Here is a 121896-nt window from a genome sequence, read left to right as displayed (position 1 = left end):
AGAACAAAGGGAGTTCTTATAGAACGGCAGCAAAAAAAGCCTCTATTTACATGTTGCTTATGAGTGCATTTCCCACTAATTTTGAATTATAATTTGATTTTAAGCCTCTGAAATGTTTGTGTCATCATCGCAAATCAACTGCATTACACTTAAAAACACTTAAACTTCAACCAGTAAGATGGCTCTTTGGCTAGCTTTTGCTACTGCCAATATCAATGATCGTTAGTATTCTAGCTAACAACTGCTCCATCAAAATAGTTATTTTGAATAGATCACAACCAAATATAATCTTAGGGACTGTTCAAGCAAGAATCAATACATCATTGTAAGAATATGAGAACTACAAAAAGTTATTTTGTTTAGAAATAATAAAAATGTAAACCTAGCCTTTGTTGAATGAGTGCAGATGGTGATGGCTTTCTTACTGCCGCCAAGAGTCGCGCGCATCTATGCGTAACGTCAGTGTGTCGTGTACTGGAAAAGGGTATTTTTATTTAGTTAGGTAATGAAAAATATATATAAATTAAAAATATATATATATATATTTTACGGTTCCCTTTTCCCATGTTGTATCACAAAGTGTAATGGCTCTATATACTATCGTTCAGTTGGGGGCAGTAATGCAACATATTGGATGCCAACCGCGGTTAAACCCCACTGAAGAAGAACATGCGCAGTTTGAGCTACTCCGGGAAGTGACGTTGCAGGCTAGCTCAGTGCTGCCACCTCTCCTTGTCTAACTCAAATTGAAGGTCGACTGGGGTACTGCATGCTGCCATTAGCAACTAAATTATCCTTACTTCTGTGTGTGATTTTTAAATAATCGGTTGAAGGATATACATCTGGTGTATTAGAAGCAACTATTGGTACCATGATTGTCTTCTAAACATGTTGTTCTTTACACGAAGTTTGCCATTTTCCATTCACTATATCGGGGATCCTGTTTGCCGCTAACAATGCCTACAGTACCGCGGTCGATCGTGAACTACCGTGGCTTCAATGACATGAGGGGTAGTCGTTCTCTCCTGCAAGACACTCGCCAGAAAGCCCCTAGCTTACGTAGGGAGCGCAGTTGTTCTCGCGAGATTCAAACCTACCCAGCTCGCTAGTGCAAGATGGAGAAGTGAAATTTACACGCATCTAAGGTAAGTAACTATATGCATATCTTCGTTAACATTGGGCTCTAGTATGATGCATTTTTTAAATTAGGAGTCTTTAAAAACGGTTCATATTGGTTTGATAGTGCTAAGCAGGGGTCTGAAATGCGCGTTGTTTTAGGCTAAAATACGGACATTCTGCTGTGTGAACCGCCATTATTAATTTAGCCATGGACCATGCATACATAGTTCCACCAGAGTTTTCTGTCTTTGGTCCCACTGAGTGAAAAACCATTGTGGCAAAGATAATTTAAATAAACTCTGTCTTTGTGGTGCGCTATACACGCGCTACAAACACACTGCAACTTGCGTGTTTTATGAAAAGCTAGCTAACCTAGCTGCAGTTTGTGTAGGGTAAAGGCATTTTGCAAGAGGCAGATGCCCTTTGCTTTGAGATTTACAATGAGTTAGTCGATTAACCATGTAAACACGAACCTCAGCGGCAGAGAATCAGATATCCCGTTACGACTAACTACTACTGCTAGTCGAGATTGCGGATGAAAGTTTAGCAGAAAACCGACACCAATGTAAAGAGGCTAGCGAGTTACTAGGCTAGTTAGGGCTGGACATCACATTATGCCGGTATTTTGATTGACAGGTCGTTTGTTTTACGAGGAGATCCTAGAAATGGTATTCAGAACGGAACAGAACAGCCAGCACACATTCAGTTATTACTAGTAAGTAGAGGTTGATTTAGGTCAGATCAGCCCATTGGATTTTAAATAAAATTATATATTGTTGACATTGTGTGAATAGTCAGTAACATTTGAGTAGTTCATATCTGATTATTAATAAGCCCAGTCTTTTTTAAATTTCTCATGAGCTTTAGATTAAGATTTCATCCAATATCACAAACTGCCGTACAATATTCCATTTGCTTTTACATTTTGTTTTTTTAACCTTCATTTAACTAGGCAAGTCACTTATTTACAGTGATGGCCTAAGAACAGTGGTTTAATTGCCTTGTTGAGGGGCAGAAATAAAGATTTTTACCTTGTCAGCTTGGGGATTCGATCTAGCAACCTTTCGGTTACAGCTTGGGGATTCGATCAAGCAACCTTTCGGCCCCATGCTCTAACCACTAGGCTACCTGCCGCCCAATCTATGACAGTTCCCTCATACCCTTCAGCTTCATTTGAATAGGTAGGCCAACCATTGTCTTAGTTGTTTTTTGTTCATCTATAAGTTTGGAATGTCCCCACAGGAGCCCAGCTGTCAAAAAAACAACAACATTTTGCTCAATAGATGTGCTTGTTTTTAGGCTTTCAGATTGTTTATGAGACCAGACAAAACTATGCTAAGGAGGAGGAAATGATGGTGGCACTAGTGAACCAAAGCAATTTCTGGTATGTACCAACTACTGGTAGTATTGTAAACTACTATAATTTACTATAAGTATTAATCTCTTCTAACAAAGTTGTCGTTCTTCTGCCATCATTTTATTATGCTATTTATCTAACTAAAATAACTAGGGGATGAACTTGAGAATATTGTATACTTACATGTTTCATCTGACTTTGAATTGTAGCTAAAAGCATTTTGACCATCAGAAAGCCATTTGAATAGCAATGCAGTCTAATTGATGTCAGACAAACAGCGGCAGATCGAGATTCTTCCAGTGATTTGCTTTTATGTATTCCACTGTCTTCAAGAGACCATTGTTTGCCTTTGACATCCTCCTGTCACAGTGTGGTTATCCTTCTTGCTGCAGGGCTCTAAGGAGGCTTTCACACAAAATTGGTTTGGAGTTAATTTACCCCTTTTAGCTTGGTTAGTGTTCACACCAGTCGAAACTATCTGCGCTCCGAAGCGCACTAAACAACGCACCATGGTTCTCTCAAAAAGGGTGGTCTCAGTCCAATTCCATTTGTACCGTGATGCGGTTCGCGCCAGGTGAGAAGGCAGTCTGTACCAAACACAGGAAAAGAACCAGAGGCGAGCTATATTATTGGTTGTTTGACTGCGATCATTTGATGAAATGCATACATCATCATAATTTCATATCCCGGGGAAATGGGCTACTGAATATAGCCATTTCACCTCAGTTAGAGCAGCTATTATGCTATTTCCTGTTATTATTGGAAGGCCAAATTAATATGAAGATTGGGATGCAAGTGATGCTTAATTTCATGATAATCATAAATGGATTTAACGTGAGCATTTTGTGTAAAGTAAACAAATTACTAGCATAAACACATGATTTTGTTTGTTTGACATTTGGCAATGTGAAGCCAACCCGACCAAATTGTGGGGGGAAAATACAATGTAACAAATAGTCTAACTCTGATTTAACCTATAGCTCAGAATTATGTGTGAAAACGCCCTATGGTTGAGGCCAGACTGTACATGGAGAATGGACAATATTAGAATGAATGTATTTTGGTCCGTGTGTGATATATAAAATGCCCTCTTTACTAATTGGCTGAAGGGGGGGGGGGCAATACATTCTTGGCCAATACTAATAATTGGCCAAGAATGCATATAGAGGAAACCACTGAAATTGTAAGGATATGGACCGATCATCTCAGCTGCGGCTCCCATTGTGAAAGCATTTGAAATCACAGATACAGATTAAATTAATGGGCCAGTCTGGCCTCACCTTAATGCTGCAATTGCTTTGGCAAATATAAGAGAACCCAACAGTTAATTGCGTTCAGCTAATACATTTCACTAGATTGGAGATGTATACATAGACTGACAGGATTTCCTGTCAAAATGCCAAAAGTATGTTTGCTCATCCGCTGATGTTTTACATTTATGAAGTGCTGCTTGCTAAACGATAGTGGAGACGGGTTCTGACTACGTTGGTACCTTCAGCTTATTCAGAGGATAATATTACCCTAGTTACAGTGGGGATGGATGGTGACTTGTGTTAATAGAAGATATATAGATAGAACTCTTATGATAAAGACAATATAGGCACAATTTGGTTGCTGAGATTTTGTGGTTGCTGGATAGGGGCTTAATGAAATGTGTGTCAGTGCTCTATAAAAGGCAATAGGGGGTGTTTTGATAGTTACTATTTTCAGACAGTAATACTTGATGTGGGAAGAAAAAAATCTCCACCCCAAAGTATTTTTTTATACTGAGTAACACACAGGAATTCAAATCCTAAACGTTTATGCAGTTACAATGGAAAATATTGAGATATTTGTATTTAACTTTTGTACAGAAACTTGCAGCAGACATTCATACACAAAATATGAACATGTTTTAGAGGGATGGAGAAATGAACGCCCATCTCCTATCACCGGTACTAACTAGCTACGCAAATTTGATTAACTAAAACTGAAATACACCACCAACTCGCTGTCACGTTAGGTCCGTATGAGGGAATGATTCAGCTGGTTATTATACGTTTCGGCTAGCTAACCAACCGGCTAGCCAGCGCGGTAAGTGAGTGCGTCTTTTTATCCACTTCAAGCATAATATTTTTCGAGGAGCTATGGTAAAACATAAACGACTGATTCGTTCACGCCTGGTCGGGTGTGACTGTTGCCAGCTAGTGAGTTGTGTGTACGGTTTGTGTATTTGTGTATTGGTAAGGATGCAGGACAGGAGAGTACGGGCTTCTTGTGAGGCCTACTGCAGCCGGGCGCTAGATTTAACGGCGTGTTAAACCGTTTGAGGAATGGGGAAAATACTCGCGGTAGCGGCGGTTGAATCTCTCAACTTGTCATTAATAGGCTAGGCTTAGCATAGCATGTTAATTTGCTAGCTAGTTTACCACACATTTCGTTAGATACGTCTTATTTGATATTGCCTCGAGTATTAGATGTGTGTTGACATCCTCAAAAGCAATATTGATTGAAGTAGCTCGTTAGCCAGTTCACCCACTGTCACCCAGCTATCTAACTAGCTGCTAACTAACCTCCTACCCGGACATTTTGGCTTAACGCGAATTTACTCATGTTCTTTCGATGAGGTAAACAATACATATTTATGATTACAGTTTAGCTAACTAACCGCCTTTTTTCTCCATTAGCCAGTTAGCCGCGTTAGCTAGTGAACTCTCCCGTTTTTTTTTAGCTAACTAGCTAATAATTTCCTTACCGCAGTAGCTGCCTAGCTACAGTAATGTTAGCTAGCTAACAGTTGCCTAACTACCATTTGGTTGATGCTGTTTTCGTGTATGCTTTATTTGATAACGTCAGCTTTGTTTTGGATAGCAACATGCTTGTCTGGTGTTAGACTAGGTTGCTAGCTAGCACATTTGTTACGTTGAGTATGACCGCGGTATGTAGAGAACGTTAATGTTAGCTAGATAGCTAACGTTAGTTGGCCATACTCACCTTGTTAAAAAATGTAGTAACTTAGCTAGTTAGCCAATTGCGACGTTCTCAGATTCTACGGTCTATTGGTCAACATTCATTGTAGTTTAAATGCAAACGTTTGAATGCTTTTAAAGCACTTGCCTTGACAGGTTAGAGACATTAAACTGGTAACGTGTGATATTTTTTACTAGTTCTGTGCGGGAATCATTCAGCTATTCAGTTATGTTGTAATGTAGATTAATATAGCTACTATACTAGTTAGCTTCTTCATCAAGAGAATGTATCAGCAAGGTTTTCAAATGCTTGGAACCAGCTGAGCAAAGCCCCCGAATCCAGTTAATTGCAAACAGGTTGAGGGTAGCTGGCAACAATAGTCTTTCTGATTTGTCTGGGGTTTGTAGTGAACCAAGCCTTAGAGAGATAATGTGAAAATGACCCATGTTTGATAGTATGTTGTTCAGAGATATACTGGTGGAAATGTGCCATGTTTCTCAACATTGTATTGATTGGAACTGTGTGGATGCGCAACTGTCCTTAGGCCTATACTTTTGAACCCACACTTGGCTGTCTTGCTCAGAAGCTGTGTCCAGACTACTGACTGTTACCTAATTGTATAGGGTAATGATTGGAGTCTGCACCACTGAGCAAATAGATTTTCCTAGCTAGGCCCTCCTTGGTTGTTCTGTCTGTCTGTGTTGGCAGGGTTCGCGTTAGAGTTCAGAAAAATACATTTTCAAACGCGTACCATCCAAAAAAATCACCATTTTAAACCATTTCACCTGTGTTTTTATTTATATATATATATATATATATATATATATATATATATATATATATATATATATATATATATATATATATATATATATATTTTTTTTTTACTTCAATGGAGTGATCAGGGGCGTGCAACTATAATTTTCCTTAACAGAAAATACATTATTGCAACACATTCGGCATAAAATAGCTTAATTTTCATCAGATGACAACAGAAGTGCAACGCTATTTGGCTAGCAGCCACACAAGTAAATGAGCTTACAATGAAAAATTGCCATGTTTCTGTTTATCATAAAAATAATGCAGCCAGCTACATTTCCTAATGTTTTGCTTAAAATTAATCTTGCATTTCACTTGAGAAAAGTAGGCAACACCAAGAAAAGCACCACAGAAAAGTAGCCAGACATCAGCTGTCTGCTGATAGATCTCATCCGATTGAAGTGCAACTGAAGTGTCAAATTAGTCTGATGCAGAGCAGAAATTACAATAAGAAGCCTTATAGATATGCGTTTACAAAATGCAGCAAGATATTTCTTATGCATGATCTTTTTTCGTCATGGACAAACGCAGAATTCTGCATTAACATGACCCCTGGTTGGACAAGAGACAGCCATTTTTAATGGGAGGAATGTTTTTTTGATTAGGGCCTAATGTCTAAATGTGTAAGTTATGGTTAGACAAGTGTATTTTAAACTTCCAGCAATTCTCTCCCTCTTACAAGTGTTGACAGGCTTGTAGGGAAGTTAGTGCCTTGACACAGGAGAAAATAATTTTTAGTCTTTCATATTGCCTTTGTCTTTATAATGTGAATGACTGTCTTTCTCTTGTTTTAGGCATTGTGAATGAAACATGCTGTTAAGTTGGTATTGCCAAATTACTTAACTGTAAGTGACACTTGTATATTGTTTATCTTCTCAAAAATACCCATTGCATAAGCTCCATTTCAGTCTGAAATCAATTAAACTTACCGTCTACTATTTAGCTTCTCATTTGTTGTTGCTAGACTAGATGTAAGGCCTAAATATGCAACTGTACACAACAGCACAATTTCCATGGAAACACACATGCATTGCTTTTCTACAGACTGCATGTTAATCTATTATGTTCTACATTCCAACAGGAGCATCAGATAGAAGATATTGACAATGAAGGTTGACAGAAGCAAGTTAAAGAAAACCCCCACTGAAGCTGTGAGTATGCATCTCAATGTTGTCTCTGTCTGTAGTTCGTGTTGGACCCGGGCCTGCACTCTCCGTCCTTTACAGTCTCCCCCTCCTCTCTCCCTCCTCTCTTGCTCTCTCTTCCTCACAGCCTGCGGACTGCAGAACGCTCATAGAGAAGCTTAAGGGATGCCGCGACGAGCAACTGCTGTTGGAGCTGCAGCACATCAAGACCTGGAATATTGGCAAGGTGAGCAGGAGGGAGAGGCACTTTGCAAATGTATTTGTTAATGTCAAACTTCTGGGTGACGTTCATTCTTTGTATTAGATCACAATTTCATTCATAGGCAGTACTTTACCTGATCAGGTAAATGTATAGAAATGTTTCAGGTTTCTCTGAACCGTTTTAATCTTCCTCCTCGATGTAATATTATGCGTTTTAGTCCAGGACCAGGCTTAATCTGGGTCTGGGAAACAAGCACTGTATTGTACTGACATGACCCTGAATTGGCGTCACCAGGGACATATTCTCGTTCACCTGGGCTGTAGAACAAACCATCCTCTGACATGTAACAGCTATATTCATGACCTTTCTATCTATAAAGTTCCACAACGTTTGTCTGCTGAACGTGGCCCAGGTGTTGATGCTCAATCAGCAGAATGTTAGCTCTATCTAAAGTTATTTCTTGAGTCCTCACCTGCCCCTCTCCTTTTCAGTGTGAGCTGTACCACTGGGTGGACCTGCTGGACCGTTTCGATGGGATCCTGTGTGACGCGGGTCAGACGGTGGAGAACATGTCCTGGCTGCTGGTGTGTGACCGGCCGGACAACGGGCAGCTCAAAGCCCTGCTGCTGGCCGTGCTCAACTTCACTGCCCTGCTCATCGAGTACAGCTTCTCCAGGCACCTCTACAGCTCTATAGAGGTAGGAGTAGGACCACTCTCCAGTTGACACAATAACCAGGGTCATGTTTACATTTACATTACATTACATTTAAGTCATTTAGCAGACGCTCTTATCCAGAGCGACTTACAAATTGGTGCATTCACCTTATGATATCCAGTGGAACAACCACTTTACAATAGTGCATCTAAATCTTTTAAGGGGGGGGGGGGGGTTAGAAGGATTACTTTATCCTATCCTAGGTATTCCTTAAAGAGGTGGGGTTTCAGGTGTCTCCGGAAGGTGGTGATTGACTCCGCTGTCCTGGCGTTGTGAGGGAGCTTGTTCCACCATTGGGGTGCCAGAGCAGCGAACAGTTTTGACTGGGCTGAGCGGGAACTGTGCTTCCTCAGAGGTAGGGGGGCCAGCAGGCCAGAGGTGGATGAACGCAGTGCCCTTGTTTGGGTGTTGGGCCTGATCAGAGCCTGAAGGTACGGAGGTGCCGTTCCCCTCACAGCTCCGTAGGCAATCACCATGGTCTTGTAGCGGATGCGAGCTTCAACTGGAAGCCAGTGGAGAGAGCGGAGGAGCGGGGTGACGTGAGAGAACTTGGGAAGGTTGAACACCAGACGGGCTGCGGCGTTCTGGATGAGTTGTAGGGGTTTAATGGCACAGGCAGGGAGCCCAGCCAACAGCGAGTTGCAGTAATCCAGACGGGAAATGACAAGTGCTTGGATTAGGACCTGCGCCGCTTCCTGTGTGAGGCAGGGTCGTACTCTGCGAATGTTGTAGAGCATGAACCTACAGGATTGGGTCACCGCCTTGATGTTAGCGGAGAACGACAGGGTGTTGTCCAGGATCACGCCAAGGTTCTTAGCACTCTGGGAGGAGGACACGAGTTGTCAACCGTGATGGCGAGATCATGGAACGGGCAGTCCTTCCCCGGGAGGAAGAGCAGCTCCGTCTTGCCGAGGTTCAGCTTGAGGTGGTGATCCGTCATCCACACTGATATGTCTGACAGACATGCAGAGATGCGATTCGCCGCCTGGTTATCAGAAGGGGGAAAGGAGAAGATTAATTGTGTGTCGTCTGCATAGCAATGATAGGAGAGACCATGTGAGGATATGACAGAGCCAAGTGACTTGGTGTATAGCGAGAATAGGAGAGGGCCTAGAACAGAGCCCTGGGGGACACCAGTGGTGAGAGCGCATGGTGCGGAGACAGATTCTCGCCACGCCACCTGGTAGGAGCGACCTGTCAGGTAGGACGCAATCCAAGCGTGGGCCGCGCCGGAGATGCCCAACTCGGAGAGGGTGGAGAGGAGGATCTGATGGTTTAGTAGGGCATACTGAATATTAAACTGTGGACCACTTATTGGACAAGTTCATGTTCAGGCTGCCTCCCCTTTTCACTTCCTTTAAACATTTTCTCCCTTCTGACACAACCCATTTGTTCACAATGATGTGGTTTCCTCTTCTGTTGTGTGGGTGAAGTGGGCCTCCCTGCTTAGCTCTGTTGGGACCCACCTACCTAAAATAGTTTGATCTCTTGGTTTAAATGGACAGTTCTGGTGCCTTTGTAAGATAATCCAGGAAACGCATTGCCATAATGTGTCCTGAGTAAAGGTTAAATTAATAAACAGTTTCTTTCTCTCTGGGTGATGCACCTGTCACAAACATAGGTGGAATGAGCCAATCAGTCTTTCACTTTCTCTCCTCACAGCACTTGACCACCCTGTTAGCGTCATGTGACATGCAGGTGGTGCTGTCTGTGCTGAACCTCCTGTACGTGTTCAGTAAACGCTCCAACTACATCACTAGACTGGGCTCTGACAAGAGGACCCCTCTGCTGGCACGCCTCCAACATCTGGCTGAGGTACCGTACAGGTGGCAGAATGAGAACATGTTATCAGATATCCTGATGAAGACATGCTTGTTGATGCTTTTTTTCTGCATGTCCATGTTAAACCGACTTAACTTTGATAATGAGTGACATAGCCGTTTGTTTTTGGCTTTCAGTCTTACTGGTTTTCAACATGCAAGCAACAGCTTATTTTGATGTTAGCACTTGGTGTTGTATTTCAAAACCAACTGGCCAACTGTATAGAGCAGTAGAGTAAAAATGATTGTCTGTTAATGTATTTGCCTTGATGTTTAGCCTAGGTAATGAAGTGATTTGGATAGGTGGTCTGATGTGTGACGTTATCCCTGTAGAGTTGGGGAGGAAAGGAGAATGGCTTTGGTCTGGCCGAGTGCTGCAGGGACCTGCCTATGACGGTGAGTCTGAACCTTTATCATTGTCACAATCTATAAAGGCTTGCTGTCTCCAGACAATCAGCTCATTTTCTTTGTAATGATTACATTTCCCATTATTACTGTCAAATGATACTGATGATGTTCGTTTCTATCAACCCCCCGCCCCCACGACTCACCTATCCTCTGTTTGCATCCCTCACCCGTCTCTTTCCCCCTCTTTCCACATCTCTTCTCTTGGCCTCTCTCCCCTCTCTTTCCACATCTCTTCTCTTGGCCTCTCTCCCCTCTCTTTCCACATCTCTTCTCTTGGCCTCTCTCCCCTCTCCTTCCACATCTCTTCTCTTGGCCTCTCTCCCCTCTCTTTCCACATCTCTTCTCTTGGCCTCTCTCCCCTCTCTTTCCACATCTCTTCTCTTGGCATCCCCATCCCTGTTGTGGTGACCTGAGCAGAAGTACCCTCCCAGTGCCACCACACTGCACTTTGAGTTCTATGCTGAACCTGGCCCTGAGGTCAAAGTGGAGAGGAAGGTAAAGACTGACACATTTCCTTGTACTGTGCCAGAAAACAAATATTAGTGTGCGACTAATGCATGTCCCTGGTCTTTAGTAAGTCATGTCTTGTTATGAGTGGATTTATTGACCATTTGTGAACTTTCTCTCTGCCCGACAGACCAGCAGTAACACATTACACTACATTCACATCGAACAGCTCGACAAGGTAAGGGACAAATGTTGTCTATTTTCTCAGAGCATTTAATGAATTTTACCGAATACTGAACAAAAGTCAATTTACCTTTTTAAGTTGTTTAGGACTTCGCTGCTTTTCTTCCATTGATCCTACATTCATATTAAAGAAACCAACCTATCCCCCAGGCCAAATTCACATATTCCTGATATTCTATGTTGTTCTTCCAGATCTCTGAGAGTCCCAGTGAGATCATGGAGTCACTGACGGTGATGTATAACATCCCTAAAGACAAGCAGACCCTGCTGTTCACACACATCAGACTGGCCCATGGCTTCTCCAACCACAAGAAGAGACTACAGGCCGTGCAGGCCAGGCTCCACGCCATCTCTATACTGGGTAAGAGGGAGGGAAGGAGTGTGTGCTGCCTCAATATAGTTCAAAAGAGGTTATAATTGTTGGATTTATGTAGAGCTTTTCCAGACTCAGACTGTCATTCACCGCCAATGACATGGTGGTTTTCTACAACCACCTCCAAGTTCTATGTTCAGGTGGTCATCAGTGCTTATGTCTCTGTGATGTTTACCTGTGTGTCCGTATTGTCTGTCTGATGCATCAAATCCAATTTCCCCTCTGGGGATCAATACAGTCAATTCATTACATGTCGATCACTCTTTGAAATGAGTTTGCGTGGTAACTATTTGAATTGTGGGGTTCTTTCCCTCCGCAGTGTACTCCAATGCACTCCAGGAGTCGGCCAACAGTATTCTCTACAACGGCTTGATAGAGGAGCTGGTAGATGTGCTACAGATTACAGACAGACAGCTTGTGGTAAGAAATGACTTTTTCTCCTTTCCCCCTCTCCTTTCCCCTCTGTCTATCCTGCTGTCCTCTGCCCCTAATGGGTTGGTGAGTCTGTGTCACATACCAATAGTAGGTGTGAAATTGCAATCATGTCATATTATTGACCAGTATCAGATGTCACTGGATTGTAGTTAATGTAGCTAATGATTGCAATGTGGTCAGATTTTGTCCAATGTTTTTGGAATTGCATGACAATACAATCATGATTGTCTTAGCATTGTATATGTCCCTAAAGAGTTTCCACAGTCATGGACAGTCCTGGAAATAATGATATCTTGAAAGTCCAGGAAAACATACCTTTTGACCTATATGTAATCCTCTATGCAGTTCTTTAGTTTCATGAATACCCTGTCTCTTTCCTCAGGACATAAAGGCAGCGTCTTTACGCACCTTAACATCCATAGTGCACCTGGAGAGGACACCCAAGCTGTCCAACATCATCGACTGCACCGGCACAGCCTCCTACCACGGCTTCCTGCCTGTGCTGGTGCGCAACTGCATACAGGCCATGATCGGTGAGTGGTCTATCGATTTGAACTTGGACTGGTTTTGATGCCAGTCCAATGAGAACACAAGCCTTTACATTTTAGCCATTTATCAGACGCTCTTATCCAGAGCCACTTAGTTAGATAGGTGCAAACAATGGAGTAACACATCTTCAGAGTTGGTGTTATGGTCGGATATGACTGTTGTACTAAAGCTCTGAAAAGACACTCTTAAAAACTATTCTTCAAGACAAGATGGGTATTTTGGTCTCCCGTCACTATGCCTGTCTGTGCGACTGAGTAGAATCCAGTAGAGGTTGATGGACCCAGCTCTAGGAAGCAAGGCTGCCTAAACAAATGGGTAACTGCACCGAAAGGCCTGCAACAAAAATAATTGATTGAAGTGACCGTTGAACTGACTGTGCCTCTAACCTGCGGTGGGCGTTTCTCCTCAGACCCTCTGATGGAGCCGTACCCGCACCAGTTTGCCACTGCTTTGTTCTCCTTCCTCTACCACCTGGCCAGCTACGACGCTGGGGGGGAGGCCCTGGTCTCCTGTGGGATGATGGAAGCCCTGCTCAAGGTAAAGAAACACACTGTCACCTCTGACCTGGCTTCTACTCACCCTTTTTTTATTCTGCTGAGCTGGCCTGGTTTCACTATGTACGTATGCTGCGCAGGTGTGTGACAATTTGAAGATCTGTTGATCGCCCACAGAGTCTGTTTATGTCCAGCATACTCACTTGCTCTGCATAAATGCTGAACAGACCTAAATATATCCTTCCTGCTTATGGTCCCCATAGGTACGCCAATTAAGCCCCCTTCTGCACTAAAAGGCTCCATGTAGAGGAGCTTAATTGTTTTCTAAGACAAGAATAGGCTTGATCTGGGAGTCTGGTCCATAGTGTTTGTATGCGCACAGTCTCAGCTCCCTCTCCCCTCCCTTACTCCCTTCCTCTGTAGGTGATCAAGTTCCTGGGGGACGAGCAGGACCAGATCACGTTTGTCACGCGTGCAGTTCGAGTGGTGGACCTTATCACCAACCTGGACATGGCAGCCTTCCAGTCACATACCGGCCTTACCATCTTCATCAGCAGGCTGGAGGTAGGGTCCTGTACACATGTATACCCCTAACACACCTAGCATTCTAGATTCAGGGCAGGCTCCTGTGCCTATATGTTTCCCCGAGCCAAAACGCTTTTATTAGTTTAAATTGACATGTTGCTGCCAGAGGGCTTGGAAGTTGCTTTTGGGGGCCTTTGTGACCCACCTGGTAAATAATAAATGTGTTGCATAAATAACCTGAGTGGGTGACGACGCACCTAACTGCCTGGGATCTGACGCAGCTCTCTAGGGGCTCTGTACTCTGCTCAGAGTCTCTGCTGGAACAACCGTGTGCCAAAGTCCTGTACTCTTTCCCTCTCTCTCTCTCCCTCATCTTTCTTTCCCTCTTTCCCTCTCTCCCTCTCTCCCTCTCTCCCTCCCACTCTTTCACTCTCTCTGTCTCTCTGTGCAGCATGAGGTGGACCTGTCGAGAAAAGAGTGTCCTTTTGTCATCAAGCCAAAGATCCAGAGACCCAACTCTACCGTGGAATCTGAGGACATGGACACGGACGTGGATGGCCAGTCAGAAAGCTGTAGGCTCCTTTTTATTTTCTATTGTTGTCAATCAGCTCTTCCATACATTGGGCTATAGGCCTACATTTAGTTGAAGAGACCATATGAATTGATCAACATGGTTATAAGGTGTTAGTCTAAAAATGTTACCATGTTTTGGTCAGTCAATATAGATCCATTTTATTGACATTTGTTGAGGGTTAAACTGTATGTGGAGGTACTGTCCAGTGATTGTTCTATAATAGTTAGCTAGCTACGTGTTGTGTTATGGTCATTACTAACAAACTAATCAATTCCCAAAACTAGAATGTAAGAAGTTAAATGGCCTCCATGTTTTCCTTGCCTTTGTTATGGGTGATAATATAGATCCAGTGTTGGCTGTTGTGTTGTAGTGGTATGGCTGTGGTCTTATGGCATTGTGGCTGGGTGTGGTGGTGTTATACTTGAGAGATAAAATGAACTGCAGACCAAGATGTCCGACTGTTGTTTTCAAGGTAATCTACTCAGGTTCGCGGAATGCTGATTCATGGACTCTATCGTGTTTAAATCTGGTTTATATGGACCAACATGACATGCGCACAGGGAGCAGTGATGACGTCATCCAAAAACATGGCAGACACTGGATGAATATAAACTCAACAACAAAAGAAACGTCCCTTTTTCAGGACCCTGTCTTTCAAAGATAATTTGTAAAAATCCAAATAACTTCACAGATCTTCATTGTAAAGGGTTTAAACACTGTTTCCCATGCTTGTTCAATGAACCATAAACAATTAATGAACATGCACCTGTGGAACGGTCGTGAAGACACTAACAGCTTACAGACGGTAGGCAATTAAGGTCACAGTTATGAAAACTTAGGACACTAAAGAGGCCTTTCTACTGACTCTGAAAAACACCAAAAGAAAGATGCCCAGTGTCCCTGCTTATCTGTGTGAACGTGCATTGGGCATGCGGCATGAGGACTGCAGATGTGGCCAGGGCAATAAATTGCAATGTCCGTACTGTGAGACGCCTAAGACAGCGCTAGAGGGTGACAGGACGGACAGCTGATCATCCTCGCAGTGGCAGACCACGTGTAACAACACCTGTACAGGATCGGTACATCCAAACATCACACCTGCGGGACAGGTACAGGATGGCAACAACAACTGCCTGAGTTAGACCAGGAACGCACAATCCCTCCATCAGTGCTCAGACTGTCTGCAATAGGCTGAAAGAGACTGCACTGAGGGCTTGTAGGCCTGTTGTAAGACAGGTCCTCACCAGACATCACCGGAAACAACGTCGCCTATGGGCACAAACCCACCATCGCTGGAGCAGACTGTGAGCATTACACCGAGGCCTGTACTCTGGAGTGGGAATGATTTGGAGGTGGAGGGTCCGTCATGGTCTTGGGCGGTGTCACAGCATCATCGGACTAAGCTTGTTGTCATTGCAGGCAATCTCAACGCTGTGCGTTACAGGGAAGACCTCCTCCCTCATGTGGTACCCTTACTGCAGGCTCATCCTGACATGACCCTCCAGCATGACAATGCCACCAGCCACACTGCTCGTTCTGTTCGTTATTTCCTGCAAGACAGGAATATCAGTGTTCTTCCATGGCCAGCGAAGAGCCCAGATCTCAATCCCATTGAGCACGTCTGGGACCTGTTGGATCGGAGTGTGAGGGCTCGGGCCATTCCCCCAGAAATGTCTGGGAACTTGCAGGTGCCTTGGTGGAAGAGTGGGGTAACATCTCACAGCAAGAACGGGCAAATCTGGTGCAGTCCATGAAGAGGAGATGCACTGCAGTACTTAATGCAGCTGGTGGCCACACCGGATACTGACTGTTACTTGTGATTTTGACCCCCCCCCCCCCCCTTTGTTCAGGGACATGTTATTCCATTTCTGTTAGTCACATGTCTGTGGAACTTATTCAGTTTATGTCTCAGTTGTTGAATCTTATGTTCATACAAATATTTACACATGTTAAGTTTGCTGAAAATCTCACAGTTGACAGTGAGAGGATGTTTCTTTTTTTGCTGAGTTTATGTTAATATCTTCGGCTGTCAGTGTTGAATAAGAAGAAAAAAAATCGGCCTCAGCGACAATTATTGGAGTCATTTAATGGATATTTTGTGCACAAAGGTGATGACTAATGTGTCTTTTTAGAAAAATGACTATCTGACTTTTCTGTGGCCGTCTATGGAAATGGTCTTTCTGGGCCGGGCGTCAGTTAAATATAAGGATGTAGATTTGACCAGTCATGCTTATCGGTCTCTAGGTTCATTTGCATAATTTTGTGGAATTATGGTCATGCATCTTATCACGCCCACAGCATACATGAATATCCTATCACCTATCAGACAGAGCCAGAGTAACTCCTCACTGGAGTGAAACGTGCATTTGTAAGCCCTGTCATTGCTCAACCAATAACAATTCTAAATATTTCGCAATCTCAACTGGTAATTAAAGTGCGCCTCCCGTTTGCCATTCGACTACATAGGCTATAGTCAACGGTAGGCAGGCTATCAGTGCATCACCCACCACTTTGCAATGTGAGCTTGAGGCAGGAATTATCTGAAAGCTTTACTTCAAATAATGACACAGGTCAACCAGCATTTCTCTCCTGTTCTGTTGGTTATCATATCAACTTTCTTTCGCTGTCCTGAAGCCCAGGGCACAATCCTAGTCATATTAGCAACCAATCCTGGTCATATTAGCAGCCAATCCTGGTCATATTAGCAACCAATCCTGGTCCACCTCTGTCACATCTGCTCGCATTAGGTTTAGAAAAAATAAAATAAAAATTCCCAGGGAATTGCGTTGTTTGATTGACTTAGCTGCTTCATTACAGAAGTGACATGTTCACTAATAGGCTTTAGCTTTTTGACTGTAAGACAATTGGCTTGCTCTTGTTACATGTTTTCATTAAGCTCTTGAAGAAAGACTGGACATTTTTCTATGCATGCTTAGTATCATAGAGGGAGAGGTGAACTGAGAGCTTTCATTCTGACCAAAATCTGTCCAAAACAAGCCCGATGTGTTTCTATGTTGCCTGCCTTACAGCCTTGGGAAGACTACCATTGCTAGGGCGGAGAAATAAGAATCTCATATACAGTTCTCTGATAGTATTTTCTGTTGGTCACGTCATTTTACTGTTTATACATTTTTTTAGAGTTTGGTAACCGGTTAATGAGGGTCAGTTGGTTGACAGCAAAATTGACCGCAATGTACATCCCTATGCAGTACCGAGGCAAAACTGTAGAAGCAGTTGAAACCATGCTTCCAGACTGGAACCCTGGCCCCTCGGGTGTTATGGCTGTGTGGTTTGGCTGTTTTGTGTTGTGGTTGCTAAAACTGTCCTCTTAACAGTGTCAGAAGAGAGGATGGAGAGCAGCCCTGGTCCCTCAACGTCCTCTGGCTCCAGACCTGAGACAGAACACCGAGCGCAGAGCAGCACTGCCAGCACGCCCCGCACAGGTACACACTCACATAGCAACGCACATAAACAAACATTCTCAGCTTAGACTATCATACGCTCAGTCAAGCGAGCACACACACACGGGCGCTCACACTCCTATGTGTTCCATCTCCCATATGTTTTCTCCCTCCAGGCCTGCAGTGTATTCCCCAGAGAGCAGCTCTGCTGAAGTCGATGCTGAACTTCTTGAAGAAAGCCATCCAGGACCCTGCCTTCTCTGATGGCATCCGTCACGGTGAGTGAGCTATGATAACCACACTCTAAAAAGCATGATCAATGGAGAGACGCTAGACTTAAGCTATCTGAGGGAAACTGGTCCTATTTTCTTTTTTTTATTATTTTATTTTACCTTTATTTAACTAGGCAAGTCAGTTAAGAACAAATTCTTATTTTCAATGATGGCCTAGGAACAGTGGGTTAACTGCCTTGTTCAGGGGCAGAACGACAGATTTTTACCTCGTCAGCTCTGGGATTCGATCTTGCAACCTTTCGGATACTAGTACAACGCTCTAACCACTTGGCTACCTGCCGCCCCATGCACTGACTGGAAGTCGCCCTGGATAATAGGAAATGTATTGTATGAATGCCCCCTGGACGTTGCCTGACTAACCTCCTGGTCTCTGTACGGCCTCTCTTCTCCAGTCATGGACGGGTCTTTGCCTACCTCACTCAAGCACATCATCAGTAATGCAGAGTACTATGGACCTTCTCTTTTCCTACTGGGTGAGTACTCAAGTCACACAACATGCTTCAGAGGAATCTAATATGACATGTATTATAATGTGTAGTATGTTTACTAATATCACTTGATCATTGAGACAGTTCTGCGAAGTCCATCAAAGCATACATTATGCCATGTTGATAAGAGGCAGTTTTTGTCCTCTGATTTTAAACACACTCCCTCTCTCTCTCCTCCCTCCCTCCCTCCCTCCCTTTTCCACAGCGACGGAGGTGGTGACAGTGTTTGTGTTCCAGGAGCCATCTCTGCTCTCCTCCCTGCAGGATAACGGCTTGACTGATGTCATGCTGCATGCCCTGCTAATCAAAGACGTGAGTCCCACAGCACTCCATCCCCTCTCAGCTCACCCTGCATTCAGACCACTCCATAGTCGTCAATGCAGGTTGGCTTTGATAAGCGCGAGGGAAAGTTTGTCGCTGGTGTCAATGCGGGGTCACTCTTTCTTTCTTCTCAATCTTTTCTCTCCCTCTTCAGTCGCTCAGTGGACCCCCCCCCCCCCCCTCATTTCTCTCACTGCTCACCCTCTCATCTCCCTCTTGTCCTCTCCTGCGCATTTGACATGTTTAAATGTCCCGTTTTCTTTTTCAGCAGGGTCATACATTAACACCGGCGTAGCCAGTGGATGTAGAGCCTACACTGCCTAGTCTTCATCTTGCCCTCCATCTCCTCTCTGTCACACAGCATTGCATTAAACAGTCATTCTCCCTCCTTGGTTTCACCGCTTCCTTTCCTCCCTCACTCTTTCCTTCTGTTTTCCCCCTGCTCCTGATTGCCTTTACGTTTTGGTTCCCTGTGCCCTACCCTCACCCTCTCTTCCCCTCACCCTCTCTTCCCCCTACCCTTCGTACCCTCACCCTCTCTTCCCCGTACCCTCCCTTCCCCCTACCCTTCGTACCCTCCTTTCCTCCCTCCCCAGTCCCCTTCCTCCCAGTTGTTCCCTACCCTCGCCACTCTGTCTCTCACTCGCTCTCTCTCTTCCTCCCCTTTTTCTCTCTTTCTCCCTTTTCTCTCTCTCACAGTCTCTCTCTCTGCAGGTCCCGGCCACCCGGGAGGTGCTTGGTTCTCTCCCTAACGTGTTCAGTGCCTTGTGCCTGAATGCGCGAGGCCTGCACTCCTTCGTCCAATGCCAGCCCTTTGAACGCCTCTTCAAAGTGCTGTTGTCACCTGACTACCTGCCTGCCATGAGACGACGCCGCAGCTCTGACCCTCTGGGTGAGTTGGATGTGTGTGTGTGTGTGTGTGTGTGTGTGTGTGTGTGTGTGTGTGTGTGTTAGTTAGTTATTGCAATCTAGTATGGCAAGAGAGACCTTTAAGAGAGGTGTGTTAACTTAAAGGAAGCTAGTATATTGGGGGACAATTCACTCTGTTGAAAAATAGGTGTTTGTTATAGGAATGTATAATGTTGGGTTGTAATTTCTGCTACACTAGAAGTTAATGGTTACATGTATGAGGAATGTATATTGTAATGGAGGTCGGATAAGAGCCAGGGGCTTGTAGAGTTACTAATTAAGGGAAAAAGACAATCACATAGTTGTGGTCACAGGTAAGTGTGGATGAGGAATGGGGGCTGTGGTCAGGTCACGTGAAGGGAGAAGGAACCGTTTATTACCCACATTACTTATCTTCCTGCCTAGCAACAAAGATGTAGTGTTTAGAGAAAGGAGGAGACTCAGCCTAAAGGGTGTATAAATACTGGTGCTGGTGGGAACATGTCTTTGTCTTTTCAGCTGTTTGACTCAGTGGGTGAATTAACTTGGTTTGAGCTTTAACTAGTTGTCTGTTAGTTTGTACTCTGTTTATTTAGAACTGAACAAAAATATAAATTCAACAATTTCAAAGATTTTACCGAGCAGCAGTTCATATAAGGAAATCAGTAAATTGAAAGAAATGCATTAGGCCCTTATCTATGGATTTCACATGACTGGGAATACAGATATGCATTTGTTGGTCAAAGATACTTTAAACAAAAATGGGCCTCACAATGGGCCTCGGGATCTTGTCACGGTATCTCTGTGCATTCAAATTGCCATTGGTAAATTTCAATTGTGTTTGTTATCCATATCTTATGCCTGCCCATACCATAACCTCACGGCCACCACGCGGCACTTGTTGACATCAAAATAACGCTCGCACACACAACGCCATATACGTGGTCTGCGGTTGTGAGGCCGGTTGTATGTACTGCCAAATTCTCAAAAACGGTGGATGTGGCTTATGGTAGAGAAATTAACATTCAATTCTCTGTCAACAGCTCTGGGGGACATTCCTGCAGTCATCATGCCAATTGCACGCTTCCTCCAAAATTGGGACATCTGTGACATTGTGTTGTGTGACAAAACTGCACATTTTAGTGGCATTTTATTGTCCCCAGCACAAGGTGCACGTGTGTAATGATCATGCTGTCTAATCAGCTTCTTGATATTCCACACCGTTCAGGTGGATGGATTATCTTGGCAAAGGAGAAATGCTCACTAACAGGGATGTAAACAAATTTGTGCACAACATTTGAGAGAAACAAGCTTTTTGTGCCTATGGGACATTTCTGGGATCTTTTATTTCAGTTCATGAAACATGGGACCGACACTTTTATATTTTTGTTCAGTGTAGTATGGCGACACTGTTGATGCAGATGTCTTTATGTAACCATGCTGGTTTGTGTGTGTACAGGAGATACAGCGTCCAACCTGGGCAGTGCTGTGGATGAACTGATGAGACACCAACCCACTCTGAAGACTGACGCCACTACTGCCATCATCAAGGTGGGTTTACAATGACATGTACAGGAGGCCTGGAAAAACTGAAATGATCAGCACCATTGAGCAGGGATAGGAGTGAGTTCTCCAGTACAGGTTGGCATTTGATTACTAATAATCAAATACAAGTACTCAATTTACAAATAACTATTTTAGCAGGTTAAATGTATAAGCACAGGCACAATTTACAACTGTAAGATGTTTATTGTTTGGAGTATGTCAAGTGCAGTGACAATGTTAAAGTTGTGTATCAGAACCACCAGTCATTGGAACAACCTTTAGCATACTGCAAACTTTTTTGGCCTTCAAACCCGTTTCACGGTAACATGTGAGTACTCAATTACTCAAAATGATTTTAGTGATGTTCTCAGACACTCATTCAAATGCCCATCCATCCCATTGTTCATGTCTGGACTTCTAGTTTTGACTCCGCATGTGACTTGACCAGGAAAAACTGAGGTCTTGTTGTAGCTTTTAACTAGGGCACAGAGTTCAACTGGTTCAGGTCATGTGTTAGGACCCTAATCATATAGATTAACCTTGTAAACTGCATAGTGAATTAGCACAACATGATTGTTTCTGTAACCTGGGCCATGTGATCTGAACAGGAACAACTTATTGTTTATCCCTGGAGGGGTTTTTACGCTATGGTAAATTAACACACACTTGTCTTCTCTTCAAAACAAATACCCTTGCTTTGTTTTCACCAGCACTCGAACTTGTCTTATCTTGCCAGCACCGACTTTGCTGAGCTACTTTATTGAGGAAAAATGTACTTGCTGTGATATCCTATCTATCTTAAGATGAATGAGTCGCTCTGTATAAGAGCGTCTGCTAAATGACTAAAAGGTCAACTGTCCTCTCCCAGTTACTGGAGGAGATATGTAACCTGGGCCGAGCCCCGGAGTACATCTGTCAGAAGCCCTCTATCCAGAAGACTGATGGCACTGTCACCGCGCCCCCCGCCCGCTCCTCCCACGCTGCCGAAGAGGCTTCCAGCGAAGATGAGGAGGAAGAGGAGGCGCTCCATACCTTCACCCAGCAGCAGGGGGAACCAGAGAGCAACAGACAGTCAGTGCCAGTTGAACTGTATGACATTCCAAATCAGCGATGTGATTCTTCCTGATCAATTCAGGATTTATTGCTCCTGATATAAAAAAATAATCTATTTATAAATCATTTTATGTATTTACATTTTGTTACATTTTTGATCGGGAGTTGGGATAATAGTGTTTTTGTCATTTTTCCTATAGGGTTGTTGGCACTGAAGAGAGGATACCGATTCCTCTGATGGATTACATTCTGAATGTGGTACGTGTGTTGATGCACGTTCTCTGGTTATTTTATGTGATGATACCTGCAATAAGGCACACTTAAATCAAGTCCCTTTACTCACCTAAAATTGTCAATGAAGTGATGACAGGCAAGATCACATTATGACATTTCTCTATTACAAATTAATCGGAACATTTGTACAAAATAATGACTTCTGGGAGCGTATAACGGTATGCAGACTCTACTACTACTACTACTACTACTACTATCGTTTTATCACTTTTTGGGACGTGCTTACTCAGTCACTAGACGGCTACCACCTGGTTAGTGAACTCTGCACCTTAGAAGCTGCTGCCCTATGTACATAGACATGGAATCACTGGTCACTTTAACCTTTTCACACGTGAGTTCCAAATATCTAATGGTCGCCCCAGCGTGAGTCGTTTTATGCACGTGATGTTAGAATGCACTCACTGTTGCAAAATGTGATTATAACACAATGGGACAGTTAACACGCGCTGCCTGCCAGATATCTTTTGGCTATGTTTCAACTTGTCAATTTCAAATTATTTTCTAACAACTGTTTGAATTGAGGTGTGTTCCGCCGCCTCATTAATTCACATAGAAGTAGCCGATTTCAGCGTTGCAAACAATTTGTTTGAGACTTTACTGAGTAGGCTAAACTTCTGTCTTTGAGGAGAGCCTAACACACTTCACTCATGTTTGCGCAGATCAAGTATGCATATATTTGTGCAGTCTTCCAAGAATTGGAACATTTTCTTGCTGGCGCTCGCTTTGCCTTCCTTGTTGTTTTCCTTACAAATGATAACTTTGGATATGTGTGTGTGTTACTTTGATAGGAAGTTCCTTATTTTCTGTATATTATGTTTCTACTGTAGGCGCGTATGTATATATGGAGCATAATGTATTTACAGTTTTATTCATGTTTTCAAGTACTTGTGACAATAATGCATTCCGATAGTTGCATCTATTGTAATGGGCACCGATGTGTGTAAAATAATTTAAGGTTGTACTGATGATAATGAGCTAAACTATTTGCCAGCTATGTGTGGCGCCATGTTTGTTGACATTATACAATGCATTCTGGGTGTCACGTAATCTGTCAGACCGAAGATGTTATAATGAGGTGAAGGAAGGGTTCACTCTTCTTTTGGGTGAACTTCCGGAAGTGGATGATCGTAGATGACACACCCCCTTCAACATGCATACTATAAACAGACAAATCTCATCTTGTCTCTTATCTTTGGTTGATGCGAAAAAAAATAAACATTCCGGCGCGCAAAAACTACCCATTGTTGGATTACTTTCCATTTCTAGAACGTGTTTCACTCAATTATTTCGATCAATGGTGAGCTCACCCGTGATGTGATTAATTATAAATAGTAATGGCTATTAGCTAATTCATATTGTAGTTTCTGTCAGCCGAGAGTCATATTTGAGTTATACAAAATACTCAATCTTTCCTCGGTTAGCGTGAGGACAAATGTAGACTACATTTTCCGGTTTGGAAGATTGTGTTACGCTGTAGCCATTTCTGTGAATGTCTGAACATTGCATCCAAAAATAAACCGATCACATTCTGGACATAACTTTGTAAGGACTGTGTTTGTGCAAAATGTTTCTGTGGAAAGAAGTGTTGCGTCAATCGAAAATGGATGTTGTAAGTAAGCGTTCTCATCAGGCGTTTTAATAACACCGGTTTGATCGTATGCTACAGGGACCACTATAGAACTATACAACGATCACACCCGTTTGTTGGTACGTGTGAAAAGGTTCATGTTTACAAACTGTTTTACTCATTTCATATGTCTATATACTGTATTCTAGTCAATGCCACTGCGACATTGCTCGTCCTAATATTTCAATATTTCTTAATTCCGTTATTATACTTTTAGATGTGTCTTGTTAGATATTACTGCTTGTTTCATATTACTGCAATAAAATTATATTTGATTCCTTACCCCTTTAAAACCTCTTGAGGATACAATCCTGGTAACGGGATTGGTTGGACAACAACCAGTGAGAGAGCACGGCGCGATATTCAAAACAAAATAATCTCAAAATTAAAATTCAAGTATTATACGGCATTTTAAAGATACTCTACTCGTTAATCCTATCACATTGTCCGATTTCAAAAAGGCTTTACGGTGAAAGAAAAACATTAGATTATTTTAGCATAGCACCTCAGCAAAAAAAAAAAAATTCCAAGCACGATAGCCATCACAAAACCAGATATACAGCTAAAATTAAGCACTAACCTTTGACAATGTCCATCAGATAACACTCCTAGGACATCATGTTAGACAATACATACATTTTTTGTTCGATCAAGTTTATATTTATATCCAATTTTTGCATTGGCGCGTGACGTTCAGAAAATGTTTTCTCCCCATAACTCCCGGTGAATAGGCACATTTAATTTACGGAAGAACTCATATAAACGTTGAAAGAATGTATAACAATTATTTAAAGAATTAGAGATAATCTTCTCCTTTATGCAACCACTTTGTCAGATTTCAAAATAACGTTACGGAAAAAGCACATTGTTCAATATTCTGAGTACAGAACTTAGCCTTCAATGCTAAGCTATACAGTTAGCCTTCAATGCTAAGCTATACAGTTAGCCTACAACCACGGCGTCGACAAATCTCTAACAATATGTTCGAAATATTTACTTATCTTTGCTGATCTTCGGCGGAATGCACTCGGATGGGCACCCACTTCCACAAGAAATGTTCATTTGTTCTGCAAAGTCCATCATTTATGTCCAAATACGTCCGTTTTGTTGACCCATCCAGAACACTTTACAATGCCATGTGGCGTGGACGCAAATCCATAGACGAAATGTTCAAAGTTCCATTACCGTTTGTAGAAACGCGTCAAACGATGTTTACAATCAATGCTTTAGGGTATTTTTTTTACGTAAAATTGCGATAATTTTACAACCGGGCAATAGCTATTCATCCCAGAAGAAAAATATAAAAATGATGACGTCACGTGCACGCGCATCATAAGACACCTCTCCTCAGACTGGCCAATGATTGACTGAGGCAAAATGATCTGCCCGGTAACAGCTGACGGTTGAAACCAGTTCATAAAGATTGTTGACAGCCAATGGAAGAGTTAGGTGTAACATAAATCCTATGTCACTGTAGTTTTTCAAGGGATTCAAAACAAAAACGACATTTCTAAATTCTCCCACTTCCTGATTACATTTTTTCTCAGGTTTTTTGCCTGCCATATGAGTTCTGTTATACACAGACACCATTCAAACAGTTTGAGAAACGTCAGTGTTTTCTATTCAAATCTACTAATAATATGCATATTCTGTTTTCTGGGACAGAGTAGTAACCTGTTTAAATTGGGTACGTTTTTCATCCGGCCGTGAAAATACTGCCCCCTAGCCCCTAATACTGCCCCATTCCCCTTTTGTGTTTCTTCCCAGATGAAGTTTGTGGAGTCGATCCTTAGTAACAACACGACAGACGACCACTGTCAGGAGTTTGTCAACCAGAAGGGTCTCCTGCCCCTGGTCTCCATCCTGGGTCTGCCTAACCTGCCCATTGACTTCCCCACATCAGCTGCCTGCCAGGCTGTAGCCGGGGTCTGCAAGTCCATACTGGTGAGACCTGACACTGGGGATATGGAGTTGGGATGGTTATGATGGGAGGCTGTAGCTGGGCTCTGCAACTCCATAATGGTGAGACTAAGAGATGTGGGGATATGATTTCAGTGAATTTGTTAGTGATTGATCTCAAGCAGAGCTGGAAAATGGACTATAGACTCTTTAGAATATATAACCTGTGGTATTTTGATGGTAGGCTTATATTTCTGAGGTTCTCTGACTGTTGTGACTAAACTCCAGGGAGACCTGTTAAATGTAAGCATTCAGTCTCTCCCTGTGACTGTGCTGTATTGACACTGAAGCATGGTGTGTCGTCCCGTGGTCCCCAGACGCTGTCCCATGAGCCCAAGGTGCTCCAGGAGGGGCTGTGTCAGCTGGACAGCATCCTGTCGGCCCTCGAGCCGCTCCACCGCCCCATCGAGGTCCCCGGGGGTTCCGTGCTGCTCCGAGAGCTCGCCACCGCCGGTCACGTGGCCGACGCCACATTGTCGGCCCGCGCCACGCCACTGCTGCACGCGCTCACCGCCGCACACGCTTATATCCTGATGTTCGTGCACACCTGCAGGGTAGGGCAGGTAAGATGCCTGTAAACCAATCAGCAAGGACCTCAAGTTATGTCACTCCACACCTGTAGCCCACAAAGTAGAGGCTGTAGATTAGGTTGATGTTTGTATTTAATTCATTGAATGATGTCAGCAGCATATAATCAACCAACCAATCCGCCTCTGTGGATTTAGAGCGCACCACCTCTGTGGATTTAGAGCGCACCACCTCTGTGGATTTAGAGCGCACCACCTCTGTGGATTGTCATTGTTGGGAAGGAGTTGCTTGACTGTGAGTGGTTTGGTATTGTTGTGCCCAGGTGTGTTCATTAACCTTCCCCTGTGTGTTGTGCAGAGTGAGATCAGAGCCATCAGTGTGAACCAGTGGGGCTCCCAGCTGGGTCTGAGTGTTCTCAACAAGCTGAGTCAGCTCTACTGCTCTCTGGTCTGGGAGAGCACCGTGCTGCTGTCTCTCTGCACACCCAACAGGTACGCTTAGCTCTAAGCCTGTCTGATACGCTCTCTGTCTCTCTCCTCCTGGTCTAGCTCTCTTTAGCCCTCTATCTTTTGGCCTTGAGGTTCTCACTGGTTCTCTCTCTCCCCCTCTGTCTCCCCCTCCGTCTCTCTGTGTGTGTGTGGCTGTATCTTTCTCAGCATGCAGTCAGTCGACAGAACACACTAACTCTCTCCTGTGTCTCTCTCCTCTCCTCCCCCAGTCTCCCCCCAGGCTGTGAGTTCGGCCAGGCTGACATGCTGAAGCTCGTTCCCAAGGAGGAGAAGCCATCTGGCAGCGCCACAGCCACCGCTTCTGCCTCTGGATCCAGGAGAACTGGTAACAGAGATGCCCTTCTACTGAAAAACAACCAAAAGAAAATGTTAAGAATGGGACAATGTTTGGCAGTTCGTTTTTCTTTTTACATTCTAAAAACAACTTTTGAATGTTGGAGTTTGTTAGGCATCGTTTGAGCAATGTGCAAGAAGGGAATGTATAAGCATATTTTAGCCAAACTTTATCTTCCAGCAGAGCCACCCCTAGCTCTAACCACTAGCCCTTTCCCCTCTCTCACTAGCTGAGTCTGAGGCTGTTGCTGTGGACCCCTCTGCCACGTGTCTTCTAGAGGGGATGGGGTTGGACGGGGACACGCTAGCCCCCATGGAGACTGACGAGCCCACTGCCGGCACCTCTGACCCCAAGACCAAGTCCAAACTGACCCCCGCCATGGCCACTCGCATCAAGCAGATCAAACCCCTGCTCTCTGGTGAGGACATCAGGAGCTTTGTCTTTTCTTTTTCACACCAAATACAGCACTGTGCTGTCAGAATCTCTGCATTAGTGAAGAAAGACATAGGAAACATACAGCCTCATACATTTACATTTTAGTCATTTAGCAGACGCTCTTATCCAGAGCGACTTACAGTAGAGTACATACATTGTATTACATTTTTTAAATACTGGCCCCCCGTGGGAATCGAACCCACAAACCTGGCATTGCAAGCGCCATGCTCTACCAACTGAGCTACAGTGGGACTATACAACATACAACTCTCTGGTGAAGGTTGAAACACTGTCCGTTGTGACTGCTGATTCTATATTTGTGAGTGCTGGCTGTCTCTTTCATCCTGGTGTGGTAACTCTCTACTCCAGCGTCGTCTCGTCTGGGCCGGGCTCTGGCCGAGCTCTTTGGTCTGCTGGTGAAGCTGTGTGTGGGTTCTCCAGTCCGACAGCGCCGCTCTCACCACGCCACCAGCACCGGTACAGCCCCCACCCCCGCCGCCCGGGCCACTGCCTCATCCCTCACCAAGCTGCTCACCAAGGGCCTCAGCTGGCAGCCCCCGCCGTACACCCCCACCCCTCGTTTCAGGTACTCTACTGTTAACCCTACACCCCTACCCCTCGTTTCAGGTACTCTACTGTTAACCCTACACCCCTACCCCTCGTTTCAGGTACTCTACTGTTACCCCTACACCCCTACCCCTCGTTTCAGGTACTCTACTGTTACCCCTACACCCCCACCCCTCGTTTCAGGTACTCTACTGTTACCCCTACACCCCCACCCCTCGTTTCAGGTACTCTACTGTTACCCCTACACCCCCACCCCTCGTTTCAGGTACTCTACTGTTACCCCTACCTCCCTACCCCTCGTTTCAGGTACTCTACTGTTACCCTTACACCCCTACCCCTCGTTTCAGGTACTCTACTGTTACCCTTACACCCCTACCCCTCGTTCCAGGTACTCTACTGTTACCCCTACACCCCTACCCCTCGTTTCAGGTACTCTACTGTTACCCTTACACCCCTACCCCTCGTTTCAGGTACTCTACTGTTACCCCTACACCCCTACCCCTCGTTTCAGGTACTCTACTGTTACCCCTACACCCCTACCCCTCGTTTCAGGTACTCTACTGTTACCCCTACACCCCTACCCCTCGTTTCAGGTACTCTACTGTTACCCTTACACCCCTACCCCTCGTTTCAGGTACTCTACTGTTACCCCTACACCCCTACCCCTCGTTTCAGGTACTCTACTGTTACCCCTACACCCCTACCCCTCGTTTCAGGTACTCTACTGTTACCCCTACACCCCTACCCCTCGTTTCAGGTACTCTACTGTTACCCCTACACCCCTACCCCTCGTTTCAGGTACTCTACTGTTACTCACAACGGCTACTTGGGTTGCTTCCGGAGTTTCTACCTGTCTCAGGAAATGTGCACCTACACACCCAGTGGTGGAAACTTCCTTTAACTAATGCTTACACTAATTCAATACATACTTCTGGAGAAGGGCAGAGACATCCCCCAAGGCTGTTGTGTAGATCTGAGAGGATTGGAGTTATCAGATGTGTGTTCTCATGGCGTGATGTCTCTGCTCTCTCTCTCCTCCCCTCCAGGCTGACTTTCTTCATCTGCTCGGTGGGCTTCACGTCCCCCATGCTGTTCGACGAGAGGAAGTACCCCTACCACCTCATGCTGCAGAAGTTCTTCTGCTCCGGAGGACACAATGCACTCTTTGAGTGAGTAGAGCACCCTCCGATAATAGACCTGTAGCTACAACCAGGCTCATTACTGTTGCTGCTCAGCTCACACCATTAATACCTGACTTAATATTTATTTGGCACTACCTTATTGTCAGGATTATTAATAGAATGATTATAAGTAGGGCCTTGAGTTTTCCCTGACCAGGGAACATATGGGGCGGTAATTGTGAGTGTACCCAACAATATTATGTTTCTCTGCCCATCGGCTCTGACACATCTCTCGTTTCCCCTCCTCTCCCCAGGACATTTAACTGGGCCCTGTCTATGGGTGGTAAGGTGCCTGTCTCAGAGGGCCTGGAGCATGCAGAGCTGCCAGACGGGACAGGGGAGTTCTTGGATGCCTGGCTGATGCTGGTGGAGAAGATGGTGAACCCCAGTACTGTGCTGGACTCACCCCACAGCCTGCCTGTCAAGGTTCCCGGGGTCACCCCCACCACCCCCCAGTTCAGCGCCCTGCGATTCCTCATAGTCACTCAGAAGGTAGGGGGATTGGTTAGTGGTGTGTGTGTGATTTTAATTTTTTAAATTTTTTTGATTTATTTTTTAATATATATATATTTTTTTTAGCCCTTGATGTTTAACTATTCTTGTGGGGAACAGAAGTCCCCACGAGTAGTAAGCAAACAAAAATTTGACCTACGTTACATTTTGTTAGTCCTCACAAGGTCAAATGCTATTTCTAGGGGATTTAGGGTTAAGGTTCAAATTTGTGTTAGGGTTAAAATTAGGTTTAGGGTTAAGTTGAGGTTTTTGGGTTAACTTCTTATGGGTACCTGGGACGGTAGCGTCCCACCTGGCCAACATCCGGTGAAATTGCAGAGTGCCAAATTCAAAATTACTGTAAATATTGAACTTTCATGAAATCACAAGTGTAATACATCAAAATAAAGCTTAACTTCTTGTTAATCCAGCCGCCGTGTCACATTTCAAAAAGGCTTTACGGCGAAAGCAAACCATGCGATTATCTGAGGACAGCGCTTAGCACAGAAAACATTACATAGTTACCAGCCAAGTAGATTAGTCACGAAAGTCACAAATAGCAATAAAATTAATCACTTACCTTTGATCTTCGTATGGTTGCACTCGCAAGACTCCCAGTTACACAATAAATGTTCATTTTGTTCGATAAAGTCCCTCTTTATATCCAACAACCTCCATTATGTTGGCGCGTTTTGTTCAGTAATCCAATGGCTCAAATGCGGTCACAACAGGCAGACGAAAATTCCAAATAGTACCGGTAAAGTTCGTAGAAACATGTCAAGCGATGTTTATAATCAATCCTCAGGTTGTTTTTAGCTTAAATAATCGACAATATTTCAACCGGACAATAGCGTCGTCAATATAAAAGAAAAACAAGAAAGGCGCACTCTGTCGGGCGCATAGAACAGCTCTGAGGACATCCCACTATTCACTCAAAGTTGTCATTCTCTCTCATTTTTCAGAATAAAAGGCTGAAACAATGTCTAAAGACTGTTCACAACTAGTGGAAGCCATTGGGAATGGAATCTGGGTCCTATCCCTTTAAATGGTGGATAGGCTTTCATTGGAAAAACAGCCATTTTCAAAATAATGGCACTTCCTGGATGGATTTTCTTCATGTTTTCGCCTGCCATTTCAGTTCTGTTATACTCACAGATATTATTTTAACAGTTTTAGAAAGTGTTTTCTATCCAAATCTACTAATTATATGCATATCCTAGCTTCTGGGCCTGAGTAGCAGGCAGTTTACTTTGGGCACGCTTTTCATCCGGAGGTGAAAATAGTGCCCCCTACCCTAGTGAGGTTAATTAAGGTAAGAGTACTGGTTAGGGAAAATAGCATTTTGAATGGGACTGAATTGTGTGTCCCCACAAGGTTAGTTATACAAGACTGTGTGTTACATGAAAAATTATTATATCTTTTTTTTAGATGCATGTTTCCAAGAAGACAAACACACGTTGCTCCCTCTAATGCTGAGCCACTCTCTGCCTCCCATTTAGGCAGCGTTCAGCTGCATCTGCAGCCTGTGGAATAGGAAGCCCCTTAAAGTGTACGGGGGCCGCATGGCTGAGTCCATGTTAGCTATACTGTGCCACATCCTGAGAGGAGAACCTGTCATCCAGGTGTGTTCTTTTATATAAGGTGCAGTGGCACACCAGAAGAGAGAAACTATTGGGGGGGATTATTTGTAATGTACACAAATTTTCTTTGTCAAATAATCCTTTGAGGGATGGTTGCTAGTGGCATGTAAATTAAATTTCGTTCATTTCTCCCAGGAGCGCCTGGCCAAGGAGAGGGAGGGCACAGCCCGTCCAGAGGAGGAGGGAGGTCTTGGGGCCTCTACGCTGCCTGTAGGCCCCAGCTCTGGAGGTGAGAGGAAATGGTGTATTTTCAACAACATTACATGGTATTAATGACAGCGAAGGCTGTCATTTGATACAATGTATTTTTATACACATGAAGGATAAATGCACAATAACTATCCAAGAGCACATAATGATTTATAACACTTGAATGTAAAATCCAGGTGCAGGTGGATCAGCAGGGGTCCCTGGAACAGCAGTGAATGCAGGAGAGGGCCCTGCCGGGTCAGTTCCAGGACCAGCCATTGGAAACAGTACAGCACCACCTGCACCAGGGGGTGCAGCAGAGGACTCCACTAACACTACTGCCAGGAGAGAGCCACAGGTTAACCAGGCTCAGCTACAGCAGGTGAGGAGGGTGTGGCTGTCGGTCCGGTCCGTGTGTGTTTTTGGATTCCTTTACCTTTTGTGACCTTTTCTTCATAGAAATGGCAGTTTTTGTCAGACCGTTTCCTCATAGACAATTTTTGGCATTAAACATGCATCATTCGACAGCTTTGATAGATATAACTGCTAGCATTACTAGATACCGTTGAGATCATTGGTTGCACTGTTAGCATAGGTTGAAATTGTACTGTTTTGTTGTCAACCTCTTGTCCCCTTGAACCCTCACCCTGGTGTGGCCTGCTCCACTTTGTGTTGTTGTGACAGGCTCAGGGAGGAGGCAGGGAGAGGCAGCCAAACGTCAACCAGCAGCAGCTACAGCAGGTATACAGCTAGATGGCTCCGCACTCAGCGTCAATCTAAAAAAAATAGGAATGGAGTCTATTTATATACAGTCTATATGCTGCACCGAACTTGCACTTTCTAGACGGGGCGAATAGGCGCGAGCGCACATTTGACTAGAATTGAATCTGATCTTTCGTTTGTAATGGGGTCAAGGCTGAAGGTGGCCAGGAGGAACCAGAGGGAGGGAGGGAGCAAGAGAGAGTGGGAGGCTGGATGTCCCTTGGTTGGTGGAGCATTTTTGATACACACAGGAAACTGTTGTGCGTAAAAAAAAAAACAGCAGCGGTGCAGTTCTTGACTCAAACAGGTGCGCCTGCCAGCTACCTACATACCCCGTTCGAAGGCACTTAACCTCTCTAGGGGAGGTGGGACGAAATCGTCCCACACTATTCAACAGCCAGTGACAAATCAGAGCTCCAAATTTAAAACCACAAAATGTCATAATTCAAAGTTCTCAAACATAGGACTATTTTACAACATTTTATAGATGCACTTCTCCCGAATCGAACCACGTTGTCTGATTTCCAAAAGGCTTTACAGCGAAAGCAAAACATTAGATTATGTTAGGAGAGTACATAGACACAAAAAACCACACAGCCATTTCCAAGCAACTAGCATGCATCACAAATACCCAAAACACAGCTAAATTCAGCACTAACCTTTGATGATCTTCATCAGATGACACTCCTAGGACATTATGTTATACAATACATGCATGTTTTGTTCAATCAAGTTCATACTTATATCAAAAAACAGCTTTTTACATTAGCATGTGTTGTTCAGAACTAGCATACCCACCGCAAACTTCCGGTGAATTTACTTAATTACTCACGATAAACGTTCACAAAATACATAATTATTTTAAGAATTATAGATACTGAACTCCTTTATGCAATCGCTATGTCTGATTTTAAAATAGCTTTTCGGTGAAAGCACATTTTGCAATATTCTGAGTACATTGCTCGGCCATCACGGCTAGCTAATTTGACGCCCACCAAGTTTGGGACAACCTAAACTCAGAATTACTATTTAAAAAATGGTATTACCTTTGCTGTTCTTCGTCAGAATGCACTCCCAGGACTTCTACTTCAACAACAAATGTTGTTTTGGTTCCAAATAATCCATAGTTATATCCAAATACCGCCGTTTTGTTCATGCGTTCAGGTAACTATCCAAACGGTGATGCGCGAGCGCATTTCGTGACAAAAAATTACAAAATATTCCATTACCGTACTTAGAAGCATGTCAAACGCTGTTTAAAATCAATTTTTATGCTACTTTTCTCGTAAAATAACGATAATATTCCAACGTTGTATTCATTCAAAGGCTGAAAGAAAAAAATGGAGTAGTCTCGTGGACGCGCATCTCAGTGTCACTGTCCCCAGGCTGACCACTCACAAATTCTGCTGCTGTTCCTGGCCCAGAAACAGCAGACACCCCATTCCACTTTCTGGTGCCTTCTGAGAGCCAATGGAAGAGTTAGAAAGTGTCATGTTACAGCACAGATGCTGTAATGTCGATAGAGATGCAACAGAAGGACAACAAATTGTCAGACAGGGCACTTCCTGTATGGAATCTTCTCAGGTTTTGGCCTACCATATGAGTTCTGTTATACTCACAGACACCGTTCAAACAGTTTTAGAAACTTTAGCGTGTTTTCTATCCAAATCTACTAATTATATGCATATTCTAGTTTCTGGGCAAGAGTAGTAACCCGTTTTAAATCGGGTACGTTTTTTATCCGGCCGTGAAAATACTGCCCCCTATCCCAAAGAAGTTAAATATTTTGTCTTGCCCATTCACCATCTCAATGGAACACATACACATTCCATGTCTCAAGGCTTAAAAATCCTTCTTTAACCTGTCTCCTCCCCTTCATCTACACTGAAGTGGATTTAATAAGTGACATCAATAAGGGATCATAGATTTCACCTGGTCAGTCTATCTTGGAAAGTGCAGGTGTTCCTAATGTTTTGTACAGTCACTGTATATAATGCGTGACGTTGACTCACTGATCACACTGTGCCTTAGCCATAGTCTGCTCCTTTTCTCACTCACTCACTCACTCACTCACTCACTCACTCACTCACTCACTCACTCACTCACTCACTCACTCACTCACTCACTCACTCACTCACTCACTCACACCAGCAGTTATGACAGTGCTTTACAGATACCCAGCCTAAAACACCAAAGAGTAGGCAATACAGGGGCTTGGGAAAGACTCGCTAGAAGGAAGTCTCCTCTAACCCTGTCCTGTGCTCGGTCTCTCTGTCTGTCGTTTTTAACCGTTGTCTCCTCTATCTAGTTGATGGACATGGGTTTCTCCAGAGAGCACGCCATGGAGGCCCTGGTGAACACCAGCACCATGGAGCAGGCCACAGAGTACCTGCTCACACACCCTCCTCCTCTACTCAGCGGAGCCGTTAGGGTACGACCACACACATACTTACGTGGGAACGCGCAGTAAGGGAGAGATTGACTGAGTCAAATACAGAACATGCACACTCAGCCATGTTCCATTGACACACTATTTGCTCATATTACACACATTCACAGGAACACACGCAGGTACACACACACACACGTCTCCTCCTGTAATGTGTGTTAAGTGTACTCTGTTGGTCTGTAGGACATGACCATGTCAGAAGAGGACCAGATGATGAGAGCCATCGCCATGTCTCTGGGACAAGAGGTCAGCATGGAACAGCGCTCTGATTCGCCCGAGGTGCGCTGCCACACACACGCACACACACACTAAGACACGCCCCCACTCACAGGCGTACGGATGGAACATATTGCTGAATGAATGGACAACAGCTCATGAATGAATAACCAGGGCCCCCTCCAGAAAGGAGCTGTGGAGTCTACAATGCACCCTAGGCACTTGTGTGATCTGAAAGTATTGGATAGGTGTGTAGCCTAGCGGTTAAGAGCATTGGGCCAGTAACTGAAAGGTTGCTGGTACTAATCCCTGAGCAGAGTAGGTGAAAAATCTGTTAATGTGCCCTTAAGCAAGGCACTTAACCTTAGTACGCTCTGTATAAGAGAGTCTGCTAAATGTCTAAAATGTAAAAGGATATAGTGTTTTCCACAAGCACATGGAGTAGCCAGCCTCCTCCCGGTTAAGACATTACTACCAACAGGCTGTATTTTGGTGGCCTCCGGCACATTCTAATCCTAGATTAGATTTTCAACCAGGAAATAACCCATCTTTTTTTTAATTTTTTTTTTACACTTTTATATGGTTAGTTTCATCAGCTGTTGTACAACATGATATACATCACAGGGGGGAAATATTTAGACTATACTGGGCCTAAAGAATCCTGTATGAGTCTGCTGACTTCCACGGGCTTCAAGCTTCCTTTTCAAGACATTTTCTCAACTGTCTGCAATACAGGTATGATAGATGAATGTAGCAGGTGTTTAACATGGGCTTTGCTACACAGAAAACGGCAGTTGACTAGTCCATTGTCAACATTCTGAAGTCAGTAGACCTATGTCAATAAGTATTAATAGGTTTAAAACCACTAGCCTACCTATCGTTCCTGCAGTGAGGAGGATTCACAATATTTTATAAACTAGTCAAGCTTGCTGTCCCTCAATCAAAGCACATTAAAAGGTCATGTTCGCCACCACTCCTTGGCTGCATATGAAACACGCCAGGGTCCAAAGTTGAATTTATTTTCTCACTGGGCAAAAATCTACTGGCCTATCAGAATTTCTCCATGGTGTAGTTGTTAAATGTGTTGGGGTCATGGAGGGCCTATAGGTTGTCATGCTTTCTCTATATAAGCCTATTCAGCTATTAATAGGCTACATTTGGTTATTATGTGTGTTTAAAAAGCTGTGTAATGTAAGTCATGACTCCATTCTTTAGAACCGCAGTGTATTAATTGCATTCATTTTTGTTTGTAAATTATGTATTTTTGAGAAGATTTGAATATAGGATGCTGCCCCCTTTAAGACAAATGTTCCAAAAGAGAGAGATCAACATGACCACAGTAGGCTAGCCAAGACCAATGCCACTTGTCTTTTTTGCAGACCATCAACAGTAGCCGGCCTATTGCTAGTATGTGCACAATCACTTAAAGTAAATAAGATCAGTGAGTAGATCGATGGGCACGTCTTTTTACTCTGGACAGCTCGTGTGCTGTGTGACAACATCAACCTATGTTCTGCTCGAAGTTATGATTGGCAGGAGAGTGGTAGTGCTTGAATGATCGACCTATCCTATTGCTCAAATACAAATAGCGTGATGTTTACGTGTGTTGTCTTCAATGGTAGACTGTGACAGAGCAGGCAAATGTTGAACTGGAATGAAAAAAAAAGTGCTGAAAAGTCACTGGCCCCTACATGTTTTTACTGCCAGCGGGCCAACATTAAAGTCAGACCCTGCATGCAAAAGGAAAATCAATGTGCCAGAAAACAATTTGGCGAAGTGGATTTCGACATGCAAATTCATGCTCTCTCTGTGTAAAGAAATTTGACTGCAACCGCAGCGCACCCAACACACACACACACCCATGTACAGAGAGGCGGGACAGACAGTCACACCAGCAGTGTGTCCCTGTCATCAGGCTCCTGTCCTATCAGTAGATGACTAGAAGATGCATGTTGTTCATTCTAGCAGGAGAGGGCTTGGCGCTCTTTTTTTTCTCTCTCTCCTGACTAGCGAATTGAAAAGTAGTTCATTTTAAGTGGAGAAAGTACCCGGCTGAAAATGACCCTTATCTGTATAGCCGACAGCCAGCGCTAGTGGAAAACACTGGGTGTACAATTCTATTTATTGTTGCAGCTCCAGCTTTTCATTTCATAGACTTGGTGAAATATCAGCTGTATTGCTTTTATCTATACAGTGGTCTCAGATGTAAACACAGATTGTTTAGGTGTTGTTTCTGAAACTGGGCCCAAACCACTTCACCCCCACAGGTGCTCACATTCCCTCCCTATATCTTTCTCTTAGGAGGCGGCACGTCATCGCGAGGAGGACGACAGGAGAGCCAGGGAGCGTACGGAGGAAGAGGAGGCTCGCTGCCTGGAGAGGTTCCTGGAGGCCGAGCCCCTGGACAGTACGGAGCTCCACGCCTTCACTGACTCCATGCTGCCCGGCTGCTTCCACCTGCTGGACGAGCTGCCAGACACCGTCTATCGCCTCTGTGACTTGCTCATGACTGCCATCAAGAGGAGTGGTCCAGAGTACAGGGATCTCATCCTACGACAGGTGGTCAACCAGGTACGTGTAATACCAATTGGTCAACACCTTGGAGAAGTGATGAAGATTGCTAGTGTTGTCACTCTGTTAATGACCTCTGGACGATAAGCTGTAGGTGTGTCCTTGTGACCATCTGCACCAATTATTTGAGTTCTCCGTGTCCTGTATGTCAGGGTTTTCTAATCTCTGTCCTGGGGCTCCCCCTGGGTGCACATCTTGGTTTTTGCCCTAGCACTACACAGCTGATTCAAATCTTGATGAGTTGGTTATCATCTGTGTAGTGCTAGGGCAAAACCCATAACGTGCACACGGGGGGAGCCCCTGGACAGAGATTGGGAAACTCTGCTGTGTGAAATGTTAAGGTGTGATCTATTAAAGTATATGATCTTTGACATGTGTAGGTGTGGGAGGCAGCAGACGTGCTCATCAAGGCAGCAATACCCCTGACCACCAGTGACACCAAGACTGTGTCAGAGTGGACCAGACAGATGGCTACCCTGCCCCAGGCCTCCAACCTGGCAACACGCATCCTGCTGCTCACACTGCTCTTTGAGGTATGGACACACACACACAAACAGGAAAAACCTCCTGCTCAAACTACTTTAGTGACAGAGACATAGATGCACAGTAATTCCTTCCTCACACACCCCTACCGGCCCTGAATGTTGATCCATGCTGTCTTCTGTTCCCTGTAGGAGTTGAAGCTGTCATGTGCTAGGGTGGTGGAGAACAGTGGGATCCTCAATGTGCTCATCAAGCTGCTAGAAGTAGTGCAGCCCTGTCTGCAGGCTGCCAAGGAGCAGAAGGACATCCAGACGCCCAAGTGAGTAGCACCCCCCAGAGCTGTGTATTTAGAGTTGGGCCAACTTTTATAATTGTGGATGTTGTTGTAATTCAGTTTCAAAGTATTCATTTAATATTTCCCATGTAATTATAATGGGAGCTAACATGGCTGCCATAAAATGTTGAAGTGTCATTCATGTAATTGAATCATAATGAAGAAACCTCAATTGTCCAAGTCTCTAAATACCGTAATTTCCGGACTATTAAGCGCACCTGAATATAAGCCGCACCCACTGAATTAAAAAAAATATTATTTTGAACATAAATAAGCAGCACATGTCTATAAGCCGCAGGTGCCTACCGGTACATTGAAACAAATTAACTTTACACAGGCTTTAACGAAACACGGCTTGTAAACAAATTGCAGTAAGCTTTAGTTGTCTTTTTGCACTGAGTCAATTCCTCACGCTGCTGTTTCCAACGTCTTATCATCGACTCATTAAGACCAAGCTCCCGTGCAGCAGCTCTATTTCCTTTTCCAACAGCCAGATCAATCGCCTTCAACTTGAAAGCTGCATCATATGCATTTCTCCGTGTCTTTGCCATGATGAGGGTGACAAAATGACTACCGTAATCAGAATGATGGGAAGTTTGAGAGCGCTCGATTTAATCTAAACAGTAAACCAAAAAGTTGTTTGACCTTAACCCGTTCGGCAATTTCATTGGTCTAATGAAAGCTTCATGCCGCCAAAAAACTGAGCACGTCACAGAATGTGTTTTGTTTTGGAGGAAAAAAAATTGAAAGCGGGAAAAATCCATATATTAGTCGTGTCATTGTTTAAGCCGTGAGGTTCAAAGCCTGGGAAAAAAGTTGCGGCTTATAGTCCGGAATTTCCGGTACATGGCTCTGCCATCCCCCAGGCTCTTTGACAGCAAACGGACTAAAGGACCGCTATTGAAATTAGCTAGCTAGCACACGTGTGGAAATTAATACCATTCAGAAATATACTGTCCTGCTACAAATGGCAGCATGAACGATCTTCATTCTTTAACAAAGCCTTTTCTTATTTCAGCGATACTTTTTTTTCGTACTTGGGTGAGGTACATGTATAAGCATTGCATCTGTCAGGCAAAAGGCAATGTACAACACGACTGAACGTTGTCTGTCCGACTGTGTACAGGTGGATCACTCCAGTGCTGCTGATCATTGACTTCTATGAAAAAATGGCTGTTTCGTCCAAACGCAGAGCGCAGATGAACAAGGTAAGAGGAATGTCCCCGTGCAACATAAAGATTAACCCACCTTATAGGATATGCATGTGATTACCATTGTATCGCCATGTCTGGTCTTTTAGTCAACCTTCTCTCACTACCAAAAAAAAATAAATGATCCTTTCGTCCCCACACCCCCTCCACTCTCTCCAGTACCTGCAGCCCAACGGTAATAACTGGCGTTGGTTTGACGACCGGTCAGGGCGCTGGTGCAGCTACTCTGCCTCTAACAACGGCACTATAGACTCAGCCTGGAGGGCCGGGGAGAGCAGCGTCCGATTCACCGCCGGACGCAGGAGATACACCGTACAGTTCAACACCATGGTCCAGGTATAGAGAGAGATGTGTATATAGTGCCTTAGGAAAGTATTCAGACCTGTGACTTTTTCCACATTTTGTTAGGTAACAGCCTTATTTTTTTCCCTCAATCTGCACACAATACCCCATAATGACAAAGCAAAAACAGGTTTAGACATTTTTGCTAATTTATTAAAGATTAAAACAGATCACATTTACATAAGTATTCAAACCCTTTACTCAGTACTTTATTGAAGCACCTTTGGCAGCGATTACAGCCTCGAGTCTTCTTGGGTATGATGCTACAAGCTTGGCAAACCTGTATTTGGGGAGTTTCTCCCATTCTTCTCTGCAGATCTCTCAAGCTCTGTCAGGTTGGATGAGGAGGGTTGCTGCACAGATATTTTCAGGTCTCTCCAGAGATGTTCAAGTCCGGGCTCTTGCTGGGCCACACAAGGACATTCAGAGACTTGTCCCGAAGCCACTCCTGCGTTGTCTTAGCTGTGTGCTTAGGGTTGTTGTCCTGTTGGAAGGTGAACCTTCGCCCCAGTCTGAGGTCCTGAGCAGTTGGAGCAGGTTTTCATCAAGGATCTCTCTGTGCCTTGCTCCGTTCATCTTTGCCTCGATCCTGACTATTCTCCCAGTCCCTGCTGCTGAAAAACATCCCAACAACATGATGCTGCCACCACCATGCTTCACCGTAGGGATGGTGGCAGGTTCCCTCCAGACATGACGCTTGGGATTCAGGCCAAAGCATTCAATATTGGTTTCATAAGACCAGAGAATCTTGTTTCTTATGGTCTGAGAGTCTTTAGGTGTCTTTTGGCAAACTCCAAGCGGGCTGTTATGTGCCTTTTACTGAGGAGTGGCTTCCGTCTGGCCACTCTACCATAATGGCCTGATTGGATTGTTGTCTTTCTAGAAGGTTCTCCCATCTCATCATAGGAACTCTAGATCTCTGTCAGAGTGACCATCGGGTTCTTGGTCACCTCCCTGTCTAAGGCCCTTATCACCCCCCTGCTCAGTTTGGCCAGGCGGCCGGCTCTTGGAAGAGTCTTGGTGGTTCCAAATTTCTTCCATTTAAGAATGATGGCGGGTGCTGTGTTCTTGGGGACCGTCAATGCTGCAGACATTTTTTGGTACCCCTCCCTAGATCTGTGCCTCGACACAATCCTCTCTCGGAGCTCTACGGACAACTCCAACCTCATGGCTTCTGCTCTGACATGCACTGTCAACTGGGACCTTATATAGACAGGTGTGTGCTTTTTCAAATCATGTCCAATCTATTTAATTTACCACAGGTGGACTCCAATCAAGTTGCAGAAACATCTCAAGGAGGATCAATAGAAACAGGATGCACCTGAGCTCAATTTCGAGACTCATAGCAAAGGGTCTGAATACCTATGTAGATAAGGTATTAATAAAAAAAATATATATATTATATACATTTGAAAAAATGTCAACTGGTTTTCGCTTTGTCATAATGGGGTATTGTGTGCAAATTGCTGAGGATTTATTTTGTATTTAATCAATTTTAGAATAAGTCTGTAACGTAACAAAATGCACTGTACACACTCACTAACTCAATGGCCAGTTTATTAGGTACACCCATCTAGTACTGGGTCGGACCACCCTTTGCCTCCCAGAACAGCCTGACTTGTTCGGGGCATGGATTCTACAAGGATTCCACTGGGATATTGGTCCATGCTGACGCGATGGCGTCACGCAGTTGCTGTCGATTGGACGGCGGTACATCACCTCCACCAGCCTGTGCCGTTGACACCAGGCAGGATTGTGCCATGGACTCATGCTGCTTACACCAAATCCTGACTCTGCCATCAGCATGACTCAAAAGGAACTAGGGTTCGTCAGACCAGGCAATGTTTTTCTAGTCCTCAATTGTCCATTGTTAGTGATCGTGTGCCCACTGGAGCTGCTTCTTAGCTGATCTGAGTGGAACCCGTTGTGGTTGTCTGCACACCACCGTTGTACTGTGCCATTATTTGTCTGTTTGTGGCCCGCCTGTTAGCTTGCTCGATTCTTGCCATTCTTCTTCAACCTCTCAACAATAAGTTGTTTTCGTCCACAGGACTGCCTCTGACTGGATGTTTTTTGTTTGTGGCACCATTCTTGGGAAACCCTAGATACTGTTGTGCGTGAAAATCCCACAGCCCGGTGGTTTCTGAGATACTGGATCCATAGCACGCGCCTAGTCTTTTAGGTCACTTGTTTTGCCCATTGTGATGTTCAATCGAACAGTAACTGAATGCCTCTGTCTGCCTGCTTTATGTAGCAAGCCACGGCCACGTAGGAGCGATCCATTCTGGTGAAAGTAGTGGTGTACCTAATAAACTCGCCGGTGAGTGTGGGTGGGGAGCCTCTTCTATACAGAGACCACTCAAACAAAGGAGCAGAGTCGACAGTGGATTTTTTATTTTTATTAGACTTAGGAATACTTTAAATCCTGGTGTTAATAGCATGCTCAATGGAGAGTATTCATTGAAAGTGCTTATCAGTCCAGTTATGGGCATAATTTGGATCTGGGAAACCATTGACTTGTATATCTTTGTTCTATTCCAGGTGAATGAGGAGACTGGTAACCGTCGTCCAGTGATGCTGACGGTCCAGAGAGTGCCTCGCATTCTTAAACCTGCCAAAACTGGCAGCATGATGGACTCTGAGAGGGAGGAGGGGGACAGGGGCAAGGCAGAGGAGACTCAGACAGACCCAGGTAATAACTGGATAGGAGCTACTGTTCTAGTATAGCCTCGAACAGATACTTGAGACTGATGAGGGGGACATGGGCAAGCCATAGGGTAGAGAGACCCAGATAATGGACCTACTGCCTTCCACAGTGCCTTCAGAAATTATTCACACCCCTTGACTTTTTCCACATTTTGATGTTACAGCCTGAATTTAAATTAAGATGTTTGTCACTGGCCTACATACAATACCTCATATCAGTGGAATTATGTTTTTACAAGTTAATGAAAAGCTGAAGTGTCACGGCACTAAGTATTCAATCCCTTTATGGCCTAAATTAGTTCAGGAGGAAAAATGTGCTTAAGTCACATGATGGGTTGCATGGACTCACTCAGAATTTTTTTAACATTATTTTTGAATGATTACCATATCTCTGTACCCCACACATACAATTATCTGTAAGGTCCTTCAGTCGAGCAGTGAATTTCAAACCCACATTCAACACGAAGACCAGGGAGGTTTTCCAATGCCTCACAAAGAAGGGCACCTATTGGTAGATAGGTATCAATAAAAAAAGCAGACATTGAATATCCCTTTGAGCATGGTGAAGTTATTAATTACATTTTAGATGCGGTCAATATACCCAGTCACTATAAAGATGCAGGTGTCCTTCCTAACTCAGTTGCCGGAGAGGAAGGAAACTGCTCAGGGATTTCACCATGAGGCCAATGGTGATTTTAAAACAGTTACAGAGATTAATGGCTGTGAGAAAACTGAGGATGGATCAACAACATTGTTGTTACTCCACAATACCAACCTAAATTAGAGTGAAAAAGGAAGCCTGTACAGAATAAAAAATATTGCAAAACATGTTTTTTATTTGCAATTAGGCACTAAACTGCCAGAAAATGTGGCAAAGAAATGTACTGTATGTTTTGAATACGAATATGTTTGGGGCAAACAGATCACTGAGTACCACTTTTTAAAAATAATTTCAAGCACGGTGGTAGCTGCATCATGTTATGGATGTGCTCGTCATCGGCAAGGACTAGGGAGTTTTTATATTTATAAAAATAAATGTAATAGTGCTGAGCACTGGAAAAATACAAATGTCTGCTTTCCAACAGACACTGAAAGACAAATGTACCTTTTTCAGCAGAACAATAACCTAAAACACAAGGCCAAATATAACCTGGAGTTGCTTACTGAGATGACATTGAATGTTCCTCAGTGGCCTAGTTACAGTTTTGACTTAAATCGGCATGAAAATCTATGGCAAGACTTGAAAATTGCTCTCTAGCAATGATCAACAACCAACTTGACAGAGCTTGAAGAGTTGAAAAAGAATGAGCAAATATTGTACAATCCAGGTGTGCAAAGCTTAGACTTACCCAAAAAGAGGCATAGCTGTAATTGCTGTCAAAGGTTATTCTAACATGTGTTGAATACTTTTGTAACAAGATATATTAGTGTTTTATTTTTTTGTTCAAATTTTTCTTCCTCTTTGACAGAGTATTTTGTGTAGATCGAAAAAAGATTTGAATCCATTTTAATCCCAATTTGTAACAACAAAATGTAGAAAGGGTGTGAATACTTCCTGAAGGTGCTGTAGATTTATAACTTTGGAAGAAATATGCGCAACTCCAGTGTTTATAAGTAAAGTGTGAAGTGTTTACCTTTTATTAGACATTGCTATTGTCACAAAGCACACTTTGTTTAGATGAGAAATTTATGTATATTGTTACTTTAGTTGTATACCATAGTCAAATCCTCCCCTCTCTCTTTCAGACTCTGCCCCAGTAGCCGTGGAGATGAGTGCTCCTAAAGATGACAACACTACCCCTCAACTAAAGGAGTCCTTCTCTGGTCCCTCTGCTCCTCCTGCCCCCCCTCCCGCAGCCCCCCTGGACCCCACATCTGAACGCACCGGGCTAGGAGGAGCCATCGTGGTGCAGGGCCTGACAGAGGACATGACCACGGTGCTCATCAGAGCCTGTGTATCCATGATCAGTGTCCCCGTGGACCCAGACACCCTCCACGCCACACTAAGGTTCCTACTTTTATTTTGTTCCCTTAAGTCTTGAATCTTATTTAAATGCAGTGTTTTCCATTAGTGTCGCCTAATCAGCTTGTTAGACACATTTTCAGCCGACTACTTTGTCCACTTCATAATCATATTAACTAGGCTACTTTTCATTTAAGTTTCTGTCGAGCCCTCTCTCGCTGGAAGGAACACTATGCATCTTCTAGCAATCTATTGATAGGATAGGTGCTGACCTGAGGTGCTGACCTGTTGCGCCCTCGACAACCACTGTGATTATTATTATTTGACCCTGCTGGTCATTTATGAACATTTGAAATTCTTGGCCATGTTCTGTTATAATCTCCACCCGGCACAGCCAGAAGAGGACTGGCCACCCCTCAGAGCCTGGTTCCTCTCTAGGTTTCTTCCTAGGTTCTGGGCTTTCTAGGGAGTTTTTCCTAGCCACTGTGCTTTTACACCTGCATTGCTTGCTGTTTGGGGTTTTAGGCTGGGTTTCTGTACAGCACTTTGCGATATCAGCTGATGTAAGAAGGGCTTTATAAATGAATTTGATTTGATAGGTGCCTGTCAGTCACAAAGCGAGCGATGACAGAGAAACGCAGTCTGGTGTCTGTCCTGCCTGCCAGTGCAATTTGTGTGCACTGGTATTTGTTTGCAGTCAAATTTCTTTACATGGAGGGAGTGGGGATTTGCATGTCCGATGTAATATAAGTGGTTGACAATGAGTCCGTAATCCACAACTTGGCCAAATTGTTTTTTTGAACATTCCATTTATTTTCTTTCTGGTGTTTCACATAGCCAGCCACGTGGAGTTGTTATGCATAATAGGCTGTTTACTGGGCTTTGATTGACAGCTGAACAGCAAGTGTTGACCAACTTGTAAAAGGTGTAGAACTGATTGAATTAACTCCATCTTCTATATCCCTTTGCCATTCATAAATCATACAATGTGGTTATATGAACATGGAATCACATCTGGACAAGGAAAGCAAAGGATTTCCTAGGTTTCCTTTCCTAGTATGTTGGAACTTGCCAGACAGTGACGCTGAAGTGAGTGAGTCTCGTCAGTCAGTGTAGGCTACCAAATTGTATCGGTGAGAGAGCCATTCATTTGGTTCCCTAATTTGCTACTAGTATGCCTATGGCATTTTGCCGATTATCTACAGATACATTAGATGAAGATGGTGAATCATCACTGCAGGAAGAATAGGTAGTGGACAGCCTCATTCTGGTCCAAATATGATAATTAGGCCCCTAATGGTATCCAGGCATTAAAGCGGAATTCAACTCTGTAAAAAGATGTATAGACCTTAGTATGGAATCAACTAAATGTATACATTTGCCCAAGTTTATCATAAGATATGAACTGAATGCATCAGTTATTCGTATTTCCTGCAACTTTCTGAAGAGGCAACACAAATGCCCCTTGTCCGTGTACGCGGTGTGTGCGTCTACCTCTTTGTATAGCCGTTAGCCATGATGCTCATGAAAAGCCTTCTTATAGTTGGAAAGGCTTTCCCAAAAACCTTCTCAATTAAACTTTAACTACAAAGTAGCCTATGCTTACCTGTCAGAATGATATCATAATAATTTTCATCAATCCAGTGGGTATTTGTTTTGCCAACTCTCCCATCACGTGTGCTACAAAAACACAGCTAAACAACAGCCTAGGTGCACACTGGGATTAAAGTGGAACTACACCCAAAAATCAACATTTATCCAGATTTTTCCCAGACCTCAAAAGTGGTTTCCTGATTTGGTTTAAGCATTGTTGTGGATTTGGAACTAGGCTTGGGCAGTATACCATATACAGGAGTATTTGGAAATTGCCAAAGGATGGTTTTTCAATACTGTCATTGTTGTTTATACTTTGTTTGATCTATTTTTATACATTTTGGATATTTGTAGCTACTTTTTAAGGAAATACCTGCAGTAAACTTGTGCATTAAGTTAGGAGATGAGGAATATTGAGTTAATTACAAATTTTAATTACTAACCTTACTGGTAGTCCCCAGTCACGTGGCCTTTACAAGCACACAACAATGAGAGATCGGAGCCTTGTTGTGGAGTAGTATGGAATCCACAACTAAATGTTTGCCAGCTAGATATCTTATAACTTAACTGTCTAAAATGTGCTAAATGCTCTGCAGTTGTGCATTTGATTTGCTAATTTATTAGCTTGTTACCTAAGTGGTTACCCTCTAACATAATCAAGTTTCGTGTGGTAAGAGGAGAATCCCCTCCTAGATCAAGAGCCTTGCTGTCTAATATTTATTTTGTGCGTGCAGCTAACTGTGAGTAGCGTTTTTGACCTACTTCTATAACTCTGAGCTGGGATATCAGTCCTGCAAATAATTTAGGTCAGAGACTGTATAATAACATGCTCGCAATGCGCTCGTTAGCGTTCTCTATAGGATTTTACATATATTTGTTAGCATTGCTAACCTACAGATTACAAATGCTCAGTGGGGGTTGAAAATAGCAGTCCTTCTGTTCAGTGCCGGTATTAGCAAATATCCCGGTATGACAGTATGGATACTTCTCAAGCCAACTTAGAACATCCAATGTTGTGGGAATTCATTTCTTGCAGTAAAACTGTAAATAAGACTTCAATCTTGAAGATTACTTTTAAAAATACATTTTTTTTTTTACAATTAATGTTATTTTACTTAGAAAATAGTCCTGATCATATACTGTAGGTCAAGACCATATCCCAAATAACTAACACCTTGTTCTTACATTATCAGTGATTTCAATTATAAAGTCATCTCTTTCTACATAATACCACAACTACATTTTCCAGGTATTCAATAATTTTGCTGTGAATTTCGGATGGAATCGAGGCATTAGAATGTGCTCGATGCCACAAATGGAGCTCCTTAGGCAAAATATTTTGAACCCAGGGGGCCAGACCCACCCGGCCCAGGTCATGCTGGCTGTCTACTTTTTCTATTTTACTACTCTAAGTACTTGTTGCACACTGAAAAGGGTCATGAAAAGTGCTGTACAAATCAAATGTAGTAGTTTTATTTTACTGATCCGTAATGGGAAATTGGTTTGCGTCAGTCATAAAATGGCACCCTTTGAATCACAACTGCGAAACGTAACATAAAATACGTCTATATATAAATTGCACCGGAAGAACTGGCATCAATTGGACTGTGTGTAATTTATAATTATTCTTCAGGCTGTGCCTGCGCCTGACGAGAACCCACCACTACGCCATGATGTTTGCTGAGCTGAAGAGTACCAGGATGATCTTGGGGCTGACGCAGGGGTCGGGCTTCAACGGCTTCACGCCGCTCGTCACCCTGCTGTTCAGACACATCATCGAGGACCCCGCCACGCTACGCCACACCATGGAGAAGGTACTGGAACACTTTGACCTATTTGAACTATTTGGTATTATTTTCAGTTTTCTGATCAGTGCAGCTGAAGGCAAGGAGAAACTGAGAGGAACGAACTTCAGACTGTTGAGAAACCCCCAGTCAGTGTTAAAATGTAGTGCACTATAGCCATTTGTAATTTGCACTTAGTGTCTGTCTGACCTCTAGGTGGTGCGGTCAGCAGTGACCAGTGGGGCGGGCAGCACCACGTCAGGTGTGGTATCAGGCTCTCTGGGCTCCAGAGAGATTAACTACATCCTGCGCGTTCTGGGCCCGGCCGCCTGCCGGAACCCAGACTGCTTCGCAGACACGGCCAACAGCTGCGTCCGCATCGCCCTACCTGCACCCCGCGGAGCTGGTACGGGTATGTTAAAATACTCTGGTAGGAGTCTGGATAGTTGAATGTCCACAGGTCTATCTGGTTCGAAGGACCATGCAAAACAGTGTGGTGTGGTGACCAAATCTTTTTAAAACAACTTCTGAATACATCTTGGACATCTCAGACAGACCTGTGGCCAGTCAACTAGCCGCTTGCACTTATAGCTCTCAGCTAGTGCCCCTATTTTACAGTGTGACTTAATGTGACAGTGTGTGTGGTTGCTGTAAGTGTTGACATCTTTTCTCACTCTGCTCAGCGTCAGATGATGAGTTTGAGAACCTGCGTATCAAGGGGCCCAACGCGGTGCAGCTGGTGAAGACCACCCCCCTCAAGCTGTCTCCGCTGCCCCCCATTCCTGACACCATCAAAGAGGTCATCTATGACATGCTCAACGCCCTGGCTGCTTACCACGCACCTGAAGAGGGTAAGCCCCTCACAGGCACCCTATCCCAATTTGTGTTTCCTCGATAGCTTGCGTCCTATGTCCTCACCTCCTTCACTATATTGAACAAGGTCCAAGGTCCTTCCCCTCGGTTCTTAATCTCCAGTGCATTAGGAGAAGGAGGGGAGAGTGGATGTGAGGAATGAAAATACATCAATGAATTCAGACAGCTAGCCGTACACTGAGTGTATAAAACATTAAGAACACCTTCCTAATATTGAGTTGCGCGCCCCCCCCCCCCCCCCCCGCCCTCAGAACAGCTTGTCAAGTTGGCTTATTGTCCTTTGGTTGGTGAACCGTTCTTGATACACATGGGAATCTGCTGGGCGTGAAAAACACAGCAGCGTTGCAGTTCTTGCCACAAACCAGTGCTTCTGCAACCTACCTCCATACCCTGTTCAAATGCACTTAAAGCTTCTGCCTTGTCCATTCACCCTCTGAATGACACACACGCACTATCCATGTCTCAATTGTCTCAAGGCTTAAAAATCCTTCTTTAACCTGTCTCCTCCCCTTCATCTACACTGATTGAAGTGGATTTAACAAGTGACATCAATAAGAGATCATAGCTTTCACCTGGTCAGTCTAGGTGATGGAAGCAGCGGGTGTTCCTGCTACACGTGTGTAAAGTGAAAGGTTCTGTGGGCTAACTTCCTGTGTGTCTTTTGTGTAGCTGAGCGTCCAGAGGAACCTCCTGTGGCGGTGCCCGGGGGGCAGGACCTGTGTCAGATCCTCCAGGATGATGATGTCTACCAGCAGTACAGACTCACCAGACAGGGCAGTGACTTCGACTCACAGTCCGCTTTCCACATCAACGTAAGTGTCACATCTGGCTGGCTGTTTGAGAGTCCTTCTGGCCATGGTCCTGTTTCAGTAGTGGATACACGTTTTGCAACAGAAAACAGAAGATGTGTTCTTATTGGAAGTTTAGGTTATACCTCTGTTTCAAAATGTTTTCTCACTGACTGAACAGGGCCCAAGAGTGAGTTATCAATGGATACATGTATGTATGTTTTGAAAACTGCTGTATTAGTCTAGATATTGTAAGTAATATTTTCTCCATCTCCCCTCGCTCTCTCAGGCCCAGGTGTTTACTGCAGATGGTGCTGTGGCTGACTCCTCTCAGTCTGGCACGCCCCAGGGAGAAGGTGAGGCACTCCCTCCCTGCTCTTCACCTCCAGCCTCTACTGGTATTGACTGCATTTACATCCTTACACTTCTTCCTTTAGTTTGATTACATTTTAGGATGAAAATATACAATATAGTATGTTTACACAAACTGAATGAAAAATGATTTTGGCACGAGTGCATCCTTAAAAATGTGTTCTAACAACCTCTCTACCCCCACTTGATCCCAACTCCTCTCTTCTCTTTCCCCTCTGTCCATTTCCCTCATCTCCTCTCCCCAGCCTCTACTCCAGAGGAGATGCGTGAGGAGAAGAAGGAGGTGGAGGGTGAGAACGGAGCCAGCTCAGAGGAGGGTAAGGGGGCCAAGGCTAAGGCCTCCAAACCCCTGATGCCCACCTCCACCATCCTGCGTCTCCTGGCAGAGCTGGTCAGGTCCTATGTGGGCATCGCCACCCTCATAGCATCCTACTGCTACACGGCCGGACAGTCTGAGCTCATCAAGGAGGTGGGTTAGTTCGCCTGGACAAAACTTCAATTTTTCAAAGTCTATTTGTATTGAGATTTTTACTACTGTAATACATTTAACATTAAGAACCCAAAGGGATCAAAGCTTGAAGTTTCCCCAACTCAGTCCTCGGGACCCCCAGAGGTGCACGTTTTGTTTTTTTACCTAACACTACACAGCTGATTCAAATGATTGAAGCTGGATGATTAGGTCATTATTTGAATCAGCTGTGTAGTGCAAGGGCAAAAAACAAAATGTGCACCCGGTGGGATCCCGACGCTCGAGTTGGGGAAACCCTGCTTTCAGTACTTGAAAATGCGTTGACAAACTCCTGTTCAACTCTTCCCATTCCAGTAGCTATGTTGGTCCATTGTACTTCAAACAACTTGTGTAGGCAGGTTGATTGTGGATTCAAACCTTCTCAAATAGCCTAATTCAAACTCTTAGCAGAGGTGCTCCCACAATAATGTGAGTTTGTACTGCATACAATGTAAAGTGTTGGATTTTTCACACACCAAAAGCTTTGCTTTTATACTTACAAGATTGAGTAAGCTGTTTTGTCTTGTGGTGATGTGGTTTCTGCCTGTATTTCCTTAAACCTTTATTTTGGCAATACATGTCAATATTTCATAACATGTTTTTTTTGGTCCGTAGGTGCCCAACATAACAGCAGGTGGTGGTGTTGTACACAGTCACTCATATAGATATAGAGGTCTTTACAGCCTGTCTGCATTCCTGTTTTCTCTCATCATTAGCTTACCTGTGTAATGCTGACATAAGCTCAGAACCACTTGTTTTATCGATTGCTGTGCTCTGCCAAATGTATATTTAGTCTGTTTGTATTTCTATTTGTAATAGATTGACGCTATAATACATTTACTCTAGGCCTGTATCTAAAAATACATACAGCCTAATGAGACATGCATGCATACATATACCGTAATTTCCGGACTATTAAGCGCACCTGAATATAAGCCGCACCCATTGAATAAAAAAAAAAATATTATTTTGAACATAAATAAGCCACACATGTCTATAAGCCGCAGGTGCCTACCGGTACATTACACAGGCTTTAACGAACTTTACACAGGCTTTAACGAAACACGGCTTGTAACAAAAAATAAAAAATGAGCAGTAAGCTTTAGTTGTCTTTTTGCACTGAGTCAATTCCTCACGGTGCTGTTTCCAACGTCTTATCATCGACTCATTAAGACCCAAGCTCCCGTGCAGCAGCTCTATTTCCTTTTCCAACAGCCAGATCAATCGCCTTCAACTTGAAAGCTGCATCATATGCATTTCTCCGTGTCTTTGCCATGATGAGGGTGACAAAATGACTACCGTAATCAGAATGATGGGAAGTTTGAGAGCGCTCGATTTAATCTAAACAGTAAACCAAAAAGTTGTTTGACCTTAACCCGTTCGGCAATTTCATTGGTCTAATGAAAGCTTCATGCCGCCAAAAAACTGAGCACGTCACAGAATGTGTTTTGTTTTGGAGGGAAAAAAATGGAAAACTGGGAAAAATCCATATATTAGTCGTGTCATTGTTTAATAGTCCGGAATTTACGGTACTGTTAATTCGGAAAGTGTTCAGACCCCTACACTTTCTCCACATTTTGTTACGTTACAGCCTTATTCTAACATTGATTAGGTAAACAAACAATTGAATCTCCACACAATACCCCATAATGACAAAGGAAAAACAGGTTTCTAGATCTTTGTTAAAATGTGAAAAATAAAATTAAAAAACGGATCACATTTACATAAGTATTCAGACCCTTTACTTAGTACTTTGTTGAAGCAGTGATTACAGCCTCGAGTCTTCTTGGGTATGACGCTACAAGCTTGGCACCTGTATTTGGGAAGTTTCTCCTATTCTTCTCTGCAGATCCTCTCAAGCTCTGTCAGGTTGAATGGGGAGCATCGCTGCACAGTTATTTTCAGGTCTCTCCAGAGATGTTAGATCAGGTTCAAGTCTGGGCTTTGGCTGGGCCGCTCAAGGACATTCAGAGACTTGTCCCGAAACTACTCCTACGTTGTCTTGGCTGTGTGCTTAGGGTCGTTGTCCTGTTGGAAGATGAACCGTCGCCCCAGTCTGAGGTCCTGAGCGCTCTGGGGCAGGTTTTCATCACACATCTCTCTGTACTTTGCTCCGTTCATCTTTCCCTCGGTCCTGACTAGTCTCCCAGTCCCTGCAGCTGAAAAACATCCCCACAGCATGATGCTGCCACCACCATGCTTCACCATAGGGATGGTGCCAGGTTTCCTCCAGACGTGACTTGTGATATTCAGGCTGAGGAGTTTTATCTTGGTTTCATCAGACCAGTGAATCTTATTTCTCATGGAGTCTTTAGGTGCCTTTTGGCTATCTGACCAAAATGGAGAGTGATGGAGTGCTGCATCAGATGACCTGGCCTCCACAATCACCTGACCTAAACCCAATTTGAGATGGTTTGGGATGAGTTGGACCACAGAGTGAAGGAAAAGCAGCCAAGAAGTGCTCAGCATATGTGGGAACTCCTTCAAGACTGTTGGAATAGCATTCCAGGTGCAACTATTTGAGAGAATGCCAAGAGTGTGCAAAGCTGTCATCAAGGCAAAGGGGGGATACTTTGAAGAATCTCAAATATAAAATATATTTTTTAATTTAACACTTTTTTGGTTACTACATGATTCCATATGTTATTTCATAGTTTTGATGTCTTCACTATTATTCTACAATGTAGAAAATGGTAAAGATAAAGAAAAACCCTTGAATGAGTAGGTGTTCTAAAACGTTTGACTGCAACTGTATTTTTATTTATGTAGTAGCAGGACACTGTGAAGTCCATTATTCCACTGAAGAGTATGAATAAATCTAATCAGTCTCGTGCGCCGAATACAACAGGTGTAGACCTTACAGTGAAATGCTTACTTACGAGCCCCTAACCGACAGTGCAGTTTAAAAAAATACAGATAAAAGTAACAAGTAATTAAAGAGCAGCAGTAAAAAATAACAATATATACAGTTAGTTGAGGTAGTATGTACATGTAGGTAGAGTTATTAAAGTGACTATGCATAGATGACAACAGAGCGTGGCAGTGGTGTGGGGAGGGGAGGGGGGGCAATGCAAATAGTCTGGGTAGCCATTTGACGAGATGTTCAGGAGTCTTGTGGCTTGGGGGTAGAAGCTGTTTAGAAACCTCTTGGACCTAGACTTGGCGCTCCGGTACTGCTTGCCGTGCGGTAGCAGAGAGAACAGTCTATGACTAGGGGGTGGCTGGAGTCTTAGGCAATTTTCAGGGCCTTCCTCTGACGCCGTCTGGTGTAGAGGTCCTGGATCACAGGAAGCTTGGCCCCAGTGATGTACTGGGCCGTTCGAACTACCCACTGTAATGCCTTGCTGTCGGGGGCTGAGCAGTTGCCATACCAGGCACTGATGCAACCAGTCAGGATGCTCTCGATGGTGCAGCTGTAGAACCTTTTGAGGATCTGAGGACCCATGCCAAATCTTGCCAAGGACCCATGACAAATCTCCTGAGGGGGAATAGGTTTTGTCGTGCCCTCTTCACAACTGTCTTGGTGTGCTTGGACCATGTTAGTTTGTTGGTTATGTGGACACCAAGGCACTTGAAGCTCTCAACCTGCTCCACTCAACCCCGTCCATGATTATGGGGGCGTTCTCCTTTGTCTTGATCACGTTGAGGGAGAGGTTGTTGTCCTGGTACCACACGGCCAGGTCTCTGACCTCGTCCCTATGAGGCTGTTTGAGAATGTTTGTATCCTAAGCAACCTGCCTAGTAGTGCTGACTGATTAGTGCTCCTGGAGGTCGCTAAGATGTTAGCGTTGTCAGAAATGCTACAGAAGGTAGAACGTTGTTAGTTCTTAATGGACAGAAATAAGCATGTGAGAGTGATAAATTGTACTTTCATTAACTTTTGCCGCTACAAACCTATTCAATCTGAAAGGTGGCAAGTCTAATTGTCACTTTATGGACCCTGTATTCTCGTTCTTATCTGACACCCAGATAGTGAGCTAGGTCGGGGCAAGACATTGTCTTTTTTCTTCATGCTACTGACCCTGTTAAAAGTCCAGTATGTGGTTCTCGGTAACAGCCCGATGGCCAGGGAGTGTCTACGACATTGGTGTCATGTTGTCTTAGATATAATGGTAGGGAGATGTGAATTTAACATTGAGCTTCAATCAAAGGCTGTTGTTGCGCTGACTGGCTTTATGTATTAGTTTGTCCAATAAGTTCCTCAGTATTGTCCTGACTCTCGTCCTCTCCTGGCCCAGGGGTCCAACTCTACTTTTCTCTCTCCCTATGCTGCACCGTTCTATATTTGTTGGGTATAATACTTGTTCTCCTGACTCCCTTTGCTTTCTCTCTCTCTCCCCCTGCAGGACTGTAGTGTCTTAGCCTTCGTGCTGGATCACCTGCTGCCCCACACCCAGAGCTCTGAGGATAAGGACACCCCTGCCCTGGCACGTCTGTTCCTGGCCAGCTTGGCAGCTGCCGGCACAGGCACCGACGCACAGGTGGCTCTGGTCAACGAGGTGAAGGCCGCACTCAGCCGGGCGCTGGCCATGGCAGAGGGCACGGAGAAACACGCCAGGTGTGTGTGAGAGAATTGGGTGTGTGTGTCAACCTTGCGGCGGTGCGTGCTATGCCACTGCTTATAACGATCAATTAAGTATAACTGTAAGAAATCTAAGACGTGTAAAATAAGTGATATCCAGGTCAGGGCTCTAGCTATGCATTTGGTTTGCTAAGTAGCTACAGTAGACAATCAATCCCCTCTTGGATCAAGGTCCCTGTAGCCTAAAATTGTTTTGTGCGTACATTTTTTTATATATCGATATAGTAAATAGTGCCTCTTGTGTACACTTCCGGTAATACCGTATACCCGGGTATGGTACGACGGTATGAACATCTGTATACAGCCCAACCCTAATAGATATCACTTTTATGTACTGAGTAATATAGCCATCAGAGCCAGTTCATGCTTCAACTTTATTATGCAGTTTATAATAAGATTTCCCCCCCCCCCCCAGGCTCCAGGCAGTGATGTGTATCATCAGCACCATCATGGAGTCGTGTCCGTCCACCTCTAGCTTCTACAGCACGGCAGCAGCCAAGACGCAGCACAACGGCATGAACAACATCATACGTCTCTTCCTCAAGAAGGGACTGGTTAACGACCTGGCTAGAGTACCACACAGCCTCGACCTGTCCAGGTACACACACCTCTGATGCTCTCAAACCCCCTGCCCACCCTCTCTCGGAGGATTCACATTCACCCTCTCACTGAGGATTCACATATAAGAAAAGGTTATTGTTCTCAAACAATTGCAGTGCGCACATGGAGCAGGCTATTCTGTGTTGCGTGTAAAAGTGATCATTTGAAATTAAGACTTCATTCGTGACTTTAGTTGTGATAGGCCTACAAACCTTAATATCGTTGAAATCAAAACATATAGGCTGCATGCGACTATATTAATTATTTGAAAGAAGTTACAAAAAAGGCATGTGCTCTGTTCCTTGCTCCTCCCACTGATAGAGAGAGAACATTGCATGGCTGCTTGTGTGGCAAGCAAGTAGGAGTTATCTAATCAATGGAAAATGGAATTAAAATGACAGTATTAAATGTGAAATGAGAAGATTACAACAACCAAAAGCCAACCGGTGGGCTGCTATTTATAATCCGAACGGAGTTGTTGCTTTTAGCTGTATGTTGGGTAGAAGTGAAGTAACGTTATGAGGCTAGCATCAATTAGCCTAGCTAGCTAGCTTGACTAGCTACTCAAGGTTTGGTGCAGTCAAGAAGGGTACTATGTAACTGGATGGGATGATAAATAACTAGGAAAAAGTAAGTCTACTAACGTGACTTAACAGTGCTTGCCGTCTCTGTTTCTATTCCTGCTCCCGTGTCACTCGCAGTGGGGAGACACCCTGCACGGCCCCTCCCCTGATCACTAGCACTGTACAGGCGCTGTTGTTCGCTCTCTCCCTTTCTCCGTTCTGGTTAATAAAGTACAAATTCAACCGGGTGTTGGACATGACCAGGTCTCTGTTTTAAAAATGTATTTGTTCATATTGTATCCATATTGTATCCATTTCGAAACACAACGTCTAACCCCATCACCAGTTATCCTCATTCAGATTATTCAAATGCAATCATGAAGTGTTTGTGATTTTCAATTGCATTTGCATTTATGTCAGAGTGATTTAGATGGACAATGCTGAGCAGGGGTTGGAACCAGCTTAGGGAACAGAACTGAAAACCTGGAAAGAAAACATTATTTGAAGAATAGAATCAGGACCGGGAACGGAAGTGAATCTACTATTCCGGAATAGAACCGTTATTTTAAAAGCTTGGGAACCGGAACATTTTTTTCAAAGTTCCGGGCATTTTCATCCAGTCCCACACAAAAAAAGCACCTATGCAAAGCTCTGTCACTCAGTTATTCTAGTGTCTGCTTGCCAATTGAGTCTTTGCCAGTGTGTCGGCTACCAGCCCCTCTCCCCCTCCAGAGCATAGATTACTGTAGCCTACTGACGACGTTACATGCGTGACTCGGAAATGGATTCTCTTTTTCGATGCTAGATAACTATAGTATCCTTATCACGTTTCCCATTGGATTTATTAACTATAAAAAGGTAAGATGTGATTTTAATTCTTGTGCTGCTCTGCACACATGCTTGATAGCTCTTGTCCAACGTTAAGTCACCTCTCGGAAGTTTAAAGACATAAAACCATTTTTATTTAACCAGTTAAGTCAATTAAGAAATCTTATTTACAATGATGGCGAGTTGGGTACTAGCAACGTGTCAGTGCCATTCATGTAGGCCTACAGAGCGCAGAATGGGAGGAGATTACCTTGAATCAATGGTCACTTGGAATTTTACTGTCAGTGTGGCGGTCACCACAACAGCCCTAATTATTACATTTATAGTAAGGCATCAGTGAATTCTCCCCCGTGGGTCTTTCTTCCAAAAAAAGTTAATAAAAAGCCTGTCTAGCCACAGCTGGCTAGTGAGAGCTTCTCTCCCCCCTATTGGTCATTGCAGTCTGAAATGTGCATAATTTTCTCAACTTGTCGCTGAATGATTTCTGCATATTTTCTCACCATTGATTTCTTCTCTTATCTCAGTCCTAACATGGCCAACACGGTGAATGCAGCTCTGAAACCCCTGGAGACTCTGTCCCGTATCGTCAACCAGCCCAGCAGCCTGTTTGGAGGGAAGGGGGGATCCAGCAAGAGCAAGGCTGAGCACGACACTGTGGGAGCCGCCAGGGACTCAAACAGCAACACACAAGGTACCACAGGTGGTGTGTGTGTGTGTGTGTGTGTGTGTGTGTGTGTGTGTGTGTGTGTGTGTGTGTGTGTGTGTATAAACTCAGCAAAAAAAGAAACGTCCCTTTTTCAGGACCCTGTCTTTCAAAGATAATTTGTAAAAATCCAAATAACTTCACAGATCTTCATTGTAAAGGGTTTAAACACTGTTTCCCATGCTTGTTCAATGAACCATAAACAATTAATGAACATGCGGAACAGTAGTTAAGACACTAACAGCTTACAGACGGTAGGCAATTAAGGTCACAGTTATGAAAACTTAGGACACTAAAGAGGCCTTTCTACTGACTCTGAAAAACACCAAAAGAAAGATGCCCAGGGTCCCTGCTTATCTGTGTGAACGTGCCTTAGGCATGCTGCAAGGAGGCATGCAGATGTGGCCAGGGCAATAAATTGCAATGTCCATACTGTGAGACGCCTAAGACTGCGCTAGAGGGAGACAGGACGGACAGCTGATTGTCCTCGCAGTGGCAGACCACGTGTAACAACACCTGTACAGGATCGGTACATCCGAACATCACACCTGCTGGACAGGTACAGGATGGCAACAACAACTGCATGAGTTACACCAAGAACGCACAATCCACAATCAGTGCTCAGACTGTCCACAATAGACTGAAAGAGGCTGGACTGAGGGCTTGTAGGCCTGTTGTAAGGCAGGTCCTCACCAGACATCACCGGCAACAACGGAGTGTGAGGGCTCGGGCCATTCCCCCAGAAATGTCCGGGAACTTGCAGGTGCCTTGGTGGAAGAGTGGGGTAACATCTCACAGCAAAAACTGACAAATCTGGTGCAGTCCATGAGGAGGAGATGCACTGCAGTACTTAATGCAGCTGGTGGCCACACTAGATACTGACTGTTACTTTTGATTTTGACCCCCTTTTGTTCAGGGACACATTATTCCATTTCTGTTTAGTCACGTCTGTGGAAACTGTTCAATTTGTCTAAGTTGTTGAATTTTGTGTAAATATTTGTATGAACATATGTTCGGTTTGCTGAAAATAAACGCAGTTAACAGTGAGAGGAAGTTAATTTTTTTGCGGAGTTTGTGTGTATTAATATGTATACTGGATAAGTGTGCCTTGAATTCTAAATGGATCACAGACATTGTCACCAGCAAAGCACCATCACACCACCACCTCCATGCTTCACTGTGGGAACCACACATGCGGAGATCATCCGTTCACCTCCTCTGTGTCTCACAAAGACATGGCGGATGGAACCAAAAATCTCAAATTTGGATTCATCAGAACAAAGGACAGATGTCCTCCGGTCTAATGTCCGTTGCTCGTGTTTCTTGACCCAAGCAAGTCTCTTCTTCTTTTTGTTGTCCTTTAGTAGTTGTTTCTTTGCAGCAATTTGACCATGAAGGCATGATTCAGGCAGTCTTCTTTGAACAGTTGATATTGATATGTCTGTTACTTGAACTCTGAAGAATTTATTTGGGCTGCAATTTCTGAGGCTGGTAGCTCCAATGAACTTATCCTCTGCAGCAGAGGTAACTCTGGGTCTTCCGTTCCTATGACGGTCCTCATGAGAGCCAGTTTCATCATAGTGCTCGATGGTTTTTGGGACTGCACTTGAAGGAACTTTCAAAGTCAATGAAATGTTCTGCATTAACTGACCTTCATGTCTTAAAGTGATTATGGACTGTCATTTCTCTTTTGCTTATTTCAGCTGTTCATGCCATAATATGGACTTAGCCCTACTTGGTAAAATACCAGTTGTCACAACACAACTGATTGGCTCAAACGCATTAAGAAGGAAAGAAATACTACAAAAAATTTTTTTTAACAAGGCACACCTGTTAATTGAAATGCATTCCAGGTGACTACCTCGTGAAGCTGATTGAGAGAATGCCAAGTGTGTGCAAAGCTGTCATCAAGGCAAAGGATGGCTACTTTGAAGAATCTGAAATATAAATAATATTTTGATTTGTTTAACACTTTTTTTGATTACTACGTGCTTCCATTTGTATTATTTCATAGTTCTGATGTCTTCACTATTATTCTACAATGTTGAAACTAGTAAAAAATAAAGAAAATGAATGAGTAGTTGTATCCATCTTCTGACTGGTACACACTCTACATGGTCAAAAGTATGTGGACACTCCTTCAAATTTGTGGATTTTGCTATATCAGCCATAACTGACAGGTGTATAAAATTGTGCACACCGCCATGCAATCTCCATAGACAAACATTGGTAGTAGAATGGCCTTATTGAAGAGCTCAGTGACTTTCAATGTGGCACTGTCATAGGATGCCAGCTTTCCAACAAGTCAGTTCGTCAAATTTCATCCCTGCTAGAGCTGCCCAGGTCAACTAAGTGCTTTTATTGTGAAGTAGGAACATCTAGGAGCACCATAGGCTCAGCCTCAAAGTCGTAGGCCACACAAGCTCACAGAACGGGACCGCTGAGTGCTGTAGCACATAAAAATTATCGGTCCTCGGTTTCAACATTCACTACCGATTTCCAATCTGCCTTTTTAAGCAATGTCAGCACAAGAACTGTTTGTCTGGAGCTTCATCAAATGGGTCAAAAAAAGGATCCAAACATTTCAAAGGTCCCTGTATGCATGGCACGTAAGGGTACAGAAAGCACCCCCTTCTCCCAAACAGCAAGGCTGCCCACGACAGCTGAAACAGAGCAGTACCTAGCCAATTTCTTTGCCCTCGTTTTTGTCAGTCCCTCAATCTGGAGGCCACTCCCTGCAAGCCTGTGTACATGGCTGAGACTGCCAAATATCAGCACCACCAGCTGGCACTTCCACCCGAGGCTGTCCCAGCATGCCACGAGGGGCTGGTACTGAAGCGGCTTCTCAGCCAAGGCCGGCTCCATGTAGCCGTCCAATGAGCAGCCCACTTCCAAAATGAGCACCTCCCCCTGGCCTCTCCCCACAACAATATCTGGCACACAGGAAAACACAATCATAAACCTCAAGCCAGCTTCCCCTTACACAAGAATGTTTATGCATGTGTGCTCTTGGTGACATTACTTTTCTTACCTTGCTGGCTATCAGGTCAACAAAGTGGTCATGTTTAGCAATGTACTAATCCTTGCATTAACACACACACACACACACACACACTCATAAATACACATGTACTAACATATGTTCTCACTACACACAAACACGTACTCCACAGAAGCAAAGGGAAATGGAAAAGCCTAATTTGGACTGTTCTAGGCTTATCGTTCCGTTCATTTTACTGGATCCATGTTCGTTGCAGGTGACTCGGGTGAGGTTGAGGGGACTCTGGTCGAGGGCAGTCACAGGGTCCAAGGGACAGACAGTGACCTGATGGATGGAGAGACGGAGGGAGACACAGTGGTCATCGCTGGACAGCCGGAGGTGCTCAGCACCACAGCCATGCAGGTAGAGAACGAGCTGGTGGATCTGATAGACGAGCTGTTGGAGAGAGATGCCGGCACCGTCAACAGCTCCATTATTGGTAAGCAGAGAAGCCTGCTGTCCAGGACTCTGTTCAGAAGGGTGAAACGTTACAAAACCTCCAGGTAGAATTTTTTGTTGTAGAATAGGTCTGTCGTGCAGAAATGGGCAAATGTTCTACTATTTTGCTTACATCTCTATTGGAAATATTGTTAACGTTTCACCCCTCTGAATACACCACTGGACTCATCAGACTGATATGGGATGGTGTCAATGGAAAGGGGCGGGCACATACAATAGTCTTGATGGGTTATTTTTTATATTTTGTTATATCGGTTGTTCTGTCACTCAGTGGGACGTGGTAGCGGTGAGGACGAATCACAAGAGGACGTGTTGATGGATGAGGCGCCATCCAATATCAGTCAGGCTTCTACTCTACAGACCAACAGAGAAGGTCAGTGCTGGCGCTGATGGTTTCTTTTCACGTTGTCCTCTCCATGATTCCGACAGTTATGGTGGATGCGTAACCAGGCCAACACAGTATAGCTTGGCTCGGATCTGTCATAAAGATGCATTAAATTACTATTTCATTTGTTGTATTCAGTACTATGGGGTTATTCGTGTGGAAAGGGTCAAAGTGTGTTGGGTGGTTGGGTCTCAATCCATCTGTCCTTCACTGTTCTCTCCATCTCACCCTCCAACTCCTTCACTGTCCTCCATCTCTCCATCTCACCCTCCAACTGTCCATCTTTTCCTACCGTAGACTCTATGAACATCCTGGAGCCTGAGGATGAGGAGCACACGCAGGAGGAAGACTCCAGCGGCAGCAATGATGATGAAGACAGCCAAGATGAAGAGGAGGAGGAAGAAGAGGAAGAGGAGGAGGAGGACCAGGTGAGGAAAAGGGAGTGTTTTTGGTGTTTGTGTAACAAATAGCCATACTTGACAAGTAGCCTTTTTTGAGACCTGAGGAGTTGCATTGGCTCCGGCTTAATGGGCTAATATAGGGAAGATCTGGTTGTGAACCCTCTCGGTCCCTTCTGAACGGTCTCCATTCACTTTAGAGTTAGTTTTACACTGTAATGTAAGAAAAATATTCCATGTTTTCTTTCTCTCAGGATGATGAAGGTGATGAGGATGATGATGATGAAGGGTCGGAGATGGAGCTGGATGAAGATTTCCCAGACATCAACGCAGCGCCACACATCCGCTTCGAGAGGTTTGACCGCGACGATGATCTCATCATCGAGTTTGACAACATGTTCTCCACCACCGGTGAGTCATGTTGGTGTTTTATTCCTCTTTGTTTTTAATATATGGATAGATTTAGAAGGCAATTTATGTTATTGGCCTGGGCCCATATTTATAAAGCTTCTTGGTGTAGGAGTGCTAATTTAGGATTAGTAACCCCTGTCAGTCATATTCCTTTTAGTCTGAAAGGCAGAGCTGATCCTAGATCAGCACTCCTACTCAGATGCTTTGAGTACTCGCCCTGATATCTCCAAGTAGATTTCTAGTCTCTCTTCGAAATCCTCTTTAACAACTAGGACTACAGACACACAGCCTTACCAATAGCTGGATTAGCTATGTAGCTGTAGTAATATATAGCCTAGATTATGATAACCATGTAACGGTATGTAGAGTGACGGGGTTGTGTCACTACGTGTCCCCCTAATGTCTGCAACTGTTCTCTCTGTTTATCATGTTCCCATCAGCTGACATCCCTCCCTCCCCAGGCAACATCCCCAGCTCCCACCCCCTGATGGTGCGTCACGCCGACCACGGCTCCTTAACGCTGGGCGGAGCGGGCACCAACAACCGTCTAGCGCAAGGCATGGGTCGCAGCCAGAGAACGCTACGCCAGCTCACTGCCAACACAGGCCACACGATACACGTCCACTACCCTGGGAACAGACAGCCCAACCCCCCACTCATCCTGCAGAGGTAAGACAGATGCTACAGTGAATGAATAGATTAATTAATGGGACTTTTCCTTGATTCGGTCAAATACTTCAGCTGCCTTTTAATTTAGTTTGCCAGGTACAAAGGGATCTTTGGAATAGTCCCCAAGTTCATAGTCCAAGCAAAATCAATCACACCTCATAAACAAAGTATTGACACTAGTTGCTTTACTGATGTTTGACTCAGGTCCATTTCCAAGAAGGTCATGCATGTGGGTGGGTTTAAAGAGAATACTAAGATCATATCTATGCCTGTGCCTTCCCTCCTCTAGACTGCTGGGTCCCAGTGCTGCAGCAGACATCCTGCAGCTGTCCAGCTCTCTGCCACTGCAGTCCCGCGGCCGTGCCCGACTCCTGGTGGGCAACGAGGACGTGCACATCATCGCCCGATCTGACGACGAGCTACTGGACGACTTCTTCCACGAGCAGAGCAGCACCGGAGGACAAGCAGGTAGGACACTCACTCACTGTCCACCAGTCCACGCTGCTCTATGGGGCCGCTTTACTAGACCCACGTTAAGCCTAGTCCTGGATGTGGAAATACTTTCATTAGAGAATAAGTCCAGGACAAGGAGGAATCTCTGTGGGAAATGGTGTCCTAAGGGCTTAGTCTATGCTAGTAGCCCCAGTCAAATCTTGGATTTGCATTTCTTTGAATTGCTCGTAATTCTGTTTCTGTCCGGTCTTTCCAGGCACTCTGTCCAGTATCCCCACTGCCTTAACCCGATGGACTGATGAGTGTAAAGTGCTGGATGCTGAGAGCATGCACGACTGTGTCGCAGGTATTTCAAATCTTCTACTAGTCTGCTATTGGACTGACAAATTATTATTTTTGTATTCCCTGATTCTCATATTGTTGCTGAATCACACACAGTACACTTCACTCCTCTAACCCCACCCCTCTATTTCTCTCTCCTTCCCAGTGGTGAAGGTTCCTATCCTGCAGCACCTGGAGACTCTGAGAGACGAGGAGCTGGAGGAGAGGAGGGAAAAAAGACGGAGACAGCTGGCTGAGGAAGAGGAGGCTAAGCAGAACGACAGAAGGACAGGAGGAGGAGAGGAGGCCAGGGAACAGAGTCTACAGGGCTCAGGACTGGGGACGGTCAACAGTGCTGCTGGAGAGACCACTGCTGGTACTACCACTTCTTGTTTTGAAATGCCTCTATTTGTAATATTGCTTTTACCGGATTCATCGAAGTTTGAAGCTCTAACTTGTAAACAATTTTGCTCAAGTGAATTCTTTTCAGATAATGTTCTGGTCATTTCCAGTGTGTTATTCTTCTGTGCATGTCTTTAGTAGCCTAACCCAAACCCTCTGGACCCTTCTGAAGCCAGTGGGCAGACGGGCGGACGGACAGATTAGCGGGCTGTGGGCTGAGGTAGTAGTTTGTATAGTTTTAGGATCACACCAGATCTGGGAGATGACTATACAGTCTACTGTCTTTCCCACGGCAACGCCATGGCGACCCAACTATTACCATGGAAACAACAGGACTGCCGTCTTATTGATCAATAAAATTTGATTGATTGTGGACGGTTACTCTGCAACTGATGGTTGAAAAACATGTTACTGTGACAGTATTACGTAATATTATATTTCTATGCAGTGATGTTGTAATGCGCTTGTGTCCGCTTGTTGTATGGCTGGAACCCTTCTATGGCTGTGCTGTGGTGAGGTAGTAAGTTGTGTTGTTGTTGGGGATCAGGATAGTGCGCCCCGTACGGGAGATAACTATACAACTTACTGCCTTCCTCAGTGCTGCCCAACAACATCTCACAGCGATCTCACTCAGGAAAGAAACTAAAGGTTTGGACCGCTGATGTCATTGTTACCTCTCTGGCTCGGTGCTCCTTAAACCTCTGCTTGAATACCACAGCCAGTTCCACTGATTAAATCTACAGTACTAGCACACCTATAGGATCTGCCGTAACTGAAGTAGTGAACCTATTGCTCCCTATTGAGTTAGTTTGACTCATCTCCTGTTCTGTTTGTTGTCCCATCAGTGACATCAAGTGAACCTATTGCTCAAAATCAGAACTGTTTGTCAGTTGTCCCCTCTGTTCTGTGTGTCTTCCCTGGTTCAGAAGGTGAGCCCCAGGGCAGTGAGGTGTCCTGTCTGGATCACCCCAGGGTCTCAGAAGGCTTCCTTACCGCGCCCCCTTCAGGAGAGGTCACCCCCACCACCCCAGCCCCCCACGAACAGGCCCTGGTCTCCCTGGAGACCACCATCAGCCAGCAGGTCCACCAGCCAATCACAGATCTGCTCCTGGCCGAGTCGCACGCCAATTCGCTGGCCACACTGGCGGGGGCGGGTCTTCCTGACCTGACCGCTTCATCCGATAGGCTGAACTGTGAAGCTGAGGCATCCCAGATGGAAATGTCCCCGGCGCCCCCTATTGGTGAGAGGAGGAGAGATGATGGATGGACTAGCTTTGGAACTGTAAAAAGTATCAGCATGTTCGTTTTAGCTCGCCCCCAGCACCGGTTGGCCGAGTTTGCACATTTGAGACCATTCCACTCTTTCACAGAGTGATTTGATGAGCAGTGAGGACACACATCTTGTATTTGCAGTGATGCTGTGGAGCTATCTGTCTGACAACAATCTGTCTTTTAAATATACCCGTCATGGCTAACAACACATTGCTTCACAGTGTTGTGCTAGTGTAGATATCGGAACAAAGCAGGTGTAAATGCAACCACATTGTTTTTCCCAGGATGTTGTCATCAGCCTATAAAGAGGTGCTTATTGTATCAACATTTTGCTTCTCTTCCTTGTCCTCTCCTCCCCTGTCTTGCCCGCACCAGCCTCCCTGAGTCCAGACATCGTGGAGACCTCTGAGCCTGCAGCAGTGGGCGTGTCACAATTGGAAGGGTCTCCCATGGATACCAGTAGCCCCGCCTCTGCCACGCAGGAAGAGCACGTCCCCAACCCTGCCCAGGCTGTCCATCTGTCTCAGGAGCTGTCTGGGAGTGGAGACAGCAGGCTGACGGACGCGCACACAGACGCAGAGACCTGGTGAGGGTCTTAGAAGACAATACAAATGATACATTCCAAATTTGAACCCTAGCCCTTCTTTAGCTCCAGAAGATTTGGATAGGTTTATATCGAACATGATACATTCTACCTCACCTGTCAGAGGGTAACATGGAGCTACCACTGTTGTATATTGCTTATATCAATGTGATCTAAACTAACATCAGATCAAAATAAATGTGATCTAGGCAGAGGCTCTGAGGGAAAGATGAGCTAAACAAAACTATTTTTCTCATGCCAAGCCATTCACCCCCTTCCTCCCTCTCTCTCCCTCCCTCCCTCTGTAGCTCCACCACTGTCTCCCCCCCTGGAGAGACCATGCCCCTGAGTGACCGTGCCAACAGCCAATCCCAGGCCATCCAGGAAGAGCCACTCCCATCCACCAGCAATGAGGATGAGGACCCACTGGCAGGTAAGAAGAGTCTCATTGGTTGTTTTTTATCTGTCCCTCTCCCTCAGTGGTAGGCATCCAACACTATTCTAACGCGCCTGATTGTACTGCTCACCTGTTGCACATCAGGCGCCCTAATTGTACTTCATGGACAGTAGAGCTCTACATTTCTACAGTCGCCCCTCTCTCTGTCCAGGCATCAGTCTACCAGAGGGTGTTGACCCGTCCTTCTTGGCAGCTCTTCCAGAGGACATCCGTCGTGAGGTGCTCCAGAACCAGCTGGGTATCCGACCCCCGGCGCGCCCCCCTGCCTCATCCACCCTCCCCTCCACCACCACCCCAGTACTAGGAGGAGGACCCGGGGTCACGGAGGTCAGCCCTGAGTTTCTGGCTGCCCTGCCACCCGCCATACAGGAGGAGGTGAGGAACAAAACTTAGGACTTAAAAAATCGTATTATTTAACCAGCCATGTAGTTGTAGGACTGAACTGTGTAAGAATTATTTTGAAGACGTTATGAATTCTCAATAAAGCCTTTATATGTTGTTTAACTTATTTTGGTTTAAAGTGGTATAGTTCTAGATGGTGTCTAGAAGTCTCTGTCGAACCTGCCTCTTCCCTTATCCCTGTCTTTCTCTCTCCCCTTCTCCCTCCCCCAGGTGCTAGCGCAGCAGAGGGCAGAGCAGCAGCGTAGAGAGCTGTCCCAGCAGCCCACGCAGGGCGACACTCCCCTGGACCCTGTCACCTTCATCCAGACCCTCCCCTCGGAGCTGCGTCGCTCCGTCCTGGAAGATATGGAGGACAGCGTGCTGGCAGTGATGCCCCCGGACATCGCCGCCGAGGCAGCCGCGCTGCGCCGCGAGCAGGAGGTGAGTGTAAGATTGTTTTTTTCTACACACTATCACCAAGTAATACAACTGTGCCAAACCACGTAGAATATCTTCGATAAAAAACAGAATTTATCAAATACTGTTTCGGCTACATCATGTGCTTAGATGTAAAACATGAGAAACCCCTTATTATTCAGTTATTTCATCATTGCATTGATTGTAAATTTGACATCAACAGGCTCGTCAGAGACAGCTGATGCACGAGAGGCTATTTGGCCATAGTTCCAGCTCGGCCCTGTCGGCCATCTTGAGGTCGCCTGCGTTTACCAGCCGCCTGGGGGGAAACCGAGGAGTACAGTACACCCGCCTTGCCGTGCAGAGAGGAGGGACCTTCCAGATGGGAGGAGGTGCCAACCACAGCAGGTGAGAGGGACAGGATTGTTGAAGGGAGAATGTCTCTGTGTGATGTTTTAAGGAGAACGCGTGGTCTTAAGGTTCCGTCTAACGTGTCCTCTGTCCTCTCCCCAGGCCGTCTAGTTCCAGTGTGGACTCTTTGCTGCGTCTGCGTGGTCGTCTGCTCCTGGACCACGAGGCCTTGTCCTGTCTCCTGGTCCTCCTCTTCGTAGACGAACCCAAACTCAACACCAGCCGTCTGCACCGTGTGCTCCGCAACCTGTGCTACCACTCCCAGACGCGTGGCTGGGTCATCCGCAGTCTCCTCTCCATCCTGCAGCGCAGCAGCGAGAGTGAGGTGTGTGTCGAGACCACCCGCCTGGAAGACGCCAGAGGCAAGCGGACCGCCGGCGGTCAGGGAGGTTACGGAGGGAGTAAAGGATCTACGACCACAGCTACCGCTGCCTCCTCCCTCTCCTCCTCTTCCTCCTCCTCTCTGGAGTTGATCAACAGGGTGGAGTCTCGTAGCTCCTCCCAGCTCTCTTGGCTGTCCGTTTCCATGGACGCGGCTCTAGGCTGCCGCACAAACATTTTCCAGATCCAACGGGCGTCGGGGCGGAAGCACGCCGACCGGCACTCTGCTGGGGGGACGTCAGGAGGGCCCGGGGGGACCCTGGGAGGAGGGGTACAGGGGGTTACAGCTGGGGTGACGTGTGCAGGGGGAGGAGGGTCGACTGTACACATCCACCCCCAAGCCGCCCCTGTGGTCTGTCGACACGTACTGGATACTCTTATCCAACTGGCCAAGGTAGGAGACAGTTTAGTACTGGATGAGTGGGTGAACATGGTACTTCTCAGGGAAAGTGGGTCTGGAATCTGTATCAGTCATTCATTTTAGTGCTCAGACCAGAGCCTTTGTATGTCTTGGTCTTTAACTCAATTTTTTTACTTTGAAAGTGGGTTTCAAAATGTTATGGAAATAGTGAATTGTCAATGTAATGTCTCAATTAGTCCAGGTCATTAACCTCGTGTGTTACTCTCTTATCGCCAGGTGTTCCCCAGTCACTTCACCCAGCAGCGCTGTAAGGACCTGCTCTCCTCCTCCACCTCTGATCTGGACTCCCGTCTGTGTGCTGCTGCCTCCATCCTTACTGGAACAGCAGGAGGAGGCTCTAGATCTACCCAGACTAACGCCTGCTCCACTCCCTCCTCAGCCCAGAACTCCCTGGGCGGGGGTGCCTGTGGAACGGCCATCACCCCCCAGTCCCTGGGCATCTCCACCGACTTCTGGGACCTGCTGGTGAAACTGGACAACATGAATGTGTCGAGGAAAGGCAAGGCCTCCATGAAGACTGTTCCCCTAGGGGCAGGAGGGGATGCCGAAGGGGCTCAGTACAGCCTGGAGGCCTCTCCGCTGGGCCAGCTGATGAATATGCTGTCCCACCCAGTGATACGACGCTCCTCCCTGCTCACCGAGAAACTGCTGCGTCTCCTGTCCCTCATCTCCATCGCCTTGCCTGATAATAAGGCTTCTGAAGTCCCAGCTGGACACCCGACACCGCAGTCTACCACCGCCGGAGCTGGCAATCCCACCACTGCCACCAGTGTAGCAGCAACAGCAGGTGCTCCGGGCTCTGTCTCAGCCTCTGCTCAGGGGACCACTGTAGGGGTGGTAGTTCCAGCTCAGGGTTCATCTTCCACAGCTATAGTGTCCATACCCACCTCTACTGGAGCCAGCGCAACCGGTGAGAACGCACCGCAGCTACACTGACATCAGTTTATCGGAGTGGGTTAAGATGAGATTGACTTTGTCACCAAGGGGAGTTTGGGCTTGTCTACCCGTCACGCAATACTAATAGTGTCAATGTTTATCTTTGTGAACGCAACAAGGTAACGCACCATAATAGAAGACTATAATGATGTATGATTGTGATATGTGTGTGTGATGTGATTGTGTTTTGTCTCAACAGGGAAGCATCGAGCGACCGTGCTCTGTATTGAAAGTGACACCAAGCTTGCCTCCACTGGACTCACTGAGAAACAACTGCAGCTCTCTGTCGAGGTACAGAACAGAATGCGCTCTAAAACAACACTGGGTCCCTAACTGGGAAGGCTCATAGCTCTCTACATAGCTAGGTGTATCTGTTGGTGTAGTAGAAACTGTTCAAACGTAGTGTAACATCCAGCCACTTTCAGCTGCGGGCTACAAAGCAACGTCTAGTGATGTCCCTACAGTAGTACTTCCTTCCTGTTGGTCTGTTTTCTTCCGTTTGGTTCATAATGAACACCACCCAGGCTTTAGTAACACTAGTGGGACTCTCCTGTGAGGCTAATGTAAGTGCCTCCCACCTTTTCTTACGCAAGGCTCTGATGAAGGCGTCCTACGCTGAAATGTACGCCTGTTTCTAGGTCCTGAAAGTAACTTCAGATCAACACAGTGCTGCTATTTCTTGGTCTTTAGTTTCTTGGGGTTTCACCTGTTGAAGTGTCCTGAGGTAAGGAATGTTTTTGGCTAGAGTAACACTCTTCCCCGCCCCTCCCCAGGTGCTGACCAGTCACTCGTGTTCAGAGGAGGGTCTGGAGGATGCAGCTAACATCCTGCTCCAGCTGTCCAGAGGAGACGGAACCACCAGAGACACTGTACTGCGTCTGCTGCTGAGTGGAGCTCGACACCTGGGATACACACTCTGCAAACAGATTGGTTTGTAGGCTACATCATACACACAACCATATACAGTCAAGCTGTTTGTATTCAACTTCCCATGTTTACATTTGTTTCATTTTCACTAAGATTTCACTTATGAATCAATTTAATGGTCAAGGTTTATAAATTACTTGACCGATAGAACTGTGTTTCTACTGATGGTGTTAAATGAGGTTTTCTGGACATAACGAAAGGTGTCCCGCAGTGGTCAATTCTGGGTTCTGAAATGTTTACATGAAATAATATGGACTTGTCTGCTGCTGATACTGTTGTATGCTATTAGACCCATGGTTAACCAGGTTCCTTCTAAACTACAGTCTGCCTTCATTGTATTACAGAAACACTTTATTGACCTGAAATGAGTATTGAATGCAGGTCAAACTAAGTACATGTTGTTGTTCTCTGATTTAATAGGTCATGCCTGTTGCTAAATAGTAGAAAGCATATTATTCAGTCGACGGTCCTAGATTATGGCAACATCTATATGAACGCAGCTGCTACTTCATTAAAGCTGTTAAATGCAGTTCATTCTAGTATTCTACTGTGCTTTATTACGGGTGACGGTTTTAGTACGTATCACTGCATATTTCTACCAAAATGTTGGTTGGCTGCCTTTTGATATCATGTAGGTTGATACATTGCTATGTTTTAATTTATAAAGCCCTTTTACTGAACTCCCACAGTACCTAACATATTTATTAGACTTTAGACATGAGTTACCACCCCCGCTCTCAGGGATGGTTAACTCTGGAAGTTCCTTCGGTCTCTACTCAATTAGGTTAACCATCTTCCTAATGTTCTGGTGCCTCGAGGGCAATTCAAAAAGCTGATTGAGAACCTTATTATTGATCAATGTCTTTGTTATTTATGACTGTCTTCCTGCTTACATTTTGATGTGTATTTTCAGTCATTTCTGTAATTCAGAGCTCATCTGTGAGAGACATTGGTAGTCTCAGTATGACTCCCTGATAAAATAAAGGTTACATAAATAATGTGCAAATGTAACCAACTTACTATCCTGTCTACTCCCCCTCTCCCTCCAGGCACTTTATTGGCCGAGCTGCGGGAGTACAACCTGGAGCAGCAGAGGAGAGCCCGGGCTGACGCCCAGTCACCTGACGCCCCTGCCGAGGACACCTCCATCTCCGCCAGGCTGAAGGCCGGCAAGCTCTCCAGCAGGTGAAGAGAGCGAGAGTCTTGCAACTTACGGGGGTTAGGGGTCAGGTTTAGGGTTAAGCTCTCCAGCAGGTGAAGAGAGCGAGAGTCTTGCAACTTACGGGGGTTAGGGGTCAGGTTTAGGGTTAAGCTCTCCAGCAGGTGAAGAGAGCGAGAGTCTTGCAACTTACGGGGGTTAGGGGTCAGGTTTAGGGTTAAGCTCTCCAGCAGGTGAAGAGAGCGAGAGTCTTGCAACTTACGGGGGTTAGGGGTCAGGTTTAGGGTTAAGCTCTCCAGCAGGTGAAGAGAGCGAGAGTCTTGCAACTTACGGGGGTTAGGGGTCAGGTTTAGGGTTAAGCTCTCTAGCAGGTGAAGAGAGCGAGAGTCTTGCAACTTACGGGGGTTAGGGGTCAGGTTTAGGGTTAAGCTCTCTAGCAGGTGAAGTGATGGGTTCTGGGGATAGATGGGGGTTAGGGTTCAAGCTCTAGGAGGTGAAGAGGCCATAGTACCAGATGCTGTTTTTCTGGATCCAGATTAAGACCACACCTGAACTAAAAATCACTTTCGGTTTTAGTCCAGGGGTAAGCTTCTCTATTGCTTTTTAGTCAGCTTAATCTGTGTCTGGGAAACTGGGCCTCAGTGTCTAACTCAAGTGGTCTACATACTAGTGTTAAGTTCATGTTTTAAGTATCCCTATATTTCTGTTATTACGGGGTTATCACTCAGTCAAGAGTGCGCCTGTACGGGAAGTCTAGTTGTTGATGGACCGAGCCTAGAGGGGAATGGCATTTTAATACTTTGCCAGTGTTACGAGAGATATTTTGATTGCAATGACGGACTACATAATTGATTTGGAACAGAGGTACAATAGGATGCGCAAGTACGACATGGTTCTCCCGGATGCAGTGTTAGCTTTTAAGTTGCAAGATGCTGCCTGTCTGGATGGTAGGGAGAAACAGTTGGCTTTGACTGCTTGTACTGTGCTGACTTTTGTCGGCACTATAATTTTTGGGGGGTGAAATTACGTCTGTCGGGCCAATAACAGATGAGTGACGCAGCATATTACACTGAGCAGCAGGGAAAAGGCGCCAACAAGTCACGTCCTCAAGACAACCAGACGAGGGCGCCATTTCCCGGCACAAATCCACTGGACCGGTATGGAAGGAGATCAAAATGTGCTATTTGTCAAAGCACTTACCATTGGGTTAAAGAATGTCCTCATAAAAATGAACAAGTTAAACTAAGAGGAAAATATAAAACACAGAGAGAGAGCAGTGTAACATTACACTGTTTTCAAACAAAACTGCTTCTGATACTGAGATCATTATTGTTGAATCCTTAGGATCTGCTGTGATTGATACTGCATGTTTACGGACAGTGTGTGGTGCAAAATGGTTTGATAGCTATGTCAGAGAACTAAATATGAAAGAAGTACAAAATATGAGTGACACATCAAGCAACAGAGCTTTCACATTTGGAGATGGGAGACTCATCCATTCTACCAAGAGTTAAGATACCAGCAAAAATGTGTCAGACTAAGAGTCACATTGAAACAGAGATGGTCCCTGCAGATATCTCCTTACTATTAAGCAAAGCTTCCCTAGAAGGCAGGGGCTGTACTAGACATAAACAATGACAAGGCAGTGATGTTTAAACAACCAGTGACTCTTGAACTTACTACCTCAGGCCACTATGGTTTAAACATTTTAGACAAAGACATCAGAGTCCGTGTGAAAATTTGATTCTGACAGACACAGAGCACATGGAGATTCTGACAGTCACAGAGAACATGGAGATTCTGACGGACACAGAGCACATGGAGATTCTGACGGACACAGAGCACATGGAGATTCTGACGGACACAGAGCACATGGAGATTCTGACGGACACAGAGCACATGGAGATTCTGACGGACACAGAGCACATGGAGATTCTGACGGACACAGAGCACATGGAGATTCTGATGGACACGGAGAACATGGAGATTCTGACGGACACGGAGAACATGGAGATTCTGACAGACACGGAGAACATGGAGATTCTGACGGACACGGAGCACATGGAGATTCTGACGGTCACAGAGCACATGGAGATTCTGACGGACACAGAGCACATGGAGATTCTGACGGACACAGAGCACATGGAGATTCTGACGGACACAGAGCACATGGAGATTCTGACGGACACAGAGCACATGGAGATTCTGACGGACACAGAGCACATGGAGATTCTGACGGACACAGAGCACATGGAGATTCTGACGGACACAGAGCACATGGAGATTCTGACGGACACAGAGCACATGGAGATTCTGACGGACACAGAGCACATGGAGATTCTGACGGACACAGAGAACATGGAGATTCTGACGGACACAGAGCACATGGAGATTCTGACGGACACAGAGCACATGCAGATTCTGACGGACACAGAGAACATGGAGATTCTGACAGTCACAGAGAACATGAACACAAAAGAAAAACACAAAGTATTGTTAAAGCTTCACAAACAGTTTGGACATGCTACAGTTGACAGACTTCAGAAGTTACTCAGAAGTTTAGGGAATAATGATGATGAGAGTATTTCCGTTCTACAGCAGATAGTTAACAGTTGTGAGACGTCAAAAATACAGTAAACCTAAGCCCAACCCAGCTGTTGGTTTGCCACTGGCTTCCAAGTACAATGAAACAGTGGCTGTAGATCTACATGAGTTAGGACCAAGTGTGGGGTACCTTCACATAATCGACCACTTCACACGCTTCAGAGCTGGAAGCATTGTGAATACAAAGAAACCCAGTGACATCATCAAGCACTTCATTCATTCCTGGATATGTGTGCATGGCCCACCCCAGAAATTGTACAGTGACAATGGAGGAGAATTCAATAATAATGAAATAAGAGAAATGGCAGAGAACTTCAACATGGAAGTAAAGACAACTGCTGCATACAGTCCATGGAGCAATGGACTTCTGGAGAGACACAAACAAACACTCACAGAGATCATGCTGAAAGTGAAGCAAGACAATGGGATGTGACTGGAACACAGCCCTAGATTGGGCCTTGATGGCAAAAAACTCAATGCACAATGTTCATGGTTACAGCCCATATCAACTAGTGTTCTGGCAGAACCCTAATCTTCCCTCTGTAGTGGTTGACAAGCCACCAGCACTAGAAGGGACCAATGTGAGTGCATGGGTGGGACAGCACCTTTCAGCACTACATGCAGCGAGAAAAGCGTTCACTGAAGCAGAGTGCTCAGAAAGAATTCGCAGGGCTCTGCGTAAACAGCTACGACCCACTGATGAGAAGTACGAAACTGGAGACAAAGTGTACTACAAACGAGTTGACTGTCAAGAGTGGAAAGGACCGGGAGTAGTCATTGGCCAAGATGGTGTGGTGATATTTGAGGCACGGAGGCATCGTTGTCAGGGTGCATCACTCAAGATTGCGGAAAGTAAATGATCAACAAGATAGAGGGGCTGTTGCTGAGAATCAGTCTACTAATGAAAATTACAAAAAGGACACTAACAGACACAAACCTACCAGACGCATCCAATGATATGGACACTGAAACTGACACAGGAAATGAAGCAGAGACCTTCAACCATGCCACAGATAATACTGTTGAGTGTTCAAATGAGGAAAACATTCAACAACAGCCACATGTGTTAAGAGAACATAGTTGTTCCAATCTGAAAACTGGACAAACTGTTAAATACATGGATAGAGAAAGTGGTATTCCACATACAGCAACCGTCATTGGACGAGCAGGAAAAGCCAAAGGAAAACACCAGAACTGGTACAACTTGCAGTACTCTGAACCAGTTACACTTTCTGGTAAAACAGGGTCAGCTGACCTGTCACTTGTAGATAATCTCAGAATTGAACCAATGGAAAATCGAGAAAAACTATGACATTCAAAATGATGTACTTTAAACAAAGGATGTGTCATTTGACTCAGCTAAGCTAGATGAGCTCAGTAATTGGAGGAAAAATTGAGTGTTTGAGGAAGTCAAAGACATTGGCCAAAAATGTGTCTCAACAAGGTGGGTGTGTACCCTTAAAGAATCCTTACCTGGAATAGTGCCTAAAGCATGTCTAGTGGCTAGGGGTTTTGAGCAGCTGGCTGCTAAAGAACTCCCAAAAGACTCACCGACATGCGCCTCAGAGTCACTCAGATTGCTGATGTCAGTGATCTGCCAGAAAAAATGGAAACTTAATTCCATAGACATCAAATCTGCATTTTTGCAGGGAACAGAGCTGTCAAGGGACATTCACATCTGACCTCCACCTGAAGCTAAACGCGAAGGAACACTGTGGAAACTAAAGAAGTGTGTGTATGGACTGGCAGATGCATCACGCTACTGGTGCAATAAAGTCAAGGCAACAATGCTGAATACAGGTGGAAAAATGTCACAAGTGGATCCTGCAGTCTTCTATTGGCTTGATCAAGACTACAATGTGACTGGAGTACTTGCCAGTCATGTTGATGACTTTATCTGGTGGGGCTCACAGACCTTTGCTTCAACTGTGATTCCACACCTCAAAGCTGTTTTCCAGGTTGGCCGTGAGGAGCATGATCATTTTTGTTATGTTGGCATAGAGTTTATTACAGTTGATGGAACAATACTGATGCAACAGGAGAGCTATACCAAGAATCTTCAACCCATTCACATGGATTCTTCAAGAGCCGTACAAAGGAATTCCCTTCTGTTGAATTGAAGCTGATCAATTGAGGTCAAAGATAGGACAAATGTTATGGGTTGCTAGACAGAGTAGACCTGATGTAATGTTTGATGGTTGCAACTTGCCATCTAACACACCACTGTATAAACCATTCATGAGGCAAACAAAGTTGTTCGTAAACTGAAATCACAACAAGTCACTAAAGTTTCAGCATGTTGGAAAAGATGACTCTTTGAAACTAGTTGTCTTCAGTGATGCTTCGCTAGGGAACCTTACAGATGGAGGCACACAAGGTGGACATCTAATTCTCACCCATCTGTTGGCAGTCAAAAAGGATCAGAAGGGTTGTCCGAAGCACACTTGCTGGAGAAACACTTGCTCTTGCGGATGGAATTGACAATGCTATCTTTCTTGCAACTCTGTTCTCAGAGCTTACCACTGGTGAGACAAAACGGCACATTCTACCTGTAGTTTGTGTCACTGACAACTACTCATTAGTTGATGCTGTGAAGTCAACTAAGTCTGTCACAGAGAAGACTTTGTCTTGAGATTAGCAGCATCAAGGAACTTATTCAAGCACAGAGAATCCAGTGGATTCTGTGGTCGACCACAAAGGAACAGCTTGCTGACTGTCTGACTGAAAAAGGAGCATCCGGTCTTGTGCTCCTACAGGCTTTCCTCCTACAGGCTCTCCTCCTACAGGCTCTCCTCCTACAGGCTCTCCTCCTACAGGCTCTCCTCCTACAGGCTCTCCTCCTACAGGCTCTCCTCCTACAGGCTCTCCTCCTACAGGCTCTCCTCCTACAGGCTCTCCTCCTACAGGCTCTCAGTAAGGTGAGGAAAGTGGCAGCTTGAGTAATACAAATAAAAACTGTCACACAACCCATTTGTAATGGGGAACTTAAATAATACTTGGACATTTAATTATGTTGTTGTTATTTGTCTTTAAAGAAAAGGGGGAGATTGTAAAGTTCATGTTTTAAGTATCCCTATATTTCTGTTATTACGGGGTTATCACTCAGTCAAGAGTGCGCCTGCACGGGAAGTCTAGTTGTTGATGGACCGAGCCTTGTAGTGGCTACCTTGTAGTGTGTTCATACGGTATAGTAAACTTTGTTAAACTGGAACCTTGTCGTTGTGTCATTTCGAGTTAACAACTAGGACAGGGAAGACTGTGTGGAAGAACTGCTTCTAGTAGATTTATTATCTTGAGACTAAATGCCCAGTATTAAGGACAGTGTCCTGTTGAGTCAGCTATGTGATTAGGTTGACATTTAGCTCTCTTAAGTAAACTCCCCTGTGATGATAGTGTCATAGTAATGAATAGTCATCGGTGGTTCTCTCCTAGTGCCAACTTGACCTATTCAGATTTGGCTAAATACGACACTTTTTATTTAGTCTGGGAGATTAGAGAGACCCACAGTTTAAGGCTTGAAATAGAATAAATCTATTTAATTTTAACATGGTCGTGATTTTCAAAGTTTATAGAGGTTTAGGCTCATAAAATAAGTTAGTCCACCATCAGTCAGTGTCTGATCATTTAGGCCCCAGCTTTTTCCTTGCTGTGTCTGTCTGCGTTTGTCTATCCTGCTCTACCGCCACTCCGTTTCTGTATAATGATAGTACTTTGCCTTGTCGCCCGTCCTCGCGTGCTGACGGGGGCGCAGGTTCGACGGCTCTGAGAGCGTGGTGATTGTGGCTGCCCAGAAGCGTACGCTGGGCGGACGGGAGCTGCAGCTGCCCTGCATGTCTTCCCTGACCTCAAAGACGTCCACCCAGAAGTTCTTCCTGCGGGTCCTGCAGGTCATCATCCAGCTCCGGGAGGACACGCGCCGCGCCAACAAGAAGGCCAAACAGACCGGACGACTTGGTGAGACGTGTGCACTACTAACACACTCACTACCCCATTACACAGAGAGGGCAAAATCAGTCATAGTAATGGCTTCAGCCTGTTCATGTAAAGAGATGAACCGGAACAAAACTGTTTTTATGATCTGGTTAATATGACCAGGAAGACGAGAGCGGTTGAGAGCTTTCTCTGACAGGGATGAGATTTCCCTAATTATCAGGAATGACAGCGTTTCTAGTTTAGACTTTCTATGTTGTCTGGATCACATCTCTGCTCTGGGTGTTCTGTAACTGGTCTCCTGTGTGTCCAGGCTCCACCAGTCTGGGCTCCGCCAGCAGCATCCAGGCGGCGGTCCGTCAGCTAGAAGCCGAGGCTGATGCCATCATTCAGATGGTGAGAGAGGGGCAGCGGGCACGCCGTCTGCAGCAGGCCCCCCCGCCCTCCGCCTCTGTCGCTGCTGTCACCACCTCTGGATCCTCTGTGGCCGCCCCTCATCCCCCCGCTGCTGCCCCCGGCACGGCGAGCGCTGCCACGGTTAGCATGATGGGCCGCATCGCACTGACAGAATACTGCTACTACTGAGCAAACATGACTAAACGCAAACGTGCATATTGATCCATACGGTCACACATTATTGCTGTTGACTACATGACTCATACTGACCACATGCTCATTCTGTAGACCTGGCTTCAAATAGTACCAGGTGGGCATTTTTCTATTGCACTTTTGGGACTTATTGGTGCCATTGTATCAGGCAAGCTCAATCAAGTGTAGCTGAAGTATTTGAAAGAAATCAGACTATTTTAACCAAGGTCTGATGACATGCATATTGACCATACACTCTCACACTGCTTTCGTTGACATTTCCATGCATATTGAACTTACTCTACAGGCATGTAAACTGACACAGTGCTATTGACCTCGTCGTTGCATTTACAATCAGCCTACAGTACAGCCCAACATCCATGATGCATGACAGTAGCTGAAAACAGACAGACGATCCACTGCATTCTGACGGCCTGTCCGGTCTGTCTGAAGAGGGAATGCATCCATCAGACCTGGGTTTAAATACTATTAGAAATCATTTTATATACTTTATCTGAGCTTTCCTGGCTTATTGGACCAGTAGAATAGTCCTAAAATCTTGACCCCCCCCCCCCCTCAAATAGTATTTGGACCCAGGTCTAGAATAAATGTGCTGGCTGCTCTCTACTGTATGATGTGAATTGATGATGTGTATTGGCTGGCTGTCATGGCTTCATGCTTTTGCCCCCTCCCTTCCAGTCCCCCTCTCTGTGTCTGTCTGTAGCCTTATGAGAATGTCAATGTCATGGTGCATCAGCATGCCCCACTGGTTTTCTGGTTTACTGGAAAACTGTCAGCCTTGTGTTGAATTAATCACATTTTTCTTTCTTTTGTTCTTTCTCTCACCCACCCTCTCTATTTCCCTCTTTCTTTCTCCCTCTGTCTCGTTCACTCTGATTCTCACTCTTTTTCCTCTCTTTTTGCCCTCCCTACATTCCTCTCTCCAGTCAGAGGTGGGGTCAGTGTCTGAGCCCCAGGCAGTCCAGAGGGATGATTCTCCCATGGATGTAGACCAGCCCTCTCCCCTGGAGCAGGACCCTGCACCCCTGGGTTAGACAGTCCTCAGCTACCACAACACAGGTTCCAGCTCATCTTTATTGCAGTCACGCTGTGCAGATCAGATTTCACAACGCCTAAAAAGGTGTTTCAGGAACCACATTTGTATATTCTAGCAAAGTTCTGAGAGCAGCGTGACTGCAAAGAAAGACAACCTTGAACATGACCAGAGCCACTCAAACCACAACAGAAATACCGCGCTTTAGGAGCACTTGTCTTGGCACAGTGATTCTAACATTATTGTGTTTGGTATTTCCTGCTCTTGTGCAGATGACGAAGGCAACAGCCAATCAGAGACAGAGGAGCGTCTCCCGGACCTTCCCCTGCTGAGCGAGCAGCTGCTATTGGACGAGTTGTGGGACATGCTCGGGGAGTGCCTGAAGGAACTGGAGGAGTCACATGATCAACACGCTGTTCTGGGTACGTTAGGATTACAATATTGAACCTCACATGGGCAAAACTAGGGCCCTGAGTTTTTCCTGAGCGTGACATCTGTGTACTATGTGATAACACTGTATCTGTCGTGGAACCTCCATTGGAAAACCAATGTCCTGAATGTGTCAAAAGTAGTGGTCATTGATTTTGCAGTCATGCAGTGAAACATGGTCAACCCTCAGCCCATATGAAACAGGAAACGTTTGGAAATGTAATGTTTTGTTCTTACTGAACACAACCTTGGATAAAAGCCTTTTTCGCAGGAGTGATGACGTAGTCTACTCACACCTCGCCCCCCTCTCTCCCTCAGTCCTTCAGCCGGCGGTAGAGGCCTTCTTCCTGGTCCATGCCACAGAGAGGGAGAGCAAGCCCCCTGTCAGAGACACCAGGGAGAGCCAGCTGTCCCACATCAAAGACGAGCCTCCCCCCCTGTCCCCCGCACCCCTCACCCCCGCCACCCCCTCATCTCTGGACCCCTTCTTCTCCAGAGAACCCTCCTCCATGCACATCTCCTCCAACCTGCCTCCCGACACACAGAAGTTCCTCCGCTTCGCTGGTGAGTTTTGGGACTAGGAAGAAGGGTATAGCAGGTTATGGACTCCAGTATCTTCCTTGCACCCTCTCTCTTTGCCAGTCACTTAAAACATCAGAGGAAGTGAGGAGTCGAGAAATAATTTAGAGATTCAGCCTGTATCATTTTGGAAAGCCCACGTGTGTTAGTTGCACTGTAGGTCTTTGTCTCTTTCATTATCTCCTTTTCTCTCCCTCCCTCCCCCTCAGAGACTCACCGTACAGTGCTTAACCAGATTCTGCGCCAGTCCACCACCCACCTGGCCGACGGACCCTTCGCTGTGCTGGTTGACTACATCCGCATCCTCGATTTTGACGTCAAGAGAAAGTAAGGAAGGATTTTCTTATGGGGCATCATCTGGGTCGTGTTCATTAACCTGTTAGGGCTAGGGGGCAGTATTGACACAGCCGGATAAAAAACGTACCCGATTTAATCTGGTTACTACTCCTGCCCAGTAACTAGAATATGCATATAATTATTGGCTTTGGATAGAAAACACCCTAAAGTTTCTAAAACTGTTTGAATGGTGTCTGTGAGTATAACAGAACTCATATGGCAGGCCAAAACCTGAGAAGATTTCATGCAGGAAGTGGCCTGTCTGAGAAGTAGTGTTTCATCTTGGCTATTTTTATTGAAGACTGAGGATCTTTGCAATAACGTGACACTTCCTACGGCTCCCATAGGCTCTCAGAGCCCGGGGAAAAGCTGAACGATATCGAGGCAGGCTCTGGCTGAAACACTTTATCGCTTTTGGCAAGTGGCCGCTCAGAGTACTATGGGCTTAGGCGCGTGCCCGAGTCGACCGAATGCTTTCTTTTCTTTTGTCTGTTTACCTAAACGCAGATTCCCGGTCGGAATATTATCGCTTTTTTATGAGAAAAATGGCATAAAAATTGATTTTAAACAGCGGTTGACATGCTTCGAAGTACGGTAATGGAATATTTCGATTTTTTTTTTGTCACGAATTGCGCCATGCTCGCCACCCTTATTTACTCTTTCGGATAGTGTCTTGAACGCACGAACAAAACGCCGCTGTTTGGATATAACGATGGATTATTTTGGACCAAACCAACATTTGTTATTGAAGTAGAAGTCCTGGGAGTGCATTCTGATGAAGACAGCAAAGGTAATAACATTTTTCTTATAGTAAATCTGACTTTGATGAGTGCTAAACTTGCTGGGTGTCTAAATAGCTAGCCCTGTGATGCCGGGCTATCTACTGAGAATATTGCAAAATGTGCTTTCACCGAAAAGCTATTTTAAAATCGGACATATCGAGTGCATAGAGGAGTTCTGTGTCTATAATTCTTAAAATAATTGTTATGCTTTTTGTGAACGTTTATCGTGAGTAATTTAGTAAATTCACCGGCAGTGTTCGATGGGAATGCTAGTCACATGCTAGTCACATGCTAATGTAAAAAGCTGGTTTTTGATATAAATATGAACTTGATTGAACAAAACATGCATGTATTGTATAACATAATGTCCTAGGGTTGTCATCTGATGATCATCAAAGGTTAGTGCTACATTTAGCTGTGGTTTGGGTTTATGTGACATTATATGCTAGCTTGAAAAATGTGTGTCTGATTATTTCTGGCTGGGTACTCTGCTGACATAATCTAATGTTTTGCTTTCGTTGTAAAGCCTTTTTGAAATCGGACAGTGTGGTTAGATTAACGAGAGTCTTATCTTTAAAATGGTGTAAAATAGTCATATGTTTGAAAAACTGAAGGTTTTGCATTTCTAAGGTATTTGAATAACGCGCCACGGGATTACACTGGCTGTTGAGTAGCCCATAGAGGTTAATCACCTAATGGAGGAAAACTGATGAAAACAGCCACACCCTGGACTTGTCCAAAAATAAACTCATTTCGTTTTCAGTTTAAAACATGTTTTCGGTTGCTTACCCTAATGAACAACCCTGATCTCTCTCTAGGTCAAACACTGGTCCTTTGAATGGAAGCGTGCCTCTTTCATGATAACATTTGAGCTTTTTTTAAATATTATTGACCCTCTCCCCAGGTACTTCCGTCAGGAGCTGGAGCGTCTGGACGAGGGTCTGAGGAAGGAGGATATGGCTGTCCACGTCAGGAGAGATCACGTGTTTGAAGACTCCTACAGAGAGCTGCACCGCAAGAGTCCCGAGGACATGAAGAACAGGCTGTAAGACTCTGGTTTCTGTCTCTTAGGGTCTGTCTCTTAGGGTCTCTCTCTCTGTCTCTTAGGGGGTCGGTCTCTTAGGGGGTCGGTCTCTTAGGGGGTCGGTCTCTTAGGGGGGGTCGGTCTCTTAGGGGGTGTCGGTCTCTTAGGGGGTGTCGGTCTCTTAGGGGGTGTCGGTCTCTTAGGGGGTGTCGGTCTCTTAGGGGGTGTCGGTCTCTTAGGGGGTGTCGGTCTCTTAGGGGGTGTCGGTCTCTTAGGGGGTGTCGGTCTCTTAGGGGGTGTCGGTCTCTTAGGGTCTCTGTCTCTTAGGGGGTCGGTCTCTGTGTCTCTTAGGGGGTAGGTCTCTTAGGGGGTCGGTCTCTTAGGGTCTCTGTCTCTTAGGGGGTCGGTCTCTGTGTCTCTTAGGGGGTCGGTCTCTGTGTCTCTTAGGGGGTCGGTCTCTTAGGGGGTCTCTTTGTGTCTCTTAGGAGGTCGGTCTCTTAGGGGGTCTCTGTCTCTTAGGGGGTCGGTCTCTTAGGGGGTCTCTCTTTGTGTCTCTTAGGGGGTCTCTTTGTCTCTTAGGGGGTTTCTCTCTCTGTCTCTTAGGGGGTCAGTCTCTTAGGGGGTCGGTCTCTAAGGGGGTTTCTCTCTGTCTCTTGGGGGGGCGGGTCTCGTGTCTTTGTCTCTCTCTCTCAGGGTTTCTTTGTCTCGCTCTGTCTCTATTTATCTGGCTTGCTTCTGTCTTTTTGTATCTATTTATCTCACTGTGTTCTGAGTATTACGACCGAATGACAGTCAAGTGCACTGACCTCGTACATCTCCTTTCCCCCCCACCAGGTACATAGTGTTTGAAGGGGAGGAGGGTCAGGATGCCGGAGGTCTGCTGAGAGAGTGGTACATGATCATCTCCAGGGAGATGTTTAACGCCATGTACGCCCTGTTCCGCACCTCGCCCGGCGACAGGGTGACCTACACCATTAACCCCTCGTCCCACTGCAACCCAAACCACCTCAGCTACTTCAAGTTCGTAGGTCGCGTGGTGGCCAAGGCTGTCTACGACAACCGACTGCTGGAGTGCTACTTCACACGCAGCTTCTACAAGCACATCCTGGGCAAGAGCGTCAGGTAACACACTACTACTTGGCCTATGAGGGCAAACGGTGTTGAGATCATGGAGATGTACGTATGTAGAGATGTGTGTTATGTTTAACTGTGGAGTATCACCTTGCAGTGGTCGATTGAGCATGTGTGTTGTGTCGTCAGGTACACAGACATGGAGAGTGAGGACTACCCATTCTTCCAGGGCCTTGTCTACTTGCTGGAGAATAATGTCTCCACTCTGGGCTATGAGCTGACATTCAGCACTGAGGTACTTCCTTTCTGTGTCTTTTTATATGAACCAAACTTAGAAAACAGGCGAGTGCCTCAGGATGGGTATAAAGAATGTGACCTAAATGATCACTAACAGATGCCAGCCCTTGACCCAACATTGGATTAATCATGTTAGTTACATTTCTCTATAGCCTGTGACCCCACACATACTGTTACATTCAGTGGAAGCACTGCTGAACTGTCTCCCTCCCTCCAATCCCTCCACCCCCCTCGCGCTTGCCTCTCATGTCCCTCCATCCTCCTCTCTCATGTCCCTCCATCCTCCTCTCTCATGTCCCTCCATCCTCCTCTCTCATGTCCCTCCATCCTCCTCTCTCATGTCCCTCCATCCTCCTCTCTCATGTCCCTCCATCCTCCTCTCTCATGTCCCTCCATCCTCCTCTCTCATGTCCCTCCATCCTCCTCTCTCATGTCCCTCCATCCTCCTCTCTCATGTCCCTCCATCCTCCTCTCTCATGTCCCTCCATCCTCCTCTCTCGCTCGTCCCTCCTCTCTCGCTCGTCCCTCCATCTTCCTCTCTCGCTCGTCCCTCCATCTTCCTCTCTCGCTCTCTTTCTCTCTCTCTCAGGTCCAGGAGTTTGGTGTGTGTGAGGTACGTGATCTGAAGCCTAACGGAGGAAACATCATTGTCACCGAGGAGAACAAGAAGGAGTACGTCCACCTGGTGTGTCAGATGAAGATGACTGGTGAGACCAGACACATCAATCACATGTATTATAGAAATACCTTTTTCACAAGGTCATTTACAGATACCCGGCCTTTAAAAGTACATCTTTAATTGGCATAGTACATTTGTGAACATTCAGTCAAATAGCCAGAGAGATGTTATACATGTCATACACTTGTTGGTGGTCATGTATAATAGGAGCATACTTAGTCAAATGTACATCAAGACTTTGTTGGGAACACTGACAAAATATGAAGTATGCGCTTTTGACCTGTGTGCTGCAATACATATATTTGTTTTTCATTTTGTTTTATGTGAACCAGCCTTCTTTCTCATAGGTTGCTTGGCAGAACACATCTTGTCATAGTGAAGTACTACTTGTGTAGCCTTGTAAGTGTTTAACTCTGTTCTTCCCCCCCCCCGTAGGTGCGATCCGTAAGCAGCTGTCCGCCTACCTGGAGGGGTTCTACGAGATCATCCCCAAGAGGCTGATCTCCATCTTCACAGAGCAGGAGCTGGAGCTGCTGATATCTGGCCTGCCCACTATAGATATAGACGACCTCAAGGCCAACACCGAGTACCACAAGTACCAGTCCAGCTCCATACAGGTGCATACATAGACGCACACGCCAGGGTCATATTCATTAGGGCAAAATGTAGCACCACATTTTGCAACGGAAAACAAATGAGTTTCTTATTGGACAAGTTCCGGTAGAACCTCCCTATTGCAGTCACTTGTCTTTAGTTTGGTGCCTGATGAATACGTCCCAGGACCAGCAATGTCCCACAATGCCAAATGATAGTCTGTTGGTTGTATTATATACTATGCATTCATATAGATGTGCTACTGGTCAGTGTAGTGAGGCTGTGACCCTGACTGTTCCTCCCCGTCACCTCAGATCCAGTGGTTCTGGCGGGCCCTGCGTTCCTTCGACCAGGCGGACAGAGCCAAGTTCCTGCAGTTTGTGACGGGCACGTCCAAGGTTCCTCTGCAGGGCTTCGCAGCGCTGGAGGGCATGAACGGAATACAGAAGTTCCAGATCCACCGCGACGACCGCTCCACCGACCGCCTACCGTCAGCTCACACCTGGTAAATAACACACTGCTCACGCCTGGTAAATAACACACTGCTCACGCCTGGTAAATAACACACTGCTCACGCCTGGTAAATAACACACTGCTCACGCCTGGTAAATAACACACTGCTCACGCCCGGTAAATAACACACTGCTCACGCCTGGTAAATAACACACTGCTCACGCCTGGTAAATAACACACTGCTCACGCCTGGTAAATAACACACTGCTCACGCCTGGTAAATAACACACTGCTCACGCCTGGTAAATAACACACTGCTCACGCCTGGTAAATAACACACTGCTCACGCCTGGTAAATAACACACTGCTCACGCCTGGTAAATAACACACTGCTCACGCCTGGTAAATAACACACTGCTCACGCCTGGTAAATAACACACTGCTCACGCCTGGTAAATAACACACTGCTCACGCCTGGTAAATAACACACTGCTCACGCCTGGTAAATAACACACTGCTCACGCCTGGTAAATAACACACTGCTCACGCCTGGTAAATAACACACTGCTCACGCCTGGTAAATAACACACTGCTCACGCCTGGTAAATAACACACTGCTCACGCCTGGTAAATAACACACTGCTCACGCCTGGTAAATAACACACTGCTCACGCCTGGTAAATAACACACTGCTCACGCCTGGTAAATAACACACTGCTCACGCCTGGTAAATAACACACTGCTCACGCCTGGTAAATAACACACTGCTCACGCCTGGTAAATAACACACTGCTCACGCCTGGTAAATAACACACTGCTCACGCCTGGTAAATAACACACTGCTCACGCCCGGTAAATAACACACTGCTCACGCCCGGTAAATAACACACTGCTCACGCCCGGTAAATAACACACTGCTCACGCCCGGTAAATAACACACTGCTCACGCCCGGTAAATAACACACTGCTCACGCCCGGTAAATAACACACTGCTCACGCCCGGTAAATAACACACTGCTCACGCCCGGTAAATAACACACTGCTCACGCCCGGTAAATAACACACTGCTCACGCCTGGTAAATAACACACTGCTCACGCCTGGTAAATAACACACTGCTCACGCCTGGTAAATAACACACTGCTCACGCCTGGTAAATAACACACTGCTCACGCCTGGTAAATAACACACTGCTCACGCCTGGTAAATAACACACTGCTCACGCCCGGGAAATAACACACTGCTCACGCCCGGGAAATAACACACTGCTCACGCCCGGGAAATAACACACTGCTCACGCCTGGTACCATTAATGAATACTGATGGATTGATGTCAAAAGAATGTATTTAGTTATGCATGTAGATCTGAAGTTTCCATTCAGCCAGGTCGATTTGATAGAACTTCAGTTACTCAGGTAAAGAGTTTCCATTCTCAATTCCCTTATAAACCATTTGTCTCCTCTCCTGTAGCTTCAACCAGCTGGACCTTCCAGCCTACGAGAGCTATGAGAAGCTGAGGCACATGCTGCTGCTGGCCATTCAGGAATGCTCCGAGGGATTCGGACTGGCTTAGACCTACCCACACGGAGACTCAACACACACACACACAATTTAGACTTGCGTACTTTGACAGATTCAAGCTGATGACACACACACACACAGACACATTGTCACACACACACTCGCACTATCATAGACATTACTGGATGACTGGAAATGGCCTCTAGACATACAACTGGTTCCTAATCCATATAAAGAAACAGACGGACCAGCAGAGCGGTATGATTAACTGACTGATATTACCTACTACACACAGAGCCTCATGTCAATAGACACAGACCTGTGCCTGGTATGTCTCCCTCCCCTTCCACATTACAATGGCAGAAAGGATAAAAACCTGGACTAATATAAGACATTTTCTCCATTTAGTTTGATTTCTCTGTACAAAAGGTTTGGGAGTTTATTTTTCTTTGTTGTTCTTCTCTGGCTGTGTAAAAAAAAAAGGAGAAGTTTGTTTGTGTGTGAGAACAGGATGGTTATAAAACCTTTGGGGAAAAAATGTTGGCTGTTTCTTTTTGCGAATTTGTGACCTCCACAAGCCTTGAGGGGGAGGGGGGTGGCATTTTTATGGGGAAGAAGGAAGAAGTTTTGAAGAAATTCAAAGAAATGCACTTTTCAAAGTTTTGTGGCATTTTTAAGGAAGGAAAACAAATGATGAGAGTAAGAAAGGAAAGGAGATGATGAAATTAACCACAAATTCTAGAGTATTTTTAGCTATTAAATCGCTGACCCCGCCTTGAGCCTTTGAATCAGAGTGAAATAACTACATGAATAAATGCATAAAATGGAGTCCCATTTGTCTCTTAACATTATTATATATTGAAACCTATATCACCCTTCATCTGAAACAAGCTATAGCCAATCACCCTTCATCTGAAACAAGCTATAGCCAATCACCCTTCATCTGAAACAAGCTATAGCCAATCACCCTTCATCTGAAACAAACTATAGCCAATCACCCTTCATCTGAAACAAACTATAGCCAATCACCCTTCATCTGAAACAAAATATAGCCAATCACTTCATTTGAAACAAACTATAGCCAATCATACTAGACCTTAATTATAAAAATATGTACTGTTGTAATAGTGTGCCATTGCACTAATGCAAATTATTTGAAACAATTGTTTAATCTTGTGGAGGACCTCTTCCCTGAAGATTGTGTGCTCGTCCTTATGGTCATTTTGAATTGTCCTTGAGCGTTCCCTGACAGATCAAATTAAAACCAGTCATAGTGAACACCTCTCCGAAGAGCCTGGATGGGTCACAGCGTGGGACCAATCAGAATCTACCATCACAAGGTCACTCAAGTCCGCACTGCCCACCAGCAGAGAGAATCTTAATGAACACGTAACAGAATTCCATGCAACATTTCAGCCAGGTTTATTGGCATGACACTTAGCTATGAGGAAAATGTGTTTCTGTTGTCTTTATCATGCTCCTCTCCGCTGTCCCCCCTGTCCTTTTCTTTGCTGTGTGAGTGGATACTGATGGACTGTACGACACCTTACCAGACTGGCCTGTGAGGAGGCTGCAGAGAAAAGCAGGCAGCTGGAGCTAGAAATGCAAGCATTTCGCGCCACCCGCAATAAAATCTAATTTGTTTGTGACCGATAAAATTTGATTAGATTTGAGCTGCGGTTCAGGATCTGTTTCAGTTGTCTGGCTGACTCCTGTGGCCATTTGTGATGTCGTGACAGCACAAATGGGTTTGGAACCAGGCTAGCTTTGTTCTGTTCAGACAGGCTGGTGCAACTAGCATGCTGAGATGACAGTAAATCAGTCCTCCAGACACAGCTGTCTTGTAACACAGATGGTGCTAGCTAGTCTATGTGCCTGCAGCACTACTGGTCTGCAGTCTGGGTCTCCTCAGCCTCACAATCTCACTGCTGATGGAAGTGACCGGTCCAAGAGTGGGCCATTCAGTTGGACAGGGTTGCATTTTGATTGGGGTGTTTTTGTCACATGGTTCATGTTGTGATTCATTCACCCCAGAAGGTATTGATTTGCAGCATCACTCTAGGATTCATCATGTGGTCATCTGGAGTGAGACCGGAATGACCACTGACTTGCCTAGTTAAATAAATGTTTTTTTGTTTTTTTTTTTGTACCACTACCTCTGTTGTCCGTTGCAATGTCCTGTCCGGTATCACATTTGAGCTGGTTCCTAATGATTTCCCCATGACTGACTGGTGATGAAATAGTTTTCTTCCTCATCAGCCCCTGGTCAGAAGGACACAGAGAGGGAGAGACTGGTCATGTGGTCTGAGGTGTCTGCTGCTCTGACAGTGTAACCCCATCCTCAAGCTAATAGCACACAGCAGTGTCTGATGTGTGAGACAGAATGAGACGCTAGCCGTCTGGACCAGGGCCCGGTTTCCTGATAGGGATGGAATGTAGGCTTAATAGTGTTTTAAAGATGCATCTGTCATTCCAACGCCCGAAAATGCAGTATGTGTTTCCCAAAACCACACAGAAAGAACTGTTGTTTGAGGCATGGGTTGATACTGATAGGATTTAAAAGGGAGCACTGCTCTCAGATCAGCTTTCTCCATTCAAATCTTACCTTAACATTATAATTATTTCTCAATACTGACGACAGATCAGCTTCTAGAGAGATCTTGCCACCTACCATTGCAAATGTTGAGGCAGCTTATTCTAATACACACAATGCACTAAATCAAGGCTTGGCACATAAACATGTTAAGTTTACTGAAAATAAGCGCAGTTGACAGTGAGAGGACGTTTCTTTATTTGCTGAGTTTGTTAGGCAACATATCATGAAATAAACTCAGCAAAAAAGAAACATCCTCTCACTGTCAACTGCGCGTATTTTCAGCAAACTTAACGTGTAAATATTTGTATGAACATAAGATTCAACAACAGACAAAGTGAACAAGTTCCACAGACGGAAACAATGTGTCCCTGAACAAAGAGGGGGGGGTCAAAATCACAAGTAACAGAATCTGGTGTGGCCACCTGCTGCATTAAGTACTGCAGTGCATCTCCTCTTCATGGACTGCACCAGATTTGCCTGTTCTTGCTGTGAGATGTTACCCCACTCTTCCACCAAGGCACCTGCAAGTTCCCGGACATTTCTGGGGGGGAATGGCCCTAGCCCTCACCCTCCGATCCAACAGGTCCCAGACGTGCTCAATGGGATTGAGATCTGGGCTCTTCGCTGGCCATGGCAGAACACTGACATTCCTGTCTTGCAGGAAATCACGCACAGAACAAGCAGTGTGGCTGGTGGCATTGTCATGCTGGAGGGTCATGTCAGGATGAGCCTGCGGGAAGGGTACCACATGAGGGAGGATGTCTTCCCTGTAACGCACAGCGTTGAGATTGCCTGCAATGACAACAAGCTTAGTCCGATGATGCTGTGACACACCACCCCAGACGGTGGGTTTGTGCCCATAGGCGATGTTGTTGCCAGTGATGTCTGGTGAGGACCTGCCTTACAACAGGCCTACAAGCCCTCAGTCCAGCCTCTCTCAGCCTATTGCGGACAGTCTGAGCACCGATGGAGGGATTGTGCGTTCCTGGTGTAACCCGGGCAGTTGTTGTTGCCATCCTGTACCTGTCCCGCAGGTGTGATGTTCAGATGTACCGAGACCTCTGCAGGTGTTGTTACACGTGGTCTGCCACTGCGAGGACGATCAGCTGTCCGTCCTGTCTCCCTGTAGCACTGTCTTAGGTGTCTAGCAGTACGGACATTGCAATTTATTGCCCTGGCCACATCTGCATGCCTCCTTGCAGCATGCCTAAGGCACGTTCACACAGATGAGCAGGGACACTGGGCATCTTTCTTTTGGTGTTTTTTAGAGTCAGTAGAAAGGCCTCTTTAGTGTCCTAAGTTTTCATAACTGTGACCTTAATTGCCTACCGTCTGTAAGCTGTTTGTCTTAACGATCGTTCCACAGTTGCATGTTCATTAATTGTTTATGGTTCATTGAAAAAGCATGGGAAACAGTGTTTAAACCCTTTACAATGAAGATCTATGAAGTTATTTGGATTTTTACGAATTATCTTTGAAACACAGGGTCCTGAAAAAGGGACGTTTCTTTTTTTTGCTGATTTTATAGTGAGAGGAATTACAGACAGTAGTATACAAGTAGCAGAATATAACTAAATTGATTGAGAATGAAATGCAGGCTATTTCAATATGATTGAAATAGGCATAAGGCCTACTGTTTATATTCTAATGCAGTCATCTCAGTTTTCATTTTTTATGTTTATCAATTGCAAAGATATTGGAATTTTATTTGTCGTCAACTTTGTTCTGAAGTTATCGGCGGTCACAGAAAGACGGATAAAAGGTGTGATAATGTTTAGTGGGTATCTTCTGTGTATAAAAAGATGCAGGAGGGCACAAATGCCCACTTTCCCTCTTACCCCACATCTCTCTCCCCCCATCCTCCATCCCCCGTCTTCCCTCTCTATCTCTAGCCTTGTCTCATAGCAATCTCCCGTTACCAGCTTTAGTGTGGAACATTTGTCCCAGTTGAGAACTTGCTGCTACAACAGAGGGAACTCTTCCATTAGTATATTGCTTCTAGAGAATCCCTCTCATACAGCCAGCAATCATTCTCTGATGGCTTGTTGGACCGTGTGTGTTTGTTTGGCTTTGTTTAGGCAGGCAGCCCAATTCTGATATTTCTACCACTAGTTGGTCTTTTGACCAATCTCGTTAGATCTTTTTCAGAGCTGATCTGATTGGTCAAAATACCAATTAGTGAAAAGAAATATCATAATTTGACTCCCTGTCTAAATCCGGTGTGTGTGGCTCTGGCTGGCTAGTACCCCTTCAGCCCCTAGGAGGATACCAGAACATGGTTGGTGGGTGACAAGAACAAATCTTTAAAACCTTTATGTTTGATCCGAAAATTTGGTTGGATGCACCATATGAAGGGGGTGACACAATCGCGGTGCCTCCAGAGACATGCATAGGCCAAATTGATCTCTACCGCATTGCCATGCGCCTCCCAAATGTTTCAACAATACAGAGGGCTGCATATATTATAGCTCAGCATTGACATGATTGGTTGATGCTAGGTGGGGGCGGGAGGTCCTGTATAAACACAAACACACTTCCTTGAAAACTTCCTTCACAACAGCTCTGCGAAGCGCAAGAAGTATAAATACCATGACTTCTGCAGAGGCCGTATCACTGTAAATGCTGCACGGCCAATGCAGATGTCGGATTGACCACGCAGTGCCTTTTTAGTGTGGGAATAACTGCATGACAGAGGGACTAATTTCATTCATCACGCATGACAGAGAACACACACACACCATGTGTTTTACTATCCTTGTGGGGAGCTAAAATTGATTTCAATTCAAAATCCTGTTTTCCCTAACCCCTAAACCATGATTCTAACCCTAACCTTAAAATAGCCTTTGTCATCGTGGGAAATGTCCCCACAAGGGAGAATTTTCTTTGTTTTACTATCCTTGTGGATTACCGGTACCCACGAGGATAGCAATACAAACACACACACACACACACACAGGCTATTGGCCACACATGATTTAGACTGACTGAAGGCATCAACTACGGTGTGCTGGCAGCTTGGGGATTTAGTTTCACCAATTAAAGTAGAAAATAATTTGTCGTTTCACACTGGGATTTAGCTGGCAGATGAGTGAGGGAATTTACCTTTTCCATTGCACTGTGCTGCCAGATTCACAATGTATTTTGAGTAATTCTGTTGATAACAATTGTGATTATACAGTACCAGTCAGAAGATGGACACACCTACTCAAGGGTTTTTATATCTACAATTGTCTACATTGTAGAATAATAGTGAAGACATCAAAACTATGAAATAACACATATGGAATCATGTAGTAACCAAAAAAGTGTTAAACAAATATATTTTAGATTCTTTGAAATAGCCACCCTTTGCCTTGATGACAGCTTTGCACACTCTTGGCATTCTCTCAACCAGCTTCATGAGGTAGTCACCTGGAATGCATTTCAATTAACAGGTGTGCCTTGTGGTATTTCTTTCCCTCTTAATGTGTTTGAGCCAATCAGTTGTGTTGTGACAAGGTAGGGGTGGTATACAGAAGATAGCCCTATTTGTTTATTGACCAAGTCCATATTATGGCAAGAACAGCTCAAATAAGCAAAGGGAAACGAAAGAACATCATTACTTTAAGACATGAAGGTCAGTCAATATGGGACATTTCAAGAACTTTGAAACTTTCAAGTGCACTTGCAAAAACCATCAAGCGCTATGATGAAACTGGCTCTCATGAAGACCGCCACAGGAAAGGAAGACCCAGAGTTACCTCTGCTGCAGAGGACAAGTTCATTAGAGTTACCAGCCCAAATAAATGCTTCACAGAGTTCAAGTAACAGACACATCTCAACATCAACTGTTCATAGAAGACTGCTTGAGTCAGGCCTTCGTGGTCGAATTGCTGCAAAGAAACCACTATTAAAGGACACCAATAATAATAAGAGACTTGCTTGGGCCAAGAAACACGAGCAATGGACATTAGACCAGCGGAAATCTGTCCTTTGGTCTGATGAATCAAAATTTTAGATTTTTGGTTCCAACCGCCATATATTTGTGAGACGCAGAGTAGGTGAACGGATGACTTCTCCGCATGTGTGGTTCCCACCGTGAAGCATGGAGGAGGTGGTGTGATGGTGTGGCCGTGCTTTGCCGGTGACACTGATTGTGATTTATTTAGAATTCAAGGCACACTTAACCAGCATGGCTACCACAGCATTCTGCAACGATACACCATCCCATGTGGTTTGTGCTTAGTGGGACTATCATTTGTTTTTCAGCAGGACAATGACCCAACAACTCCAGGCTGTGTAAGGGCTATTTGACCAAGAAGGAGGGTGATGGAGTGCTGCATCAAATGACCTGGCCTCCACAATCACCCGACCTTAACCCAATTGAGATGGTTTGGGATGAGTTGGACCGCAGAGTGAAGGAAATGCAGCCAACAAGTGCTCAGCATATGTGGGAACTCCTTCAAGACTGTTGGAAAAGCATTCCAGGTGAAGCTGGTTGAGAGAATCCCAAGACAGTGCATGATTCCATATGTGTTATTTCATAGTTTTGATGTCTTTATATTATTCTACAATGTAGAAAAGAATAAAAATATACAAATACACTTGAATTAGTAGGTGTCCAAATGTTTGACTGGTACTGTACATGTCTTATGCATACAGTATCTGTTGTTGCTGTTTTTATGACAGATGAGTGGATGCTCCTTTTTTCATCACACTGTGGTAGTTTATTTAATCACACAGTACTGACAGTCTCATAATGTGTTGTGGTAGTTTATTTAATCACACTGTACTGACAGTCTCATAATGTGTTGTGTTAGTTTATTTAATCACACAGTACTGACAGTCTCATAATGTGTTGTGACAGTTTACTTATTGTTTCTTCACATATTCTAATTATTTATAGATACAGTATGTATGGTGTAAATAGTGGGCATATTGAAATGAGCTGCACTGTATTACTGTTTCCAGGAGGTGGTGGTTTTGATTTGATTTGATTAGGATTCCCATTAGTTGACGCCAATGGTGACAGCTAATCTTACTGGGGTCCAACACAACGAAAATACATTACAGACAAAATACTTTACAGTTGACATGCCTTTAAAAACATGACATGTAATGTGTGTGTACTCATCTAACAGTTGCACATGTCAATACATACACTCAACAAGTAGGTCACATGGGGGAGAGGCGTTGTGAGCTGTTGCTTTGTTTGTTTGTGCTATATGAGATGGAAGGGAATTCCATGCAATCATTGCTCTGTATAATACTGTACATTTCTTTGAATTTGTTCTGCAAGATCATGATGTTGTACTGCTGGACGGTTTCTAGCAGGGTTGGGATTAATTCAGGAAGTACACTGAAATTAAAATGATCTTTAATGCTTTTCAATGAGGAAAATTCGGAATTGGAATTTCTTTCTGAAATGTCTGGAATTAAAACAGAATTGACCCCAACCCTGGTTTCTAGCCTGGTCATTCAATTTTCCTGTGTATTCTTATCACCTGTCTGTTCTGTGTTTTTCTAAGTTAAACCATTTCTAAGGGTTGAACGAACAGTTGAAGAATTTGAATCAATTCTTGTCTGGTAAGTATTGATACTTTTGATCATGTAGTGACACCTGCTCATCCAACATCTCATTCCAAAATCAAGAGCATTAATATGGAGTTGGTCCCCCCTTTGCTGCTATAACAGCCTCCACTCTTCTGGGAAGGCTTTGCACTAGATGTTGAAACATTGCTGCAGGGACTTGCAGCCACGAGAGCATTAGTGAGGTCGGGAACTGATGTTGAGCAATTAGGCCTGGCACGCAGTCGGCGTTCCATTTCATCCCAACGGTGTTCGATGGGGTTCAGGTCAGGGCTCTGTGTAGGCCAGTCAAGTTCTTCCAAACCATTTCTTTATGGACCTCACTTTGTGCATGGGGGCACTGTCATGCTGAAACAGGAAAGGGCCGTCCTCAAACTGTTGCCACAAAGTTGGAAGCGCAGAATCGTCTACAATGTCATAGTATGCTGTAGCGTTAAGATTTCCCTTCACTGGAACTAAGGGGCCTAGCCCAAACCATAAAAAACTGCCCCAGACCATTATTCCTCCTCCGTCAAACTTTACAGTTGGCATTATGCATTGGGGCAGGTAGTGTTCTTCTGGCATCCACCAAACCCAGATTCGTCTGTCTGACTGCCAGATGGTGAAGCGTGATTCATCACTACAGAGAACGCGTTTCCACTGCTCCAGAATCCAATGGCGACAAGCTTTACGCCACTCCAGCCAACGCTTAGCATTGCGGATGGTGATCTTAAGCTTGTGTGCGGCTGCTCCTGACGAAAAGTTATTGTGCTGACGTTGCTTCCAGAGGGAGTTTGGAACTCGGTAGTGAGTGTTGTAACCAAGGACAGACGATTTTTACATGCTACTCGCTTCAGCACTTGGAGGTCCCGTTCTGCGAGACTGTGTGGCCTACCACTTCGTGGCTGAGCCATTATTGCTCCTAGACATTTCCACTTCACAATAACAGCACTTAGGGGTAGCTCCAGCCGGGCAGAAATTTACGAACTGACTTGTTCGAAAGGTAGCTTCCTATGACGGTGCAACGTTGAAAGTCACTGAGCTCTTCAGTAAGGCCATTCTTCTGCCATTTTTTTTCTTTGGAGATTACATGGCTCTGTGATCAATTTTATACACCTGTCAGCAACGGGAGTGGCTGAAATAGCCAAATCCACTAATTTGAAGGGGTGTCCACATACTTTTGTATACAGTGCATTTGTAAAGTATTCAGACCTCTTGACTTTTTCCACATTTTGTTACGTTACAGCCTTATTCTAAAATCAATTAAATAAAAATGTCCTCATCAATCTACACACAATTCCCAATAATTACAAAGTGAATACAGACCCACTGCAATTGAGCTCAGGTGCATCCTGTTTCCATTGATCGTCCTTGAGATGTTTTAATAACTTGATTGGAGTCCACCTGTGGTAAATTAAATTGATTGGACATGATTTAGAAAGGCACACACCTGTCTATTTTAGGTCCCACAATTGACAGTGCATGTCAGAGCAAAAACCAAGCCATGAGTTCGCTCCGTTTATCTGTAGAGCGCCGAGACAGGATTGTGTCGGGCCACAGTTCTGGTGAAGGATACCAAAACGTTTCTGCAGCATTGAAGTTCCCCAAGAACGCAGTGGCCTCCATCATTCTTAAATGGAAAAATTTGGGAACTTTTCCTGGAGCTGGCCTGGCCAAACTGAGCAATCGGAGGAGAAGGGCCTTGGTCAAAGGAGGTGACCAAGAACCCGATGGTCACTCTGACAAAGCTCCAGAGTTCTTCTGAGGAGATGGGAGAACCTTCCAGAAGGAGAATCATCTCTGCAGCACTCCACCAATCAGGCCTTTATGCTAGAGTGGTCAGACGGAAGCCACTCCTCAGTAAAAGGTACATGACAGACCGGTTGGAGTTTGCCAAAAGGCACCTAAAGGACTCGCAGAGAAACAAGATTCTCTGGTTTGATGAAACCAAGATTGAACTCTGGCCTGAATGCCAAGCGTCACATCTGGAGGAACACAGGCACCGCTCATCACCTGACCAATAACATCTCTACGGTGAAGCATGGTGGTGGCAGCATCATGCTGTAGGGATGTTTTTCAGCGGCAGGGACTGGGAGACTAGTCCGGACCGAGGGAAAGATGAACAGAGCAAAGCACAGAGAGATCCTTGATGAAAACCTGCTCCAGAGCACTCAGGACCTCAGACTGGGACAAAGGTTCACCTCCCAACAGGTTGCTGGATCGAATTCCCTGGCTGACAAGGTACAAATCTGTTGTTCTACCCCTGAACAAGGCATTTAACCCACTGTTCCCCGATAGGCTGTCATTGTAAATAAGAATTTGTTCTTAACTGACTTGCCTAGTTAAATAAAGGTTTAAAAAAAATACAAAATAAAAAAACAGGTCAACGAACATAATCACACAGCCAAGACAACGCAGGCGTGGCTTCGGGACAAGTCTCTGAATGTCCTTGAGTGGCCCAGCCAGAGCCCGGACTTGAACCCGATCAAACATCTCCGGAGAGACCTGAAAATAGCTGTGCAGTGACGCTCCCCATCCAACCTGACAGAGCTTGAGAGGATCTGCAGAGAAGAATGGGAGTAACTCCCCAAATACAGGTGTGCCAAGATTGTAGCGTCCTACCCAAGAAGACTCAAATGGATTAAATCTACACACAATAAATACCCCATAATGACAAAGTAAAAACAGGTTTTAGAAATGTTTGAGTATTCAGATCCTTTAGTATTGTGTTGAAGCACCTTTGGCAGTGATTACAGCCTTGAGAGTAAACGCTGTAACGTAACAAAATGTGGAAGAAGTAAAGGGGTCTGAATACTTCCCAAATGCATAATTACTTAAGATAAAACAAAAATGATCTCCTGAAAGCATTTGATATCCCATTCAATAGGTTACTTCCAGTAGACTGTAAAGCCACACTTACCACTCGTCTCTCTCCTGATGGTTTTAGATGGAGGGAGAGAGTAACTATGGCTCTAGAGCAGCTCATTAATAAACAGTACTTAGTGTGTTGGAGGCAGAATGCTCTCAGACTAATACAGCACTGCTCTCCCAGATAAATCACACTATGACTGCCCTCTCTCACCATAAGAGAGAGAACTGAGAAAGAGAGAAATTATAAAAGCAGGGGAAGCAGGATACTGAGAATTAAATGTAAAGGGACCACATAGTGAGTTCATTACTGTGATTGGTTTAATGTTCCTAATTGGCAATATTTTTCTTAATGGCAGAATGGGCTTAAGTGTGTTTTTTTTCTGGGAATTGTTGACAGTGATTGACCATTCTCTTTGGCACAGTGGCACAGCCTTGCATTTTCATTAATTCACACTGACTCAACTCCTGTGATCTTACTCCAAGTGCATTCTGCATTGGGAGTGCCTAGTCTCGTGTTGCCATCCTTGACGTCAGACCCTCTAAGAGGAGTAAGGCACCTCCTAGCCTCGGAAGCCCGTCTCATTCACATGTGAGAAGCCTGGGCTTCCGAGGCTAGGGGGTGCCCAACGCCTCTTAGGGGGCCTGATGCCAATTTTAGATTTTTGGAGGGGGGATTATCTCTTATTCTATATTTTATGGGGTTTTTTTTCCATTGATTGCACATTTTAGTCTAGGACTAGGCTTCATTTAGGCTTAAACTAGACTTATCTTAGGGTTTGCAGTAAAAATACATGTTTTAATATAAAATACGTGTTATCTGGATCCTTAAAGGGTTCTTCAACTGTCCCCATAGGAGAACCCTTTGAAGAAGCCTTTTTGGTTCCAGGAGGAAACCCAAAAGGGTTCCACCTGGAACCAAAAAGCATTCTCCAATAGGAACAGCCGAAGAACCCTTTAGGAACTATTTTTTCTAAGAGTGTACAGTAAGGCATACATTGACAGTAAAATGATAATGCTTTTATGAAATTAATAATTTAACCTTTGAGTTTTACTGAAAGCCTAAAACTCAATCTTTCACATATCATTTATTGTATCCTATGTTTCCATGGTACAGAGACTGATCAGAAAAAAAACCCTTCAGCACTGACAGTATATCAAATGTTTGGAGGGGTGTTATAGCTGTGTTCCAAACGGCACCCTTCCTATAGGGAATAGGGTGCCATATATACTGAGTATACCAAACGTTATATACTGAGTATACCAAACGTTATATACTGAGTATACCAAACGTTATATACTGAGTATACCAAACGTTATATACTGAGTATACCAAACGTTATATACTGAGTATACCAAACGTTATATACTGAGTATACCAAACGTTATATACTGAGTATACCAAACATCATATACTGAGTATACCAAACATTAGGAACACCTTCTTTCTTTAGGAGAGAGATGGGGTGCTCTCTGGATCGCTGGGCTCTCTGGGTCGCTGGGCTCTCTGGGTCGCTGGGCTCTCTGGACTATCTGGGTCACTGGCTCGCTGGGCTCTCTGGGTCGCTGGACTCACTGGATCGCTGGGCTCTCTGGGTCGCTGGATTCACTGGATCGCTGGGCTCTCTGGGTCGCTGGACTCACTGGATCGCTGGGCTCTCTGAGTCGCTGGACTCACTGGATCGCTGGGCTCTCTGGGTCGCTGGACTCATTGGATCGCTGGACTCACTGGGCTCCGCTGGACTCATTGGACTCAGCTAGTCATCAGGTACATGTACTTTTGTTACAGTACACACACACACACACTCGCACGCACACACAGTTGGATCTAACCTCCCAATCCTGACACAGAACAGTAGTGACATTTTCTTTCTAGTTTAAAGGTCAGGGTGTATCTGAAGCTGAATAGTCCTCCACCTCTCAGGTCAAAGGGTGCATCCCAAATGACACCCTGTTATCTATGGGCCCTAGTCAAAAGTAGTGCACTATATAGGAAATAGGGTGCCATTTGAGATGCACTCTAAATCTCCATTCCTTCTCACTTTGACATCATATCTGCTCTCCGCCACTGTACCCTTAGACCCATACTCTCTAACCCTCACTCACCTAACCCTCTCAAACAGGCCTCTCTCGCTCTCTCTTTTTCTCTCACTCTCCTTCCCTCGGGCGCCTTACCTGGCCTGGCACTGTGTGTTCTCTCTGTGGCATTTCAAAGAAGCCAGGTGGCCACCTGATTCCCACTGTTTGGTCACCTGGCCAGATCGAATCCACCTCTGGAGCCTGCCCTCATCCCCCAGCTGGCCACGCCTAAGAGGAAAGAAATCAGAGAGACAGACAGTCCGGCCAGCTGGAGTATGACCTACACAAGGTTGGACTATACAACACCACATCAGCCTGGGATCCTCATCAGCCTGGGATCCTCATCAGCCTGGGATCCTTATCAGCCTGGGATCCTCATCAGCCTGGGATCCTCATCAGCCTGGGATCCTCATTAGCCTGGGACCTGGCCTGGAACAGGGCGGCATGGAGAGCCAAATGTCCAGGCACAATGCTCCAAGGAGCTAGTTAATATGAGGGAGGGAGCGAGCGTGGTGGGCACCACTACATGTCAGCCCTCCTACAGTACCTCTGGACCATCATTATTCCACATGGAATGCGATGAAAAACTATATAATACCTAGTTTTTAGACAATTTGGATCATTTCTCTTTCTCGCTATGCTATTTAGAGATAAAGGTTTGTTGAGAGACTACACTATACCTTTGAAATACATTTTTGCGCTTGTTATTTTTCCTGAGGGAATTAAACATAAAAGTAGAACAGCGATAAAAAAAGACAGACAAGATGTCAAAAGACGAGTCTGTCTAAAGACAGTTTCATGTAAGATTTTATTTCTTTTTATTTCCCTCTATCTCTTTTATTCAGGCAGATGAGGACAATCTGTTCTGACAAGGAATAGCCTGATTACTACTGTTGTTGTTGTTGTTGCTGAATCCTTGGCTACCGGTAGTTGATATTTCATTGTCCCTCAGTCATCAGATCATATGTAAAATTGAAAAGATTAGAGGGTTACAGAGGCCATTCTTGACTCAGGATATGACAATTATTATCCTGAGTCGAGATTTATTGTCCTTTCATGACTCTTTCCAGATGGTCCTCTCTAACCCAAGTTTGTTCTGATAGTTCAATGACAAATTCTGTGCAAAACCTGCCTGCTTTGCGTATCAATGATGTGCAAAGATAACTCAAATATTCTCAACCACTAACTAAAACATTATGAGTCATGTTAATTTAATAATGTAGATCTCTCCTCTCTACTGGCTCCTCACCTCTCCTCTCCTCTCTACTCTACTGTCTCCTCTCTACTCTACTGTCTCCGCTCCTCCCTCTCCTATCCACTCTACTCTACTGTCTCCTCTCCACTCTGTCTCCTCACCTCTCCTCTCTACTCTACTGTCTCCTCTCCTCCCTCTCCTATCCACTCTACTCTACTGTCTCCTCTCCACTCTGTCTCCTCACCTCTCCTCTCTACTCTACTGTCTCCTCTCCTCCCTCTACTCTGTCTCCTATCCACTCTACTCTACTGTCTCCTCTCTACTCTACTGTCTCCTCACCTCTCCACTCTACTGTCTCCTCTCCTCTCTCTACTCTGTCTCCTCTCTACTCTACTGTCTCCTCTCCTCCCTCTCCTATCCACTCTACTCTACTGTCTCCTCTCTACTCTACTGTCTCCTCACCTCTCCTCTCTACTCTACTGTCTCCTCTCTTCTCTCTACTCTGTCTCCTCTCTACTATACTGTCTCCTCTCCTCTCTACTCTACTGTCTCCTCTCCACTCTACTGTCTCCTCACCTCTCCTCTCTACTCTACTGTCTCCTCTCCTCTCTACTCTCTCCTCTCCACTCTACTGTCTCCTCACCTCTCCTCTCTACTCTACTGTCTCCTCTCCTCTCTACTCTCTCCTCTCCACTCTACTGTCTCCTCACCTCTCCTCTCTACTCTACTGTCTCCTCTCCACTCTACTGTCTCCTCTCCTCCCTCTCCTATCCACTCTATTCTACTGTCTCCTCTCCTCTCTCTACTCTGTCTCCTCTCCTCTCTCTACTCTGTCTCCTCTCTACTCTACTGTCTCCTCTCCTCCCTCTCCTATCCACTCTACTCTACTGTCTCCTCTCCACTCTGTCTCCTCACCTTTCCTCTCCACTCTACTGTCTCCTCTCCACTCTACTGTCTCCTCACCTGTCCTCTCTACTGTTTCCTCTCCTCTCTCTACTCTGTCTCCTCTCCTCTCTACTCTACTGTCTCCTCTCCTCTCTACTATACTGTCTCCTCTCCTCCCTCTCCTATCCACTCTACTCTACTGTCTCCACTCCACTCTACTGTCTCCTCTCCACTCCACTCTGTCTCCTCTCCACTCTACTGTCTCCTCCTCTCCTCTCCTCTCCCCCATCCCCCAGTTAGTGACAATAATAATCATTCTTTATTATATGTCAGAGAGCAGCGAATTCATAAAAGGCTGTTGCTACTTGCATGTGGTAAACATGCTTAATAAATGTGTTTATGAGAGTGCAATGTTGGGCTTCTTCACAAATGGCACCCTTCCCTATATAATGCACTACCATAGAGTAGTGCAATACGACTATGTAGGAAATAGGGTTCCATTTGAGATGTACCCTTGGTCATATCTGACAGACAGACAGGGCAGCACTCTGTGGGTTGTAGGAGGAAGCTAAATCAGAGTCATTTCCCTTCAATTAGTGAGTGATTAACGCCGGGTCAAGACAGCTGGGTGACCTTATAGCCACATAATGACTTTAACCCGATCAATGGAGAGAGCATTGAGAGAGCAGTGAGCCATGGAGGCAGAAACACAGCAGCTAAAACAGCTCAGGCACCCTCACTAGGAACTGACTGGCTCACTAAAGAGTGCTAGCTACATCCGTCGCTCTGCCTCTTTCAGTTTCTCGCTCAAACACTCTCTTTTCCTTTTTTCTCTCTTTTCTCCCTTTCCCTCTCCAACACTCTTTCTTTCTCCAAAACACGCTCTGTCTTTCTCACTCTCTCTGGCTGGAATCCTTTCTTCAGATTCGACATTCGTAACTAGTTTTTCGTACAAATCTCTGATTGACCTCAATGCATGATTTACACCAAAGTCATTGAGTTAAGCACATGGATCTCAAGTTAGGATTTAGGCTTGTCTTGCTCTCTCTCTCTCTAAACCCACACTCACTCTCTTCTCTCTCTCTCTCTCTCTAAACCCTCACTCACTCACTCTCTTCTCTCTCTCTAAACCCACACTCACTCACTCTCTTCTCTCTCTCTCTCTCTCTCTCTCTCTCTCTCTCTCTCTCTCTCTCTCTCTCTCTCTCTCTCTCTCTCTCTCTCTCAATTCAATTTCAGCAAACAGTAGACATTTTACTTCAGATTCTAGTAGGGTGAGGCCAGGTGCTGCAGACTGTTCTAGTGCCCTCGCCAATTCATTGATATACAGTATATGTTGAAGAGGGTGGGGCTTAAGCTGCATCCCTGTCTCACCCCACGGCCTTGTTGAAAGAAGTGTGTTTTTTGCCAATTTCTGTGTACATGGATTTTATAATGCCGTATGTTTTTCCCCCAATACCACTTTCCATCAAATTGAATAGCAGAGCCTCATGCCAAATTGAGTCAAAAGCTTTTTTGAAATCAACAAAGCATAACAAAACTTTGCCTATGTTTTGGTTTGTTTGTTTGTCAGTTAGGGTGTGCAGGATAAATACGTGCTCTGTCGTACAGTAATTTGGTAAAAAGACAATTTGACATTTGCTCAGTACATTGTTTTCACTGAGAAAATGAACTAGTCTGCTGTTAATGATAATGCAGAGGATTTTCCCAATGTTCCTGTTGACACCTATCCCATGATAATTATTGGGGTCAAATTTGGTTCCACTTTTGTGGATTGGGGTGATCAGTTCTTGGTTCCAAATATTGGGGAAAATGCCAGAAGAAGGATGTTAATGAGTTTAAGTATAGCCAATTGGAATTTGTGGTCTATATTTTATCATTTCATTGAGGCTACCATCAACACCACAGGCTTTTTTGGGTTGGAAGGTTTATATTTAGTCTTGAAGTTCATTCAACGTAATTGGAGAATCCAGTGGGTTCTGGTAGTCTTTAATAGTTGATTCTAAGATTTGTATTTGATCATGTATATTTATATGTTTTTGCTGTTTGTTCTTTGTTATAGGGCCAAAAAGATTGGAGAAGTGATTTACCCATACATCTCCATTTTGGATAGATAACGCTTCGTGTTGTTGTTTGTTTAGTGTTTTCCAATTTTCTCAGAAGTGGTTTGAGTCTATGGATTCTTCAATTACATTGAGCCGGTTTCTGACGTGCTGTTCCTTCTTTTTCCGTAGTGTAGTTCTGTATTGTTTTAGTGATTCACCATAGTGAAGGTGTAGGCTCAGGTTTTCCTCGTCTCTATGTTTTTGGTTGGACAGGTTTCTCAATTTCTAGCTTTGGTTTTTGCATTCTTCATCAAACCATTTGTCATTGTTGTTCATTTTCAGTTTCCTGTTAAATAAAATTTGATAGGGGAGCTGAGAGGTAAAATATACTGTTTAGATTTTCTACTGCCAAGTTTACATCTTCTGTCACACCCTGATCTGTTTCACCTGTCTTTGTGATTGTCTCCACCCCCTCCAGGTGTCGCCCATCTTCTCTATTATCCCCTGTGTATTTATACCTGTGTTCTCTGTTTGTCTTTTGCCAGTTTGTCTTGTTTGTTCAAGTCAACCAGCGTTTTGTGTCCCAGCTCCTGCTTTTTACAGTCTGTCTTTTCTCACCCTCCTGGTTTTGCCCTTGTCTGTCCTAACTCCGAGCCCGCCTGCCTGACCACTCTGCCTGCCCCTGAGCCTGCCCCTTTGCCCCCTTCTGGATTACCGACCTTACCTCTCCTCCTAATAACAGTCCCTTCCATCTCCCTCTATTAACAGTCCCTTCCATCTCCTCCTAATAACCTTACCCTGAGCCTGCCTGCCGTCCTGTACCGTTGCCCCACCTCTGGTTTACTGATCCCCTGCCTGCCTTGATCTGTCTATTGCCTGCCCCTGTTGGAATATTAAAGTATTGTTTATTTGACGTGGTCTGCATCTGGGTCATACCTTCATACCTGATATCTTCACTATTACAGTGGAATTATTTGTCCAGGAAGTTGTCTAAAAGGGATTGAATTTGTTGTTGCCTAATAGTTTTTGGGGTAGGTTTCCACACTACTTTCCTTACATCTATAGCATTTATTAATATTATTCAGTTCCTTTGGCTTTGATGCCTCATGATTGAGTATTGCTCTGTTCAAGTAGACTGTGATTTTTCTGTGATCTGATAGGGGTGTCAGTTGGCTGACTGTGAACACTTTGAGAGACTCTGCGTTGAGGTCAGTGATAAAGTAGTCTACAGTACTACTGCCAAGAGATGAGCTATAGGTGTAAATCAAATCAAATTTTATTGGTCACATACACATGGTTAGCAGACGTAATTGTGAGTGTAGCGAAATGCTTATGCTTCTAGTTCCAACAGTGCAACAATATCTAACAAGTAACAATTCCACAACAACTACCTAATACACACAAATCTAAGTAAAGGAATGGAATAAGCATATAAACATATGGATGAGCAATGACCGAGCGGCATAGGCAAGATGCAATAGATGGTATAAAATACAGTATATACATATGAGATGAGTAATGCTAGATACAGTATGTAACATTATTAAAGTGGCATTATTGAAGTGACTAGTGATCCATTTATTAAAGTGGCCGATGATTTTAAGTCTGCATGTAGGCAGCAGCTTCTCTGTGTTAGTGATGGCTGTTTAACAGTCTGATGGCCTTGAGAGGCGTGCATGGCCACGCAGTCATGGGTGAACAGGGAGCACAGGAGGGGGCTGAGCACGGACCCTTGTGGGGCCCCAGTGTTGAGGATCAGCGAAGTGGAGATGTTGTTTCCTACCTTCACCACCTCGGGGCGGCCCCTCAGGAAGTCCAGGATCCAATTACATTTACATTTTAGTCATTTAGCAGACGCTCTTATCCAGAGCAACTTACAGTAGTGAATGCATACATTTCATACATTTTTTCCCCCGTACTGGTCCCCCGTGAGAATTGAACCCCCAACCCTGGCGTTGCAAACACCATGCTCTACCAACTGAGCCACAATTGTACAGGGTGGGGTTGAGACCCAGGGTCTAGGTCTAGGTATTCCTCTTGTCCAGATGGGACAGGGCAGTGTGCAGTGTGATGGCGATTGCATCGTCTGTGGACCTATTGGGGCGGTACGCAAATTGAAGTGGGTCTAGGGTGACAGGTAAGGTCGAGGTGATATGATCCTTGACTAGTCTCTCAAAGCACTTCATGATGACAGAAAAATCAAATCAAACTTTATTTGTCACATGCGCCAAATACAAGTGTAGACCTTACCATGAAAGTGAGTGCTACGGGGTGATTAGTCATTTAGCTCATTTACCTTTGCCTTCTTGGGTATGGGAACAATGGTGGCCATCTTGAAGCATGTGGGGAGAGCATTACATTTACATTTATGTCATTTAGCAGACGCTCTTATACAGAGCGACTTACAAATTGGTGCATTCACCTTATGATATCCAGTGGAACAACCACTTTACAATAATACATCTATATATTTTGTTGTGGGGGGAGGTTAGAAGGATTACTTTATCCTATCCCAGGTATTCCTTAAAGAGGTGGGGTTTCAGGTGTCTCCGGAAGGTGGTGATTGACTCCGCTGTCCTGGCGTCGTGAGGGAGCTTGTTCCATCATTGGGGTGCCAGAGCAGCGAACAGTTTTGACTGGGCTGAGCGGGAACTATGCTTCCGCAGAGGTAGGAAGGCGAGCAGGCCAGAGGTGGATGAACGCAGTGCCCTTCTTTGGGTGTAGGGACTGATCAGAGCCTGAAGGTACGGAGGTGCCGTTCCCCTCACAGCTCCGTAGGCAAGCACCATGGTCTTGTAGCAGATGCAAGCTTCAACTGGAAGCCAGTGGAGAGAGCGGAGGAGCGGGGTGACGTGAGAGAACTTGGGAAGGTTGAACACCAGACCGGCTGCGGCGTTCTGGATGAGTTGTAGGGGTTTAATGGCACAGGCAGGGAGCCCCGCCAACAGCGAGTTGCAGTAATCCAGACGGGAGATGACAAGTGCCTGGATTAGGACCTGCGCCGCTTCCTGTGTAAGGCAGGGTCGTACTCTGCGAATGTTGTAGAGCATGAACCTACAGGATCGGGTCACCGCCTTGATGTTAGCGGAGAACGACAGGGTGTTGTCCAGGGTCACGCCAAGGCTCTTAGCACTCTGGGAGGAGGACACAATGGAGTTGGAGACTGCGATAGGGTGAGATTGAATATGTCCGTAAACACACCAGCCAGCTGGTCTGCGCATGCTCTGAGGACACGGCTAAGGATGCCGTCTGGGCTGGCAGCCTTGCGAGGATTAACACATTTAAATGTCTTCCTCACGTCAGCCATGGAGAAAGAGAGCCCACAGTCCTTGGTAGTGGGCCACGTTGGTGGCACTGTATTATCCTCAAAGCGGGCAAAGAAGGTGTTTAGTTTGTCTGGCAGCAAGACATCGGTGTCCGTGACGTGGCTGGTTATATTTTTGTAATCCGTGATTGTCTGTAGACCCTGCCACATACGTGTTGTGTCTGAGCCGTTGAATTGCGACTCCACTTTGTCTCTATACTGACATTTTGCTTGTTTGATTGCATTGCGGAGGGACTAAATACAGCCTCAATAGATATGGTTTCCAGTTTGCATAAAGTCCAGTGAAGTTCTTTGAAGGCCGTCGTGGTATCGGCTTGAGGGGGGATATACACGGCTGTGACAATAACCGACGAGAATTCTCGGCCGGCATTTGATTGTGAGGAATTGTAGATCAGGTGAACAAAAGGACTTGAGTTCCTGTATGTTGTTACAAGTACACCAGAGCTGTGTTCGAATACTCATACTAACCACTCTAACCATACTATTTATGACGTGCATTACAGATGAAGTCGGAAGTTTACATACACTTAGGTTGGAGTCATTAAAACTAGTTTTTCAATCACTCCACAAATTTCTTGATAACAAACTATAGTTTTGGCAAGTCAGTTAGGACATCTACTTTGTGCATGACGCAAGTCATTTTTCCAACAATTGTTAACAGACAGATTATTTCACTTATAATTCACTGTATCACAATTCCAGTGGGTCAGAAGTTTACATACACTAAGTTGACTGTGCCTTTAAACAGCTTGGAAAATTCCAGAAAATGATGACATGGCTTTAGAAGCTTCTGATAGGCTAAATGACATCATTTGAGTCAATTGGAGGTGTACCTGTGGATGTATTTCAAGGCCTACCTTCAAACTCAGTGCCTCTTTGCTTGACATCATGGGAAAATCAAAAGAAATTAGCCAAGACCTTAGAAAAACAATTGTAGACCTCTGCAAGTCTGGTTCATCCTTGGGAGTAATTTCCAAACGCCTGAAGGTACCACGTTCATCTGTACAAACAATAGTACACAAGTATAAACACCATGGGACCACGCAGCCGTCATACCGCTTAGGAAGGAGATACGTTCTGTCTCCTAGAGATGAATGTACTTTGGTGCGAAAATTTCAAATCAATCCCAGAACAACAGCCAAGGACCTTGTGAAGATGCTGGAGGAAACAGGTACAAAAGTACCTATATCCACAGTAAAACGAGTCCTATATTGACATAACCTGAAAGGCCGCTCAGCAAGGAAGAAGCCACTGCTCCAAAACCGCCATAGAAAAGCCAGACTACGGTTTGCAACTGCACATGGGGACAAAGATCATACTTTTTGGAGAAATGTCCTCTGGTCTGATGAAACAAAAATAGAACTGTTTGGCCATAATGACCATTGTTATGTTTGGAGGAAAAAGGGGGAGACTTGCAAGCCGATGAACACCATCCCAACCGTGAAGCACTGGGGTGGCAGCATCATTTTTTGGGGGTGCTTTGCTGCAGGAGGGACTGGTGCACTTCACAAAATAGATGGCATCATAAAGGAAGGACAATTATGTGGATATATTGAAGTAACATCTCAAGACATCAGTAAGGAAGTTAAAGCTTGTTCGCAAATGGGTCTTCCAAATGGACAATGACCCCAAGAATACTTCCAAAGTTGTGGCAAAATGGCTTAAGGACAACAAAGTCAAGGTATTGGAGTGGCCATCACAAAGTCCTGACCTCAACCCTATAGAAAATGTGTGGGCAGAACTGAAAAAGCGTGTGTGAGCAAAGAGGCCTACAAACCTGACTCAGTTACACCAGCTCTGTCAGGAGGATTGGGCCAAAATTCACATAACTTGTTGTGGGAAGCTTGTGGAAGGCTACCCAATTTAAAGGCAATGCTACCAAATACTAATTGAGTGTATGTAAACTTCTGACCCACTGAGAATGTGATGAAAGAAATAAAAGATGAAATAAATCATTCTCTCTGCTATTATTCTGACATTTCAAATTCTTAAAAATAAGTGGTGATCCTAACTGACCTAAGACAGGGAATTTGTACTAGGATTAAATGTCAAGAACTGTGAAAAACTGAGTTTAAATGTATGTAAACTTCCAACTTCAACTGTAAGTATATACTCTGCTTATTGGTCATAGTATGGATATAGTTAGTATGCCAAAAGTTCCCGGATGTTGTACTAAATTTGCCAAAATATGAAATATACACGCAGAGGACACCATTTCTGTACTTTAGGGACCATAATGCAATTCTACAGGAAATGGGCGTGGCTTCACATCTTTTTCAGATTTGAAGAAAATGGAGGAAAATATGCAGCTGAAGTACAATGAGAGCGGATACAAATCCATTGCTTTAACTAATTATGACAAATGTTAAGAAAATGTGGAGCTATGTAATAAAGTGATGACTTTTCAAATAAGTTACCTTACATGTTATGTTGGCTGACAATTTGTTAGCTACGCTGTCCTTACGAACCACATAGCATATCATTACAGCAGGATGTACCAGTATGTTAGCTAGCTACCTAATGTTAGTTGGCTGCTTATACATCAAACTTTCCAGTATATTAACTATAGGCTATCTAACTATCGAACACAGCTCATGAGTCGTTAATCATGAAACATACAACCGCGCTCTTCTTCTTCTTGGAGAGATGTTTATTTCTGTCAGCGTGACACACAAAGAATCCGGGTGGCTGTATCGACTCCGACAGCATATCCCAAGAGAGCCATGTTTCCGTGAAACAGTGTTACAATCGTCTGAAGAACTGGACCAAGGTGCAGCGTGGTAGGTGTACATTTTACTTTTAATAAAAATGTCACTGGAAAAAACAACAAAATACGAAAACAAACATAAAGCTACATGCAGTGCAGAAAGCAACTACACACAAACAAGATCCCACAATCACAGGTTGGAAAAAGGGCTGCCTAAGTATGATCCCCAATCAGAGACAATGATAAACAGCTGCCTCTGATTGGGAACCATACTAGGCCAACAAAGAAATAGAAACCTAGATATGCCGACCCAAGTCACACCCTGACCTGACCAAATAGAGAATAAAACAGACTCGCTAAGGTCAGGGCGTGACAAACAGAGTATGTTACAATCCCTGATGTCTCTCTGGAAAGCAACCCTTGGCCTAATTTTGTCTACCTTGTTATCTAGAGACTGGACATTAGCAAGTAATATACTCGGAAGCGGTGGGTGGTGTGTGCAATTCCGAAGTATGACCAGAAGGCCGCTCCGTCTTCCTCTTCTGTGGCGACGTTGTTTTGGGTCAGCCTGTGGAATCAGTTCAAATGCCCTGGGTGGTTCAGACAAAGGATCCACTTCGGGAAAGTTGTATTCCTGGTTGTAGTGCTGGTTGTGCTGGTAAGTTGACGTCGCTCTGATATCCAATAGTTCTTCCCGGTTGTATGTAATAACACTTAAGATTTTCTGGGCTAACAATGTAAGAAATAATACATAAAAAAACCAAATTACTGCAAAGTTTCCTAAGGACTAGAAGCGAGGCGACCCTCTCTGTCAGCACCATTTTGTACCTACCATAGGAGTCCCCTCGAAGCCTACCATTGACTATGTACATACCCAGCGTGCGACAGAGCTGCAGGAGTTGTGACCCGTTTTTGTTGGTTATGTTGTCGTAGTTGTGCCTTTCTCTCTCCCTGTCTCTCCCTTTCTTTCTCTTTCTCTCTCCCTGTCTCTCCCTGTCCTCTCCCTCTCTCTCTCCATATTTGTGTGTCTGTTCACTCAATACTCCTGTCGGTCTTATTTGCTCTTTAGGCTAATGGCATTCTCTCTCTCTGTCTCGCTTTCTCTCTTTCTTTCTCTCTTTTCTGTTGCGCTTTCTCACTCTCTTTCCCTCTTCTGCTGACAGCATCCCCTTTTGCCGCAACCCTGGTCTTAACATTGTTTATTCATACTGCTTCCCTCCCTCCTTCTTTCCCTCCCTCCCTGTCTCCCTGTCTCCCTCTTTCCTTCTCTCCCTGTCTCCCTCTTTCCTTCTCTCCCTCTCTCCCTCCCTCCGTCTCCCTCCCTCCCTCCGTCTCCCTCCCTCCCTCCCTACGCTCCTCCCTTCTCATATTTCATTCCATCCACATATCCCTTCATCTGCAGCTGACTCACCCTTCCTGTAAACTGAGGAAAAGAGAGGGAGGACGAGAGGGAGGAAAAGGGAGGAGGAGAGAAGGGGTTTATGAGGACAAGTAAAGATGGTCTGACGTGGATTAAGACAGAATAAATGCACCTTGGTAAAGAGTATGAGAGAATGTGAGACATTGATTGACAGGTAGTGTGAGCAACTATGTAGATAAGATAACAAAAGTGAAAGTAGGCTACAGCTTGTTAAAAGGAAAATGTATTCCTCCTGGTGATTGGTTTATTAGCTGTCTTACTCTTCTATTGGTTAAGTCGTGCTGGAAATGGACCTCAAGAGTCTTTCCTGGTTAGATTTAAGTCCATATACTGTAGATCCAGTATGAAGGAGATAAGTACTCTTTGTATAAGTCAAGCAGAGCTAGAAGAGGGAATAGAGAGATGTGTTCCATATTGATCTGTCTGAGCTTGACTTCCTACATCTCCCCACTCTGAACGATCCACTGGGCTTCCTCTATAAACATGACTAATGTTACATTATGAAATACTACTGTATTGCTACAACAGGTTCTTAAATGAGACTGTTCAGATGAAAGGACTGTGGTTGTGAATGGACTTCAATGATCTCCTGCCGCACTGCTGCTCACTGCAGTTTCACATTGATGCTGATCAGAGCTACTCCGTCACCTTCAGTATCCCCAGTGCCAACCCCATTCCTTCGTGAAATGCTACAGTATCTCTCAAACCCTGGTGATGTTGACCAGAAAAGATCCTTGTGGTTAAAAACCTATTTTGATAACACTAGTTTCAACCTCAGCTCTAGTCCAAGTTATTATCTGTACCCTCAGAGACCTGTATTCACAAACGGTCACAGAGTAGGAGGGCTGATCAAAACCGATGCTATATTCCAACTCTGACTGTGTACGCCCTAGGGTTGGGTTGTACCTCATCTGGTCTTAGTGTAACCAATCATCTATGCCACCATGCCCATGGTTCCTATGCTTCCTCCTTTGTCAGCCACTTTCTGTGGGACTGGGTACATTGGCAGTTGGACTGGCACCAGTGGCAAAGTGAAAAGACATGGAGCTCAATGGGACTGGGATAGTACTGCTATAATGCCAGTCATCCTCAACTTTAAACTCTGTGTGGTTATGTGGATCTATTGCTCTCTGATGGCATCATCTCTCTCTCTCTCTCTCTCTCTCTCTCCCCTGTTTCTCTCTCTTTCTCTTTCTCTTTCGCTCTCATTCTCTCTCTACTTTCTCTCTCTCCTCTCTACTTTCTCTCTCTTCACATTTTTCTGGATTGATGAAAACAAGTAGGGGAGTAGACAATGCTTCCGCAAAAGTCACAACATCATGAGAAAAGATAAGCATGACGATCAGTAGAAAATACAGTAGAGTTGTGTACAGTCCTGATCAATCCTGACCAACCCTCTCCTCTTCCTCTATCTCTTCCTATCTCTTCCTCTCCTCTATCGCTTCCTCTATCTATTTCTATCTCTCTATTCAGTTTTAGGATCAGTGAAAGGCCAGTTCTGTACAGCCCTCAATCAGTCTAGACCCAGACCACCCCAGGATAGACAGTATCATAGTCAAAGTCTTCATTTCCCCAGTGTTGTCTCACTGTAATCACCTGACAGGAGCAGAAAGATGAGAGAATAAACTATAGAAATGAGTCCCACTTAGAACAATGCAGATTTCATTGCCAAGCTTTTGGTCACAAAGACCCTTATCAGAGTATACAGCCAATTCTCGGTGAGAATTCAGGCCAGGGTAGACCACCCAAGACACTGAGTATCATATTTACAAAGTGTTGTATCACTGTTATCACCCAACTGCCTGTCTGTTATTATGTCACAACACAGAGACGCTTCCTACAGATTACTAAAACTCTTCCTCATTATCCCCCAATCAGCAAGTCTCAGAATCACCCGGCTCTGCCCCTCAGTCACAGATCACAGACGACATTAATTCACAACACATTTTACACGTATTATTGTATTACATAACACAACAACGCTTTCAGACACTGACATTTCCCTTAGATTGGGCTATTATTAATTGAAAAACCACTAGATTGTGCGTGTGAGTGCGAGTGTTTGCGAGCGTGTGTGTCTGCAAAAGATGTCTTAGTAGCTACAGAAGCCAGAATCTGATAATTGTTAGAGAGAGATGGGCTCGGTCGACCATGGTAGGCGGCATGATGAAGAAGAGACAAGGAGAGATGTGGGGTGCATCCAAAATGGCACCTTATTCCCTGTTTAGTGGACTACATAGGAACTAGGGTGCCATTTGGGAGGCAGACAGACAGCAGAGAGAGTAAGATGTAGAGCACAGCGTCGGGTCGTAGGCTATACCACTATGCTAATAATTCTATTGTTATGCCTGCTAGAGCTGATCTGCATCGATGCATATAGGAAGAGGAGAGAGAGCTGCTATCTGGCTGCTGAAATCTGGCAAAACTAATCCAGCTAGAAAGAAGGAGGGGAGGAGGATGGAGGGAGGGAGGGAGGTGGTGGGGTGAACTGAGGGAATTGAGCGAGGAAAGGGAGGGATGGGGGGAAGAAGACAATAAAGGAATGGTCAGAATTCACATATAGTGCGAGCTGAGTGAGAGAGCGAGACAGGGGAAGAGGGAGGGATGAGGGGAGAGGCAGAGCAGAACAAAGGTGATGTCACCTCTTGCAGGAAGCCAATGAGAGCGAGGGAGACAGAGAGAGAGGGAGAGAGGGTGTGTTTTTGTATCACTGCAGCATCAGCACAGAGAGAGAGGAGAGGGCACAATCAATTTGATAGAGAGAGGGGAAGAGAGAGAGAGCGAGGGGAAGAAAACAAGGAGGACAGAGGAAAAGGAGAATCAACATCCCTGAGGCCATCTTTTAAACCTGTGGAGGTAAGAGAAGAACTGAGAGACAGAGAGATGAATTAGAGTGCTGGCTGGGTGGAGGAGAGGTGGCTGGAGGATTATAGCTTCACCACACCTTGGTCACATCTGCAGTTCCACTCACAGCATCACAATCACCTTCCTAGCCTGTCTGTGATGGCTGTGGAAAGATGGTTAGATTTATAGAAGAGTCATTTAATGTGCTGTTGTGAATGTATTTGTAGTGAGTGGAGAATAATATTAGTGGTGATGTCATTGGATACAACTGTCAAAGTATTTATATTTCAAGATTTCTGTTGAGAATAATGTTAAAATGGGCAAATGTGCTTATCGTCATTTCTCTCAATGTTGTGGTTGTAAGTTTTGTACCGTAGTATCACCTTCATAGTTTACGTTTAATTAATTTGAACATGATGATTTGTAATTGTGAAAATGACAGCATATTGAAGCAGACATCTTGCTGAATAGTTTGAATGGATGTTATATTGAGAAATGATTTGATGGTATGTCTTCAGTACGTTTTGCTGGGCACACAGTCAGACAGTGTGTAGCATGCAACAGGGTCTGACTGGTTGGTATTAATATTTAATGCAATGCTGTTGTGGGACTTTGGAGGAAATTATATTATCGGCTGGTGTTTTACTAATCTGCTTAAATACAGATTTTACTTTGCATTTTATGACTGTGTGTGATGATACAAGTTTGAAATAAGTGTTGACACATTAAAAAAAAATACATTGAAAATGAGTGTGGGGTTATTTTGCTCACTTACAATGTTTTCAAAAGAATATGTCACATAAAACAAACATTTTTACAAAATACAATATCTTATTATTACTACAATATGTGAGGCATTTTAACACAGTTCTGTTAACTTATGTCCTGCCCTTTGGTCAACATGATAAAGGTATGGTCTAATCTTCCAGTTAACTCTTCTTATTTTCGGCTTATCACTCTTTCTACTCTGCTACTTTATACAGTATTTTCCACTATTTTCCCTGTTGTACTCCCCTCCTCCACCTTCTCCTCTAACTCACTGGTTTAATGTTAAGGAAGGCTCTGATTGCACTGTGCTGTAATGATATATTCACAGGTCTGGTAGCCTGCTGGTCCCAGGTCTGTTTGTGTTCATATGGGAGTTGGCTATACAGCACAAACAGATCTGGGATCAGGCTAGTGGTCTGAAGGAAGGAGGTCTAATCTGAGAGAAAGAGAGTTATCCTGATCTAGAATCAGTTTTGTCCTTTAGATCATACTAAATAAGATCATATGGACAGGGAGGACCTGATTGATCAGCACTCAGCGTTGTGAATACAGGCTTTCCTGTCCTGTCTATCCTACTGCAGTGTATCGCTCTCTCTCTCTTCTTTCTCTCTCTCTCTTCTTTCTCTCTCTCTCTTCTTTCTCTCTCTCTCTTCTTTCTCTCTCTCTCTTCTTTCTCTCTCTTCTTTCTCTCTCTTCTTTCTCTCTCTCTCTTCTCTCTCTCTCTCTCTCTTCTTTCTCTCTCTTGCTCTGGAACCGAAGGCATTTATCTGGGGCGGTGCTCCTCTGAGGTGCTCCTGTGTTTCTCCCTCTAGCTACCTTAACTACAGTACTGTCTGATGGGACAGAGAGGGAGGCGGGAGAAGAAGAGACCGAGCAAGGGGTGAAGGAGAGCGAGAGAAAAGGGGAGAGAAACAGGTGGAAGGGGAGGGAGAGAGAGTGAAGTGATAGAGGAAAGAAGAGAGAGGTAAAGAAAGAATGATGTCGAAAGAGAAAAAGAGAGAGATGCTTTCAACAGAAGAGAGAGAGAGAGAGAGGTGTTGAAAAGGAAAAGATGGGTGTGGCAGTCAGGCAGCTCTCCCAACAGACTGTATAGGTGTGCCTGTGAACGGATGCAAACACCAGGCAACGTGCCAAACATGGCAACGAACTTGCAAATCTACATTAATCCATTAGGCAAATGAGAGGTCGTGGTGCTGGTATTCTAGAATGCAAAACATTCTATTCTGTTTCTAGAACACAGAACAGGCAGCCCATAATACAATGAACAAAAATATAAACACAACATGTAAAGTGTTGGTCCCATGAGCTGAAATAAAAGATTCCCAGAAATGTTCTACACGCACAAAAAGCTTATTTCTTCCAAATGTTGTGCACAGATTTGTTTACATCTCTGTTAGTGAGCATTTGTCCTTTGCTAAGATAAGTAATCCACCTGACAGGTGTATCATGATCATTACACAGGTGCACTTTATGCTGGGGAAATAAAAGGCCACTCTAAAATATGCAGTTTTGTCACACAACACAATGCCATCAATGTCACAAGTTTTGAGGGAGCATGCAATTGGCATGCTGACTGCAGGAATGTCCACTAAAGCTGTTGCCAGAGAATTTGTTAATTTATCTATCATAAGCCGCCTCCAACGTCGTTTAAGAGAATTTGGCAGTACGTCCAACCGGCCTCACAACCGCAGACCACGTGTATGGCGTTGTGTGGGAGACAGGTTTGCTGATGTCAAGAAATTAGCTGTAGAACAGCAAAACAATTCTCTCTGCCCCATGGAAAAATAAGTAGAATTGCATGCAATGTTTTATAAAATTGCTAACTTTTCTCTCTGCCCCATGTGTAGAATTGCAGAAAACTTGCTTTAAAACGGCAACATTTTCTCTACTCCTCATGTCAAAATGTGTAGAATTGCAGGAAATTCAATTTGGAGTTAAATAAAAAAAGTTTCCAACAAAACACTAAAATGTTTTGTTGATAGGTGGGGAGCACCCCAACCAAATCTTGCTTATGGACCCCAAAAGGCTAGCGCCCTGCTCCTCTCTATCCCCAAAAGGCCCTGCTCCTCTCTATCCTCTCTCTCTCCTCCCCCCACCCGCCTCTCTCTCCTTCCTCGATCCATGCCTCAGTAACCCCCAGCCTGTCCCAGATGAGATGAAGATTGGACTAGGGACGTGGTTCGACGGCTGACAATGACTTGTTACCATCTGTACGACATCCATAAACATACTGCACAGCACACACAACTTGAATCAAAATCTAGCCAGGGAGAGATGAAGGGTGTGAGTGTGTTTGTCGTTGCGTACAGGTGCATGTGCATGCTTGTGTGTCTCGCTTCTCTTAGACTGCTTCTCTGCTTCTGCAGCTATCATACTGTTTAATGCAATAGTGTGTGTTTCGCTGCTGTGTGCGGTGGTGTTTTCAGCAGGGACCCCATTTTCTTTTGCCAGAATTTATGGGGACCCCGTTTTTTTCTCCAAGAATTTGTTGCGACTCCACTCCACCACAAATCTAACGACAGCCACTTAAAATAGGTACATTTCACATCAATAAATAACCTTCAATTTATTGCATTTTCATGTCTTATCATTATTCTTATTTTTTAAATACATTTACTCAATTGTATTTTTCAAATTATCTTTCTCAAAAACATTTGTATATTTTCCCAGACTATATATATATATATATATATATATATATATATATATATATAGATATATATATATATACTGCTCAAAAAAATAAAGGGAACACTTAATCAAAACAATGTAACTCCAAGTCAATCACACTTCTGTGAAATCAAACTGTCCACTTAGGAAGCAACACTGATTGACAATACATTTCACATGCTGTTGTGCAAATGGAATAGACAACAGGTGGAAATTATAGGCAATTAGCAAGACACCCCCAATAAAGGAGTGGTTCTGCAGGTGGTGACCACAGACCACTTCTCAGTTCCTATGCTTCCTGGCTGATGTTTTGGTCACTTTTGAATGCTGGCGGGGCTTTCACTCTAGTGGTAGCATGAGACGGAGTCTACAACCCACACAAGTGGCTCAGGTAGTGCAGCTCATCCAGGATGGCACATCAATGCGAGCTGTGGCAAGAAGGTTTGCTGTGTCTGTCAGCGTAGTGTCCAGAGCATGGAGGCGCTACCAGGAGACAGGCCAGTACATCAGGAGACGTGGAGGAGGCCGTAGGAGGGCAACAACCCAGCAGCAGGACCGCTACCTCCGCCTTTGTGCAAGGAGGAGCAGGAGAAGCACTGCCAGAGCCCTGCAAAATGACCTCCAGCAGGCCACAAATGTGCATGTGTCTGCTCAAACGGTCAGAAACAGACTCCATGAGGGTGGTATGAGGGCCCGACGTCCACAGGTGGGGGTTGTGCTTACAGCCCAACACCGTGCAGGACGTTTGGCATTTGCCAGAGAACACCAAGATTGGCAAATTCGCCACTGGCACCCTGTGCTCTTCACAGATGAAAGCAGGTTTACACTGAGCACGTGACAGACGTGACACAGTCTGGAGACGCCGTGGAGAACATTCTGCTGCCTGCAACATCCTCCAGCATGACCGGTTTGGCGGTGGGTCAGTCATGGTGTGGGGTGGCATTTCTTTGGGGAGCCGCACAGCCCTCCATGTGCTCGCCAGAGGTAGCCTGATTGCCATTAGGTACCGAGATGAGATCCTCAGACCCCTTGTGAGACCATATGCTGGTGCGGTTGGTCCTGGGTTCCTCCTAATGCAAGACAATGCTAGACCTCATGTGGCTGGAGTGTGTCAGCAGTTCCTGCAAGAGGAAGGCATTGATGCTATGGACTGGCCCGCCCGTTCCCCAGACCTGAATCCAATTGAGCACATCTGGGACATCATGTCTCGCTCCATCCACCAACGCCACGTTGCACCACAGACTGTCCAGGAGTTGGTGGATGCTTTAGTCCAGGTCTGGGAGGAGATCCCTCATGAGACCATCCGCCACCTCATCAGGAGCATGCCCAGGCGTTGTAGAGAGTTCATACAGGCACGTGGAGGCCACACACACTACTGAGCCTCATTTTGACTTGTTTTAAGGACATTACATAAAAGTTGGATCAGCCTGTAGTGTGGTTTTCCACTTTAATTTTGAGTGTGACTCCAAATCCAGACCTCCATAGGTTGATAAATTGGATTTCCATTGATTATTTTTGTGTGATTTTGTTGTCAGCACATTCAACTATGTAAAGAAAAAAGTATTTAATAAGATTATTTCTTTCATTCAGATCTAGGATGTGTTGTTTAAGTGTTCCCTTTATTTTTTTTAGCAGTATATTTAGACAATAATACAATCTGTACTCTTGTTTTTTTTTATTGGCGACCCCAATGCAGTTCCCCCTTGACCCCAGTAGGGGCCACAACCCTGACTTTGAATGTCCTAGATCTGCTGCTCCTAGAGCCAGATAGATAGTTGTTATTTCTTACTGTCTTTCATATAGCTACACTATAAACACACACACATCGCTGTACAGTACAGTGCGTGATTACCCTGGATCCGCTATGCCATAGCAGAATGTCATCTCCTCAGCTGGAGATTAATTGAGCTGTTCTAACAGAGGGATGGCTGAAGAGGATGATTTAAGAGAGACCAGGGAGAAATAGAGAGAGTGGGGGGGCAGATAAAGAGAGTGTTAAGAGAGAGACGGAGGGAGGGGGGAGCGATAGAGAGGGAGGGAGGGGGAGAGAGAGAGAGAGGGAGGGAGAGAGAAAAAGAGGATAAAAAGAAAGAGGGAGGGGAGAAAGAAAGAGGGGAGGGGAGGCTGAGAGAGGTAGGGAGGGACAAGGGAGAGCAATAGCGAGGGTAGGAGAGAGAGCGAAAGGAAGGGTGGGCTCCCATTTGAAAAGCAATGCACTCACGATCCTGTAATATATATGCTGGTAGATAAATTGTCTGAAGAGACAGAGAGAAAAAAAGAGAGGAGGGATCAAGAGAAGAATGAGCGAGAAAGACAAGTTCACAGGGAGATGGCAGCAACGACAGAAGAGAGGAAGAAGGGATGGATGGAGGGAAAGATTAACATGATATGCACAGTTTATATGACATATAGATCAATGTGTTAGTGAACCAGAGAGACGGGGCAGGGTTGCATCATTTGCAGGGTTTATTTTCACATTTCTTTCTGTGCACTATTAAGTTTTATGTAATGCCAACGGTGTTGGTCTTATTCATGCTACGGTAGTGTGTGTGTGTGTGTGTGTGTGTGTGTGTGTGTGTGTGTGTGTGTGTGTGTGTTAAACTGTAGAGATGTCATTGTGTTAAGGAAGCTGGGCTGTTTGCTCTCAATCTGCCACTGGAGAGCTCACTGGGAAGAGAGGTGTTATTTATACTAGCTAGTGAAGAGCACTGTATGCTGGACCTGTTTAAAGGCTTAGTAAATGAGGCGTGTGTCTGTGTGTCTTTAGTTTGTAGCCTGACATTAGCAAAATGCTTCACAGTTTTACACTAGCTAGATGCTCCACAGTGTTAGGCTAGCTAGATGCTCCACAGTGTTAGGCTAGCTAGATGCTCCACAGTGTTTGGCTAACTAGATGCTCCACAGTTTTACGCTAACTAGATGCTCCACAGTTTTACACTAACTAGATGCTCCACAGTGTTAGGCTAGCTAGATG

At 44.8% G+C, this 121896-nt stretch overlaps 1 protein-coding gene across 19 annotated transcripts; it reads left to right on the top strand.

Moving 5' to 3' along the window:
• The first annotated feature begins 761 nt into the window (after positions 1-761).
• LOC100380641 (E3 ubiquitin-protein ligase HUWE1) lies at positions 762-88801 on the top strand. 19 transcript variants are annotated; one of them, XM_082962222.1, is made up of 86 exons: positions 762-1145; positions 2419-2503; positions 7039-7089; positions 7326-7395; positions 7517-7615; positions 8083-8289; positions 9970-10122; positions 10461-10523; positions 10953-11030; positions 11173-11220; positions 11418-11586; positions 11918-12018; positions 12416-12566; positions 12992-13119; positions 13500-13640; positions 14053-14173; positions 17511-17618; positions 17753-17854; positions 18262-18342; positions 18563-18669; positions 19393-19570; positions 21026-21117; positions 21980-22182; positions 22365-22422; positions 25853-26029; positions 26362-26607; positions 26930-27063; positions 27291-27406; positions 27645-27833; positions 28220-28436; positions 29464-29586; positions 29853-30090; positions 31590-31712; positions 31866-31959; positions 32117-32301; positions 32604-32660; positions 34990-35112; positions 35314-35409; positions 37648-37917; positions 38298-38450; positions 38592-38719; positions 39861-39942; positions 40105-40281; positions 42829-42979; positions 44740-45001; positions 48183-48363; positions 48550-48745; positions 49017-49184; positions 49876-50018; positions 50284-50350; positions 50612-50835; positions 55221-55432; positions 55872-56054; positions 57972-58138; positions 61408-61629; positions 61921-62022; positions 62332-62462; positions 62687-62843; positions 63284-63512; positions 63802-63980; positions 64222-64311; positions 64453-64662; positions 65615-65929; positions 66336-66546; positions 66852-66976; positions 67152-67375; positions 67613-67822; positions 68022-68206; positions 68312-68984; positions 69228-69921; positions 70147-70238; positions 70721-70877; positions 71924-72059; positions 78389-78591; positions 78881-78963; positions 80103-80205; positions 80482-80631; positions 80957-81202; positions 81427-81544; positions 83240-83380; positions 84194-84481; positions 84620-84725; positions 85317-85434; positions 85842-86023; positions 86315-86505; positions 87923-88801. In XM_082962222.1, the coding sequence occupies exons 4-86, from the start codon at positions 7351-7353 to the stop codon at positions 88023-88025; spliced, it is 13689 nt and encodes a 4562-aa protein (XP_082818348.1). In that variant the 5' UTR covers positions 762-1145; positions 2419-2503; positions 7039-7089; positions 7326-7350; the 3' UTR covers positions 88026-88801. The 19 variants fall into 19 exon arrangements, with proteins under 19 accessions (XP_082818348.1, XP_082818343.1, XP_082818334.1 ...); XM_082962217.1 differs by having other exon boundaries at positions 19378-19570; positions 21980-22200; positions 67613-67828; positions 78377-78591; positions 78881-79104; XM_082962208.1 differs by having other exon boundaries at positions 19378-19570; positions 21980-22200; positions 50284-50392; ... (2 more) ...; positions 78377-78591; positions 78881-79104.
• The last annotated feature ends 33095 nt before the right edge of the window (positions 88802-121896 follow it).

Source organism: Salmo salar, chromosome 15 (genome assembly GCF_965601325.2).
Source record: "Salmo salar chromosome 15, fSalSal1, whole genome shotgun sequence".
Classification (NCBI taxonomy): Eukaryota; Metazoa; Chordata; class Actinopteri; order Salmoniformes; family Salmonidae; genus Salmo; species Salmo salar.
This window is presented reverse-complemented; position numbering and strand designations above follow the sequence as displayed.

What these genes read in the sequence shown, in the direction of transcription:
- LOC100380641 (XM_082962206.1), top strand. Translation starts at nt 7,351, where the DNA reads ATGAAGGTTGACAGAAGCAAGTTAAAGAAAACCCCCACTGAAGCT. An exon ending in TCTTCATCAGCAGGCTGGAG is followed by an intron (nt 13,641 to 14,052) that starts GTAGGGTCCTGT and finishes CTCTCTGTGCAG; the next exon opens with CATGAGGTGGACCTGTCGAG. An exon ending in CAGCACCGGAGGACAAGCAG is followed by an intron (nt 63,981 to 64,221) that starts GTAGGACACTCA and finishes CGGTCTTTCCAG; the next exon opens with GCACTCTGTCCAGTATCCCC.